The following is a 142,500-nucleotide window of genomic DNA, read 5'->3' as shown; positions in this document are numbered from 1 at the left end:
CCAATGTTCAAGTGCGGCTGAATGACGCGGTTATAAATTAGACTGAGAAACAGCCTATAATATGTCCAGGTTAATTTAACACATTAAGACCGGGAACTCATCTGTCTGTGTCATTTTTAGATTTCTTTGGCTATTCAAAAATAACAGATATACAAGCTCATAGCGCTATGAGCTTGTAGATCTGCTATTTTCTTTTGAAAAATCGTGAGAATTTGTGCAAATCTTTGAATTTTTTAACTCTGTTACAACTTCTGGGGGTCCCTGGAACAACATATTTTGAGATGGGGGTCCACGGCCAAATACATATCATTTTTGAGAACCACTGATATTATTGTAGAATCCCCCAGAAGCAAAGATTTGAGTTACAAATGTTCGCTTTAAAAATGTACAGTATGGATTCAAAGATTTGCACACATTTTCCACGATTTCTCCCAAGAAATAGCAGATCTACAAGCTCGTAGCGCGGCACTCGGTGCCGCGCTATGAGCTTGTAGATCTGCGATTTTTGAATAGCCCAAAAAAAAATCTAAAAATGACACGAATGCGTTCCCGATCTTAATGGGTTAAAAACACTGTAAATGTCAATGTTATGAATTTCACACGACTATACTGGCAGGCCATAAACAATACATTTTTAGGAAGCCTGAGGGGCCATATAAATATAAAAGCTGCCCTGCCCTGCCATGACTGGCCTCCAGGCTGGACTTTGGACATGCCCGCCTTAGACCTAAAGTCAGCTACACACCACCACTCACTGTGGCCGTCACCAATATTACATTTTAAAATTACCATTAACTCTTAAACTGACAGGGTTTTTCAAAAATAGTCCTCAAAAACTGCCAGCAGTTTACAAGGTAAAACATAGGAAAAATGTTACTTATTTCTCCGTTTATTTTTTAACATTGAAGTGAATGGAGCAGCAACTTTTTGGAAAATGTTATCTCCTGGTTCTTTGTGAAGAACGGAAAAACGGAAAAAACAAAAAAATAAAGAATAATTTAAAAAATATATATATTTTGTTTACGTTTATAAACATTTTTGGCGGGCAGAGAGTTAATTGTCGCTCAAATAATTGTGATTAACAATTTAATGACATTTCTGTTTGGCTTTTATTAGGCTTTGAAGTTGCACAGGGGCAGATACTGTATGACAAATAACCTAAACATACAAAGAAATGACTGACATAATGTAATAACTTATTACTATACTTTCAAAATAAAATGAATGGTGGAAATAGTCAGCGTTGTGAGCTTGTAGATCTGCTATTTCCATTATTTGGGGAGGGGGGGGGGGGGGGGTATATGTTAATATTATAGCATCACAATTTAGTTTAACCACTTTAACCCTATTTATACTTTGGATATGCAAAACAAACAGCAAGCTCACAATGTCATGATATATGTTAAGCCCAAAAAAACGCAACCCGCAACGACTGATTTTTACAAGTAACTTTACAGAAAAAATAAGCCCAATGTCGCTTATAATAAGTCGACATGGCAACGCTGATTACAGGGGCTAGGGAAGGGGCAACGAGTGTTTCTCTGCTCGTGCTTTGATTCTCTTCACTGCCCCACGGATATCGACGGCTCTACCGATCGGGACACGACAGAACCTGCTCGGTCGTTGATCGACGGTATTCTAGAAGTCCCGACCCGACGGCGCGGCGCTATCTAACAGGTTGTTGGCTGGAGACACTTTCCAACGCCTTTCCCGGCCGAGTCGGCCCAATATCGATGCAGTGGAGAAATGGCTTTAGGCCTACTATACCAGTGGTTCTCTAACATTTTTGGCTCAGGTCACCCCTGTAAATAACGTTATCATCCACTGCACCCCTGAATTACATTGTTAATTTATAGAACCTTATGTCATATTATGCTACGTAAATATGTGAAACTTTCCCTCTAAGATCCAGTATGTCATGAGGAAAAGTTGAGAGAATATCCGTTTCCATCAGGACAGAACGTTTTTCACAAATCTCTTGTGACGTGTTGTGAGCTTGTAGATCGGCTATTTTTGGTGAAGAGACTTATTGTACTGTAGAATGGGGAAAAAGCACCAAGAACAGTGCAACTCACATCCGTTTTACTAAGTCTAGAAGGGAAGATTTGTGTTTAAAAATGTCTAAATTATTCTGGATCTTTCACATGTATGTTGATAAAAAAAAAAACTATAGCAGATCTCCAAGCTCACAATGTTTGTCAGCTTGCTATTTGTTTTGTATATCCAAAGTATAAAATAGGGTCAAAGTGGTTAAACTAAATTGTGATGCTATGATAAAAATGTAGCTGCATGGGGACCCCCTGGAAGCCCGTCAAGGACCCCTGGGTGTCCCCGGACCATACTTTGAGAGCCACTGTAGATAGATGAAACCAAATGTATTTGTACTGATGATCTCATGACTGGATCTCATGATGTCATGCCTGGCGGGTCATTTCTTCAAACAATGTTGGATTTTACTTTAATAATAATCACTTATTCATTGGAGGACTTTTTTTTTTCTCTCTGTCTCCTTGTTTTGTTTCAACCACCTAAACTAGGGGTGTTGGAATAAAACCTTGGAACCTGCGGGTACGGTGGGATCCTCTACTCTCTGCGTTGAGTCCTGTGAAATATCCTTCAGTGTGCGATCCCTTGTAGGCGATCGATCTTATAGTGTGAAAACGATATATGACAGCCGATTTCAAGAAAGAGACTTGTGCCTCTTTCTAGATGGACTCCTGTAGTGTGAAATGCTTAGCATTAACAAGTGTCACACACTTGTTAATGTTACTTGCATCGAGGCAATTATGTTGGGTATGTTTCTGCATCAAACAGAACTACACCTAATCTAAGATTCCATCAAAGCCAAGAATTTTGACACGACCCTCTCTGGTATTATATCATGTTTTGTTTAAGCTGTTGGAAATAACTAGGCTACACTTGGTCGTTAAAGTCCAGATGAAAACAATATGACTGAAATCATTTAGATAGATATTATTTTTTTTTTTATATTAACCACTAGCCCTAGAATCCATGTTCTGAGGGGAACATTAGCCGAAAATAGCCGATCTACGAGCTTCAAGTTCACTTCTAAGGGCACGTACACACTGTAGGATATTTGGTCCGATTATGCTGTCGGGGACCTTTTTTGGGGCTCGCCGACAAAACCCCCGATCTGAGGCACATCGGGCTTTGATCGGCGAGGTTTTGGTCGCTGCGTGTGAAAAGCTCTGCAAGAGGATCCGGCCACGATAATTACGCTCGGCGATGGCCTTCCCGACCGTTTTCAAATATCTAGCTGGTTAGATATTCGGCTCTGTCGCCGACTCGACATCAGACAGAATCAGACAGTATGAAAGGAGCTGAGACCACTCTGCGGGAAGACCTGACCACAACAAACCGTCCCTACCGTAATATTACCGTCCAGTCCTGTATTAAGTTTAAGATTATAAAACAAAATGAGAGAGTGAGCGAGCGTGCTTGAGGGAGGGCTGTTTTTTTAGAGGAATTGCACAGAGCGAGAGACAGAGACAGAGAGACAGAGAGCGAGCTCTATGCGAGTGTGTCAGAGTGTAGAAAAGAGAGTAACGGCACGCTTTGATCTCGCCGCAAAGCGGGCTCCTATGGGCTATAGTTCCAAACATTGGAACTATCTCATTGAGATAGACAGAGCACTTCCGCATTCCATTCTTACAATGGGAGTCGACGCTAGTGTCAGAACTCTCTTTATGGCTCTGGAGTGTGTCTGACAGGGTTGCCAGATTTTGCGAGAGAAATAAGCAAACAGGTTTGTGAAAACTAAGGCCAACAAAAGCGACTATAAGCACTTTAAACCTACTTTACAAAAAACAAGCCCAAAGTCGCTTATAGAGAGAGAGAGAGGCGCATATATCAGGTGAGACGTCGGTTAAAATGAATTGGAATAAAACAAAATGTATTGGGTCTGACTCTGGACATGGATAGCATCCTAGTGAACTATCCTACAGTGTGTAATCCCTGGTCGGGGATCAATCTATATAGTGTGAAAACCACAACGATATATGACAGCCGATTTCAACAAATAAACTCCTGCAATGTGTAATGCTTAACGATCAGACGACTCCCCGACCACTTTAAAAGTCCTACAGTGTGTACCTGCCCTACGTACGTATTGAGGGGAAAATAGCAGATCTACAAGCTCGTAGCGCGGCACCGAGTGCCGCGCTACGAGCTTGTATATCTGCTATTTTTGGAAAATTGTGCAAATGTGTGCAAATCTTTGAATATATATATTTTTTTTTAATCGAACATTTGCAACTCAAATATTTCCTTCTGGAACAAAATATTTTAGAAATGTTCAATTTCAAAAATATACATTCAAAGATTTGCACAAAATGATAAAATAGCAGATCTGCAAGTTCATCATATGAGCTTGCAGATCTGCTATAATTTGAATAGCCCAAAGTATGAAACAATGGTTATAGCTCAAATCTAAAATGACACGGAATGCGTCCCGGGATTGAATGGGTTAATAATCTCTCTCTCAGCTGAGGGGTCCTTTTCCTTGGGCCTGAAAAACGTCGAGGACCCCTGGTTTAGATTGATGCTAGGTTCACCTGTGGTTTACCTGTGATCTTAGATTACTGAGAGACACTACACTGTCTCTCTGCATTCTATTCCAGGGGTCTTCAACAGGGGGTCCGGGACCCCTAGGGGGTCCTCAGAGTTACTACTCGCGCTGCGAGGCGTTGTGAGCTTGTAGATCGGCTATTTTTGGCAAAGAGATATAGGTATAGAGGGAAAAAAGAGCAGAAAAGGGTTTATCTAAAACACAATTTTATATATAGAGTAGGGGGTCCCTGCTTCATCTCTCTCTCATCTAGGGGGTCCTTGGCCTGAAAAGTTTGAAGACCCCTGTTCTATTCTACTAGACCATACCCGGTGAAGGGCGCAGACGAAAGTAGTTGCAAACTTGGGGTTATTGCACATCTTGTCGCGCGGTTTCTCCCCCACGCGCGTCCCGTCGTGCCGCCCTCCCCTCCCCCTCGTCCCCGTCGCGGGTCCCGTCGCAGCACCCCCCGCGGTCACCCCTCCCCACGGGCAACACCCCCTTTGGCCTTGTTTTCATAGACCTTGCTGCTTGTTTCTCACGCGCGAAACCTGGCAACGTTATCCCACATTGTTTGACACATAAACGCTAATAAGAAGCTGAGATTTGATGAAATGGAAAAATGGGCTTCACAGTTAAGTTCAGATGGTAATGGTCAATGGCTGTGTGCAAAATCAGAGCAATTGGTCCAGCCACTGAGGAGAACCGGGTATCTTCACCACTACAGACAGACAGAGGTTACTCAAATTATAGGAGGATGTATGTATGTGTGTTTACCTTGTTTACAGTAAATCCCTCTGGATAAAGAGCATCTGATAAATGCCTACATAGTAAATTGTAACTTGGTTATTTCCAAATATCAGTGGTGTAAACAAAGTAACTAAGTACATGTACTCAAGTACTATACTAAGTACAATTTTGAGGTATTTTATACTTCACTTGAGCATTTACAATTGACAGCACTTTTACTTCTACTCCACTACATCTCAGAGGCAAATATTGTACTTTCACTCCACTACAATTATTTGAAAACTTTAGTTACTTTGTGGATTTTTATTATTATTACAAAAACATACATTAACCACTTCAGCCCTATAGCTACATTTCCGCCATTTGAAAATAGCAGAGCCATTTGAAAATTGAGAATAGCAGAAGTTCACAATGTGACGCATTGTGAGCTTGTAGATCTGCTATTTTCGAAATATTTTTTATACATTTGAAAACTTGAAAATGGGGCATTTCGCATAATGATGCCAATACTTTTATACTTTTTTACTCCAAGTACATTTTGAATTCCGGACCTTTACTGGTAACAGAGTATTTCTACATTGCAGTAGGCTATTGATACTTTTACTTAACCCATTAAGACCTGGAACGCATCTGTGTCACTTTTATATTTGAGAAAAAAAAAAAGCATTATTTTACACTTTGGCTATTCAAAAATAGCAGATCTACAAGCTCATGCTATGAACTTGTAGATCTGCTATTTTTGAAAAATCGTGAAAACGTGTGCAAATCTTTGAATATATATATTTTTAAAAAGCACATTTTTAACTAAAATCTTTGCTTCTGGGGGGGGTCCCTGGAACAACATATTTTGAGATGGGGGTCCGCGGCCAAATACATATCATTTTGGGGGTCCTTGACATGAAAAAGTTGGAGAACCACTGATATAGAAACATACGTTTTTTTCAAGAAACTGTTAGGATTTAGAAGACATTTGTAGAATCAGAACCTCAGGCCTTTAATGGGTTAAAATGTGTTCCTCATTTGGCTGAGGACCCTCTGGAATACCCCCCCCCCCCCCCCCCCCCCCCCCCCCCCCCTCTTCCCCCAAGGAACCCTGGGGGTCCCCGGGGCCCACATTGAGAAGCAGCAGTGGGTCCAGTAGCCTGGCTGCATACAGTAGAATGCATCATGTCCATGTGAGGCTTTAGTCAGGCTGTAGTGTAGATGTAAAGCCGTAGCAGCAACACACACACAATGATTAACCCATTCAGACCACCGGGAACGCAGCCGTGTCAGTTTTAACATGTCGTGTGGCCATTAAAAAAAAAAAACAGCAGATCTACAAGCTCATCATGGGTCACGCTAATGAGCTTGTAGATCTGCATTTTTTTTTGTGCAAATCTTTGAATATATATATATATATTTTTTTAACATTTTTAACTGAAATCTTTGTTTCTAAGGGGTCCCTGGAACTACATATTTTCAGATGGGGGTCCGCAGCCAAATATATATAATTTTGGGGGTCCTTGTATGAAAAAAAGTTTTAAGCACCACTGGTACTTATATAGTAACATACGCTTTAAAATAAAAATAAAATAAATATATATTAAATGAATTGCAGAAATGTTCAAGATTTTTCAAAAAAAAATAGCAGATCTACAAGCTCATAGCGCGGCACTCTATGAGCTTGTATATCTGCTATTTTTTAATAGCCCAAAATTAATCTAAAAACAACAATTTAGAAGGATTTAGAAGACATTTGTAGAATCCCCCCAGAAGCAAATATTTGAGTTACAAATGTTTGCTTTAAAAGGAAAATATACATATCAAAAGAATTGCAGAAATGTTCCAAGATAAAAAAAATGTATTGCAGATCTACAAGCTCATATCGCGGGACTCGGTGCCGCGCTATGAGCTTGTATATCTGCTATTTTTTTGAATAGCCCAAAAATAAATCTAAAAGCAACGACACGGACGCGTCCCCGCCGGTCTTAATGGGTTAAAGTGCCAGGCAGGGACTCGGTGCATCGGTGAGAGAGAGGCTGGATGACACTGACATGATCCAGACTGTGTGACCATGAACAGCCAGCCTCTCAGGCCCGCTGTGACTGGACCGTACCGCAGAGGGGTTCTCAAACTGTGGGCAGCGGCCACGGGGGTTCCCTAAATGATTTGGAGGGGGCGGGGGGGGGGGGGGGGGGGGTTGTCTCATTTCTAAGCCAATAATTCAATGACCAGCAGTGGCGGTTCCGGTAGGAGACACAAAGAGTCTCCTTTGTGTCTCCTACCGGAACCGCTGCCTCAATGAGACAAAAACTAAATAAATATCCATGAATTCAAGTCTCCATGGGGTGACTAATCCATATTAAAAAAAAGTTATTTTTTGGGGTGAACTATTCATTTAACTCATTCAGTGCCAATGAAATAAAAAAATGTATTGCGAACTGTGCCAGACATTTTTAAATGTTCTTATACCTTTTTCAAGTAGTCACAGAATATTTAACTCCAGTATAATCGATCCCCTGATGGGTGCTAATCACTGAGGGTTGCACTGTGTGGTTTCACAAATGTCAACGAGGTCATTGGACATTGTTGACAGTAATTGTCTGCCTTTTGAAAATAACATAATAACATTGAAAAATACATAGTAAAACAAAAGTGCTCAGGAGCCGAGATACAGCCTTTTTCAGAAATAAGTTAAACAAGAAGTGAATGGAGCAGCATTTTTTTTCAAAAACACGTCATTATTATCAAACAAATATCACCTAAGATAGAGGCAAACATTTTGAAAATAGATCTATATGCTCACAAGATTGACTATTTTCACAATATTGATCTGTGGAAGTGAATCAAAAATGCCTCAACCAACTCCTACAATCCCAAGTGCTTGTCAGGGTGGGGAGCAGTTCAAATATGATTAGTTTGGGGGGGCTGACAAGTTTGACACCCACTGCAATGAGAGAGAGAGACAGACAGACAGAGACAGAGACAGAGACAGAGACAGAGACACAGAGAGACAGAGAGAGAGACAGAGAGACAGAGAGAGAGAGAGAGAGAGACAGAGAGAGAGCTAGAGACAGACAGACAGACAGACAGAGAGCGAGAGACAGAGAGCGAGAGACAGAGACAGAGACAGAGAGAGAGAGAGAGAGAGAGAGGTGATGTGTTCAACTGCAAACAACCCCAATACAAACCACTGTAGGAAACGTCTAATCTCCTATCTTTCTATATCCTATTTTCTACTTCCTGTACGTTAGTAGCTCAGCCTAATGTCTCCCCTGGTCGATTGGGGGGGGGGGGGGATTCCCTCTTGGCCAAGCGGTACATGTTTGGTGTCCCACGTGGATTTGAATTCCGGGTGCTACACACACATATGTCTCTACTCCTACTGGTAACCGGAACGCTCGCCCCAAAACACACTCGCCCCCATTATTTCCGCGAACCGCTCGCCCCCAGCAGTTCTAGTATTCTTGTATTCATTTTACTGAAGTTAAGGTTAAACAATGAGTTAAGGTTTAGGCCTAGTTTTACTGAGATTATGTTTAGGAATAAGGTTAGGTTTAGACATAGTTTTACTGAGATTACGTTTAGGAATAAGGTTAGGTTTAGGCATAGTTTTACTGAGGTTAAGTTTCTGGAATAAGGTTAGGTTTAGACATAGTTTTACTGAGATTACGTTTAGGAATAAGGTTAGGTTTAGGCATAGTTTTACTGAGGTTACGTTTAGGAATATCTGGTGCCGACCGTTCCGAGGTTGCCGGATTTGCCCCGGGCGAGCGTGTTTTGGGGCGAGCGTTCTTGCATTCCTCCTACATGTCTCTGTCCTGTGTTTCTTACGCTATATTTCATACTCAAAATGTGTTACAAAGTAGCGTAAATAGCAGATCTACAAGCCGGTAGTCAGTCAGTCAGTCAGTCAGTCCATGAAAAAGTCCATCACTTGTATTGGATAAAAAAAATGATACAAAGATCACGGTGTCTCTGTTTAAACTGACACTGATATTTAAATAAATAATAATAAATAATAATAATCTGCTACATGATCTTAACATAGGCTACAATGTTGTCTTCGTACCGATTAGAGGAGAATAACATGTCACAGGGACATGTTCATTGGCTGATAACAAGGTCCTATAAACTCCTGGTGGAAATTCCAGCAATGACCAATGTGTCACAATCCCTGTCACTAACTGTCCAATCACAGCTGTCTATCTGTCTGTACCCTTTTTTCTGTCTGTCTGTCTGTCTGTGTCTGTCTGTGTCTGTCTTGTCACACACACACACACACACACACACACACACACACACACACACACACACACACACACACACACACACACACACACACACACACACACACACACACACACACACACACACACACACACACATAAAGAAGGACAACATCAACATTGCAAACAAACAAACAAACAAACACACAAACAAACAGACCCAGGACGATAAAGATGTTAATTATTAACAACCATAAAAACCCCATGAACACATTAATATCTACAGCTGTACTATGTATCTGTTTAAGGGCATAACTCGACATGTTCATGAAGTAACTTGAGATATTTTATTGCACCAGGGCCAAGTTTGGCTGTTAGTTACTTCTCTTTTTTTCCACTCCCCTTTTCTTGACAACATTAGATACATTGTACCACTGCTCTGTAGACCTGCAGCTATACGTCACATAAATGTAACTCCAACTACTTCAACAACAAAGTAGCCGTACATTTACACTCAGTACAACAATATGTGGCAATAATGTATCACTTTCTAACTCCAGGAGTTACAACAATGACAATCAAAACGTGTAGGACTACTACTTCCTCAACAACAACAACAACAACAACAACAACAACGTAACTTTAACACACAGTAAAATAACTGGGTGGCAACAACATATACATAACTCTGACTTCTAACTCTAGGAGTTGTACAAATGTATCCGAGTTACAATAACAATCAACATAATGTAGAACTACTTCTTCTTGTTCAACAACAAAGTAACTTTAACACACAGTAAAATAACCGGGTGGCAACAATGTATCCATCTCTAACTCCAGGAGTGTCCAAAATGTAAACTAAATAAAAGTGTAATGTGTGTAACAGAATACTTTTAGAGTATCGTTATTCTTATAAAAGAGTATTATCATCATTATTACTACTTCTAGAGCAGTGGTTCTCAACCAGTGGTCCTTGAGGGGGTTCCAGGTGGTCCCCAGCTAAATGATGGAGAGTTGGTAACCAAATGGACCTTTATTAGATGTTTAACTCTTGTCTCAAGACTTAAACTATTGTTAAATTGTTAAAGAATTGTTATTTTGATCAACTTTTTGCCTGTCGTCTCTCCAATGGAACAAACATCAATACAACATGGATGGAATTGTGGACACAATGTCATCCAACATAACATTCTAAGTCTTGGCTAAACCTCATCAAAAGGTGGTTCTGTGGCTCAAATGCCAAATAAATAATGGACCTTGATATGAAAAGAGTTGAAAAAACACTGTTTTAGAGTATTATAGTTGTTACTTGGTGCAGTTCTGTCAGCCTGGTTAATATATGATATATAGTATAGTAGTATAGTATAGTATAGTATAGTATAACTCTAACCTGGTGCAGTGCAGTAAGTCTAATCTACATTAGCATGGTTAATATCAGCTCCCTGTATAGTATTATATTATATTATATTATATCATATTATATTATATATATATTAGTAGTATAGTAGATCTATAATAGTATATATATACCTGGTGTAGAGCTGTCAGACCATCTACATTAGCATGGTTAATGTCAGCTCCCTGGAGCAGCAGAGCCTCCACCTCGTCTCGGTCTCCGGCCGAGCAGGCGGCCATGAACACGGCTCCCTGGGCGAAGCGGACCCGGGCGGCCCGCTGGAGGCTCTGGTTCTTCTGTCCTCCTCCTCCACCTCCTCCTCCTCCAGCCCCGGGGCCCCCCGGCGGGCCTCCGGGACCCCCGGTGTCGCCGCTAGCGGGGTCCCGGGCCCCGGTGTCCGTCTCGGAGCCCAGCCAGCGCTGCAGCTGGTCCTGGCGGCGCTGCTTAGCGGCTTCGGACCGGGAACGGTCGGTCGCCGCCATGTTTGTTTCTCTTCTCTCTCCCTCTCTCTCTCTCTCTCTCTCTCTCTCTCTCTCTTTTAGTCTCTCTCTCTCTCTCTCTCTCTCTCTCTCTCTCTCTCTCTCTCTCTCTCTCTCTCTCTCTCTCTCTCTCTCTTTCTCTCTCTCTCTTCTCCTCCTCCTCTCTGGTTGTGTGTGTGCGTAGCGTTGTGTCCACTAGTGTGTGTGTGTGTGTGTGTGTGTGGCTCCGCAGCGGATGGTCCTCTCTCTTACTGCCTGCCTGCCTGGTTGCCTGGCTGCTGGCGGGCTGCTGCCTGGCTGCTGTCCCCGTGTCAGGACGCTCTCTGTCGGGGGAGAGACGCAGAGAGAGGAGGCTCCTCCCTCTGGGTGCTGCTGGTGCTGCTGCTGCTGGTTGTCTATCCCTGGGCTGGTGCGCCCCCTGGTGGCTGTTTGAGTGATTGAATACTTTATTTCAGGGGTCTTCAACAGGGGGTCCGGGACCCCTAGGGGGTCCTCAGAGTTACTACTGGGGGTCCGCCAAAATCTTTGTATGATATGATTTTTTTTTTTACATTAACCACTTGAACCCTAGCATCCCTTTTCTGAGGAGAACTTCAGCCAAAAATAGCCGATCTACAAGCACACAACGCCGCGCGCTGCGAGGCGTTGTGAGCTTGTAGATCGGCTATTTTTGGCAAAGAGTTATAGGTGTAGAGGGAAAAAAGAGCAGCAAAAGTTAATCTGAAACACAATTTTATACAATATAGAGGAGGTCCCTGATTCATCTCTCTCTCGGCTAGGGGGTCCTTCGCCTGAAAACGTTGAAGACCCCTGCTTTATTTAGAAGTTTGCAGAGAAAGTTCAGTTTAAAATACAAGGTCAACTGAATAGGATTGAAAAGCTCATGAAAGCACAATGGCTTGTTTCAAACGGGGTCCCCATGCATGTACTCCATGCATAGTGACATTAAATGACAGACACATACACTACTATGCTATGCCGTCTGTGGGAGAAAACCATATAGGGATGCCCCCCCCCCCCCCCCCCCCCCCTTAGTCCATGCAGTGGTTCTCAAACTTTATTGTGTCAAGGACCCCCAAAATGATTTGTATTTGGCTGCAGACCCACCATCTCGAAACTATTTTGTGCCAGGGATTATTTTATTTTTTTGCAGATCTACAAGCGTGACACGCTATGAGCTTGTATATTTTTGAATAGCCATAAAATATGGTTAAAGTGGTTAAAATGATTGTGACGCTATGTTAACTAATTTAGCTGGGGACCCCCTGGTAACCAACGGCCGGACACCCCCGGTACCGCAGGCTGCGCAGCCTCTCATCTTTAGTAAAAAAACATTTTTAAATACACTTTTTGACCAAAATGTGAAATAATCCATCAGACGGAGAAAAAAAAGTTTTAGTTACTCCACTGCGCCCCCTACAGATCCGGTCGATGGAATTTTTCTATTGACAAGATCTGTAGAGGGCGCAGTGGAGTAACTAAAACATTTTTCTCTCTGCCAGGCCATGTCTTACCCCCTGTCCGTCCGTCCGTCCTTCTGTCTGTGAACAGCTAATCTCCGGCACCGTTGACCTGATCGCAACAAAACTTTGCACACACACTCCCTGGATTGCAATTCGAACCTCTGCCCCAAAATGTTCCCATGGGCCTGTTATAGCGCCACCATGAGGCCGATTTCTGACCTGGCGGAGATCTGTGCTCCGAGGAGCACTTTTTCTAGTTTCCACATGTTCCATACATTTTGGTCAAGAAGTGTATTTTAGACGTGAGGTGGGAACGGATTGAAAGTACCATAGCGTTAAGGAAAGAAACCCCATTGGACTTAACCAGATTATAAGAAAACAAAAAGAAAGCTATCTGACATACTGGAAAAAGACATCCCTAAACCAAAGCAAAATGGAATGCTATCTAGCACTAAAAAGAGAACATTGGCAGAATACCTGAGCACGGTGGTGAACGACCCAAAACTTAGGAAAGCCTTGAGGTACAGACTCAGTGAACACAGCCTTGCATGAAAGGCCGCCACAGATAGACCCCTCTCCCAAGGGAAGACAGACTATGCACCCACTGCACACAAAATGTGATGGAAACAAAGCTATACGCTTTCTAACCACCTGCCCACTATACCAAGACATCAGAGACACATACTTCCCACAGAATGCATGCACCCAACGTGAGTTTGAAACATGACCAACGACAAAAAATGCACACAGCAGCAAGATCTCTGAACTGTTGTGATAAAAGAAGGTTAGCCAACCACCCTAACCACTAACTACTAACCGTTTAGCGTCCCGAGTAGAGCTCTAGATCTACTGCACATATAAACAGAGCTGCTACCTTTAAACACATTTTAAAGTTGTGTAAAGTTGTTTTTGTGTATAATATTTAAATAGTTTTGATAAAAAAAAATGCTGCTATTTGTCCCAAAGTGACTGCAAAAGATGAATTGCTATTTGTCTCAAAAAGCTTTATACCCTGTACATACAGTATAACATGTATAATGATGCTATGTGAAATAGCTCTGTTTAACACCATGCTGTACCACCTCCAACTGTAAATACATACTTTCCCCATTTTCAACGTTTTTTAATTATATTTTGACACTTGCTTTGGCAATGTAAACGTATGTTTTCTCATGCCAATAAAGCTCCTTTGAATTGAATTGAATTGAATTGAATTGAATTGAATTGAATTGAATTGAATTGAATTGAATTGAATTGAATTGAATTGAATTGAATTGAATTGAATTGGGTGGTGTTGCTTGTCTAGACCTGGCCTGGTGCGCCCCCTGGTGGAACACTCTAAACATGACACCAGTGGTGCTGTGATTCTATGAAAAGAGCAGATCTACAAGCTCACAATGCCTCGATTCTGCTATCTTCGAGTTTAAAGTGGTTAAACTAATGCTGAGTTCATTATGTGTGGCTTTATTTGGCAAAGTGTTATCAGGACAAAGTTGTATGTAATGCTCATTTTTTGATTCTCCTTCTTGTAGATTCTAAATGGATTCAAGAGGAAAAACACATTTGAAGAGGTTATTGGTTTACATCATTGGTTCTCAAAGTGGGGTCCGGGGACCTCCAGGGGTCCTTGAGAGGGTACCAGGGGGTCCCCAGCAAAATGAGTTAATATAGCGTCGCAATCATTTTAACCCAGGGGTGGGCAGCTTTGATGATGGAAAGGGCCACTGTATTTCCACACTCACTCCAGAGGGCCACATTACGGAAACCTCTTATCTCTGTATTTTAACTTCTTTCGTAAATTATTTTTTTCTACTTTTGTGTGACATTCTATGTCACACAAAAGTAGAAAAAATAGCCGATCGACAAGCTCAAAATGCATCTCACTGCGACGCGTTTTGAGCTTGTAGATCTGCTATTTTTGCTATTTTTGAATTGGAATCCTATTTATTTTTTTTGCTCTTTTTTAATTGGAATTCAGATTTTTTTTGTTCTATTTTTTAATTAGAATCTTGAAAAGAAAATGTTTTATTTAATTTCAAATGCATTTAGTTATACTTATGTTGAATTTATGAACTTAAATACAAATACAAGACAATAGAATTTTAATACTAGTCATTAAGCTACTAATATAGACTGAAGTAATTAAAGCCGGTCATTTTTGGAATTGTAACAGCTGGAATCAATAATATATCAGTATTCCGATATTAACCTGCGGGCCGCAATAAGTGAAGGTGGCGGACGAATGTGGCCCCCGGGCCGCCAGTTGCCCATGTATGTTTTCACCAATTAAACCATATTTTAAACGTTGGCTATTCAAAAATAGCAGCTCTACAAGCTCATCTCGCTATACGAGCTTGTAGATCTGCTATTTTTGAAAAACTCTTTGAATATATATATTTTTGTTCAACTCAAATCTTTGCTTCTGGGGGTCCCTGGAACAAATGTTTTGAGATGGGGGGTCCGCGGCCAAATACATATCATTTTGGGGGTCCTTGACATGAAAAAGTTCTCCAGTTTTAGTCATCACCGCGGTGAGTGGAATACTAGAAAATGACTTCACTAAGCCTCATGGTTTTTGGACCAATTGGACTTCCATAGGAAACACCTTTTGGTTGGCAGTAAAATTAGTATAATGGTGTCTTATCAATAAGGAACTTTAGGTGGATAAGTGATGGGAAGAAACGGTGTGTGGGTGGCTAAAACTGGAGCATGTAGGGGCCTTTAGGGTCCAGATACAACAACATGACTGAACAGAAGGATCATACAGTCCAGTTATAACAATGTACTGTAACTGAAGAGAGAGATTAGCTTTTTTTTTTAGTGCAGCAGCGTTTGTTAATCACTTTGATCTAAGTGTTTTAATTTAACCCATTAAGACCGGGAAGGCATCTGTGTCATTTTAGATTTCTTTGGTGATTCAAAAATACCCTATGTTGCTATAATATCAGTGCTTCTCCAACTTTCTCATGTCAAGGACCTTGACAAAAGTAGAAAGTACTCATTATGCAGAATGTGCCATTTCACAAGTTTTAAAATATATAGAAATCTTTTGAAAATAGCAGATCTACAAGCTCACAATGTGTCACATCGGGACGCATTGTGAGCCTGTAGATCAGCTATTTTCAAATGCCCAAAATGTATATATGGCTGAAGTGGTTAATGTATGTTATGTTATAATAATCAAAATCTACAAAGTAACTAGTAACTAAAGTTTTCAAATAATTGTAGTGGAATTCAAGTAAAATATTTGCCTCTGAGATGTAGTGGAGTAGAAGTAAAAGTACTGAAATTTGGAAATACTCCGGTAAAAAAAAAATGCCTCAAAATTGTACTTAAGTACAAGTACTTGAGTAAATGTACTTTACACCACTGGTTATATCCCTGTATGGCACTCACATGTACTGTATTGTTCACATGTTGTTTATCAATTTGAGCATGTTTTGAATTGATCTCCAGTGACTCATTCCCATCAGTACATGTAAAAAAAACAATCAATTATCTTCCAAAGTCGCACCTGTTGAGCCGGTGTTTCATCATCCCTGGGCCAGATGTCATCAGTGGTAAAACTATCCACCTGGGTATGGTCTGCTGTTGTTCTGACAAAGGTACACAAAGGTAACGCACACACATTTACACCCAAAGGACCACAGTGGAAATAAGCTCTCAAAGCTTGTTCATGTTTTGTCCTTTTGACATTTTGTCCTTGACATGAAAATATTTGAGAACTACTGTAAAATAAATAAATAAATAAAAACGAAACGTAATGCCATTTTATAAAATCCTTCAAAGTCCTCTAGTTGGGTCACTTCCAATATACAGTATGAAAAACGTAATCACTTAAAGGAGTAGTTCACCCAAAACATTACTTATTTTCTATCAATTAGTCACCCCATGAAGCCTTGAATTCATGGATGTGTTTTAGTTTTGTCACCTTCCTAAGACATTCATTTGATGACCGGCGGAAAGATGCTAATGTCTCCGTTATAGGAGACTCAAAGAGTCTCCATTCAGCCTCCCATCCAGGGGTCATCAATGTGTCCATACACGGACAAACGTGTCCGTGGCAAGACTTGTCCATGTCCACGGCAAATCTTTGATTAAAAAAAATTCAAATACTAGAGCCAATATACAGTGGCCGACTTGCCAGTCTCCAGGTTTTCTTCAGAATAGGTAGGACACTGATTTAAGTAATGCAGAAATACCAGCTGTGTTTCAATACTTCTATACTTTACTTGAGTTAATAGCCTACTCATCACAACTTTCACTTTTACTTCAATACATTATTCTTTTACTCTACCACTACATTATCATTGGACACCTCGTTACTCAAATCAAATCAAATCAGAACATAATTGCAAGTCACTCATCATCATGATATTGGATTATCCACACTGTACTCTCATCAAGACAAGATACCTGCCGTCCATTGTTGTATGCTGATGTATAAAATAGATTTAAAGCGGCTAAACTGATTTTGATGCTATTAAGCAATTTTGCTGGGGACCCCCTGGAACCCCCTCAAGGACCCTTGGGGGTCCCCAGACCCCACTTTGAGAACCACTGGCCTAAGGTGCCAGTACGCCCAGAAACGCCACTGCCAAGAAACATTCCAAAAAAATATCTTCCATGCCAATGAATGACCTGATTTTAACTTAGATTAACACGATAAGAGCTTAGTTTCCTAAATGCCCAATGCTATTAACGCTCTAATAAAGACACAACCAGACAGGTATTCAAAACCTTGCTAAACCAGGTACGAAACAGTGGTGGATACAGAACCGTGCCTATTGAACTAAATGGGCCTGGAAAAATATTCTGTCTGAGATTTGTAAGCTTAGATATTATAATGACATTTGACAATATGACAACATTATGTCAATATGACAATTCTTCTCACTGTTTCTGATTGTCTTTAATGCTTTGAGAAGTTCAAAGCCATTAGTTCTATTTAGAAAGAAGACGAAAGTGAAGTAGAAAGTAGACAAAAGTAACGAGCTGGCCATGGAAATAAAAAATAAAAATAAAGTACAAAGGGATGAGGACCTCATCCGGCCCGCCTCTGTTCAGGTGGGTGTTGTGAACGATTGCGTAACGCCATGAGGTGGCACAGGGGGGGATGGGCACAGCGCTGTGTATAAAAGTCAACAACTGGACAATGGATCTATAGGAGAAGGGAGGGGGGTGTTAGACAGAGCAGGACAGTCATGATGAGGGCTTCTCTACACATACACCTGCTTTCATACATGATATTGTTCTCCTCCTTCTCTCCTCTGTCTTCCCCAGCCTCCTCTTCTTGTGAGTTACAGGCTCAGTTTAATCTCAACAGCATGTACCAGCCTGGGGACGTGGTTCTGGGAGGCTTGTTCCCCATCCACTTCTCCTACGTTTTCCCAGATCTGTCTTTCACCTCCGAGCCACAGGACCCCACGTGCTATGGGTGAGTATCACACACTAGTAGCAAGTAGCACAGCAAGAGAACAGGGACTCTGTTTTGATGTATGTATGGTACCATAGCATTTTTGATTTGATGTATTTATTAGATACCCATTGATTGATTGTTTATTAGCAGTTTGCAAAAAAAAAAGCACAGGAAAGTACAGTTCAATAGAAGGTCTGCTAAGAGGATTTTAAACCCAAGAAAGCCTATACTTGTTTCCATCGGGAACTCAATTTGTCGAAACATTTAATGACATCTACAATACTATGCAAAGCATCAACATCATAAAGTTAGAAATCAAATAGAAAACTATGGACAGTAAACACTGGTGTAAGGGTGTAAGCTAGGCTTTGACTTTTACAGGGGCCAGTTTCCAATTGCAGCTACCTGCACCTGTACAGTAAGTGCTCGTGTAGAGTGGTTTTGAACGAGAGTAGGGATTTGGCTTACTGTCCAGTTACAGCAGCTATACTCTTCCTGGGGGTCTCAACCAGCATCATCACAACACAATTTACATCAATACACAACATTCATACAACAGGCTCATCACAGCATACAGTACAACACAGAGACACTAAACTCATAACTTGTCTAATACTGTACATACGATAGCTCTACTGTATATTACAATGTAATCTTCAACATAGTTGATAGATCTCTTAACTCAACTTTACATCTAAAAAACAATCACTTCTTGTGTGAACTAATGGAATTTAAAAAATTGTGTGTGTGTGTGTGTGTGTGTGTGTGTGTGTGTGTGTGTGTGTGTGTGTGTGTGTGTGTGTGTGTGTGTGTGTGTGTGTGTGTGTGTGTGTTGGTGTGTGTGTGTGTTAGTTTGAACATTGCCATGTTCAGATGGGCCCAGACCATGGCTTTTGCCGTGGCAGAGATCAACAGAAACCCCGGCCTGCTGCCCAACGTCACTCTGGGGTATCTGCTCTATGACACCTGTTACACGATTGGAGTTGCATTCAGCGGAGCGTTCTCATTGGTCAGTGGGAGAGAGGAGCAGTTTCAATTGGACGAGAGCTGCGTTGGCTCTCCTCCACTGCTCGGCATTGTGGGCGACAGTTGGTCAGCGCAGTCTGTTGCCATCTCTAGTGTGGTAGGTTTGTACAGGGTGCCTATGGTAAGTTTAACTTTACTTTTCAGGATTCAAATTCAAAAATAGCTTTCGAGCTTGTAGATCTGCTACTTTTGATACTTTTGTGTGATGCTGCAGTGTGATCAAGTACGGCATTGATTTATGAAAAAACACAAAAGGTTAGAAAATATGGAGACAAGTGGTTTTTGCCCGCCAGCAACAATATATAGATGCACAGGCACGGATTATACATGGAACTTAGTGGTGCTGAAGCCCCACGGCCCGCAGCCTGCAGGACCCTGTGTGAATTATATTAAAAATATATATAATGTTACATTTTTAAACAATACACCGTAGTATTTGTTCGTAGTATTTGTTGCTCATGTGTACGATATGCTATGCTTTTTTTCCTATCTCATCACCATATTCCTTAGCCTACGACTGTAATAACCATAAATTAACCTCCTTAATAATAAATGTAATTTGTGAAATGATAGACACTGTAGTTATAGCAGAGACTGAAGTTGGAAAGGCTCTGCCCAGTGTCTGTGTCAGTGCCGATCGTGCTGGCGGTAGCACATGCACCGAACGCACGGGCGCGTTCATTCGCTGGGCGTGCGAACGCACCCGATATTGTCCGATTAATGTTGTGGGAGGCGTTTGATTTGGTGTATTCCCACGGCCCTGAGGGGCGTTGATCCGGGCCTGATGATGCACAATGTATACAGTATAGTGTTTTAAAGCATATAGAAGAACATATTTACAAAGCATGTGAGAGGAGCAGGCAGCTTTTATAATCTCAGGTCAGAGTTCGATGCATTTGTTCCAGTAGGAATTCTAAGTCCCTGAGTCAGGCTGCTCTGTGGTCATATTATCATGTTTTTGAATAGAACTGTAAGCTATTTTTCTGTTTGTTTGTTTTATTTATTCACACAATTAAGAAACATTACATAAGGTAACAACTATTAAAAGACACAGAAATAAGTGCAGGTGACAAACGAAACCCTTATAGGGCTTATACAAGGTTCTCACCTAAAATAATACAAGCAGTAAGTTGAACATATATAATCACACATAAGACATGACAAAAAACAACAAACAAGTACTGAGTGTGAAGTTGAATGTGTGTGTGTGTGTGTGTGTGTGTGTGTGTGTGTGTGTGTGTGTGTGTGTGTGTGTGTGTGTGTGTGTGTGTGTGTGTACACTATACTTTGAAAGGTGTAAGAAGCATAGATGAAAGAACAGGACTGTACTGTGTCGATGTCATAGATAGACAATACATTTAGTTTTTTAAACAGAGGAGCAGATGGAGCCAAAGTGGTTAGAAACGGTAGCTATTCTTTCTCAAGTGTATTTTGAGTAATGAGTCATTTGTGTAAATTAGATGGATGTGTGTACTTGTCCAGACAATATTGCTGTAAATGAGATGGAGGAAACCTGAAGAACCAAGCGAACTACATTGAAACATGTTGTGCACACAACGCATGTTCCTGGATCAGATCATTAAATCATGTAGGTGAGAGGTGTTGAGCTGAGTGACAGGTTGAGTGAAGCGTGAGAACAAGCCTCGTCAGTACTCACTCCTCTCACATGCTTTGTTTGTAGGGGATTAGTTTTTAGTTGTTTTTTTTTACTCCTTTTTGATTGGGAAAGGATTTCAAGAGACAAACAAACATACAAGGATACAAAACAACAAAAGGAAGACAACAAAAATACAATGTCCATGGGCTGAAGGAAGAAAGTCCACTTTTCCCAATGTTTGTGTAACTTGTCCTCTTGTGGTCTGAGTATGAATGTTAGTTTTTCCATAGTGTATATTTCAGTAGGGGAAATGTTATTATACACATTATATACATGAATAATATATATATATATATTACAGAACAGATGTTTTGTGTGTTTTTCAGGTCAGTTACCATGCCATGTGCTCCTGTCTGAGTGACCGGATTAAACACCCTTCCTTCTTCAGAACAGTCATAAGTAACACTGTCCAGGTGAATGTCTAAGTAGTACACGCCTGATAAATCACCTTTACAATGAGCAACAACTTGTAAGGATTGTGCATTCGTAGAATAAGCAACACAGCTAACCGTGTGGATAGCGGTTTCCCTATAGACGCCTTAACAGACAACGTCACACTGATAAGAACCAGTGTGCGCACGCAGGCCGGCACCAAATGAACCCCCCCGCTCATAAGATGCAATGTAAAAGTGGTCACAGCCTCACATGTAAAAATGCATCCCATCAAATTTTCAGGTGCTGTTTCGCTCCCAGTGTGGAGGAAGAATGCTCAGGATTTTTACTGTGATATAAATATATATTCCTTGGTTTCTGTTGTGTGTAAACAATAATAGCAATTCAAAGCAGTTGTCCCCCAAACCCCTCCTCCAGTGGCTGTCATAAGAACGGAGGCAGCGCTCTATGATCACAGCACCAGAACCTGCTCTTGCTCGCGCAGCTGCAGCCCGTCAAGCCTAATTTATGTTCCGTTCCGCGAAGGTGTCGCGCGCAGAGAACGGCTGAGAATAGCAGACCTCCAAGCTCACAACGGTCTCATTCGCGACACGGTTGTGAGCTTGTATGTCAGCTGTTCTCGGCGTGCAATACCGTTGCGGGGTAAAGTACATATGTCTCGCTAGGGAGCACCTCTCTAGCCAACACAGAAGAGGGGTTTGAATGAACTGAAACCAGCACACCCCAAAACAACAGGTTTGGAGATCTGTTGGGAATGTATTACATGAAACAGTCACCTGTGCGTCCAGTCTCAGTGTTTGTAAACAAATAATTGGTCTATTGCACGGGCCTTATTCTGAAGGGACAAACCTGGCATGTTGACTGTGACTAACACACACCTAACAAGAGAACAGAAAAATATTACAGGGAATTTTGGCAAATGTTTGGGGGGCGCTACCCACACTGGTGTTGTCATTCCACGAATCCTCACAAGTTGTACCATGTTGTAAAGGTAACTAACTAACTGGCTTTCCAACAATATAATATACAATACCAATTGGTATTATTGAAGGGGGGAGAAACAATCGACCAAAATATAGTTTACAAACTCATGTTTTAGGAGTTTAGATAGATACTATATAGTATATCACAACGCGTCACTTAGCACCGCACGGCAGGCTTGCACATCTACTATTTTTTATATATTTTTAGAAAAATCGTGAAAGTGTGCGAACTACTGATTTAAAAGGCATTTGTATAATCGGCCTCAGTTCTAAATGTGTTAAGCACTTATCCCTCCATTCTTTATCCAATCAGGTGCAAGCTATGCTCCAGATTATGAGACGGTTCGAGTGGACCTGGTTTGGATTGCTGTATCATGACGATGACTTTGGCCACGATGCAGTCCATATCTTCCGGTCTGAACTGGCTCAGTCTGGATGGGGCTGCCTGGCCTATGTGGAGGCCATTCCCTTGGACAGCAACCCAGCTGGACTCCAGAGGATCGTCTCTGTGATGAAGACGTCCACAGCTCGTGTGGTCGCTGTCATTGAAAACGGGATCCGTGCGATTAAACTTATGGACGAGGTTGGGGCTTATGAAATGAGTTGAAGTGAAGACTTCGATCCTTCATATATATATATATATAACACAGTATGATTGAACCAGTCAGAGAGCGACGGAGGCGCGCCTCTGAAGGAGACTTGAGACACGAGAGGCACCGCGGAGCGAGCTAAAGCAAGCAAGTCGCCGTGCCGAGCGTTGCGAAGTCACCTTCAGGTGACTCAGCGCCGTCCGAGTTATGTACCGATACGGACAGAGTTGTATCATCGCCCCCCCCCTCCCCCCCCCCTAGTCTCGGTACCTCCGAGAAGTCATTTAATTTTGGGGCGGGGGAGCCCCGCCCCGCCGCGGGGGAGTGAACTCAAAGAAAACGAGCACTCCCTTTTCAATTTGACTGTTTTTTCAATCATACTGTAACAGCTGGATACAATTCTGTATATATATATATATATATATATATATATATATATATATATATATATATATATATATATATATATATATATATATATATATATATATATATATAAAAATAAAGTATATAGATACATATAAAGTGTCTTGAGACAACTTGTTGTGATTTGACATTTGCAGGCCCTGGGTAGGCAACCCGGCCTGGCGGGGATCTAGTTATTATTATTAGTGTTGTTGATGTTGTTGTTGTCGTTGTTAATGATGATCACAATCAACAGGTGGTAAGACAGAAGGTGTCAGGTCTACAGTGGGTAGCTGGTGTACAGTTCATAGAACACTCTAACGACCACAGTCCTAGTGACTACATCCCCTACCTGAGAGGCAGTCTGGGGGTTTCCATCCGGCGTGGAGACATACCAGGCCTCAAGGACTTCTTGTTGAAAATACGTCCCGGAAATGACCCCGACAACAGCCACGCAAATACCTTAGTGAGTGTTTTGTTTACTTTCAACGCTCAAAGTGATCGTTGTTGTTACAGCTTGTGTACAGATATAAGAGTGATATAAGTAAAAGGCAGTGCGACACTAGCCTGGAAACCAGAGAAATCTGCCAGTGCAAAACAAACAAAACATTGTCTTCAGCAGATTTGATCTGGCCCCGTAAGGTTGTGATTGGATTTCCCTGCCCCATTTTCTTTCTAATCAGACCCCTGGAAATGCAGGTTCCACACAGAGATTCCAGACAGAGATTCCAGAGTAAGATCTAAGCAGTGATATTAGTGTGGCTATGCCAGGCTAGTGTGACACGACACATAACTGTAAACATTTTGTCAGCATGTAGAGCTTTACTTTGGCTAGTTGGTTCAAGTATGCAGATTGTCCTGGAGAAGAAGCTCCAGGCTTTTATCTTTTTATTTTTGCTCAAAAATAAAAGCCTGGACCAGTGAGTCGGTGTTCCGGATATAGGAAGTGTTTCATTTCCCCAACCAACCAGAGCGCAGTGGGCGTTGCTCCAAATGTTGTGTTGACGGGGCTGATTTTAAAGCCGCCCATCTAGACACGAAAGCAGGAAGGCTAGGGCAGCCTAGTGGCCTTGTGACTGTGGACTGTGGACTGGGGCATCTTCTGAAACAATCCGTTGTTGGGGTCTGTGATGATTCTGTGAGCTTTTCTCAAACAGCGTTCATCGTATTCAAGTATTATCACATGTTGGCTCTTGGCTGTCCGCAAGATGCATTTAGTGTGTAAGCTGACATTTTTATCTGATGTCTGTTTTTAAACATTCACAACGTATTATATTTCTGTGTAAATCTTGCATTTGTTTCTTCAGATGAGCCAGTTTTGGGAGCACACATTTCAGTGTAAATTTGCACCCCTTCCGTCAGAGTGGGTGGATGCTGGTGGAAGGGTGTGTACTGGACAAGAGGACCTAGGAACAGCAGAAACTACACTTCTGGATGTGTCTGACCTCAGGGGAGAGTATAATGTGTACAAGGCTGTGTATGCTCTGGCCCATGCCCTCCATGACATGTCACAATGTGTGCCAGGAAGAGGGCCATTTACTGGGCACAGCTGTGCCAGTTTGAAGACAATACAGCCATGGCAGGTGAAATATTAATACAAAGTTCACTAGAGTTTCCAGTTGAAAGACTGACATACTAAGATGAAACTATTAATAGTTTTCTTATAATGATGTATATACTTTTTTTTTTTTTTTCATTATTTATAAACTTTTGTATCTATCCATCCATCTTCAACCGCTTATCTGGAGTCGGGTCACAGGAGAGCTCCAGACTTCCCTTTCCCGAGCAACATAAGCCACTTCCTCCTCGGGAATCCCTAGGCGTTCCAAAGCCAGTGTGGAGGCATAATCCCCCCCATCTGGTCCTTGGTGTGCCATTCCAGTGGGATGTGCAGCGAGGACCTTCCTAGGGATATGCTGGAGAGGCATCCGTACTAGATGCTCAAACCTTAGCTGGCTCCTTTCCAAGTGAGGGAGCAGCGGTTCTACTCTGAGTCCCTCGTGGATGACAGAACTTCTCACCCTTTCTCTAAGGGAGAGGCCAGCCACCCATCTGAGAAAACTCATTTAGGCCGATTGTATCTGTGATCTTATTCTTTCGGTCATGACCCACACTTCATTACCATAGGTGAGGGTAGGAACGAAGATTTCTCGGTATACTGAGAGCTATGCCTTCTAGATCAGCTCTCCTTTCGTCACAACAGTAGGGTACAGTGACTGCAATACCACTCCTGCTGCTCCGATTATCTGCCTGATCTCCCGCTCTGTACTCATGAACAAGACCCCAAGATACTTCAACTTCTTCACCTGGGGCAAAGTGTCGTTCCCTACTTGGAGTGCACAATCCACAATCCTGTTGAGAACACTGGCCTCCGATTTGGAGATACTGATACTCATCCCAGTCGCTGCACACTCAACTGTGAACCAATCCAATGAGAGCTGAAGGTCTCGAACTGATGGTGCCATCAGGACCACATAATTCGTAAAAAGCAGTGAAACAACCCCTAGCTCACCGAACAGAATTTCCTCTCCACCACGACTTCGCCTCAAGATCCTGTCCATGAATATCACAAACAGGATAGATGACGTGGCGCTGCCCTGACGGAGGCCAACCCCCACCAGAAACAAATCTGACTTACTGCCGAACACATAGACACAGTTCTTGCTTTGGGCGTATAGAGATTTGATGGGCCTTAACAAGGTCCCCCTCAACCCATATTCCCGCAGCGCCTCCCACAGAACTCCACCGGGGGACCGATATGCCTTCTCCAAATCCATGAAACACATGAAGACCGGGTATAAATATTCTCAGGCCCTCTCTATAATCCCTGCAAGAGTAAAGAGCTGGTCAGTTGTTCCACGACCATCCGCAACACTTCTCTTGAATCTGAGGTTTGAAAATTGGCTGCAACCTCCTTTCCAGTACCTTGGCATAAACTTTCCCAGGAAGGCTGAGTAATTGATGTGTCTATAGTTGGCACACACCCTCTGGTACGTCTTTTAAAACAGTAAGCCCAACCCGGTCTGCCACTCCTTCGGCACTGTCCCAGACTTCCATGCAATGTTGAAAAGACGTGTCAGCCAAAACAGCCCTTCAACACCCAGAGTTTTCAGCTTTTCTGGATGGATCTCGTCAACCCCCGGGGCTTTGCCACTGTGGAGTTGTTTAACTACCTCAGTGACTTCCTCCCGGGAGATTGACGCCGGTCCTTCATCATCCTCCGGCTCTGCCCCTGTCCCAGATGGTGGATCTGATCTCATTAGGTTAAGGAGTTCCTCAAAGTGTTCCTTCCACTGCCTGACAACTTCCTCCTTTGAAGTCAGCAGAGTCCCATCCCTGCTGTAGACAGCTTGGATGGTTCCCTGCTTTCCCCTCCTGAGATGTTGGATAGTTTTCCAGAAGTACCTTGGTGCAGCCCGAAAGTCCTTCTCCATAGATTATCCGAACTCCTCTCACATTCACTGCTTTGCCTCTGTTACGGCCGTGGCTGCTGCCCTTCGGGCCTGCCGTTACCTTGCAAGTGCTTCTGTCGTCCCCTAGGATAACATAGGCCTGCTTCTTCAGTTAGACGGCTTCCCTGACCACCGCTCTCCACAAGGGTGTTCGATACCACCCCTTGAGGCACCACCAGAGTGATCAGTTGAAAGTTCGGCTCCTCACTTTACCCGAGTGTCCAGAACATACGGCCTCAGATCAGCTGATATGATTAAAAAATCAATCATTGACCTTCGGCCTAGGATGTTATCCCTGCTCTGGAATAACACTTATAAGCCTCCTTATATTCGAACATGGTTTTTGTTATAGTCAGTCCATGACTAGCACAGAAGTCCAATAACAAGCCATGCACACAAAATATAGTTCATGTTTAGATTGTGTTGTAAATACTGCAAGCATGTAGTTAATAGGTAAACAGTCCCTGTCAATAGGTTTGACAGGGACTGTTTACGTACAGCTACAGCTAGTCTCTTCTTCATCATTTTGTTCATCATCATTTCTAGCTCGTGTATTACCTGCAAAAAGTCAACTTCACCACATCAGTTGGTGATCAAGTATCATTTGATGAGAATAGTGATGCCTTACCAATCTGTGATGTAATGAACTTGGTGTGGCTCCCTGATGGAAGCACAAAGGTTCAGACTGTAGGTGTGTATAAGAAGTCAGAATCCGCAGGTGAAGAACTCATCCTTGATGAAGACAGAATCTTCTGGAACTTTGAAACCAACAAGGTTTGGCTTTCTAAAATACCTGATGTTGAACTCATGATGTGAATGTAATTTAGTTTGGACTGAAACTGATCATTGTTGCTTTCCTCTGTAGCCTCCTCGGTTAGTGTGCAGTGAGAGCTGTTCTACTGGAACCCGTGTGGCCAGAAGGAAAGGAGAACCTGTCTGCTGCTTTGACTGCATTGCTTGTTCTGAAGGAGAGATCAGCAATGAGACTGGTGGGTTTACATTCTGTATCTATAGTTGGTTATCTTTAGGCTGATACTTCTCTGTCCCTTTAACATTCCCTTCTTTGTTAGACTCTACAGAGTGCACCAGTTGTCCAGAGGACTTCTGGTCCAGTCCCCAGCGTGACCACTGTGTCCCTAAGAGTGTGGAGTTCCTCTCCTACCATGAGCCCTTGGGTATCTCCTTGACCACCATCTCATTGATAGGCACACTTATCTGTGCCATTGTCATGGGAATCTTCGTTTATTATCGAGACACACCCATGGTACGCGCCAACAATTCAGAACTCAGCTTCCAACTTCTGATGTCACTCAAACTATGTTTCCTGTGCTCACTTCTGTTCATTGGCCGTCCCAGACTCTGGACTTGTCAGCTGAGGCATGCAGCATTTGGGATCAGCTTTGTGCTGTGTGTCTCGTGTATCCTGGTAAAGACTATGGTGGTGTTGGCCGTGTTCAAGGCCTCCAAGCCTGGGGGTGCAGACATTCTGAGGTTTTTCGGTACAATACAGCAGAGAGGAACAGTTCTGGGCCTTACTTCCATCCAGGCAATAGTCTGCATAGCCTGGCTTGTGTCTGCCTCACCAACTCCTCATAAAAACACACAATACAACAGCGATAAGATAGTCTATGAGTGTGAAGTGGGATCAACAGTTGGTTTTGCAGTCTTACTAGGTTATATTGGTTTACTGGCACTGCTCAGCGTCCTCTTAGCATTCATGGCAAGGAATCTTCCAGACAACTTCAATGAAGCCAAGTTAATCACTTTCAGCATGTTTATCTTCTGTGCCGTGTGGATAGCCTTCATCCCAGCATATATCAGCTCTCCAGGCAAATATGCAGATGTAGTGGAGGTATTTGCTATTTTAGCATCTAGTTCTGGCCTTTTGGTGGCACTGTTTGGACCAAAGTGTTATATAATCCTTTTGAAACCTGAGAGAAACACCAAGAAGTCCATCATGGGTCGCGGTGCCACCAAGACATAGAAGAAGAAATGTATTGATGATTATATATTCTGTGTGTTTTATAACAAATATGTTTATATGGATATATTTTATTGCTGATCAACTTGTTAGTAATAGATTACGTTTTTATTAAACTAAATCGAGTCAGAGATACAAACTAGGGGTGTGCCGATATATCGTCCCACGATATATTGCGATATTAAACCATGACGATAAGTATCGTCGTGACGTCATACCGTATCACAATATTTTTTATAATATTTAAAAAAGGGCCTGGTGAAAGTTACAGGAGCTTACCATAATCACAGTAATCCTTAATCATATTCCATCATATTCAAGGGCTTTTGGAGAGAAATGAGACAGTCCAGTCCAGTCCATAGACTGTAAAAAATAATGGACAAAGTGACGGCATTGGTTTCTACAGAGCCGTTTTGAAGCCTGTTATTCGGCGATTTCAAATCCGCCATCTTCCTATATCCGGTCGGAAATGCTACCGGAAACGACTGCTATTGGCTGCAACCGCAGCTAGGGCGGGTCTTCACTCGGTAGAACCAGTAGAAACCCTAGAAACATACCCTACTTTATCATTCATTTTAATATGAATGAGACCATTATTTACTAAACGCATATCATGATGATTTAAAAAAAGACTTTAAACTAGCGATTGAAAACATAAAGTGTTTATGAAAAGGTTTGCTAAGGTTATAAAATAAAGTGTAAAGTTTGCCCAAAATCTCATTCACTTGTATTGAAATGTATTGCGATACAATATCTTAATATATAATATCTTATCTTGCGGTAGAATATGAATGACCACAATGGAAACAAGTCCCCGGGACTTTTTTGTGTTATCCTTTTAGCTCAAACGTCTAACTTTACCCTGTGCTGTTTACATTTCTGTCTAATAAAGTATACAATCAATCAATCAAACAATCAAACCACAGAGGTGTCAGTTGCCAATGTAGCCCTGGTGAGATAGAGTCATTGACACATCGCTGGACACACACAACATTGTGCTGACCAGCTCGAAGTACCTACATTGACACATAAAAAACACGGTGAAGTAGCATTCTGCTTCTACGGGCCGACGGCATGGAATAAACTCCCAATACACCTAAAACAGGCAGCCTCTGTGGATAGCTTTATAGCACAGCTCAAGACCTATTTCTTCACTCTTGCTTTTAGTTGACTTTTACATTTCTGTGTTGAATTCATGTCCTCACTGTTTTTGCATGATTCTCTGCCTTTTTGCTATTATCTTAATGTTGTTTTGTTATTTTGCTTTTCTTTTTCGCTTTATTGTTAAATTATTTGTACTTTTTTCTGTAATTGTATTCTTGCTCTGTAAATGTAAAGCACTTTGAGCTGCATTTCATGTCATGAAAGGTGCTATACAAATAAAGTTTACATTTACATGACTTTTCGTATTGTCAATGTGTGTGAAGCCCTGCCCGTACGTCCGCCTCTGCTCAGGTGGGTATTGTGAAAGATGACGTAATGCCATAAGGTGGCACAGGGGATGACACAGCACTGATGGGTGTTGTGCAGTGGTGGAAAAAAGTACTCACATGTTTTACTTAAGTAAAAGTATCATTACTAATGTAGAAATACTCTGTTACAAGTAAAAGTCCAGAATAAAAAAATTACTTGAGTAAAAGTAAAAAATATTGGTATCAAAATGTACTTAAAGTACCAAAAGTAGAACGTACTCATTATGCAGAAGGTCCCCATTTCACAAGTTTTCAAATGTATAAAAAGTCATTTGAAAATAGCAGATCTACAAGCTTGTGAGCTTGTAGATCATCTATTTCCAAATGGCCAAAATGTACATATGGGCTGAAGTGGTAAATATTTGTTTTGTAATAATAATTTAAATCTTCAAAGTAACTAACTCAAGTTTTCAAATAATGGTAGTAGAGGTAAAAGCACTGAAAATTGGAAATACTCAAGTAAAGTAAAAAAAAAAACTCAGCATTTTACTGTGCCCACCCCCTACAGGGGGGGATGGGCACAATACTGTATATAAAAGTCAACAACTGGACAATGGATCTAGGAGAAGGGAGGGGGGTGTTAGACAGAGCAGGACAGTCATGATGAGGGCTTCTCTACACATACACCTGCTTTCATACTTGATATTGTTCTCTTCCTTCTCTCCTCTGTCTTCCCCAGCCTCCTCTTCTTGTGAATTACAGGCTCAGTTTAATCTCAACAGCATGTACCAGCCTGGGGACGTGGTTCTGGGAGGCTTGTTCCCCATCCACTTCTCCTACGTTTTCCCCGATCTGTCTTTCACCTCCGAGCCACAGGATCCCACGTGCTATGGGTGAGTATCACACACTATAGTAGCAAGTAGCACAGCAAGAGAACAGGGACTCTGTTTTGATATATTGGTTTTGATTGATTGATTTAATACTTTATTTAGAGAAAAAAAGCACATGGAAGTACAGTTCAAAATACAAGGTCAACTAAATAGGATTGAAAAGCAAACACCTGCAACTGATTAACACACAAGCATGACCACACACAGTATTTATACACGCAATAGTATTCATTTAAAAAAAAAAATGTTTTATTGAGTTTTATTCATTTTTTGGTCAAATTAAGAAAAAAGAAAACTACTCTACTTACTGAAATCTAACAAAGTTAAAGTCTTGATAACAGACCAAAGGTCCTACCAGTATTTCTCTTAATAAGCAGTCAGTGTTTGACACAGTGTGCAATAGTTCATAATTTGATTGAGATTTTTTTATTCAACTTTAGCTGGAGAACAGCACTACAATGTGTCCTCCTTTCTTAGGGTCCCTTTGGTCTGGGTTTAAAAAGAAAAGTGTTCTTTATTATTGTGCCACAACACGATACCTCTCCTGATTATTAGCAGAGGATTTTTGGAGGGGAAAATTTGTATTTTCATACTCTGCACCCCAGTATTTTTAAGTCGGTTTGGAGGGGATCCGATTTGTATAAGCTTAGCTTGATTGACCCACTTTAATAAACGGACCTTTGTCTTATTAAAAAATAAAAAACCTTGAATTCTTTATTTGTTTTTGGTCACATTCGTAAGCCAATAATTTCATGATCAGCGGAAAGATGCTAATGTCTCCAGATACTCTGCCGGTCATCAAAACACTGGCTTAGGAATGCAACAACAAAAAATCTCCATGAATTCAAGGCTTCATGGGGCTTCATTTTAAGTGAACTACTCTATTAAAGTTGCATTTGTTTGTATGTGTGTGTATAGTTTGGACATCGCCATGTTCAGATGGGCCCAGACCATGGCTTTTGCCGTGGCAGAAATCAACAGAAACCCCGGCCTGCTGCCAAACATCACTCTGGGGTATCTGCTCTATGACAACTGTTGGACGATTAGAGTTGCTTTCAGCGGAGGGTTCTCATTGGTCAGCGGGAGAGAGGAGCAGTTTCAATTGGACGAGAGCTGCGTCGGGAATCCTCCGGTGGTCGGCATTGTGGGCGACGGTTTCGCATCTCATTCCGTCGCCATCTCCAGTGTGGTAGGTTTGTACAGAGTGCCCATGGTAAGTTTTACTGCTCCTATTTACCATCATCACCCTGTTGATGAGGATGTTTGTCATTATATCGTCTCAGTGTCGGGTGGAAAACGGATATGGATTCAAATTCAAAAGTAGCAGATCTACAAGCACGAAATGCGCCGCTTCGCGCCACGTTTCGTGCTTGTAGATCTGCTACTTTTTGATGCTTTTATGTGACGCTGTAGTATGATCAAGTACAGTACAAAATGCAGAAAGTTAGAATAAGAAGACAAGAGGAAATTGAAAGGAATTTGAATGGTAAGTGCATTTTATAGATGAAACAACAGGACTGGACTGTGTTAATGTCATAGATAGACAATACATTTAGTTGTTTAAAAAGAGGAGCAGATGGAGCCAAACTGGTTAGAAGCGGTGGCTATTCTTACAAATTATCTTTTGAGTATTGAGTCATTTGTGTAAATTTGATGGAGGATATGTGTGTACTTGCTCAGACAATATTGCAGTAAATGATATATGGAAAAATCAAACTGTAATAAAGCGTTAAGAGGCAAACCTGATGAACCAAGCGTCTGATTCTTCTGATTATCTCAAAACCTTGGTGTTTACTGTATGTGTTCTTTCCAAGACACATTTTTCATCTACTAGGACGTCTAGAAAGTTGTTGAATGAAACTTTACTATTTGGTGTTATGTTTTACATATTATAACATTGTAACATTAAACCATGTGCATGAATCACTGTGATCCATACATCATAATGTTACAACAATGTTAAGATACACACTACATTGAAACATGTTAACATGTGCACACGATGCATGTCCCTGGATCACAATGTTTATTCAGGGGTTTTAATCGTCTGTCAAAGGTTACAGTTTAAAACTGCTGGTGGATGAGAGAGAGAGAGAGAGAGAGAGAGAGAGAGAGAGAGAGAGAGAGAGAGAGAGAGAGAGAGCATGAGAGGTGCAGTCACTGATACCTCCCTCATTTGCTTGTGTGTAAAGTGCAGCACTTTTGCCTATTCTTATTCATAATAAAAATGTACAATGAAAAATACATAATAACGATGAATAATACTGGAGGTAATGGAAAGAAGAGTTAGGTTTTGGGTACAATAGATTATCATTTTGTAGCGGCTGCAAAAATCAATAGCAGCAGAGGAGTCAAGCATATACATAGAATAGGAAATAGAAAAGAAGCAGTAGTAGAGGACTATTATGAATGGATGATGTATGAACTTGATTACATGCACAAATAAAACAAAGCCGATTATCGTAATTACCAGCGGCCGGCGCAGCTTAAAATGACCGTAATGATCCTAAGACGGCCGGCCTGGTTCGGCCTGGAATGGACCGCCGTTCGGGAGTTGTCCCACATTTCCCAGTGGCCAGCACGTCCCTGGCGGCCATTAATTTGGTGTCCCTGGCAACCCTGGTGGCCATTAATTTGGCAATACGATACGATTCAAATCACCATACGATTTTTCATTTTTTTTTTAACACAATCTTTTTAAACGCAATTTTTTTTCCAGACAAATGACGAAAACATATATTTTTTTCTTACATAAATCCAGTATTTTCTTCTCTTTTTTTAACGCGCCCTCTGCTGTTTGCATCGCAACATTTTTTTTCATTAAATCGATTTAAGTTGTCACCAGTTTGAATCGATTTTATCGATGTATACATACATATACATCTACACATATGTATATACTGTATATTAGAGATCAGATGTTGTGTGTGTTTTTCAGGTCAGTTACTATGCCATGTGCTCCTGTCTGAGTGACCGGATTAAACATCCTTCCTTCTTCAGAACAGTCATAAGTAGCACCGTCCAGGTGAACCTCTAAGTAGTGCATCATGTTCCACGCTTGACCGATACCTCCCGCTTTTGCTTATGTGTAATTACTGCTGGAGCCTAATGGTGTCTGTTGACAGCATCAAAAGAGAATTAATACACCTTCTCATTGTGTGTAGGTGATTCACTGATTTAGATTTTGGCTAATGTTTTGGCAAATGTTTGGGGGGGATTACCCACACAGTTAGCTGTGTTGCTCATTCCACAAATGTAATATGTATATGTATATATATATATATACACCCCCAGAAGCAAAGATTTTAGTTATATATTCAAAGGTTCGCACATATTTTAACGATTTTTTTAAACAAAAATGCAGATCTACGAGCTCATTGTGCGCGTCGTGCTATGAACTTGCATGCTATTTTCGAATAGCCAAAGTATAAAATGGACACAGATGCTTTGAAAATAGCGACATCTATTGGGCCATTAATAGGAACAGCAGGCTGAAAGGCAACCCTCCTGGAAGTTAGTTTCAATTCCATATTTCTTTATCAGGTGCAAGCTATGCTCCAGATTATGAGACGGTTCGAGTGGACCTGGTTTGGACTGCTTTATCGTGACGACGACTATGGCTACGACGCAGCGCGGATCTTCCGGTCTGAACTGGCTCAGTCTGGCTGGGGCTGCCTGGCCTATGCGGAGCCTATTCCTTTGGCCAACGACCTGGCTGGAATCCAGAGGCTCGTTTCTGTGATGAAGACGTCTACAGCTCGTGTGGTCGCTGTCGTTGAAAACGGGATCCGTGCGATCAAACTGATGGACGAGGTTGGGGGTGTTATGAAATGAGTTATATTGAAGTGAATACATCCTTTTATCTAGGCCTATATAAAGAAAATAGGTTGATATTGTATGGCAATGCAATTGAATCAGGTTCAAATTAAATGCTCAGTAATTATTTATTTTCAAACTCTCTCTTTTTAAACTCTCTGCACAATAAGCAAAAAACAAACCATTCACACATCGTTGCTAAAGCTAAATGTTATGTTATTAGAATGTTATTAGATTGCATTTGTCTTGATAGTTTACAGAGGAATGTCTTATTATACATTGTGCTGGACTAGGTTTTCCGCTGTATTATTGTTTTCTCTAAAACACACTTTTTGCTACTCCTACGAATCTTGTCCAAAACTCACATAGACCGGTACATTTTATCTCTCGCTGTCGTGATCAAAATGTATCAGTCATATTGCGCAGATTCCATTGGAATTGGCTCCCCCCCCCCCCCCCCCCCCACACACACACACGGTCGAGGTAGATGCCGCCCACCCATAGAGCCTGGGTTTGCCTGACGTTTCTTCCAGTTAAGAGGGAAAATTGCTTGTTCAGGGTGGGACAGTGTCAAGTCTCTGCTGCTCTACATGTAAAGTGTCTTGAGACAACTTGCTGTGATTGAACACTTTAATACAATAGAATTGAATTGAATTGAATTGACTGCCTTCCACATTTTTCAATCCCTGGGTAGGTAACCCGGCCTGGCGGGGAGATCTGAGGAGCACAATTTTCGAGTTATTATTATTAATATTATTATTATTGTTTGTGTTGTTATTGATGTGATGTTGATCACAATCAACAGGTGGTAAGACAGAAGTTGTCAGGTCTACAGTGGGTAGCTGGTGTACAGTTCATAGAACACTCCAACGACCACAGTCCTAGTGACTACATCCCCTACCTGAGAGGCAGTCTGGGGGTTTCCATCCGGCGTGGAGACATACCAGGCCTCAAGGACTTCTTGTTGAAAATACGTCCCGGAAATGACCTTGACAACAGCCACGCAAATACCTTAGTGAGTGTTTTGCTTACTTTCAACGTTCAAGGTGGTCTTTATTGTTACAGCTTGTGTACAGATATAAGAGTAATATAAGTAAAGGGCAGTGCGCCAACACGGATAACTGTAAAAATGTTGTCAGCATGTACTTTGGTTAGTTGGTTTAAATATGTGATTGTCCTGGGGAAGAAGCTCTGGGGCGGTAAGTCAACTAATAAGGATGCCAACCACCATAAAACTCTGCAAAGAAGAAGGTCTTTAGCAGTCTACTGCCAGTGGCCTAGTGACTTTGGGGTGTTGTTGTGGGGTGCCTACGATCTGTGATGATTCTGTGAGCTTTTTGCGGACACAGCGTTCATCGTGTGTAGTATCATATCCGCTAATGCGTTAGGCTGTCTGCAAGAGACATTTAGTATTTAAGCTGCTATTTTAATCTGATATCTGTTTTTAAACATTCACATTTCTAAGTCTTGCATTTGTTTCTTCAGGTGAGGCAGTTTTGGGAGCACACGTTTCAGTGTAAATTTGCACCCCTTCCAACAGAGTGGGTGGATTCTGGTGGAAGGGTGTGTACTGGACAAGAGGACCTAGGAACAGCAGAAACTACACTTCTGGATGTGTCTGATCTCAGGCTAGAGTATAATGTGTACAAGGCTGCGTATGCTCTGGCCCATGCCCTCCATGACATGTTGCAATGTGTGCCAGGAAGAGGGCCTTTCATTGGGCACAGCTGTGCCAGTTTGAAGACAATACAGCCATGGCAGGTGAAATATTACTAGACTGTTCACTAGAGTTTCCAGTTGGAAGACTGACATACTAAAATTAAACTATAATCATCTTATAATGATGGATATACGTTTCTTTTCTTTTTATTAGTTTGTTTGTTTATTTATTCAATGTTGTATCTATCCATCCATCTTCAACCACTTATCTAGAGTTGGGTCACGGGAGAGCTCCAGACTTCCCTTTCCCGAGCAACATTAGCCACTTCCTCCTGGGGGATCCAGAGGTGTTCCTAGGCCAGTGTGGAGATATAATCAATCTGGTCCTTGCTGTGCCATTCCAGTAGAATGTGTAGAGAAGACCTCCCTAGAGAGACGCTCAGGAGGCATCCGTAATAGATGCCCGAACCACCCAAGCTGGCTCCTTTCCAAGTGAAGGAGCAGCGGTTCTACTCTTAGTCCCTCGCGGATGACTGAACTTCTCACCCTATCTCTAAGGAAGAGGCCAGCCACCCATCTGAGAACACTCTTGGCCGATTTTATCCGTGATCTCATTCTTTCGGTCATCACCCACAATTCATAGGTGAGAGTAGGAACGAAGGTTGCTTGGCATGCCGAGAGCTTTGCCTTCTAGCTCAGCTCTCCTTTGTCACAGTGCTTTACAGCGACTGCAATACCACTCCTGCTGCTCCGATTCTCTGCTTGATCTCCCGCTCCGTCCTCCCCTCACTCAAGAACAAGACCCCAAGATACTTCAACTTCTTCACCTCGGGCAAAGTCTCGTTCCCTACTTGGATTGTCCAATCCACAATCCTGCTGAGAACTATTGTGCCATCAGGACCAAATCATTCACAAAAAGCAGTGAAACAACCCGTAGCTCACCGAACCGAATGTCCTCTCCACCACGACTTTGCCTCGCACAGAACTCCACCGGGGGACCCAGTCATATGCCTTCTCCAAATCCACAAAACACATGAACACCGGGTATGCATAGTCTCTGGCCCTCTCCATAATCCCTGCAAGAGTAAAGAGCAGGTCAGTTCCCCGACCAGAACGGAATACGCATCACTCCTCTTGAATCTGAGGTTTGAAAATTGGTTGCAACCTCCTTTTCAGTACCTCGGCATATACTTTCCCAGGAGGGCTGAGAAATGTGATGCGTCTATAGTTGGCACACATCCTCTGGTCCGTCTTTTTAAACAGAGGTTCCACCTCGGTCTGCCGTTCCTTCGGCACTGTCCCAGACTTCTACACAATGTTGAAAAGACATGTAAACCAAGACAGCCCTTCAACACCCAGAGTTTTCAGCATTTCTGGATGGATCTCGTCAACCCCCGGGGCTTTGCCACTGTGGAGTTGCTTAACTACCTCAGTGACTTCCTCCCGGGAGATTGACGCCGGTCCCTCATCATCCTCGGGCTCTGCCCCTGTCCCAGAGGGTGGATCTGATCTCATTAGGTTAAGGAGTTCCTTCCACCGCCTGACAACTTCCTCCTTTGAAGTCAGCAGAGTCCCATCCCTGCTGTACACAGTTTGGATGGTTCCCCGCTTTCCCCTCCTGAGATGTCGGATAGTTATTTTTTTTCAGGGTGTTCGATACCGCCCCCTGAGGCACTTAAGACCGTCTGCCATCAAAGCTTCAGCAATAGAAGCTTTGAATATTGTCATTCCTGTTCAATGTCCCCAACCTCCACAGGGATGTCAGAGAAGCCCAGCTGGAGGTGGGAGTTAAAGTCCTCCGGACAAAGGTTCACCCAGTTCACCCGCACTACACGCTTGGGTTTGCCAGGTCTGTCCAGTGGCTTCCCCCCGCCATCTGAACTAACTCACCACCAGAGTGATCCGTTGACGGTTTGGCCCCTCTCTTCACCCGAGTGTCCAGAACATACGGCCTCAGATCAGCTGATATGATTACAAAATCAATCATTAGGATGTTATCCCTGCTCTGGTACCATGTACAATTATGAGCCTACTTATGTTCGAACATGGTGTTCGAACATAATCAGTCCATGACTAGCACAGAATTACAAGTCAACACAAAACAGTTGTTGCATGTTTAAATTGTGTTGTATTACTGCAAGCATGTAGTTAATACGTAAACAGTCCCTGTCACTAGGTTTCTTTTAAGTCTCTTCTTCATAATTTTGTTCATCATCATTTCTAGCTCGTGTATTACCTGCGAAAAGTCAACTTCACCACATCAGTTGGTGATCAAGTATCATTTGATGAGAATAGTGATGCCTTACCAATCTGTGATGTCATGAACTTGGTGTGGCTCCCTGATGGAAGCACAAAGGTTCAGAATGTAGGTGTGTACAAGAGGTCAGAATCTGCAGGTGAAGAACTCATTCTTGATGAAGACAGAATCTTCTGGAACTTTGAAACCAACAAGGTTTGGCTTTCTAAAATACCTGATGTTGAACTCATGATGTGAATGTAATTTAGTTTGGACTGAAACTGATCATTCTTACTTTCCTCTTGTAGCCTCCTCGGTTAGTGTGCAGTGAGAGCTGTTCACCTGGAACCCGTGTGGCAAGAAGGAAAGGAGAACCTGTCTGCTGCTTTGACTGCATTGCTTGTTCTGAAGGAGAGATCAGCAATGAGACTGGTAGGTATACTTCTGTATCTATAGTTGGTGATCTTTAGGCTGATACTTGTCTATCCCTTTGACCTTCTCTTCTTTGTTAGACTCTACAGAGTGCACCAGTTGTCCAGAGGACTTCTGGTCCAGTCCCCAGCGTGACCACTGTGTCCCTAAGAGTGTGGAGTACCTCTCCTACCATGAGCCCTTGGGTATCTCCTTGACAACCATCTCATTGATAGGCACACTTATCTGTGCCCTTGTCATGGGAATCTTTGTCTATTATCGAGACACACCCATGGTGCGCGCCAACAACTCAGAACTCAGCTTCCAACTTCTGATGTCACTCAAACTGTGTTTCCTGTGCTCACTTCTGTTCATTGGCCGTCCCAGACTCTGGACTTGTCAGCTGAGGCATGCAGCATTTGGGATCAGCTTTGTGCTGTGTGTCTCATGTATCCTGGTAAAGACTATGGTGGTGTTAGCCGTGTTCAAGGCCTCCAAGCCTGGGGGTGCAGACATTATGAAGTTTTTCGGTACAATACAGCAGAGAGGAACAGTTCTGGGTCTTACTTCCATCCAGGCAATAGTCTGCATAGCCTGGCTTGTGTCTGCCTCACCAACTCCTCATAAAAACACACAGTACAACAGTGATAAGATAGTCTATGAGTGTGCGGTGGGATCAACAGTTGGTTTTGCAGTGTTACTAGGTTATATTGGTTTACTGGCACTCCTCAGCTTTGTCCTAGCATTTATGGCAAGGAATCTTCCAGACAACTTCAATGAAGCCAAGTTAATCACTTTCAGCATGTTGATCTTCTGTGCCGTGTGGATAGCCTTCATCCCGGCATATATAAGCTCTCCAGGCAAATATGCAGATGTAGTGGAGGTATTTGCTATTTTAGCATCTAGTTCTGGCCTTTTGGTGGCGCTGTTTGGACCAAAGTGTTATATAATGCTTTTGAAACCTGAGAGAAACACTAAGAAGTCCATCATGGGTCGCGGTGCCACCAAGACATAGAAGAAGAAATGTTTTTCTTTGTATTTTATAAAATGTACATTATGTATTATAAAATTAATGGGACCATAATTTACTAAAAACATATCATGATGATTTAAAAAAGACTATGATCTGGCAACCCGGGAGGCAGTTCTTCCCATAGCTCGCGGGGCCATCCTACAGCTGGGCAGCCCCATGTCGACATTCTTTAACACAAAAATGCGAATAAACAGCTGACAGTTGGGGAAATCAAAAAACGGGCTTCGCTGTTAGGTGCACATGGTAATGGTCAAATTCAGATCAATTCAGATCAATTGCTCCAGCCACTGAGGAGAACCGGGCAGAACAATTTTGGCCTCACCACCCACCCTCCCACCCACCCACCCACCCTACCTACCTACCCACCCACCCTACCTACCTACCCACCCACCACTACAGAGCATTGGCAAATTATAGGAGGATAATGTATTGCGACCGGTAGAAGCTGAAATAGTGACATCTGCTGGGCCATTAAAGGGAACAGCAGGCTGAAAGGGAACCCGGAAGTGAGCTTCAATTCCATCGGAGATTCCTTGCCGCCTGCTCCAGTCACTTTCAGTTTAGAGCACTGCAGAGGGGAGGTGTGTGATTCTATGTCCAGCTGTTGCCCATTGACGCTTATTATTATTCTATGCATCAAGGCAATAACGTTTCTGCAATGTCAAAAAGGCCTATATCTAATGTAAGATAGCATCCAAGCCAAAGATTCTTTTTTTTAAGACAGCTTTTTTTTTAAACGGATGGACAGGCGTAATTTTCAAGATTATTGATTGATTGAATCCTTTATTTGTCAGACAGCATTAAAGTTTTTTTTCCCTCTCTGACTTTAAGTGGCTTGATAGATACTGTATTTTGTTCAAGCTGTTAACTAGACTACACTTGGTTGGTAAAGTCCTGATGGCAAGATGACTATGAGTATTTATATGTGTTATTACTGTCTACGGTGTATGTACTCTCAAACAATGTGGTTTACTTGTTACTTCACTTTTTCCTCAAGCTTGTGGCCACAATTTGTATGAGCCCATATCTAAAATAGACTTTTTTTTCCATTTAATTGCGGTACCTCTAGGCATGCTTAAGAACATACAACAAATGTTGGAAAATCTAACGGCTGGACAGGCGTAATTTTCAAGATTATTTATTGATTGAATCCTTTATTAGTCAGAAATGTAAACAGCATTAAAGGTTTCATGACATGCTGGTTTACAAAACATTAAAAGCCTTAATCATGGTCCTTCAAACGTGTATTAAAAGGTTTTAACTGAAAAATCCACTCCAGTGAGCTATGGCAGTTTTTTTTGTCTCCACCAGGCCGAAAGGCATGGCGACAGAGTATGTTTTGCACCCTGTCCGTCCGTCCGTCCGTCCGCCCATGTGTCCGTCCGTCTGTGAGCAGCTAATCTCCGGCACCATTGGCTTGATCACAGCAAAACTGTGCACACACACTCCCTGGATGCCAATTCAGAAATTCTGACCCACATTTTTTCATATGGACCTGTTATAGCGCCAACAAGAGGCCGATTTCTGCTAAACCGTTTTTTCTTTTTACAATACTTTACAGATTTTGTCCAAACCTCACACAAATCGGTACACAGTATCTCTATAGTCATTAAACAGAACAGGTCTTTCAGATTTTTCATATTCCATCCTGATTGGCTAAGATTGGCTTCCAACGTTTGCACCATCAGAATCAGAATCAGTTTTATTGTCACATCACAGGTTTACAAGGTAAAAAAGTGGGTGAAATTCGTTTTTGTACATCACTCCCATCGCAACGTTAAATTCCTTAGAAAGAAGAGTGGGGAGAGAGAAGAAGAAGAAGAGAGGTAGGGGGCAAGTGGGAAGGAGATCGAACAAGAGAACAATAGAAGGCCAAAAACAAGTTATCTACATATCTACAAAGTACCTGAGATAAGAAACAAACTAAGGTGCCTGAGCATAGCAGCAATTAGTGCTGCACGATTCTTGCTCAAATGTGAATCACGATTTTCCTCCATAAGAATTGAGATCACGATTCTCACACGATTCTCTTGTAAATATATTAAAAAAAATGTTTCAATATAAAAAGAAAAAAAAAAGTTTTTTTTTTTTTTATATTGAAAAAAAAATCGTCATAATTTAAAATCGAGATTGCATAGGTGTCTGAATCGAGATCACATTTTTTTTTCTATTAATTGTGCAGCACTAGCAGCAATGTATGTATACTGTGCATGATATACTTATAGACGCTAAGGTGCTTAGAGAGAAAAAAGCGCAATAAAAAAACAAAAAAAAAGTTTGTGCATTATACACAGGATTAAGGTGCAGAAGGTCAGTGCGTGTTCACCTAAGGGTGGACTGACGAGTGCTCCGTTCTGCACAAAATGCCGCAAATGATGAACGCAGTGTGCAATTTCTGTGAACTTTTACACATAGGAGATGGAAAAGATGGAAAAGTTCCATACCTTCTTCTCTTCCCATCCAGACCATGATCTGGTAGTACGCACTGTATGCTCTACGACAGTGAAATCTGGCAACAGATTCAGTTGGGGGCAAACGTTCAGGCGTTACAAGTAACAAAGCTGAGACAGCCTTGTTTTTAAGGTGTTATAATTGCATTGTTGCTACTTGCTAGGGAATCAGTGCTACTTGACACCAAAGAGGACAGACATTAGTCTAAAAAGCACCAATGTTCATCAATCACATCTTTGGTGTGGTGATTGACCACGCAGATCTTGTACCACCCATCTATAGAACAAACATGGGAAAATTCTATTTCTACTACTCTGCCACCAAACTGTGCAATGCCCTGACACCATCCCTTAAATAATGTGGATCACTTGCTTCTTTCAAAAGAGGCCAGAAAATCCATCTTTCAGGAGGCCACAAGGGGAGGTAAACCCACTTTCCCATAGAAAGGAGATGGCATTCATTGCCGACATCTTCTTAATTTTTTACCTCTGTCTGATGTGTACTTATATTGTTTTATATGGGTTGATGACATGTATTTTAGTCTTATTGTTATGCTATGTTGATTAATTGAATACATAGGACCTCAATGGAAACAAGTCTCCAGGACTTTTTTGTGTTATCCTTTTAGCTCAAATGTCTGACTGTACCCTGTGCTGTTTATATTTCTGTATAATAAAGTATTCAATCAATCAATCAATCAATCAATCAATCAATCAATCAATCAATCAATCAATCAATCAATCAATCAAACAAAAGAGGTATCAGTTGCCAACGTAACCCTGGTGAGATAGAGTCATTGACACATTACTTTCATAATGACATTTTGTATTGTTAAAGGGTTAGTTCACCCCAAAACATACTTCATTTCTATCTATTACAGACCCCATGAAGCCTTGAATTCATGGAGCTTTTTTTTTGTTTTTGTCGCATTCCTAAAAGCCAATAATTTGACAACCGGTGGAATGATGCTAATGTCTCCAGTAGGACACTCAAAGAGTCTGCATTGAGTCGATAGGGAAAAAAAGTCATTTTAAGGGTGAACTATCACTTTAATGTGTATGAAGCCCTGCCTGTATACGGTCTACCTCTGCTCAGGTGGGTGTTGTGGCAGATTACGTAATGCCATATGGTGGCACAGGGGATGGCAAGGCACTGATGGGTGTTGTGTAGTGGTGGAAAACAGTAATCACATTTTTCACTTAAGTACAAGTAACAACTACAATTAGACCGGTGGGATTTCTGAAATATGTGATTGTTAGAGGCATTTGGGGGTAAAAGTTGGGAACAAGGCCATTTTACATAATTCAAGGGTGCTGAATCAGAAAAACACTGTTCCCAAGCAAAATTCTTAGTGCTTAACCTCCCAATTTGCATATCAAAATGGCTGCCGATTTTGAAGTATTTCTTAAACAACTCTATAACAAAGCAAGCAAATCTGACAAATAAAGTGTATATATTTATGTTCTGAGGGTCATACAATGTGTGGAAGATATTTGTAATGTAATAAATGTAAATAAATGTAAATAAATATGCAAATTAGAGGCCACCATTACATAAAATGATGTACCGTAGTACTCAAACGGTGCAAAAGGTGCATCCCCCTTATTTTGTTTCTAATTATCTGTATTTTTGCCATCCTTAGGACATCTAAAATACATACTTTTTCCCCATGCTAAATGTTTAGTTTTTGACCTTCTAATCTGCATATCTGAATGGCTGCCAAATTGGCAAATTCGCACCTTTATCTTCAATAAGTCTGTGGCCAGGCAAGCAAAATTGACAAATGAAGTGTCTATAGGCTATACAGTTTCTACAATGTGAGTAAAGAATTTGTAAGTAATATAATATGATAATATAATATAATAATCAGCCTACTCCGAAATATGCAAAATAGCGGCCCCCATAACAGATAACGGTTTATTACTCTAAAGATACTGTATTGGCCATTGTTGAACGAAAGTCTAGACACTAGACCACATTCATACAAGGAGGTTGATCATCACTCCGTTGCTGACATGCACACATGGCTGTGCATCGTAACCCAGATTTCCGGCATTTGCAACGACGTGTTGTGCATTGCTTATGGCATGCACATGAAATTATTTCTATAGGCTATACTAGCATGGAACAGGTTGGACTAGGCTAGAGTAGGTTGTATTAGGTTGTACCAGACTCTAATACTCTCTTTTAGGCTTTACTAGTCCCTTGTCAGCCCTGTAGATACTCAGACCATAGGGACTAACCACTGTGTACACAGGCCATAGCTTGTGTGTGCACGAGCAATAGTTTTGCATGAACCTTTGTAGACCATAGTACAGATCTGCCTTGTACAGCCTAATATAGCCTAGTACAGCCTAGCAAAGCCTACTAGAGATTAAAAAATCACACCCTGTGTGAAGGTAGCGGCGCCTTTGATACATTTTGTCATCGATATGTGTTTATAATGTGCTTATAGCCATGTGTCACGTGAAGGTTGACCAATCACTTTGTTGACGCACCTGACCAATCAGAACGTTGACGCACACGGACAAAGTCAGGTATGGAGCGGCTAGCGCCACTAAAAAGCCTATTAGAGACCAGTAGAGTCTAGTACAGTACAGCCTAGTACATCCAAGACTAGTCCAGCCTTTTGGGAGAACAGACTAGGGGAGGGTGGTATAGGCTATACTAGCATGGAACAGGCTGGACTAGGCTAGACTAGGTTGTACTAGGCTGTACTAGACTCTAATAGGCTCTATTAGGCTGTACTAGGCTCTTGTCCGCCCTGTAGATCCTCAACCCATAGGGACTAACCATTGTGTACACGGGCAATAGCTTGTGTGTGCACGAGAAATAGTTTTGCATGAACATTTGTAGGCCAAAGTAAAGTACTGCCTTCTATAGACCCCTTAACAGACGACGTCACACTGATAAGAACCAGTATGTGTGCAACCAGTATGCGCTAAATGAAACCCATTCTATCAGGTCTCGCCAGGACGTGCCACACTAGCCAACACACAAGAGGGGGTTGGGGTGTGCTGAAACTAGCGCACCCCGAAACAATAGGTTGGAAATTGATTGCGTGAAACAATCACCTGCGCATCCAGTCTCAATGTTAGTAAACAATTAATTGGTCTATAGCCTAATAGAGCCCAGTAAAGCCTAGCAAAGGCTGCTAGAGCTGAAAGCAGACTATTAGAGCCCAGCAGAGACTAGTACAGTAAAACCTAGTACACCCAGGTCTAGCCTAGTCCAGCCTGGTGGGAGAACATAATAGGGGAGGGGGTACCAGGCTATGCTAGGACTGATAAGGCTGGACTAGGATAGATGAGGCTGTACTAGGCTGTACTAGACTCTAATAGGCTATATTAGGCTGTACTATGCTCTTGTCAGCCCTGTAGATCCTCAACCCATAGGGACTAACCACTGTGTATACGGGCAATAGCTTGTGTGTGCACGAGCAATAGTTTTGCATGAACCTTTGTAGACCATAGTACAGATCTGCCTTGCACAGCCTAATAGAGGCTAGTACAGCCTAGCACAGCCTACTAGAGCTTAAAACAGCCTATTATAGACCAGTAGAGTCTAGTATAGTACAGCCTAGTACACCCATGACTAGTCCAGCCTTTTGAGAGAACAGAATAGGGGAGGGGGTACAAGGCTATGGTAGGACTGATAAGGCTGGACTAGGATATGTTAGGCTGTACTATAATAATAATAATAATAATAATAATAATAAAACTTTATTTGTATAGCACTTATTTAAACAAAGTTACAAAGTGCTTGAACAGTCAAAAGAGCAATCAAAACAATGCAGATAATGAAATAACAGTGATATATAACATTTACAGTAAAACAGAGCAATAATCAACAACATTTATCTCAAGTTAAAAAGGCCATTCTGTAAAAATGGGTTTTTAACAGGGATTTAAAACTCGTTAATGACCTGGTTAATCTTAGTTCCTCTGGTAGGCTTTTCCAGAGTCTAGGGGCCTTTATAGAAAAGGCCCGACCGCCTTTGGTCACCAACTTAGCAGTACGAATTTCCAATAGACCCTGGCCAGAGGATCTAAGGGTGCGACCTGGCACATAAGGTTCCACCAGATCACATAAATAACTAGGCGCCAGACCATTCAGAGCTTTAAAAGTTAGTAATAAAAATGTAAAATCAATCCTGAAGGCAACTGGCAGCCAGTGAAGTGCAGCTAGGACAGGGGTTATATGATCAAATCTCCTGGTACCGGTGATGAGCCTGGCTGCTGCATTTTGGACCATGCTAGGTGGTACCAGACTAGGTGGTACCAGACTCTAATAGGCTCTATTAGTCTGTGCTAGGCTCTTGTCAGCCCTGTAGATCCTCAACCCATAGGGACTAACCACCGTGTACACGGGCAATAGCTTGTGTGTGCACAAGCAATAGTTTTGCATGAACCTTTGTAGACCATAGTACAGATCTGCCTTGCACAGCCTAATAGAGCCTAGTACAGCCTAGCACAGCCTACTAGAGCTTAAAACAGCCTATTATAGACCAGTAGAGTCTAGTATAGTACAGCCTAGTACACCCATGCCTAGTCCAGCCTTCTGGGAGAACAGAATAGGGGAGGGGGTACAAGGCTATGCTAGGACTGATAAGGCTGGACTAGGATAGATTAGGCTGTACTAGGCTGTACTAGACTCTAATAGGCTCTATTAGGCTGTGCTAGGCTCTTGTCAGCCCTGTAGATACTCAGACCATTGGGACTAACCACTGTGTACACGGGCAATAGCTTGTGTGTGCACGAGCAATAGTTTTTTGTATGAACCTTTGTAGACCATAGTACAGATCTGCCTTGTACAGCCTAATATAGCGTTGTAAAGACCAGCACAGCCTACTGGAATTTAAAACAGTCTATTAGAGACCAGTAGAGTCTACAACAGTAAAGCCTAGTACACCCATAGCCTAGTCCAGCCTTTTGATGGAACAGACTAGGGGACGGCGATTTAGGCTATACTAGCATGGAACAGACTGGACTAGTTAAGACTAGGTTGTACTAGGCTCTATTAGGTTGTACTAGGCTGTACTAGTCCCTTGTCAGCCCTGTAGATACTCAGACCATTGGGATTAACCACTGTGTACACGGGCAATAGTTTGTGTGCACGACCAATAGTTTTTTTCCCTGTTGGCCATCTAAGTGTACCTTTAGCCATCCCCATCCCACTCTATATAGTTGTGTTGAAAGTAGTTTGTGTTCAGTTATAGTTCTGTGGCTCTAACTCCTCCTGGGGGTGAGTTATACAAGATAGAAATCCCCATGATAGCGTATTTATGGAACGTCACATTTATTTTTTGGTCATCAGGGGCCAAATGTACCAGGATTTTTACATCATCTAAATATTTATTTTAGATGTCCTAAGGATGGTAAAAATACAGATAAGTAGAGATAAAATAAAATAAGGGGGATGCGGATGGATCACTTTAAGTACGAAACCGTTTTCTGTAATAGTGGCCTCTAATTTGCATATTTATTTACATTATTTACATTTATTTACATCTATTACATTATAAATACCTTCCACACATTGTCTGACCCTCAGAATATAAATATATAAACTTTATTTGTCAGATTTGATTGCTTTGTTATAGAGTTATTTAAGAAATACTTCAAAATCGGCAGCCATTTTGATATGCAAATTAGGAGGTTAAGCACTAAGAATTTTGCTTGGGAACAGTGTTTTTCTGATTCAGCACCCTTGAATTATGTAAAATGGCCTTGTTCCCAACTTTTACCCCCAAATGCCTCTAACCTCCTTATAGAAGGCCTTTTTTCTGAAATCCCTCCTGTCTAAATGTAGAAATACTCTGTTCCGGAAATCAAAATTGCCTTGAGTAAAAGTACAAAAGTATTGGTATCAAAATGTACTTAAAGTACCAAAAGTAGAAAGTTCTCGTTATGCAGAATGTCCCATTTCAGAAGTTTTCAAATGTATAACAAATATTTTGAAAATAGCAGATCTACGAGCTCACAATGCGTCACGATGTGACGCGTTGTGAGCTTGTAGATCTGCTATTTTCAAATGGCCGAAATGTATACAGGGCTGAAGTGGTTAATGTATGTTTCGTAATAATAATCTAAATCTACAAAGTAACTAGTAACTTTGTAGTTTTCAAATGATCGTAGTGGAGTAAAAGTACAATATTTGCCTCTGAGATGTAGTGGAGTAGAGGTAAAATTATACAGAAAATTGAAAATACTCAAGTAAAGTAAAAAAGACCTCAACATTGTACAGTACTTGAGTACATGTACTTAGTCACTTTACAACCCTGAAGATTTACGTAAAGCCAAAAGGTGGCACAGGGGGGATGGGCACAGCACTGTGTATAAAAGTCAACAACTGGACAATGGATCTATAGGAGAAGGGAGGGGGGTGTTAGACAGAGCAGGACAGTCATGATGAGGGCTTCTCTACACATACACCTGCTTTCATACTTGATATTGTTCTCTTCCTTCTCTCCTCTGTCTTCCCCAGCCTCCTCTTCTTGTGAGTTACAGGCTCAGTTTAATCTCAACAGCATGTACCAGCCTGGGGACGTGGTTCTGGGAGGCTTGTTCCCCATCCACTTCTCCTACGTTTTCCCCGATCTGTCTTTCACCTCCGAGCCACAGGACCAAACGTGCTATGGGTGAGTATCATCACACACAGTGTTGCTTTGCCGCATTGGAACGTGGTTGCACTCTATTTTAATGAAGTTACGCGCATGTTAAGACCTGGAACTGTGTAATTTTTTGATTTGAGCTAAAAAGCATTATTTTACACTTTGGCTATTCAAAAATAGCAGATCTACAAGCTCATAGCGCGGCACCGAGTGCCGCGCTACGAGCTTGTAGATCTGCTATTTTTGAAAAATCGTGAAAATGTGTGCACATCTTCTGAAAGTATATATTTTTAAAGCGAACATTTTTAACTCAAATCTTTGCTTCTGGGGGGTCCCTGGAACAAAATATTTTGATGGGGGTCTGCGGCCAAATGCATATAATTTTGGGGGTCCTTGACATGAAAAAGATTGCGCACCACTGATATAGAAACACACCTTTTTGAGAATAATGTTGAGATTTAGGAGACATACAGAACCGGCTTCAGGTCTCAATGGGTTAACACACACTACAGATCACACAATGGACAATTTATATGCATCTCTAGGCTCATTCCTATGTTAATCCACCTGGTGTGAGTCGGGAGCCTTTGTAAACTTTGTTGATGTGTGAACTTAAAGTCGTTTTAAATCTATGCGTGTGCCTGCGCCGTGCTCCTGGTCAAATAGGTTCTTGCACGGCGTGCAAGGCCGTCCCATGAGCAATGCAACTCTGATCACACACTAGTAGCAAACAGCAACGCAAGAGAACAGGTACATTGTTTTGATGTATGTATGGTACCATAGACTTAGTTGATGTTGTTTATTTCTGCAAAGATAGAAATGAAAGGTTAAAGGAATATTTCACCCCAAAAAATACTTATTTTCTATCCACACCTTGAAACCTTGAATTATTATTTCTTTTTTTTCTCGTCAAATTCTTAAGCCAATAATTTGATGATCAGTGGAAAGATGCTAATGTCTCCGGTAGGAGACTCTGCCGGTCATTAAATTATTGTCTTAGAGAATGCGACAAAAACAAAAAAAATCTTCATGAATTCAAGACTTTATGCCTGGGGCTTCATTTTGATTGAACTACTCCTTTAAAGTTGCATTTGTTTGTATGTGTGTGTGTGTGTATAGTTTGAACATCGCCATGTTCAGATGGGCCCAGACCATGGCTTTTGCCGTGGCAGAGATCAACAGAAACCCCGGCCTGCTGCCCAACGTCACTCTGGGGTATCTGCTCTATGACAACTGTTGGACGATTAGAGTTGCTTTCAGCGGAGCGTTCTCATTGGTCAGCGGGAGAGAGGAGCGGTTTCAATTGGACGAGAGCTGCGTCGGGAATCCTCCGGTGGTCGGCATTGTGGGCGACAGTTGGTCATCGCATTCCGTTGCCATCTCTAGTGTGGTAGGTTTGTACAGAGTGCCCATGGTAAGTTTTACTGCTCCTTTTTACCACCATCACCCTGTTGATGAGGATGTTTGTCATTATATTGTCTCAGTGTCGGGTGAAAACCTCATTATGTCCAAAACTCTTGTACTTTTCAAGATTCAAATTCAAAAGCAGCAGATCTACAAGCTGCCACGTTTTGGGCTTGTGGATCTGCTTCTTTTGATGCTTTTGTGTGACGCTGTTGTACAGGGGTCGGCAACCTTTTTGACATGAAGTGCCATGTTTTCATTTTCTTGATAGTCAGTGTGCCATGCCCATATCATTACATTAAAGGTAGGGTAAGTGATACTTTTTGGTTAAACAAAAAGTATTTTGTTAAAAGGTTAAAGCACTATATTCTGATATTAATCATTGCTATAGAGTGTTTGTTCAGTAACAGGAGTCTCCCCGTCTCTCCAGCTCTTTAATAAACAGAAAATACATTTTCCGGTAGGTGTCAAAATCTCAGCCAATCAGGAGAAAGTACCCATTTTTAAGCTTCATTTTTATAGTGTTCCAGTTCCAATTTTGCCTGCTCATTTCTTAGTGTCATCACTTCCAATTTCACTTGTTTAATCTATATCCTGATTGAGTTCTCTATCCTGATTGGATAAAATTGGAAATGAAACTGAAACGAAAATGCATTTTCTGTTTTATAAAGAGCTGGAGAGACAAGGAGACTCCTTTTACTGAACAAACACTCTATAGCAATGAGTACTATCAGAATATAGAGCTATTTAACACTTATTTTAACCAAAGAAAATCACTTACCCTACCTTTAAGTTTGATTATGACACCACATCAACATTGAATATTTCCAACAGATTTTGATTGTCAAAAAAAATCTATTTTTTTAATTTCTCTTACAAAAATCCAGTATTTTCTTCTCTTTTTTATTTTTTTTAATTATTTTTACAAACTGTGTTTTCTTTTTCTCTTTTCAATACAGTAGCAAATTACTGAAAACTTTTTTAAATCAATTTCCTTACAGAGATCCTGTATTTTATTTTTTTAACGCGCCCACTGCTGTTTTTATCACAATATTTTTATTTATTTAACTGATTTAAATTGTCACCAGTTTGAATCGATTTGAATCGATTTACAATATATCGTTACATGCCTAATATATATATATTTCAGAACAGATGTTGTGTGTGTCTTTCAGGTCAGTTACTATGCCATGTGTGTTTTTCAGGTCAGTTACTATGCCATGTGTGTTTTTCAGGTCAGTTACTATGCCATGTGTGCCTGTCTGAGTGACCGCATTAAACACCCGTCCTTCTTCAGAACAGTCTTAAGTAACACCGTCCAGGTGAACCTCTAAGTCATTGGTTCTCAAAGTGGGGTCCGGGGACCCCAGGGGGCCTTGGGTATTAGTGGGTCCCCAGCAAAATGTGTTAGTAAAGCGTCACAATAATTTTAACCCCTTTATCCATATTTTATGCTTTGGCCAATCGTGAAGACTTGTGCAAATCTTTGAATATATATTCATGGAACAAGATGTTTTGAGATGGGGGCCCACGGCCAAATACATATCATTTTCAGGGGTCCTTGACATGAAAAAGGGAAAAAGTTCCACACGCTTGACTAATACCGCCCTCGTTTGCTTGTGTGTAATTACTGCTGGAGCCTAATGGTGTCTGTTGACAGCATCAAAAGAGAATTATTAAACCTTTTCATTGTGGAATCTGTGTAGGTGATTCACTGCTTTGGTATTATTGAAGGGGAGAAATAATCGATAAAAAAACTGTTTCCAAACTAGATAGACTATCTAGTTTGGTAGTTTAACCCATTAAAGAGGCCGATTCTACAAACGTCTTCTGTTTTTTCTAAATTATATCATTGGTGCTCAAACCTTTTTATGTCAAGGACCCCCACATTTATATGTATTTGGCCGCCAACCCCCCCATCTCTGAACTATTTTGTTCCAGGGACCCCCAGAAGTAAAGATTTGAGTGATATATTCAAAGTGAAGCGCTATGAGCTTGTAGATCTGCTACTTTTGAATAGCCCAATTATAACATTTGCTTAGTCCAGTTTTAATGGGCTAAGCACGTATCCCTCCATTCTTTATAGTGAAATATTGACATCTGCTGGGCCATTAATAGGAACAGCAGGCTGAAAGGAACCCTCCTGGAAGTGAGCTTCAATTTCATATTTCTTTATCAGGTGCAAGCTATGCTCCAGATTATGAGACGGTTCGAGTGGACCTGGTTTGGATTGCTTTATCGTGACGACGACTTTGGCTACGACGCAGCACGGATCTTCCGGTCTGAACTGGCTCAGTCTGGCTGGGGCTGCCTGGCCTATGCGGAGCCTATTCCTTTGGCCAACGACCCGGCTGGACTCCAGAGGCTCGTCTCTGTGATGAAGACGTCCACAGCTCGTGTGGTCGCTGTCATTGAAAACGGGATCCGTGCGATTAAACTCATGGACGAGGTTGGGGGGGTTATGAAATGAGTTATATCGAAGTGAAGACATCCGTTTATATAGGCCTATATAAAGAAAATATAGGTTGATATTTGATGGCAGCTGTTCTCAAACTTTGGGTTGCGACCCAAAGTGGGGTGGTGATGGGGTTGCCAAAAAAAAAATCCCTCATAATATGGTGTCCTGGTATAAAAACTTTGAGAATCCCTGTTTTATGGCAATGCAACTGAATCAGTATTAGGTTCAAATTAAATGCTCAGTAATTATGTATCTTCTTAAACTCTCTTCTCCGCAATAAGCACATAAACAAACCATTCACACATCGTTGCTAAAACTAAACGCAAAAATTGCCTGTTCAGGGCGGGACAATGTCGGGTCTCTGCTCTATGTAAAGTGTCTTGAGACAACTTGTCGTGATTTAACACTTTGATAAAATTGAATTGAATTGAATTGATCCAAATTTTGCAGGCCCTGGGTAGGCAACCCAGCCTGACGAGGATCTCTGAAGAGCAAACTTTTTTAGTTATTATTATTATTATTATTATTATTAATATTATGTTGATGTTGTTGTTGATGATGATGATCTCAATCAACAGGTGGTAAGACAGAAGTTGTCAGGTCTACAGTGGGTAGCTGGTGTACAGTTCATAGAACACTCCAACGACCACAGTCCTAGTGACTACATCCCCTACCTGAGAGGCAGTTTGGGGGTTTCCATTCGTCGTGGAGACATACCAGGCCTCAAGGACTTCTTGTTGAAAATACGTCCCGGAAATGACCTTGACAACAGCCACGCAAATACCTTAGTGAGTGTTTTGTTTACTTTCAACGCTCAAAGTGATCGTTGTTGTTACAGCTTGTGTACAGATATAAGAGTAATATAAGTAAAGGGCAGTGCGCCAACACAGATAACTGTAAAAATGTTGTCAGCATGTACTTTGGCTAGTTGGTTTAAATATGTGATTGTCCTGGGGAAGAAGCTCTGGGACGGTAAGTCAACTAATAAGGATGCCAACCACCATAACACTCTGCAAAGAAGAAGGTCTTTAGCAGTCTACTGCCAGTGGCCTTGTGACTTTGGAGTCACTTTACGTGTGGCATCTTCTGAAACAATCCGTTGTTGGGGTGACTACGATCTGTGATGACTCTGTGAGCTTTTTGCCGACACAGCGTTCATCGTATGAGTAGTATCATATCCGCTAATGCGTTAGGCTGTCTGCAAGAGACATTTAGTATTTATTTAAGCTGCTATTTTAATCTGATGTCTGTTTTTAAACATTCACAGCGTATCATATTTCTTTTTAAGTCTTGCATTTGTTTCTTCAGGTGAGGCAGTTTTGGGAGCACACATTTCAGTGTAAATTTGCACCCCTTCCGTCAGAGTGGGTGGATGCTGGTGGAAGGGTGTGTACTGGACAAGAGGACCTAGGAACAGCACAAACTACACTTCTGGATGTGTCTGACCTCAGGGGAGAGTATAATGTGTACAAGGCTGCGTATGCTCTGGCCCATGCCCTCCATGACATGTCGCAATGTGTGCCAGGAAGAGGGCCATTTACTGGGCACAGCTGTGCCAGTTTGAAGACAATACAGCCATGGCAGGTGAAATATTAATAAACAATTTCCAGTTGGAAGGCTGACTTACTAAATATTTATACCAAACTATTAATACTTTTCTTATAATGATGTAAATACTTTTATTTGTATTTGTTTGTTGTATATTTATTATTTTTTGAATCCTTGGTCTGCCATTCCAGTGGGATGTGCAGAGAGGACCTCCCTAGCGAGATGCTGGAGAGGCATCCGTACTAGATGCCCAAACCACCTAAGATGGCTCCTTTCCAAGTGAAGGAGCAGCGGTTCTACTCTGACTCCCTCACGGATGACCAAACTTCTCACCCTATCTCTAAGGGAGAGGCCAGCCACCCATCTGAGAAAACTCATTTAGGCCGATTGTATCCGTGATCTTATTCTTTCGGTCATGACCCACACTTCATGACTATAGGTGAGAGTAGGAACGAAGATTGCTCGGTATAGCGAGAGCTTTGCCTTCTGGCTCAGCTCTCCTTTCATCACAACAGTGCAGTACAGCGACTGCAATACCACTCCTGCTGCTCCGAATCTCTGCCTGATCTCCCGCTCCATCCTCCCCTCACTCATGAACAAGCCCAAGATACTTCGACTTCTTCACCTGGGGCAAAGTCTCGTTCCCTACTTGGAGTGCACAATCCAGAATCCTGCTGAGAACCAGATTTGGAGATACTGATCCTCATCCCAGTCGCCGAACGCTCAACTGTGAATCGATGGTGCCATCAGGACCACATCATTCGTAAAAAGCAGTGAAACAACCCTTAGCTCACCGAACCAAATCCCTCAGTATCTTCTGGGGGACCCGGTCATATGCCATCTCTAAATCCGCAAAACACAGGTAGAAAAGGTGTGCATACTCCCAGGCCCTCTTCAGGACCCATACAAGAGTAAAGAGCTGGTCAGTTGTTTCACTGCCAGAACTTTCCCAGGAAGGCTGAGTAAGGTGATGTGTCTATAGTTGGCACATGCCCTCTGGTCCGCCTTTTTAAACAGTGGGCCCACCCCGGTCTGCCACTCATTTGGCACTGTCCTAGACTAGACTTCCAAGCAATGTTGAAAAGACGTATCAAACAAGACAGCCCTTCGACGCCCAGAGTTGTCAGCATTTCTGGATGGATCTCGTCAACCCCCGGGGCTTTGCCACTGTGGAGTTGTTTAACTACCTCAGTGACTTCCTCCTGGGTGATTGACGCCGGTCCCCCATCATCCTCCAGCTCTGCCCCTGTCCGAGAGGGTGGATCTGATCTCATTGGGTTCAGGAGTTCCTCAGAGTGTTCCTTCCACGCCCGACAACTTCCTCCTTTGAAGTCAGCAGAGTCCCATCCCTGCTGTAGACAGCTTGTATGGTTCCCCGCTTTCCCCTCCTGAGAAGTCGGATAGTTTTCCAGAAGCACTTTGGCGCAGCCCGAAAGTCCTCCATAGATTCTCCGAACTCCTCTCATATTCGCTGCTTTGCCTCTGTTACGGCCGTGGCTGCTGCCTTTGGGGCCTGCCGGTACCTTGCAAGTGCTTCTGGCGTCCCCCGGGATAACATACCCCGATAGGCCTGCTTCTTCAGTCGGACGGCTTCCCTGACCACCGCTGTCCACCAGAGTGTTCGATACCACCCCTTGAGGCACTTAAAACCTTCTGACCACACATCACAGCTTCAGCAATAGAAGCTTTGAACATTGTCCATTCCTGTACAATGTCCCCAACCTCCACAGGGATGTCAGAAAACCCCAGCCCGAGCTGGGAATTAAAGTCCTTCCGGACAGAGAACCCCTCCAAATGTTCCCAGTTCACCCGCACTACACACTTGGGTTTGTCAGGTCTGTCCAGTGGCTTACCCCGCCATCTTCCCCCTCTCTTCACCCGAGTGTCCAGAACATACGGCCTCAGATCAGCTGATACGATAACAAAATCAATCCTTGACCTTCGGCCTATGTTATCCCTGCTCTGGTACCATGTACAATTATGAGCCTCCTTACGTTTGACCTTACGGTCAGTCCATGACTAGCACAGAAGTCCAATAACAAGCCACCACAAAATATAGTTCATGTTTAAATTTTGTTGTAAATACTGCAAGCATGTAGTTAAAACATAAACAGTCCCTGTCAGTGTCACTATTGTGTATATGGTACACACTAGGTTTGTTCTTCATAATTTTATTCATCATTTCCAGCTTGTGTATTACCTGCAAAAGGTCAACTTCACCACATCAGCTGGTGATCAAGTATCATTTGATGAGAATAGTGATGCCTTACCAATCTGTGATGTCATGAACTTGGTGTGGCTCCCTGATGGAAGCACAAAGGTTCAGAATGTAGGTCTGTACAAGAAGACAGAATCCGCAGGTGAAGAACTCATCCTTGATGAAGACAGAATCTTCTGGAACTTTGAAAGCAACAAGGTCACTTTGGTTTTCTAAAATATCTAATATCGGGCTCATGATGTGAATGTAATTTAGTTTATAATGAAATCGATCATAGTTGCTTTCCTCTGTAGCCTCCTCGGTTAGTGTGCAGTGAGAGCTGTTCCCCTGGAACCCGTGTGGCCAGAAGGAAAGGAGAACCTGTCTGCTGCTTTGACTGCATTGCTTGTTCTGAAGGGGAGACCAGTAATGAGACTGGTAAGTTTACATTCTGTAACTGTTGGTTATCTTTAGGCTGATACTGTACTTGGCTGTCCCTTTAACCTTCTCTTCTTTGTTAGACTCTACAGAGTGCACCAGTTGTCCAGAGGACTTCTGGTCCAGTCCCCAGCGTGACCACTGTGTCCCTAAGAGTGTGGAGTTCCTCTCCTACCATGAGCCCTTGGGTATCTCTTTGACAACCATCTCATTGATAGGCACACTTATCTGTGCCATTGTCATGGGAATCTTCATCTATTATCGAGACACACCCATGGTACGAGCCAACAACTCAGAACTCAGCTTCCAACTTCTGATGTCACTCAAACTGTGTTTTCTGTGCTCACTTCTGTTCATTGGCCGCCCCAGACTCTGGACTTGTCAGCTGAGGCATGCAGCATTTGGGATCAGCTTTGTGCTGTGTGTCTCATGTATCCTGGTAAAGACTATGGTGGTGTTAGCCGTGTTCAAGGCCTCCAAGCCTGGGGGTGCAGACATTATGAAGTTTTTTGGTACAGTACAGCAGAGAGGAACAGTTCTGGGTCTTACTTCCATCCAGGCAATAGTCTGCATAGCCTGGCTTGTGTCTGCCTCACCAGCTCCTCATAAAAACACACAATACAACAGCGATAAGATAGTCTATGAGTGTGCGGTGGGATCAACAGTTGGTTTTGCAGTGTTACTAGGTTATATTGGTTTACTGGCACTCCTCAGCTTCCTCCTAGCATTTATGGCAAGGAATCTTCCAGACAACTTCAATGAAGCCAAGTTAATCACTTTCAGCATGTTGATCTTCTGTGCCGTGTGGATAGCCTTCATCCCAGCATATATAAGCTCTCCAGGCAAATATGCAGATGTAGTGGAGGTATTTGCTATTTTAGCATCTAGTTCTGGCCTTTTGGTGGCGCTGTTTGGACCAAAGTGTTATATAATGCTGTTGAAACCTGAGAGAAACACTAAAAAGTCTATCATGGGTCGTGGTGCCACCAAGACGTAGAAAAGGAAATTCAATGATTGATTGATTGTTTGGATACTTTATTAGACACAAAAAAGTTCCAGTGGACTTATTTCCGATGAGGTCCTATGTATTCAATTCATCAACAGAACATAAAAATAACACAAAAAAATCAAGTGATAATTTACCTCCCCCTTTCGCCTCCTGAAAGGTGGATTTTCAGGCCTGTTTTAAAGGAAGCCAGTGATCCAAATGTTTTAAGGGATGGGGTCAGGGTGTTCCACACTTGGATGGCAGTGCTGTAGAAGGAAAATGTCCCCATGTTTGTTCTATAGGTGGGTGTAACAAAATAATATGTTTTTTGTGTATTTTATAACAATACGTTTTTATGGATATATTTGATTGCTGATCACCTTGTTAGTAATATATTCAGTTTTTATTAAAGTAAATTGTGTCAGAGATGCAAACATCTATTATCTATAATAAAGAAAGTTGTTGAAAGGTTGATTAGCCTTAAAGACGATACGTTTGGTGATTTCAGACCTATATAGACAAGAATTACACCTCTTCATTTTCTGTGGGTCAAAGTACTACAGGTATGTAAGAGGCAAATTATGTATATCCTATATTAGCATTTCCTAGAGGGTCAACCGACAGTGGGTCGACGGTGGGTGGATGTCACACACGTAACATGGACCTGCGAAGCACACTGTTGCTCCGATCCGCGCTAAACTTGGCACCAACACTGGTCAGGGGTCTGCCATCAGGATAGCCACACCAGGGACCATGTGTGGCACGCAGGGGCCCCCACCATTGTTCCGCCCCCTCTGTGTTTCTATTGGCTGGGGTTTAAACAGCCACAACGCCAGTTCCCAGCATGCTTAAGGCCCCAAACCCGGTAGGTGCTCTTAGACAGCCAATAGGAACAGGCTGAAATTGCTTAAGCCCCGCCCTCTGTTGGCATAACTCCAGTTCCCAGTGTGCTAAAGGCTTTCAAATTGGTAGGTGGTCTTACGGGACAGACTTCACCCACACACTCTCTGAGGGGTGTGGAGTGACCGGCTTCAAATGCTATCAATGCATTGAATGGGAGATTATCACGTTTTATCAGACCATTGAATGGGCGAGTAGGCGACGAGTAGGCGATATACGGACCTACCCGCGATTTGTCAGACCATTCATTGGGCGTAATCCGGAGCTACTGACCTACTTGGAGGCCGAGCAGTCCCCACAACAAGATTTACGATTCTCTGCCTATCGGTACATAACTACAACGGCGCTGAGTAGGCTCAGGCGAACGTCGCACCGCTCAGGACGGCAACTTGGTCGCTTTAGCTCCCTCGGTGGTCCTTCACGGGGCTCCAGTTCGCCTGAGACTGCGCGCCTCCGTCATGGTCCGAAACCAAAACCAAAACCGAAACTGAACTATTTAAGTCATTTCCGTTGGTAGGTCAGTATGTCTTGATAGCACCCAATGAATGGTCTGATAAACCGCGGGTAGGTAAGTAGGTCGCCTACTTTGCCCATTCAATGGTCTAATAAAAGGTGATAATGTCCCATTCAATGCATTGATAGCATCCGAATCAGGTGGTGGAGTTCAATGGTGCAACCCGGAAGTGGATCTGTTCACTTACGGTTTTACCAGGAAGTGGGCGTAGACACCCGACTCACTCTGCCTCTATTTTTGGGTACCAGGAAGTCGATCCGACCACCGGAAGTGGGTGAAATTGAAATTTGTCTCCCACTCTGTTCAGAATAGAGGCATACACAGGTATCTTAAAAAAATTAAATTATGAGTTAGTAAATACATAAATATAGACAAAAAGTGCTCCTCACAGCACAGGTCTCTGCCAGGTCAGGTAGGTTAGTGTTGTCCAGCAATGTTCAGAATTCGCCAATCAGGCTGGAATGTCAAAAATATAGGGCAAAGGTTTTTCCTTGGCCTCTAGGGAGAGCGCATACAAAGTTTTACACAGATCGGTGCAGTTATAGGCAAAAACACGAATCGGCCTGTTATAGCGCCACCATGAGGCTGATTTGATATTTTTCAAGTGACATTTATTTCTCGGCCTAGAGAGACTGTACTCGATGCGCAATACCGTTGCACGATGAAGTATACACGTCTCGCTAGGGCGCACCCCACTAGCCAAAAGAGGAGGTTGAATGAACTGAAACCAGCGCTCCCCAAAACAGCAGGTTTGGGGAGCCTGCTTAGGGAGAAAATTGCCCCCCCCTGGTGGCCAGATTTCTTTGTTTTTTATTTCAATTATTTTTTTTATTATATATGTTTTTTGCCAATATATGGCAAGTATATGCAGAATATATGCTGCATATCATATTCTGGTTCATATATGTGGATATATAGGAAATGTATGTCTCGTATATAGCTTATATATGTCCACATATACGTCTCATATAGCTTATGTCCACATACAGTATGTGCCACATATGGATATATATGTAGAGACATGCAGGCAGACAAATTCGAATATGTCACATATATGATAAACATATATGTTGAATATATAAAAACATATATGTTCATATATTTCCTTTGCCCCCCCCCCCCTGCTGGCAGAGGCAAAAATCGCCTATCGCCGGTGTTGTTCATCAAAAATAGCCGATGTACACCCTCACCAAGCGACGCGGTTTGTGCTTGTAGATCTGCTATTTTCAGTGTGCTTATCTATAACTTTTAGGGTTATGGTTAAAAACGGCGCACAAATAAGGGCATTTATAAATACTACTGTCCTACAATGTCGATGTATAGTATACTACTACAACTATACAGTAATGTGTTTGAGCACAACCTCATTAAAATAACATTCATTATCTTGTTAACACACATGTACAAAGAATGTGACTTGTTGCATTAAAACATATCTATATAGTTAGCAACACTGTTGCTATGACGATTCAACTCTAATAAACAGAGAGCTTATCAGACATGAAGGCATGAACACACTGTACACGTCATGTGGTTTCTATCAACAGAAGCCTCTTAGCAACATTGATATCCAGTGTGTCTTCATATGACTGGATGTTGTGTACATGTTCAGTCAGAAGATTGAAGAACAGTCTGATATGTTCTGCACACAGAGGAGAATGGCCGCTGACAGAGTCCATCTCCTGTTGGGTTTGTGCTTGTGGATGATACAAGGTGAGGACTAACAGCTGCTGGATTCATGGTGTACTTTGTATACTGTACTTTAAAGTACTCTTGTGTTCTTGCTGGAAACTAAATGGATCCTATCGTCCCCATTCTGGGCATTTCATAATAGGCAAACATTCGCCAAAAATAGCCAAGCTACAAGCTAGGTCACAAGGTTGTGACCTAGCTTGTAGATCGGCTATTTTTGGCGGAGAGATTTGGTGTAGAGGGGGTTAAAAGAATGGGACCAAGTACAGACCCCTGGGGGACCCCGGTCAACTGAAGTACAGTACAATATATTGAAATTTAGAACATTTCCACAAAAAGGTTTTGCTGCTGGGGATTTGTCATCATGATTTCTGATGTTACTTTTATGCTCACAGATTCTGGTCTTATGAGTTCTCTTTTTGTTTACACAGGGACACTTTAAAATGATTCTCCCCCTTTCTTTTCTGCCTGTCTGGGGAGGGGGGGGGGGGGGGGTTACCTGAAGGCAAAGTGTCTAGGAAATGTTGTTGACCTTTTATATGCAAAAAATACTGTCCACCACTGGTTTCCTAGCGGTGCTGGAGAATGCGTGAGGGGCCGTGTTTTTCCAATTTCATAAAAAAGATATCTAAAAAAGTAAAATAAAATAAAATAAAATAAAAAATAAAATAAAATAAAATAAAATAAAATAAAATAAAATAAAATAAAATAAAATAAAATAAAATAAAATAAAATAAAATAAAATAAAATAAAATAAAATAAAACAAAACAAAACAAAACAAAACAAAACGAAACGAAACGAAACGAAACGAAACGAAACGAAACGAAACGAAACGAAACGAAATGAAATGAAATGAAATGAAATGAAATGAAATGAAATGAAATGAAATGAAATAAAATAAAATAAATGAAAATAAAATAAAATAAATGAAAATAAAATAAAATAATAAAGTAATTGAAAAAACACATCCCCTCGCGCATTAGAAGGACAATATCATTCACCAGAACCAAGGACGGGTGTTTTCGATGAATCCATCATGGTTAAAATGGAGTTTGAGGTTACATGAAAAGATGTATATCAAATATCTAAATACTGAATCAGGCTACTTAAAAACTGTCTGGGGTGACCACCAAACATGTTAGAAAGTGAAATATCCCTTAAAGTACCAGTTACTCAAGTAAATGTACTTTAGTTACTGTCCACCATTGGCAGGCGGCGTTGCAGAGCTGTCTCTTCCGGGTCTTCCGGCCACAGTCAGCCTGTCAGAGAACAGTCCTGCTGGTACTCCGGTCCACGTGTTCCAGGTCACCCTGCTGACCCCGGGGGTCTCCATGGAGACGGGCTTCCCTGCCATCATCAACCCGGACCCCTTGACCACGGCCTTCATGGTGTCCATGACCAACACCTCACATGCACTGGTGAGCACCGTGCAACACCTCACTGTCACCGTTAAACCATTTAAGTTGACCATTAATTGTCTCACAAAAGAATTGTGATTGACGATTTAGCCAATAATTTGATGACCTGGATATAGTCTCCGTTAGGACATTGGGTCTCAAAGTGGAGTCCGGGGACCCCTAGGGGTCCTTGGGGTGTACCAGGGGGTCCCCAGCAAAATGTGTTAATAAAGCGTTACGATAATTGTAACCCCTTTATTCATATTTTAGACTTTGGCTTTTCAAAAATAGCAGATCTACAAGCTCATAGCACGGCACCGAGTGCCGCGCTATGAGCTTGTAGATCTGCTATTTTTTGAAAAATCTTGAATATTTTTGCAAACTTTTTAACATTTTTAACTCAAATCTTTGCTTCTGGGGGTCTCTGGAAACAAATATTTTGGAGATGGGGGTCCGTGGCCAAATATATATCATTTTTGGGATCCTTGACATGAAAAAGTTTGAGAACCACTGCGTTAGGAGACTCAAATTTAATTTAATAATTTGAGACTCTTTGAGTCTCAAATTATTGGCTTAGAAAAGTGACAAAAAACAAAGAAATCTGAGGCCGATTCTATAAATCGCCCTTTAAAGCAGTAGTTCTCAAAGGTTTCCGTGGCAAGGACCCCCAAAAATGTATATGTATTTGGCTGCGGACCCCTTCATCTTAAACTGTTTGGTGCCAGAGACACCCCAGAGGAGAAGATTTGTGTTAAGAAAATAAAAAATGATGAAAATAGCAGATGTACAAGCTTGCAGGGTGGCAGGAAGTGACGCGCTGCAAGCTTGAAGATCTGCTATTTTTTTAAATCCAACTGAAATCTTTCTTTATTTCCTTTTTTTGTGATTTAGGTGTCAGTATCAGGAACCTCAGAGCTGGACTTTGAATGGGTTCCAAACCGCTTCGTGTTCCACATCGTGGCGGTGGACAGCGGAGGGGACAGCGTCCTGGAGACCCTGACCGTCCTCCTCTCTGATGAAGACGAACCGCCTGCGTTTCACCATGAAGGTTCTATACTCACTGAATGCAACGCTCTATTAATGCACCTGATTGAATACACATCCTGACCTTAAAGGAGAATTTTGGACACATTTTTCTTACATTTTCTATGATGTTATGATATCTTAGGATGAATGGTACAGTGGATAAATGTCATAACTCCATCCCGGGTCCGCCACAGCTTAAAACGAGGCCTATCCGCGCACGTTTTAAGCTGTGGCGGACCCAGGATGGAGTTATGAACATTTTCTACTGTACCATTCATCCTAAGATATCATAACATCATAGAAAAGGTAAGAAAAACTTAGTCCAAAATTCTCCTTTAAAAGAACAATTGTCTGTTTATTAAAGAGTTGGAGAGAACGGGGAGACTCTGGTTACTGAACAAACATCGCAATGATTACTATCACTGTCACGGTTTGAGTCAGGACGGAATGTAGGACCCAAGTGCAGGAGAGACGGAGGCTGAACACATCGGTTTAAAGTATTTAATAACTAAGAGACAGGAATACAAACTGGAGGAACTAAACTCAACGTACAACACACGAAACATATCACAATGAACTATCACTAAATCAGTGCAAACACAGGGTTTAAATAGACAGGGAAATAATAAGACACAGGTGAACTCAACAGACAATCAACACTGGGATAGGCTGAGGGACTAAGAGGACACAGGAGGAGAACATGACTAATCACAGGGTAGGTGAGACAAGACAGGCAACAGCTACAAAGAGAACAGGAAACAAAGGAACAATACTACAAAATAACGTACAGGATAGTAAAGCAAAACCTAACACGGAAACAAGGACTGCAACAGTACTTCAGAATAACAGAACGTACAAATGGAACGACACAACAGAAGAATGACCTACAAAGGCCTAAGAAGGGTCCAATACCAAATAAGGGCAGACAAAGGCTAAATAATAAAGACAAAGTCCAAAGCCCGAGGAGCGGACTGTGACAATCACAATATAGAGCTATTTAACACTGTTACTGAACAAACACTCTATAGCAATGATTACTATCACAATATAGAGCTATTTAACACTGTTACTGAACAAACACTCTATAGTAATGATTACTATCATAATATAGAGCTATTTAACACTGTTACTGAACAACACTCTATAGTAATGATTACTATCACAATATAGATCTATTTAAGAGAGCTTTTTAACAAAAACTTACACCCACTTTAACAAAGATGTTGTATAGTGTACATTTTTGCAGAGTTGTACAAAAGCCTCACTATACTAGTTTGTATACTGCATGTGTTGGTCTGTGTAGCAGGTCAGTGTCAAGTGACTATGTATTTCGTATTATGTATTGTTCTCGCAGAGACAACACTGTACATTGTAGAGAAATCTGCTCCTGGACAGAATATCTACCGTCCCACTGTCTCTGACCCCGAGGACAAGCCTCTGACTGTAAGACTTTTAACGTAAAACGTTTATCACATACTCTATGCTAGGTGTCCATAATGTTGTGTTATAGTGTGTGTGTGTGTGTGTGTGTGTGTGTGTGTGTGTGTGTGTGTGTGTGTGTGTGTGTGTGTGTGTGTGTGTGTGTGCGCGCGTGCGCGTGCGTGCGTGCGTGCGTGCGTGTTTAACAGTTCACCCTGGCCCCTCCCACTCCTGGCTTTGACATTGACTCAGCATTGGGAGTCATTTTCACCACCAAGCAGTTTGACTACCACACAGACCCTACCAGGTACACACTGTAGACTACCAGACAGACCCTATTATAGACTACCAGACAGACCCTACAAGGTAAACACTGTCTGTCATGGGTGATGGGGGTCCATGGCTAAATACATTTCAATTTGGGGGTCCTTGACATGAAAAGGTTTGAGAATGAGTGGTCTAGATGAAGAATAACGCTCTCTGGTCCACCGTTACATATTGAACATGTCTGTCTGTCTGTCTGGTCCACAGTTACATATTGAACGTCAGTGTGAGCGATGGAACCCACACAGTATGGAGAATACTGACTGTCCACATCCTGAACACACACGACCACAAGCCTACCTTCTTGAAGTGAGTATCTCTTAGAGTTCTATCACTGTGTACTATAAGGTCTGCCTTATGCAGCTGTGTTGCTAACATCACTGTGTACTATAAGGTCAGCATTATGCAGAGTATTGCTTCATCACTGTGTACTATAAGGTATGCCTTATGCAGCTGTGTTGCTAACATCACTGTGTACTATAAGGTCAGCCTTATGCAGAGTATTGCCATGTTTTTGAGCGGTGCAACCTCTCCTATAAGAGGGTTTAGTACCCATCCATGGTTTGATTGATTGATTGATTGATTGATGTACTTTATTTAGTAAGACATGAGAACAGTACATGACAGTACATAACAGTACATGGAAGTACAAATTCACAATACAAGGTCTACTAAATTGGATAGCTCAGTTAAGCACGTAGCTTGTTTAAGATGAGATCCCCACGCACACAAATCATGATGACCCATCCATGGTGAAAGTTTTTCTTTCCGTCTTGAAAATGTGTCTTTCGCTGTGACGCCATGCTGTGTAAAAACACGGCCATAGGCTAAGCTTTGCAGGACGTGCTGTGATTGGCTAGCGAGACACATGATGAAATTAACTTCAAACTCTGCAGACGCGCTGTGATTGGCTAGCGAGACGCATGATGAAATTAATAATAATGTAAAAAATCACACCCAGTGTGAAGTGAGCGGTGTCATTTAGAAACAACAGTGGTCATCACAGTGATGGAAGCTCACTTAAAAAAAGAAGGATTTTTTGAAGTGCACGGTGATATTTATAGGTTATTATTTCATCATGCGTCTCGCTAGCCAATCAAAGCAAAGGGTCTGAATAGAGTCAGCCAATCACGGTACGGCGAAAAGGGTGTGAATAGAGTCAGCCAATCACACTACAGGGAAAGACGAATTCCCAATCCCACTTATAGGAGCGGCTACACTGCTCAAAAATGTAAGTCCCTGACGCCACGACATGGTGTCACTTCGCAGGCTGTGCTGTGATTGGCTACCGAGATGCATGATGAAATTACTTCAAACTTCGCAGACGCGCTGTGATTGGCTCACCTCTGTTTGTAGCTTTTAAAAACAACAGGAGTTGATCCACAGTGCTTGTCCTGCAGTCAAACAACAATGATCTGACTTATTGAGTGACACTATCGTGTGTGCGTGTGCGTGTGCGTGTGCGTGTGTGTCCAGTAAAATCACCTCCTTCGTCCTCCCTGAGGAGTTGAACCCGGGGTTCATCGTAGCGAACATCACAGCTGTGGTTTCTGATCTGGAGGACGGATTCATCCTGTACAGCATCACTGATAATAACTACCTGTCTGTAGACACATGTGAGTCTGAACCGTCCACCGTCTCACTGGTTCTGTCTGTAGACACATGTGAGTCTGAACCGTCCACCGTCTCACTGGTTCTGTCTGTAGACACATGTGAGTCTGAACTGTCCACCGTCTCACATGGTTCTCAACAGTGGTGTATAAAGTAACTAAGTACATTTACTCAAGCACTGTACTTGCCTGAACTATTTGACTACTTGATTCAAAAGTGAATGTAAGGAATCTGATTTGCAAAAATCTGATTCCATGTGGGGTTTTCCTTTTTTTTTGTTTTGTTGCTTTTCAGACCGCATAAAAACAATGTGACTCCAACCTGGATAGGCGCCACTAATCAGATTTGAGCGACCAGTCTACTCCTTTGAATCCTGAAATTGAACAGTTCTGTTGACACTGGCTGCGCGCACACTGCACATGGGCAACGTTTCTTCATTGTCTCCGCCAGGCCGAAAGGCATGGCGAGAGAATATGTTTTACCCCCTGTCCGTCCGTCCGTCCGTCCGTTAGCAGCTAATCTCTGGCACCGTTGGCCCAGTCGCTGCAAAACTGTGCACACCCACTCCCTGGATGCCAATTCAGAACCTCTGCCCCACGTTGTTCACATGGGCCTGTTATAGCGCCACCAGGAGGCCGATTTGTGCAAAACCCATTTTTTTCCCATTACTCCTACAGCTTTTAGCCAAACATCATACAAATCGGTACACACTATCTCTATAGTCATGTGATCAACCCGGAGCTGTCCGATTTCCCATATTCCATCCTCATTGGCTAAGGTTGGCTTCCAAAGTTTGCAGGATTGGTCCGTTTTGAACACACTGCCTCAAATCATGAACGCAGCTTGCCATTTCCATAAAATTGCACACGCACATTACCACTAGTTTGAGGAAGAAATGCCACTTGAAAATGTTCAAATCAGCCTCATGGTGGCGCTATAACAGGCCGCTTTGCATTTTTAACTATAACTGCACGGATCTGCGTGAAACTTTGTCAAGCATTCTCCCTATAGGTAAAGGAAAAACCTTTGCCATGCATTTTTTACATCTGCCTTTTAGAGCGCCACCAGGAGGCTGACTTTTGGCAAACAATTTTTTTGCTATTACTCCTTCACATTCTGTCCAAAAATCATGCAAATCGGTACACAGTATCTCTATAGTCATGTGATCAAGATGGAAGTGTCCGATATTTCATATTCCATCCTAATTGGACAACATTGGCTTCCAAAGTTTTCTGGATAGGTCCGTTTGAAAAAGAATGCCTCAAATCATGAACGCAACGTGCGATTTCTGTGGAATGTTGCACACACATTCCCACTAGGCCGAGGAAAAAAATGCCACCCTTTTCACATTGGCCTGTTATAGCGCCACCAGCTGGTCTATTTTAGCTAAACACAGACAACACAAAGTGACGACTAGCTGCAGCGTCTGTTTATTGACAGCTTTTGCCAAGCTGTAAAAGTAATTGTAAGCAGTAAAGTGATGTGTTCCAGACACCGGCATCCTGTCAGTGTCCGGGAGGATGGATCGTGACACCGCTCCACTCAGAGACCACCCCACCCTGACCGTGACGGTGACGGCCACCCTGAGACCCTCTGAGCCCCCCCTCACCAACACCCTCTCTCTGGAGGTCACCGTCACCGACCTCAATGACAACCCCCCCCTCTGTGTGCCTGCTGCCAGCAGGTTAAATGTTTGTTTGTTAACATGTCATTTGTTAACACGTCATTTGTTAACACATCATTTGTTAACACGTTATTTGTTAACATGTCGTTTTGTTTACATGTCATTTGTTTACATGTCATTTGTTTACATGTCATTTGTTAACACGTCATTTGTTAACATGTCATTTTGTTTACATGTCATTTGTTTACATGTCATTTGTTTACATGTCATTTGTTTACACGTCATTTGTTAACATGTCATTTTGATTATATGTAATTTGTTTACATGTCATTTGTTTACATGTCATTTTGTTTACATGTTTGTTTGTTTGTTTACATGTCAGGGTGGAGGTGCTGGAGACAGAGGAGGTGGGGTCTGTCATCACCACGGTAACGTGTACAGACAACGATGTGGAGCCCAGCTTCACACAGTATGAGCTGACAGGACTGTCCTGTCTGGACTGCAAGATGAACTTTGACCTGGACCCCAAAACACCCAATCACATTGTGGTAAATCAATCAATCAATCAATCAATCAATCAATCAATCAATCAATCACATGGGATAGATTACTCCAGTGGTTCTCAAACTGGTGTTCGGGACCCCCATGGGTCCTTTGTGGGGTTCCAGGGGGTCCCCAACAAAATCAGTTAATATACTGTAGCATCAAAATCAGTTTATACTTCAGATATTCAGATGTTGTGACCTATAGATCGCACGCACATTAACCCCTTCCTGTCCACCTCCTCCACATTAACCCCTCCCTGTCCACCTCCTCCACAGCTGACCGCTGACCTGGACTTTGAGCTTGAAGACAATCTGCTGGAGGAACATGAATACAGACTGATGGTCACTGCCCAGGACAAGAACGACACCTCTATGACAGGTACACTATACACACACGTTCTTATTCTAGTAGCCTATAATAACCCATGACCCGAGGCCGATTCTACAAAACCCTGGTTCTCAAACGTTTTCGTGCCAAGGACCCCCAAATTGATTATGTATTTGGCCGCGGACCCCCCCCTTTTTTCTGTATGAGTATAAATCAGGCTTTACAACACCCTGGCGGCACTGGCAAAATACTTAGTCGACTAAATCAACTGTAGATTTAGTCGACTAAAATTAGACTAAAACTAAATCATTTCAGATGACTAAAATGTCTGTCTGTCTGTCTGTCTGTCTGTCTGTCTGTCTGTCTGTCTGTCTGTCTGTCATCGTAGGAAGTGCCTTTGTCTTTGTGACGGTGAGAGCAGTGAACGAGTTCCCTCCTGTCTTCAGTCCTACGTCGTATGTCTTCAGCGTCTCTGAGCTTCTGGATCGTACGTGAGATCTAAAGACCGACCGATATATATATCCGTCATTATTTAACTTTTTCATTATCGGCAATTATGCAGCTAATGTGCCCCGATTATTTTTTTCCTTTTTATTTATTTGTTTGCACCCAACCTCATTTTTTGATTTGAGCTAAAAAGCATTATTTTACACTTTGGCTATTCAAAAATAGCAGATATACAAGCTCATAGCGCGGCACTCGGTGCCGCGCTATGAGCTTGTAGATCTGCTATTTTTGAAAAATCGTGAAAATGTGTGCAAATCTTTGAATATTTATATTTTTAAAGCGAACATTTTTAACTCAAATCTTTGCTTCTGGGGAGTCCCTGGAACAAACTATTTTGATGGGGGTCCGCGGCCAAATACATATTAATTTTGGGGGTCCTTGACATGAAAAAGATTGAGCACCACTGATATAGAAACATACTTTTTTCAGAATACTGTTGAGATTCAGGAGACATGTAGAATCGGCTTCAGGTCTTAATGGGTTAAATAGAAGCTTCTTTATTGATAGAAATATTTTTGTTTTGTTGCTTTTATTGCGTTTGACAAAAGATGTCTCAAACCCTTGGTAATTGGTGGTCTGTAGGACAGTGGTCGTCAATCTTTTCTAGATCAGGGCCCTCTTGACAATCCCAAAAGCATTCGCGGCCCACCCCAGATGGAGTCAGAACATGTTTATTTCAATGATCAATCCATCAATTGTGGGGGTACGGTGGCGCAGTCGGTAGCGCTGTCGCCTCACAGCTAGAAGGTCCTGAATTCAATTCCTGCCGGGGACGCTGTGGGCGCTGGGGGCGTGTCCTCTCCTCCACGTCATCAGTGCCCATACCCTAGGTGGGGTTGGCGAAAGGGCCTTTCTGTGTGGAATTTGCATGTTCTCCCCGTGTCCCCTAGGGTAGGTACCCTCACAAAAACATGCAGTAATCCTGGTCTCTATACTGCCTCCCCCTGGTCAGCCGGGGCCCCTGATGGAGGGGAAAGGAACTGGTTGGAATAACGTGTTCCTTCCACGCGCTACGTCCTACCGGGGAAACTCCCCCCCTGTCATGTGATAAGAAGAGGTCTGCTACTGCTAGCTCTCATGCATTGAAGGAGGCATGAGCTCGGCTCTAGGCTCTCCCTAGGCTGGAAGAGGGAGAGTAGCGCCCAGAATTACTTAGACAATTGGCACCGGGTGAAAAAATGGGTTACAAAATTGTGGGAAAAACATTTAGAAAAAGAAAATCCAACAATTGTATTCTGGCTTGGATCAATGGAACCAACATAGTTCAATTTAAGTTCTTAGTCATTGGTATCACAATGAAAACTATTTTTTTTCCTCCTTTTACATTGCTTTTTTATAATAATGTTAAATTATCAATAAAATCTAAGTGTTTTGCTGGCTGGAAATCTCCATGTATCAAAATAGCAACTATTAGTGTCTTGTGTGGTTTGTCCAATCAGGAGGAGCTGTCGGGTCTGTCTCGGCCACGGACAAAGACCTTCCTCCCACTCCCATCAGTTACTCGCTGGTGTCAGCAGGGGGCAGCGGCGCTGCGTCCTCCAACATCTTCTTTGTGGACCCCGGGCTGGGGGCCATCAGCCTGCTGACCCGCCCCGACTACGAGACCACCCGCTCCTACAGGCTGCTCATCACAGCCGAGGACGGAGACCCACACAGACCTGCTACTGCTACGGTGACACAGTGACACCTACTGGTTCATTATGAACATAGCATACAGTACACACCACCAGTGGTGGAAAAAGTACTCAAATGTTTTACTTGAAAGTATTCATTATGTTTTCAAGTGTATAAAATGTATAAAAATGTATGAAAATAGCAGATCTACAAGCTGCACAATGCGTCGCATCGCGACACATTATGAGCTTCAAATGACCGAAATGTATATAGGGCTGAAGTGGTTACTGTATGTTTTGTGATAATAATCAAAATCTACAAAGTAACTAGTAACTAAAGTTTTAAAATAATTGTAGTGGAGTAAAAGTATAATATTTGCCTCTGAGATGTAGTGGAGTAGAAGTAAAAGTACTGCAAATGGGAAATACTCCACTAAAGTAAAAAATACCTCAAACTTGTACACAAGTACAGTAATTGAGTAAATGTACTTAGTTACTTTCCACCACTGGTTTACCTGCAGAAACACACTGCCCTCTCACTGTATTTTGCCGTTTGTTTTGTTTTTGGTAGACGACCAGAAACGTCCCCGTCTGCCAAAGCAAGCAGAGAAAACACACATTACTGTGTTTATGTTTATATTTCAGGTTACAATCAACATCACGGAGGCCAACGACGAGCCTCCGCTGTGCGGGCCCAACCTGACCACCCTGATGGTCCCTAAAGGTCAAAGGTCGGGCTCTAACGTCCAGGGCTTCATGCTGTCCTGCACAGACAAGGACTCACCCCCCCAATCCTTCATCTACACCATCTCTGGTAATGGCACTACCAAAAATGGCAATGTCACTACATTACATTACATTACAGTCATTTAGCAGACGCTTTTATCCAAGGCGACTTACAATAAGTGCATTCAACAAAGGTAGGGAAGGAAACTACTAATCACCAGAAGACTTAAAGGGATTGTAGGCGAGTTCAGACATAATCAAAGAAAAAAACTGTTGTCAAACACCGCCCCTCCAGCTGTTCTTTTCCCCGACCACCAGGGGGTGACGCAGGGGGGACTTTTTAAATGGGCCATGCCCAAAATAGGTTGCCTTATGCGGATACAATTCGCGGAACTGCCCGCCCCTACGGTTCTCTGAATTTTTATTTTTAAATAGGCTCTTTCATGATAAATTGACCACATATATGAAGTTAAACAACTAAATTCTATCCACACGCTATCTTAAAAGTAAATTCTGTGCCTCAAAAACGAAGTTTGAGAGCGTTTTAAAACCGAAAGTAAAAAGTTCGCACGGACGCGCACGGACGCGCACATGCGTGCGTTCATTTACCAGCCGGACAAACGTAACATAAACATAAACAGTAGGGAAAATTCGGATTTCAGAAAAAGGACTGTGTTTCAATGCAGGAAAACACCCCAGCATCATTATATAGTGGCTGATAGAGGGGAGAAAATGCAAAATATATATAAATATTTTTTAAATGTAGGCTTAATGTTGCCTACAATCCCTTTAAGAAATGCATTCTCTTCTAAAACAAGCAACTAAGAGTATACCTAGCACTAAGGTAAAAGTGCAAAGTATCAGCTATCAAGGACGCAGAGGGCATTTTAGAACCGAAAGGGACGCAAGAGCTAAAACAAATAAGTGTATCAAATAAACAAGATCCAATAAAAACAAGAGCTCGCACAAATAATTGACAACAAGTAGGCAAGGCTAAGAGGAAGGGTCAGCGTAATGTCAATACATCTATCATCTGTGTACATAGACACAGGTTATTAAAGCATCCAGTATCAACAGTAAAATTGATCAATACTGTACATATAAAATAGCTATGTTGTTTGATAACGCAAACAGACTCCAGCTTTAAGCGCAAACAAAGTATGTATTTCTCCATTCCTCTCAACACACAGGGTGGCAAAACTGACAGCAAAACACAGGTAACATTAACAGAGGATCCAACAAGCACTCATGGAACTATATAGACAAGGAACTAAAGTAGACACAGGTGGAACTCAAAGACAATCAATGTAGGCTGGTACAAACAGGACACAGGTGACTCAAATTAACAATCACAATTGTGAGTCAAGACAGACAAATGAAACAACTACAAGGGAAGGCAGGAAACGGGAAACCATTACTTCAAAATAAGGTACAGCAACACAAAACACTTAATATACAGAAACACAGATCCTGACACGTATAGTAGGTAGGCCTATATAGACCAATTATTTGTTTACTAACATTGAGACTGGACGCACAGGTGATTGTTTCACGCAATCAATTCCCAACCTGTTATTTCAGGGTGCGCTGGTTTCAGCGCACCCCGACCCCCTCTTGTGTGTTGGCTAGTGAGGCGCGTCCTAGCGAGACCTGATAGAATGGGTTTCATTGCACGCATACTGGTTGCACGCGTACTGGTTCTTATCAGTGTGACGTCGTCTGTTAAGGGGTCTATAATGCCATGCCTGCCAATCATGGGTGGACAAACGTCGGATTTGTCTCCCCCCCATGAGTCATTTCAGAGTTATTTTGAATTATAAATACATAAGCATTTTAAAATACTTATTTAATAAAATTTAGAAATCATTCCCATATAAATTAAATGCTTTTTGAAGTATTTACCCCCCCAACCCCCCAACAGCACAATAACTAACAAGTATCGACAGTGCAGATGCTTAAAGGGCTACACACACAATACCAACACTACATTAACACACCTGCATCTCTACAGGATTTTACAGATTCAAACGCTATTTTTACACTTTGCTTTTGTCCCTCTAAAGTTCTATTCATAAACTGGCTGGATAGACATGCACTTCATGACAGTTTCTTTCCGGTGACATCTACTACCTTTTTTCACTGACGAAAACTAAATAAAAACTGAATATAAACTAAGCTACGGTGACTAAAACTATGACTAAATATATTGACAATTTCGTCAACAAATAAAAACTAGGCTAAAATGTTAGTGAGGGACTAGTGGAGAACAGATCCAGTAGAACTAAAAGACGAGTCATTTTATGTTTGGTTGCGCTCGGTTGTTGCGCTCTGAAAATAGCAGATCTACTGTGAGCTTGTAGATCGGCTATTTTCAGCATGCAACCCATTTCAGAGACTAAAATATGACTAAAACTAAATGGAATTTGAATCAAAAGACTATGACTAAAACTGAGTCAAAATTTGCTGTCAAAATCAACACTACCATCAAGTGAATGTTTAGACTATTCCTTCCTTATTGACATGGACGACTAAGCCCCTTTGACAAGAAATGCAAAGTTGATAACAAAAACAATTCACAAAAAGGCTCAGTTGATCAGGTCCCCCCTGAGCTCTAGCACCCATGGGTGCGGTAATCCACTGTCTCAGATGAGTGTCATATCCTCTCGTCCTCCAGGGGGCAGCAACCTCAACAACCACTTTGTCTTCTCTCCGTCGGCCGGTACCAACGTCAGCAGACTGCTGCTGAAGGAGCCCTTTGACTTTGACAGCGGTGTGGACAGCGTGTGGCGCTACAGCCTGACCGTACTCATCTCCGACGGGAACCTGAGGGCCGGAGGGGCCAGCTCCGGGGGCCCCGGGACCTCCGGGGGGCGTGCCGCTCGGACGCAGACGGGCACGGCTATCATCGACATCCAGGTGTTTGACCCGGACCTCGTTACGGTCATCACCACAACCACTGTAAGTCCAGGAGCAGTGGACACTGAGTACATTTACTCAACAGGGCAATATGGGACTGCACTTTCTAATTCAATATGTTTTAACACAGAATCAAATGTTTCATGGACATGATTCACCAGGAGCCCATGGATGGCTTAGTTCCAGGCTTAATATAATTAATATAATTATTTTTGGAAATCTCTATGGGAAAAAAAACGCCACTGGTATGCTCTATTGTTCCTCTGCAGGAGCGTGTGACATACGTCACGCTAACAGACGTATGTCACGCTAACAGACGTACGTTACGCTAACAGACGTACGTCACGCTAACAGAATGTTTCCTCTGCAGCCTCGCGTGACCATCGTCACGCTGACAGAGAACACGTTCAACATGGACGACTGGTATGTGTGGTTCATCATCGCGCTGGGTCTCATGCTGCTGCTGCCCCTACTGGCCTGCCTGCTGTACTGCTGCTGTCGCTGGCTCTCCACGCTGGACCTCAGCTGCTGTGAGCCCAGGACAAAACTGTGAGTTTTATACAACTAGAGGTTCGGGGCCGCTACACGGCCCTCACATCTAGTAGCCTACAAATATAGGCTATATACCAGGGGTGGAACATTACTAACATGTTTTACTTATAGTAAGTAAGAGTATCAATACTGCAATGTCAAACAAATACAAAAAGTAAAAGTATGGGTATAAAAATGTTCTTAAAGTACCAAAAGTAGAAAGTACTCATTATGCAGAATGTCCCATTTCAAGTTTTCAAATGTATACAAATCTTCCAGATCTGAAAATAGCAGATCTACAACACTTGTTTTGGTTTCTCCTCCGTTGACGTTCCTAGGGAACTGAGGAGAAATCGATAATAATAATACAGTGACTGTGATTCTGGATTCTGATGGTTGTTGACTCTACATATTGTTCTGTTTTACAGCCTCACAGAAGCAGCACCTGGTGAGAATTAGCCTCCATTGTCTCACACACGCACGCGCGCGCACGCACGCACGCACGCACGCACGCACGCACGCACGCACGCACGCACACACACACACACACACACACACACACACACACACACACACACACACACACACACACACACACACACACACACACACACACACACACACACACACACACACACACACGAGATATTCTATAAAAAAAAATGATAATTCCATCTGACAGCCTGCGTTTCTGTACCTTTCCAGAACATGTGAAGTCAGACGTCTTCCTGGTAAGCCTCTACATTTTAAGTGTTTATATGTATAACGTCCGGGATTCAAACCCAGGTCTTCCGCATGGAAAGCCAACATCTTAACCGCTAGCCTAAAGGAGAATTCCCCCCCTTGGCCAGGGGGAGACTTTAGGCTTTTACTCATCAGGCAGAGGCTCTGAGCCACTATACTGCTACATACATACTGTATATAATAATGTGATGTGACACTTCCTTCTGTTTCAGGAAGTGACAAAGATCAACACAGTGTTTGATGGAGAGGAGGTGGATCCAGGTATATGAATCATTACGGTTTACAGAGGTTATTGGGACAGGATTTTGTTTGTGTTATCCTTTTAGCCTTAATGTCTGACTGTTACCTCTGTGCTGTTTAAATTGTTTTTACTAATAAAGTATTCAATCAATCAATCAATAAATCAGAAGGAGCTGTTTTACAAACCACCACTAGTCTGTCCTCTCACTCTGTCTGTGTTTCAATGTCCTGCCTCCAAAAAAACTGAAAATCTGTGTGTGTGTGTGTGTGTGTGTGTGTGTGTGTGTGTGTGTGTGTGTGTGTGTGTGTGTGTGTGTGTGCGTGTGCTAGTGTCAAACAGGGTGTATGAGTACAACAGTAAGTCTGGAGCCCGACGCTGGAAGGACCACAGCGTTGCACCCACCCTGCCTGGTGGCAGCACACTGATGACATCATCACACAGCACCCTGATGACATCACAGGACACAGGCCCCGCCCAGCCACCCCGGGGGAGCAGAAGTGGGGGAGAGGCCGCGAACATGACTGGATCGCGCTCTGATCACGCGGTCGCCTCAGAGGCGTGAACGACGTGACGTTTGTGTCATGATGACGTCAATAGAGCACCGACGTCTGACATCACTGAATTGTTTTTTTAATTGATTGAAAATAGCCGATCTACAAGGTCACAATGTGTCATGCTGCGACTTGTTGTGAGCTAGCAGATCGGCTATTTTCACTATCTTTGAAATAGGGCTTAATTCATAAGGTAGTTTTGTAACTTTGGGTCCCAACAGTCCCTTCCTAGAAACGTAGTGGAGTCTAAAGTACAATATTGTTTAAGTCATCAGATTGCAAAAAACAAATACGAAAAACAATTACTCCAGAAATGTACTGAAAGGCATAGTTCACCCGAAAAAAAAAGAAAAAAAAATCCTATGGATTAGTCACCCCATGGAGACTTGAATTCATGGATATTATTTTGTTTTTGTCGCATTCCTAAGACAATAATTTCAATCAAATTATTTTAATCAAATTATTGGCTTAGGAACGCGACAAAAACAAAAAAAAAATATCCATGAAGTCTCCATGTTTTTTCCTACTGATCGATAGGAAAAAAGTCATTTTGGGGGTGAACTATCCCTTTTAGGTACACTGTACTCAAGTAGATGTACTGTAGTTATTGTCCACCAGTGATTATGGAACCAGGACTGGAATGACATAATTTTACTGTCAAGGCCACTTGGCCTTTGTAGCTGTCAGTCTTTTTAGGGCTCAAAGGCCTCAGCAACAAGACCATCACATTAAAACAACGATCTGTTTTTTTGTTTTTAATACATACTAAACTCTCAATAAAATAAATACTTGAATAAAAGCTGTTTATTTCACGAAGTAATTTATTCGTATTTACAAATGACCAACATTTGTACAAACTCCAGAGGCAAAAGTTCAGCTGGTCGACTCGGAACTCATGCTGTGCCACAAGAGAATAGGAAAATTATGCAATGTATGTGATCTGAAAGACGTCAAAAAATGTATTTCATTGTATTTTTTATTGCACACTTTATGACTTGAGGGGTCCTTTATTTGATGTAATGCAAAAACAAAAACCTGAGCTATTCTGGCAGATCTACAGCTATTCTGGCAGATCTACAGCTATTCTGGCAGATCTACAGCTATTCTGGCATATCTAAGCAGATCTAGCAGATCTACAAGCTCATAGCACGGCACTTGTAGATCTGTTATTTTTGAAAAATCGTGAAAATGTGCGCAATTCTTTGAATATATATATATTTTTAAAGCTAACATTTGTAACTCAAATATTTTTTTCTGGATTCTAAATGAAAAACAGCAGATATACAAGCATGTAGATCTACTATTTTTGAAAAAAAATTGAAAAAAACCTTTGAATATATATTTATATAATGTAGATTTATTCTTTGTGTCCATGAACGTGTTACAGGATGCATTATAGAGTAAATGGTCTTTGCCAGAAATGGACATGGATGGCCGGCACATTAACATTGGTTGGTGTCATGAAACATTCATACAGAGCATATTGAGTTCAGTCATTTGGACCATGCAAATATCACAGAAAGCAGCTTTAACCCATTGAAACCAGAGGCCTTCAGAAAATGATGCCGGTAGACAATATTAGTTAAAGAGTACATTTGCCAATTTTAAACCTATACATAATTTGCCTCTTGGAGGCAGTCCTGTAGTACTTTGAACCACAGAGAATGAAGAGGTGCACATATTTCTTGCCTTTATACAGTAGTAGGTCTTTAAGGGAGTGTAATCAACTTTTCTTTATAATAGATAAATTATAATATATGTTTGCATCTCTGACGGGATTTAATTTAATCTTGTATACAATCAAATATTCATATAAACCTGTTTTTAAATGTAGAGGTAATTTATTAGCATTGCATTCCTTCTTCTATGTCTTGGTGGCACCACGACCCATGATAGATTTCTTAGTGTTTCTTTCAGGTTTCAAAAGCATTATATAACACTTTGGTCCAAACAGTGCCCCCAAAATGCCAAAACTAGATGCTAAGATAGCAAATACCTCCACTACATCTGCATATTTGCCTGGAGAGCTGATATATGCTGGGATAAAGGCTATCCACACTGCACAGAAAATCAACATGCTGAAAGTGATCAACTTGGCTTCATTGAAGTTGTCTGGAAGATTCCTTGCCATGAATGCTAAGACGAAGCTGAGGAGTGCCAGTAAACCAATATAACCTAGTAACACAGCAAAACCAACTGTTGATCCCACTTCACACTCATAGACTATCTTATCACTGTAGTATTGTGTGTTTTTATGAGGAGCTGGTGAGGCAGACACAAGCCAGGCTATGCAGACTATTGCCTGGATGGAAGTAAGAGTCAGAACTGTTCCTCTTTGCTGCATCGCACCAAAAAACTTCATAATGTTTGCGCCTCCAGGCTTGGAGGCCTTGAACACAGCCAACACCACCATAGTCTTTACCAGGATACACGAGACACACAGCACAAAGCTGATCCCAAATATTGCATGTCTTAGTTGACAAGTCCAGAGTCTTGGATGTCCAATGAACAGAAGTGAGCACAAGAAACATAGTTTCAGTGACATCAAAATTTGGAAGCTGAGTTCTGAGTTGTTGGCGCGTACCATGGGTGTGTCTCGATGATAGATGAAGATTCCCATGACACTGGCACAGATCAGTGTGCCCAGCAATGAGATGGTTGTCAAGGAGATACCCAGTTCCTCATGGTAGGAGAGGAACTCCACACTCTTAGGGACACAGTGGTCACGCTGGGGACTGGACCAGAAGTCCTCTGGACAACTGGTGCACTCTGTAGAGTCTATCAAAGAAGAGACAATTAAAGGGACAGACAAGTATCCGCCTAAAAATAACCAACTGTATATACAGTGCTTACGTAATGTAAACTATACCAGTCTCATTGCTGATCTCTCCCTCAGAACAAGCAATGCAGTCAAAGCAGCAGACAGGTTGTCCTTTCCTTCTGGCCAGACGGGTTCCAGGGGAACAGCTCTCACTGCACACTGACCGGAGTGGCTAAAGAGGAAAGTAACAATGACCAGTTTTAGTCCAAACTAACTTACACTCACATCATGAGCTCAATATTAGGTATTTTTAGCCAGCCAAAAGTGACCTTTTTGGTTTCAAAGTTCCAGAAGATTCTGTCTTCATCAAGGATGAGTTCTTCACCTGCAGAGGTTGACTTCTTGTAAACACCTACATGCTGAACATTTGCGCTTCCATCAGGGAGCCACGCCAAGTTCATGACATCACAGATTGGTGAGGCATCACTATTCTCATCAAATGATACTTGATCACCAGCTGATGTGGTGAAGTTGATCTTTTCCAGGTAATACACAAGCTAGAAAAGGTGATGAACAAAATGATGAAGAGCAAGAGACACAATTTAAACATGAAATGTATCCAACTAGAAACTATCACACCTGCCATGGCTGGACTGTCTGCAAACTGGCACAGCTGTGCCCACTGAAAGGCCCTCTTCCTGGCACACACTGCAACATGTCATGGAGGGCATGGGCCAGAGCATACACAGCCTTGTACACCGTAACCTCTATTCTGAGGTCAGACACATCCAGAAGTTTAGCTTCTGCTGTCCCTAGGTCCTCTTGTCCAGTACACACCCTTCCACCAGCATCCACCCACTCTGATGGAAGGGGTGCAAATTTACACCGAAATGTGTGCTCCCAAAACTGCCTCACCTGAAGAAACAAAATGAATACTTAATAACATAAATATAATAAATGGTAATTATTACATTCTCCCATTCACACACACATTCATACACCGACAGCCGAAACCATGTAAGGCACCAACCTGCTCATCGGGAGCAATTAGGGGTTGAGTATCTTTGCCAGACCCAAGGGGTCGGCCTATGAGGCTTTGTACCTGTTTTCTCCATACATGGGCATGCCCCCTTTGCCCTTAGGCCCCAGCCATAAATGTCTGTCCCCCTTTCGTCCATACATGGGCATAGACACAGGCTGACACGTCATGTGAAGTCCGGCTAAGCCTGGGTCTGACAGAACCAGGTCTCCTGGTCTTGTTCTCAAGATACCTTGTGAATATTTAAAACCAGAATTTATCTTGCAAATAGTTTTAATGCATCAACGGATGTGATCTTCCCTCCAACCAAGACGCATACGATGAACAAAACTTGCAGAATCATCAAAAATCGTAGTCACCTCAACAACGGATTGTTTCAGAAGATGCCACATGGAAAGTAGCCTCGGAAACCCATGCATTTTTTTCAAAAGAAAAAAAGCCTGGGAGAACCGTGCAGGAACGCTGGTCTTAGGACCTTGTTATCTCCTAACCAATCAGAGTGCAGAGGGGCGTCGCTCTAAATTTGGTGACGTCAGCGTGCTCCGTGCACAGGCCGGGGGGGGTGGGGGGGGGGGGGGGGGGGGGGGGGCAGGGACATAGATTGGTGAAGCAATAGGAAGCGGCGCTGGAATTCAGCGCCTGTGTTTGGATCCGCCCTTCAAGACCATCGATTGGGCTCGTTCTTTCAGTCTACATGGCATGCGGCTCCACAGGCCCATCACACTGGCAGTAGACTGCTGCGATGCGAGAGTGCAGACTAGCCAGCACCAATTCGGAACGCCTGAATAGTTTGCCTTCCCCACCCTTCTGTCTAGCACGAGGGTCTTGAAAGCTGCAGTGTTGTTAGCTCCGCTGTCGCACCACAGTGTATCTATGTAGGTTGTGCGCCTCTTTCCTTTCTGGGCTGTGCCCTAGCTGGGTTGGCTCCCACAGTGTCAGTTTACTTTCCACCAGTTCCGGGTGCCTGACGCAGTGCCCAGCCAGACTCATCCTTCTCTCTCTGACCTTGGCTGTTACCTGCAGTAGGGCCCCATAGAGGTCCATGTTCTTTGTGTGTGACACCTAGTACCATTCGTAGAATGCATGTGTTGACATCATCCAGAGCCCTTTACTGCTCTGCTGTGAGCGTCCATGTCTTGGCCTCATAAAGGAGTACTGACCTCACTGCAGCTATACGAACAGCCACCTCATGAGGTCTTCTCCCATGTTTCCACACTCTCCTCATCCCATGCAGAGCATTCCAGGCAAGTAACCTTCCGAACGTTCAGATCCTGTTCCGTTGAAGCAGTCAAGGCCAAGATGTTTGAAGTCACCCGGACCGCCTTGTGCGTTGCACCGAGGTCCCCTTTATAAAGTGACACTGATTTTGTATGCTTCACACACGCTGAGGAAGGCCTGTGAGGCCGAAATGTTCGGTTAAATGAGCACTACTTTTTAAATCCACGTAAAGTTACACATATTTAATTGGCATTTCACACGGTAATGTTGTGAGGAATAGAAAGGAGAGGCTGCATTTTGGAGATTCAGTAGCTACAACCATCAGGTGATTGCAATTGTACCGATTACTGAATAAAGGTAAGCAAACCACTGGTTCTAAGGCTTTTTTTAAATGTATTTCAAGGATCCCCATAACTCCAAGAGTGTGTACAAAATGGTCCATTTGGTTCCATGTGTATACTCTCAGAGTTACAGACCTGTAAGGGTCCATTTGGAACCCCCTCAAGTAAGTCTCTGCCACCCTCTTTGAGAACCACTGCCTCCAACAACTGCCTGATGCTGTTCTCTGTACATAATGTTATTTTTAGAAGCTAGTCGGTTGACTTAATTGGATAATCATAGGTGGTCGTTGCTGTGTTTTCAACTGAAACGTGTCTCTCTTTTTGTTCTCCTCTCCTTCTCTTTCAACTCTGACCTCCTTCGCTGTCCATGGTGCTGAAGAATGTGTTATTGTATTTCACCCATTCTTGAGATTTGGGGAAAATCATTTCCTACCAAAACATTAACAATTATTATTTATTAACACAATAATAAAAAATAAAAAAAAGTTTGGTGAACATTTATTCTTAAAGGATTTATATATATATATATATATATATATATATATATATATATATATATATATATATATATATATATATATATATATATATATATATATATATATATGAATTACCTAAGATTTATACAATGTTTTGGTCAGGTTTCCTTTTTGCTCCAGAAAACACCCTTGTCTAAGACAAGGACTCACAATTTCAAACAAGTTTCAATTTTTTTTTGTTAAAAGCATAAAAAAACCTAACCATGTGTATTGATAACATAGGTGTAAGAATGTACTTTTGCCATAAACTTTTTTTTTTATGTGTTTTTTGTAAAGTTTTTGCCCTTTAAAGGTGTGTCCAAGATCGTTGTCAACTCTGTCAGATTTCAACAAAAACATAATTTAATCAGGCATAAACAGGTTTTAGATATATTCTAAGGTCCCCTGTCTCACTTCAGGGTTAAAAAAAAAAGCCGGATAAACTGCGAAAGCTCTGGTAAGCGTTTATTTTTTGATAAATGCACTAAATCATATTACTATCTGGTGCAAAAAAATTGCAATTCTATTAGCAGTAATAGAACCTAAGCATCTTTGAAAAATACATTGTCAACTCACTACGACTGTGCTGTGGAATGAAAAAAATATAGCATTTTGTCAACTCCGTCAGACTCCGTCAGATGTCAACTCCGTCAGATATGCCATCTTATTGAGATGACACCCAAAAAAAATCACACCCAGTGTGAAGTGGGCGGTGTGTGGTCATCACAACATGATTTACTTTAAAAAAAACTTAAAAAAATAAAACCATAGTGATTTTGCGATTCTTTTTCACTGATCTCATGAAATACACAACATCTAAGTGAAATATACTACTCTCACATCAAAATGGTTTTAGATTATTTTCATCACGTGTCTCACTAGCCAATCACAGGATGTGGAATTGGAGCACTATGTCACTGTTGTGACACCCAGTGTGAAGTAGGTGGTGTGTGGTCATCACAACATGACTCACTTAAAAAAAAGGATTTTTAAGTCCATACTGCTATTCATAGGGCTGCACATGTGTCTTGTGTTACGCTAGCCAATCACAGTCCTGAATTTGCAAAGTCAGCCAATCACATTACAGTTAGTGGTGATGACACAAGCTGTAATGTCATTGGCTGACTTTGCAAAAGTATCGATTTGTATTAACAATGGAAGGGTTAGGGGTGTAGACTGCGTTGTAGACTATTGGCCAATCACGGTGCAGGATTGGTCAGTGTCCAAAACTCACTTATAGGACACCGCCCCAAAAAAAGACTGTGGGAGGTTGGCCCATTACATGGTTTAATAGGTTTTGTCCCGATTCTCAAGAATGGGTGATTTTGTATTTACTATTATTTGTGTGTAGGCTACCTGTGTAGCGTGTTCTGCACACTCTTGTTGACGTGACGTTAACACATTGACCACCATAGGATAATCTCATGATGTACTCACCAGTGCCAACGTTTTATTGTTGTTTTTTGTTTTTTTCACGTCGGCATAGACCTTGTTAAAATCCTTAAAATTGAGCCGTGCACTGTTTGTAAACATCGCAGACATCTGCCTGCTTCTACCACTGAAGAACGCGTGTCAAACGGTGCCTCCATGTTGTAGTTAGAACGGTTTATGTTAAACAGAGATCGACGAGGAGAAGAAAACAACAAGGAGAAAATTGAGTTTCAGTTTCGTAATTAGAATGAGGGCTGACGGCTTCGGCAAAACCGGAATCCCAAATAAGGGCTTTCCGGCGGTGTTACAATGAAATGGTCCGTGTAGAAAATTGAGGAAAAAAAAATCGAAAAAAAAGAAAAAGCACCACGGCCCGTAGGCTACGGGATCAGCGCTTTATAGTTGGATTTATCGGCCCGTAGGCTATGGGCCCGGCGGGTAGAGTGTTAAAGAGTCTGGGAGCTTTTTCAATGTGACACTTTTCTTCTGGTACAGGGCCTGATCTGTTACTGTTAGACTACTGTAAAACGAGAGGCCTGGATCCGGGCCCTGCAGGCGGCAGGAGTAACAGAGGAAGACGTAGAACGCTAGAATGTTGAAATTAAACAAAAAGCTCACTATGATATTTCTGTGGCTGTTGTCGAGGTCATTTTCGGGATGCACTTTCGACAAGAAGTCCTGGAGGCCTGGTATCTCTCCGCGGTGGATTTCAACGCCCAGGGTGCCTCTCAGGTAGGGCATGTAGCGAGGATCATGGAGGTTTGGGTCCGCTAAGAAATCTGTACCAGCCACCCACTGTAGCCCCGTCACCTTCTGTCTCACCACCTGTTGAATGTGATCATCAACAACAACAACAATATGTATGTTTTAAAGCAAACATTTTTAACTCCGAACAACCCCTGGAACAACAAATTTTGAGATGGGGGTCCGCGGCCAAGTACATATAATTTTGAGGGTCCCTGACAGAATCAGAATCAGAATCAGTTTTATTGTCACATCACAGGTTTACAAGGTAAAAAAGTGGGTGAAATTCGTTTTTGTACATCACTCCCATCGCAACGTTAAATTCCGTAGAAAGAAGAGTGGGGAGAGAGAAGAAGAAGAGGGGTAGGGGGCAAGTGGGAAGGAGATCGAACAAGAGAACAATAGAAGGCCAAAAACAAGTTATCTACATATTTACAAAGTACCTGAGATAAGAAACAAACTAAGGTGCCTGAGCATAGCAGCAATGTATGTATACTGTGCATGATATACTTATAGACGCTAAGGTGCTTAGAGAGAAAAAAGCGCAATAAAAAAACAAAACAAAAGTTTGTGCATTATACATGGGATTAAGGTGCAGAAGGTCAGTGCGTGTTCACCTAAGGGTGGATTGACCCTGGTATAATCCGCAGGTAGCTCCATGAGGGAGAGCAACAAAAAAAAAGTAATCTGTACCTGGTGTGGTCTACAGGTATGTCCGAGGGGGGAGCTTTTCATCTTAATGTTTAATCTTCAAGTGTTTCTTCAGATTAGCATTTTGACTAAAGCTTTTGCCACAAATGGGACATGGAAAAGTTGGAGCACCACTGATATAGCAACATACTGTAAGGATTTAGAAAACATTTAAGATATGTATTTGGCCGCGGACCCCATCTCAATATGTTTTGTTCTAGGTCTACAAGCTCGTAAGAGCTTGTAGACCTAGAACAAAACATATTGAGTTGTTGTTACATCACATAAATAGATCAAATAAGAAGGCAGGAGGTGTGGCACTTTTCGTGCATAGTGATTTGAAATGCAAACTAGTTGAACATATGACAGTGGCAATTGATGACTTAATGGAGTGTGTAACGGTGGAAATTGAAATGGAAAGAAGGAGAAATATAATTGTCACTTGTATATATAGGAAACCTGGGTCAATGATAGAAACATTTACAGACACATTAGAATATATATTGAGTAAGGTAAATGAAAACAACATTTTTTCTCTGTGGTGACTGTAATATAGACCTTTTAAAAACATCCAGTCATAAGGCATCAACAGAGTTTCTGGAGTTATTGTATGGAAGAGGGCTATACCCGTTGATCACTAAGCCCAGTAGAATTACTGAAACCTCTGCTACATTAATTGATCATATTTTTACTAACAGCTTGGAGAACAACACAATAAGTGGACTAGTGATAAATGATATAAGTGACCATTTACCTATTTTTATAACGTTTGACTGTCAAATGAAGAGAAAGAAGGAGGAAAATGTGGATAGATATATTAAATAAGAAAGGATGATGAAATAGACAGGTTCAGGGATGATCTATTGAATGAAGACTGGAATGGGGTATATGTGAATGAAGTAAATGCTGCATATCAGGCTTTTTTAAATATCTATTTGGCGTTGTATGAAAAACACTGTCCATTAGTATTATATCGTCAAAAAATAAATAGCAATAGAAAACCTTGGATAACAAAGGGTCTAGAGAATGCATGTAGAATGTATAAGAATAAGTTAGTATTAATTTTGAGACAAGCCAAGAAAGAATATTATTATAAATTGTTGGACGAAAATAAAAATAACATCAAAGGCACCTGGAAAATTTTAAATAAAGTAATGGGTAATAAATCTGCATCCACAAACCTGCCTAGCCATTTCATTAATAATAATAAAATAATAAAAGATGTGAATGAGGTGGCAAACGAATTTAACTCTTTTTTTGTAAATATTGGACCAAAGCTGGCAGATTTAATTGAAAGACATGATGAACCGATGCAAGGTGGATGGAGAGGAGACAGCAAAGTGCTGCAGTCAATGTTCATGGGAAATGTTAGTGAAAAAGAAATAGTATCTATTGTTACAAAGTCTAAAAACAAGACATCCACTGATTGTGATGGGTTAGACATGGTTATAGTGAAAAAGACTATTGATTGTATAATCAAACCCCTCTGTTATATTTTTAATCTCTCTTTTCATACAGGTATTTTTCCAGATAGAATGAAGGTTGCAAAAGTTATTCCACTTTTCAAAACAGGAGATAAATACAGCTTCAATAACTACAGGCCAGTGTCATTGCTTTCACAATTTTCCAAAGTGCTTGAAAAACTCTTTGCACAAAAAATTGATAGTTTCATTGAAAAGCATCAATTGTTGAATGAAAACCAATACGGCTTTCGGCAAAATAGGTCAACAGCAACTGCTCTAATGAACATAATTGAAGATATAACAACAGCAACACATACAAATAAATATACAATAGGGGTTCTTATCGACTTGAAGAAGGCTTTTGATACTTTGGATCATTCTATTTTGATTTCTAAGCTACATACATATGGTGTGAGAGGAATAGTGCTAGACTGGATGAGAAGCTATTTAGATAATAGACAACAGTATGTGCAATGTGCTGGTAACTCATCTGAATGTATGAATATTAAATGTGGGGTCCCCCAAGGTTCCGTTTTAGGTCCAAAACTATTTAATTTGTACATTAATGACATTTGTGACGTGTCAAAATGATTACAGTTTGTATTGTTTGCAGATGACACAAATTTTCATTGTTCAGGTTATGATTTGAAAGAGTTAACGGAAAGTATTGTACATGAAATGACTAAACTAAAAAAGTGGTTTGATGAAAATAAGTTATCGTTAAATTTGGAAAAAAATAAGTTTATGATTTTTGGTAATCGGGATAAGGATGATGAGGTGAAAATAACTATAGATGGAGTGACCATTGAAAGAGTACCAGAATTTAGATTTTTGGGTGTATTAATGGACGACAAACTATCATGGAAACCCCACATAGCATATGTTAGACATGTGTTAGATTATGAGGCAATGAGAATACTGTATTGCTCACTTGTTTTGCCATACCTTAGTTATTGTGCTGAAGTATGGGGAAATACTTATGTGACTACCATAAAACCTTTATACATACTTCAGAAGAGAGCAGTACGAATCATGCATAATGTCAATTATAGAGAACACACAAACAGACTATTTACACATTCAAGAGTATTGAAACTTGAAGAGATAGTGAAGTTACAGACGTTATTAATCGTGTTTAGGGCAAAAATCAAAACGTTGCCAGTTAATTTGCAAAAGCTGTTTGAATGTTGTTCAGAAAGTGGGGACAGTAGGAGGAAATTTGACTTTAAACATCAGTTTGCACGGACCACTCAGCGGCAGATGTGTCCTTCAGTCATAGGAGTCAGAATGTGGAATTCTCTCCACAATGACTTAAAAGGTTGCACAAATATTTATCAATTTAAAAAATTGTATAAAAATATAATTATTAGACAGTATGGAGAAGATGAATAAGAAAGGATTGGACTTTGGAGTTGTTTACTATATAAGTTTAATTAATCATTTGTTGCTCAATTTTGTTGCTTGTTTTTGCTTTTATGTTTGTTTTGTTTAAACTTGCATTTAGTGCAAGTACTGGTTGTAATGCACCGATCATCAAGTATATATATATTTTTTTTAAACTGGATGGGGTCAGGCATCAATAAGAATTTATTATTCTGCCTGCTCCTTTTCGCTCATCGCTTTATTTGCTTATTGTGCAAAGAAGAAATTGTAAAAGAAAACAAAGCATCATTTCCTAATTATATTGCATTGTAATTAAACACAATGCTTGCAATTAAATTAAATAACATATATATATATATATATATATATATATATATATATATATATATATATATATATATATATATATATATATATATATATATATATATATATATATATGAAAGGATGTCTTCACATCAATAAAACTCATTTCAGATTCCTGATACTTATGAGTTGCTAAATTAACATGGATCTACAAGCCCAAACCTCGTCCATGAGTTTAAGCGCACGGATCCCGTGTTCGATGACACCGACCACGCGAGCCGTGGACGCCTTCATCGCGGAGACGATCCTCTGCAGCTCGACGGGGTCGCTGTCCCAGGGCAGGACCCCCACGTAGGCCAGGCAGCCCAGACCCGACCGGGCCAGCTCCGACTCGAAGAGTTGGCCCGCATCGCGGCCGTAGGCGTCGTCGCTGTGCAGAAACCCCGCCCAGGTCCACCCGAACCGTCTCATGATCTGGAGCATAGCTCGCACCTGATTAAGACCGGGTAAACATCTGCGTCAGTTTTAGCTTTCTTTTGGCTATTCTAAAATAGCAGATATACAAGCTCATAGCGCGGCACCGAGTGCCGCGCTACGAGCTTGTAGATCTGCTATTTATTTATTTTTATCGTGAAAGTTTGTGCAAATCTTTGAATATATATATTTTTTTAAAGCGAAAACGTTTTACTCAAATTTTTGCTTCTGGGGGATTCTACAAATGTCTTCTAAATCCTAACGTTTAAAAAAAAAAGAAAACATTATGTTTCTATATCAGTGTTTCTCAAACGTTTTCATGTCAAGGACCCCCAAAATTATATGTATTTGGTGGCGGACCCCCATCTCAAAATATTTTGTAATAGGGACCCCCCAGAAGCAAACATTTGAGTCAAAAATGTATGGTCAAAGATTTGCATACATTTTCAAAAATAGCACTATATGAGCTTGTAGATCTGCTATTTTTGAATAGCCAAAGAAATCTAAAAATGCCGTAGATGCACCCCCGGATTCAATTCAATTCAATTTTAATGGGTTAACCCATACGATCTGGGAACGCATCTGTGTCACTTTAGATTTCTTTGGCTATTCAAAAATAGCAGATATACAAGTTCATAGTGCGGCACCGAAGCTTGTAGATCTGCTATTTTTGAAAAATCGTGAACATTTGTGCAAATCTTTGAATATATATTCTACAAATGTCTTCTAAATCCTAACAGTTTTTTGAAAAAAAACATATGTTGCTATATCAGTGGTGCTCCAACTTCTCCATGTCAAGGATCTACGAGCTCATAGCGTGGCACTCGGTGCCGTGCTATGAGCTTGTAGATCTGCTATTTTTGAATAGCCAAAGAAATCTAAAATGACACAGATACGTTCCCGGTCTTAATGGGTTCAACCAGATTATTCACATAGTGGTATAAATCCTTGGCCTTTGGCAACCAAATCAGTGAATCTCCTGCACAGATTACACAGTGAAAAGGTCTAATGATTCTCTCATGATGCTGTCCACACACACCTAATTTCTCAAGTTTTCAAATGTATAATAACATGTATACACAATCCCTTGAAAATAGCAGATCTACAAGCTCACAATGCGTCACGATGCGACGCATTGTGAGCTTGTAGATCTGCTATTTTCAAATGCCCGAAATATATATAAGGCTGAAGTGCTTAATGTATGTTTTGTAATAATAATCCAAATCTACAAAGTAACTAGCAACTAAAGTTTTCAAATAATTGTAGTGGAGTAAAAGTATAATATTTGCCTCTGAGATGAAGTGGAGTAGAAGTAAAAGTACTGAACATTGGAAATACTAGTAAAGTAAAAAATACCACTTGAGTACATGTACTTAGTTACTTTACACCACTGGAAACCTCTTATCTCCATATTTTGTGTTTTTTTCATAAATTAACGCCCTTACTTGATCGCACTACAGTGTCACACAAAAGCAGCAGATCTACAAGCTTTGTGACGCGTTGTGATCTTGTAGATCTGCTACTTTTGCTGTTTTTTATTTGAATCCTGAAAAGTTAAAGTTTTTCACATAATGAGGTTTCCACTCGACAGTGATGACATGCAATATCAATTACACTCACTAGAGGGCGGTGTCTGTCAAGTGTGTGGAGCATGTTACAGTATTACTTAGAGCAGGGGTCTTCAACGTTTTCAGGCCAAGGACCCCCTAGCTGAGAGAGAGATGAAGCAGGGACCCCCATCTATAACACTGTGTTTTAGGTTCAACTTTTTTTGTTCACCTGGTCTGCTCTTTTTTCCCTCTACACCAAACACCTCTTTGCCAAAAAATAGCCGATCTACAAGCTCACAACGCCTCGCAGCGCGAGGCGTTGTGAGCTTGTAGATCTGCCATTTTTGGCTAAAATTATCCTCAGAAAAAGGGACGCTAGGGTTCAAGTGGTTAAGGTAAACAAAAACAATCTTATCACACAAGGATTTGGCGGACCCACTGTAGTAACTCTGAGGACCCCCTAGGGGTCCCGGACCCCCTGTTGAAGACCCCTGACTTAAGAGGTTCACCTGGATGGCACTGCTGATGATGGTTCTGAAGAAGGAAGGATACTGGTCCCGGTCACTCAGACAGGAGCACATGGCCCAGTAACTTATCTGAAACAAGACACACATCTGTAATAGAAAGCTTTTTGTTTTGTTTTGTTCTTGGACAAAATGTCCCCTGGCTGTTCCCATGCTCCACTCAACCTCCCTCTGCTATAAACACCCCACTCACTGATACAAATGAATAAATACATCAATGAATACATCAATCAATAAATCAATCAATACATAAATAAATGATAAATAGAATTTAGAAGACATTTGTAAAATACATATCATATTCAGATTTGCACACATTTTCTGGATTAAAAAAGAGTGCCGCGCTATGAGCTTGTAGATCTGCTATTTTTGAATAGCCAAATACATCTAAAGTGACACAGATGCCGGATTGAATGGGTTAACCCATTAAAACCGGGAAAGCATCTATGTCATTTTAGATGTTAGCTTTATATATATGGCAACATAAGTTTGTTTCAGAAAACTGTTAGGATGTAGAACAGTGGATTAGAACAGTAGTTATCAAAATAGCGGATATACAAGCTCACATCTGCTACTTTTGAACATTTTAAAGTGTTTGAATCATTTAGAATTCTTTCACCACAAATCTTCTCTTCTGAAACATTTTCAGATAGGGGGGTCCGCGGCCAAATACAGATCTACGATCTACAAGCTCAAAGCTTGTAGATCTGCAGTCTTTTGTTCTTTTTTGTTAAAAATGTATACAAATATTTTGAAAATAGCAGATCTACAAGCTCACAATGCGTCGCGATGTGACGCATTGTAAAAAGTACAAATTCTAAGGCCCTGAGTAAAAAGTACAATATTTGCCTCTGAGATGTAGTGGAGTAGAAGTAAAAGTACTGACAATTGGAAACACTCCAGCAAAGTAAAAAATACCTCAACATTGGACTCAACTACTGTACTTAGTTACTTTACACCAGTGTCGAGTAGTATATATAAACTTACCAGGGGCACTCTGTACAAACCTACTACACTAGAGATGGCGATAGAATTAGCCGAGGACTCGGCGCCCACAATGCCGAGCGCCGGCGGAGAGCCAACGCAGCCGTCGTCCAATCGGAACCGCTCGTCTCTCCCGCTGATCAACGAGAACGCCGCGCGGAACCCCACTCCGAGCGAGTAGCAGGTGTCGTAGAGATTATACCCCAGAGTGACGTTGGGCAGCAGGCCGGCGTTTCTGTTGATCTCTGATATGGCAAAAGCCATGGTCTGGGCCTGCCTGAACACGTCGATGCTGAAACTTAACAGTGGTGGGAAAAAATACTCACTTTTTTTTTACTTAAGTTAAAGTATCAATACTGCCGTGCTCTCTTACAAGTAAAAGTCCGGAATTCAAGATGTACTTGAACAAAAGTACAAGCGTATTGGTATCAAAATGTAATTAAAAGTACCAAAAGTAGAAAGTACGCATGATGCAGAATGTCCCATTTCACAACTTTCCAAAGTATAAAATGTATTTAAAAAATGTATTTGAAAATAGCATATCTACAAGCTCACATTGTGTCGCGATGTGACGCATTGTGAGCTTGTAGGCTATTTTCAAATGGCCGAAATGTAGCCTATATAGGGCTGAGGTGGCTGATGTATGTTTTGTAATAATAATCTAAATCTACAAAGTAACATATTAAGTTATTTGTAAAATAATTGTAGTGGAGTAAAAGTGCAATATTTGCCTCTGAGATGTAGAAGTAAACTTTGGAAATTGGAAAGTAAAAATACCTCAAAATTGTACTTAAGTACAGTACTTGAGTAAATGCACTTTACTTTCCACCACTGTATACTAACACACAAAATATCCACTGTAACCTTGCATATTTATACTTTGTAGAAATATACAACATGAACTAATCCTATGGTACACCATACACTCAAAACAAACCCTGTTGTCTTGCTTGCTGTTGTATTTGTGATACTCACCAGTGTTGATCGACTAAAACTATGACGAAAAATGCTTTTTTTTTCTCCACTGAAGTAAACTAAATAAAGAACTTAAGCTATGATGACTAAAACTATAACGGAATATATTCACAATTCCGTCAACAAATGAAACCACTAAAATGCTAGGGTAGGGACTAGTGGAGAGAAGATGTTCCAGTTGAACTAAGATAAGTCATTCTGCATTTCATTCAAAGGTAAGCACACACTACCTAAAGTTATTTTAAAGTTAGAAGCTTATCTTAGTTTGTAAGTTCAAAGATTCATAGAAATGCTGAATGAGTGTAAAGTTTCACTGTTCTCAACTTGAAACAAACATGTACTAAAGAGAAGAATGCAATGTTTGAGAATCATTTAAAACAATGCATTAGGCTACGTATACACTTTAAACCTGTTAAATGTTTGTCGACTAAATACAGTAAAGTCATTGGTATTTAGCCACCTAAAAGTAGACTGAAACTAAAGCATTTGACGTGACTTAACCCATTCGTTTTAGATTGCTTTGGCTATTCAAAAACAGCATTTATACAAGCTCATAGTGTGGCGCCGATGAGCTTGTAGATCTGCTATTTTTGAAAAATATATTGAATATTTGTGCGAATTTTTGAATATATCTATATTTTTTACAAACATTTGTAAATTAAATCTTTGCTTCTGGGAGGGTCTCCGCAACAAAATATTTTTCAAATGTTTGCTCTAAAAAATATACATTCAAAGATTTGCAAAAATGTTCAAGATTTTTCAAAAAATAGCAGATCTACAAGCTCGTAGCTTGAGCTTGTATATCTGCTATTTTTTATAGCCACATAAATCTAAAAATGACACAGTTGCGTTCCCATGTCTAAAATGTGTTAAAATGTGACAAAAAATAAATAAAAGGAATCTTATTCAAAAAGGCTCAACATTTTGCTGTCAAAATATGACTCATACTGTATATACAGTATACCCACCCATAGCAAACGGGATCCTGCTGCTCGGAGGTGAAGGACAGATCGGGGAAGACAGGGGAGAGGTGGAAATCAAACAGGCCTCCCAGCACCACGTCCCCAGGCTGGTACATGCTGTTGAGATTAAACTGAGCCTGTAACTCACAAGAAGAGGAGGCTGGGGAAGACAGAAGGAGACAGAAGGAGGAGAACAATATCAAGTATGAAAGCAGGTGTATGTGCAGAGAAGCCCTCATCATGACTGTCCTGCTCTGTCTAACACCCCCTCCCTTCTCCTATAGATCCATTGTCCAGTTGTTGGGTTTTATGCACAGCGCTGTGCCCATCCCCCCTGTGCCACCCCGTCGGTGCTGTGCCCATACCCTGTGCCCATGCGTATTGGCATTACGTGATCTTTCACCCACGCCCCCCCCCCCCCCCCCCCCTTCTGAGCAGAGACAGAAGCAAAAGGCAGGGCTTAAAGGGATAGTTCACCCACAAAATGACTTTTTTTTCCTATGGATTACTCACCCCATGGAGACTTGAATTCATGGATGTTTTTTTTTTGTTTTTGTCTCATTCCTAAGCCAATAATTTGATGACCGGCAGCGGTTCCGGTAGGAGACACAAAGCGTCTCCTTCGTGTCTCCTACCGGAACCGCTGTCTACAGGTCCGCTGGTAATCACATTATTGGGAATGTGACAAAAACTAAATCCATGAATTCAAGAACTCCATGGGGTGACTCAAAAGTTTTTTTTTAGGTTAACAAAATCCCTTTAACATGCATTAACAATACTTGAATTATGCATATAATGTTGTGTGTCCTGTAATGTGTCAATGACACTATACAAATACAATTATGTGTGACCATGTGACCAATGGGGTAAGACATGGCAGCATTTTTATGGATGATTTATCTGTACAATTGAATGCCTGTAAAACAGGGTGTATCATTGGTGACAGTATCATCAACCACCTCATGTTTGCAGATGACTTGGTGGTCCTATGTCCTAGTAGTGCTGGTCTCCAGCAGTTACTAAGAGTGTGCTCACAGTATGGCATTGATTTTGATATCAAGTACAACGCAAAAAAGAGCATAACTCTGATCGTGAGAAGTAAGGAAGACAGTAAGCTGTTTTTTTCCTGACTTATATCTGTCTGGTATGACACTGAAAGAGTGCAAGGAGACCAAATATCTAGGTCATTTTATAACAAATGACGTATCTGATGACAGAGATATTTTTAGACAGCGCCGTAAACTGTATGCCCAAGCCAACATGCTTGTTCGCATTTTCAATTTCTGCTCAGTTCCAGTGAAAATCTCACTTTTTAAAGCTTACTGTACTCCTCTATACACTGCACACCTGTGGCGATGCTACAAAAAGGGCAGTCTGCAAAAATGACAGTGGCCTATAACGACTGCATGAGGCTACTGCTCAAAGCCCCAAGATGCTGTAGTGCCAGTCAAATGTTTGTAGAAATAAATGTACCCACTTGCCCTGCTGTATTACCAAACCACAATGATGTGAACAGCATCATTGTATCACTCTCTAATCCTGCCAAGAGCTCTGTTAGGCTGTCATCTAAACTATGGAGACACTGGCGCTCTAGCCTGTATGTGCACAGATAAGGCTGAAAGTCCTGCCTTGTTTGTATATGCTTTGTTGATTTATTGTTTTTGTTTTTGTTTTTATATGTTTTAAGTGTTCCTCACTATGGACCCCCCTGTGTGTGTCTTGAATAAAGATTGAATTGAATTGAATTGAATTGAATTATTATTATTATTATTATTGATGATATTTTATCTCAACCAGGCCGAAGGCCTGAGATTATGTTTTCGCCCCTGTCTGTCCATCTGTGTGTGTCTGTGTGTCTGTCCGTCCGGGTGTCTGATTTCAATTTCATATTCCATCCTGATTGGCTAAGATTGGCTGCGGAAGTGGCCTGTTTTGAACAACCTGCCACAAATTATGAATGCAACGTCCGATTGCCGCAAAACTTTGCATGCACATTCCTACTAGGGGCCAAGGAAGAAATGCAAGCATACACATTTTTCACATCAGCCTCATGGTGGCGCTATAACTCTTGAACCATAGGTCATGCAATCAAAATAACACGTATTTGGATTCCTAGGATCACTATGCAACTCCCCAAATAAGCCACGCCCATTTCCACCTGACAAGACTCTCTTCATGTTGCATTTATTTTTCATCCAAAACACACTTTTTGCTAATCCTACCGATTTGGTCCAAACCACATTGGTACACCATATCTCTGTAGTCATGTGATGAAGATGTAACTGTCAGATTTTTCGGATTCCATTCCTATTGACTACGATTGGGATTTGCAGGAGGGGCCTGTTTTGCACAACAAGCCACAAGCACCGCTGGACAGATTGGCGGGAAACTTTACATGCACACTCCCAGTAAGTAGGCCAAGGAAGAATCTGGACCCCAATTTCTTTCAAATCGGCCCATTATAGCGACACCGTCCATTAGGCAGATGTTCTGGATCTTGAAAATGGGTCGGGCAAACTGGCTCAATAGGGCATAGCAGTGGCGGCCATTTTGTGGTTCCACCGATGCAGAGCCCATACATTTTTGCCATAGAGATTTCCAAAAATATTTGTATCAATTATGTTAAGCCTAGAATCACGCCATGCAGGCTCCTGGTGAACCATGACCATAACACATTTGATTCTGTGAAGAAAACAATGTGAAAACCGCAAAACATGGAAACGCCACAAGGACCCCTAGGTCATTGGTTCTCAAAGTGGGGTCCGAGGACCCCCAGGGGTACTTAAGGGGGTTCCAGGGGGTCCCCAGCTAAATGATGGCCCCTTATGGGTCTGTAACTCTGAGAGTGTACAAATGGAACCAAATGGACCCTGACGGGTCCATTTGGTTCCATTTGTACACTCTCAGAGTTAAATTAACATTGATTTTACAATACAAATTAGGGTCCCAGAGACATACATGCCATTAAATGGGGGTCCGTAGCCCTAATGCATGTCAATGCATGTCAATGGGGGGTCCTTGAAATTAAAATGGTTGAAAATCACTGCTAGAGCCGTACAAATCTTCTATTATGAGGGTCCCTGGCTTATCTTTTCAAATGGGGGTCCGCGGGCTAATAAGTGTCTATTTGGGCGTCCTTGGCACGAAAAAGTTTGAGAACCACTGCCCTAGGTGACCCCAGACCCCACTTTGAGAACCACTAACCCCCCCCCCACACACACACTTTTTATGATCTGTTAGACCTGTTATTGTTTGAACATTTTTGAAAAATCTATCCGCAAACAAATACAATATCACGTGCAATATCACGTGCACGCACGTGCGCACACACACACACACACGACCACGATGGAAATAAACTCTCAAAGCCTCTCTCTCTGTGTGTGTGTGTGTGTGTGTGTGTGTGTGTGTGTGTGTGTGTGTGTGTGTGTGTGTGTGTGTGTGTGTGTGTGTGTGTGTGTGTGTGTGTGTGTGTGTGTGTGTGTGTGTGTACGCGCGCGTGCATGCGTGCCCGTGTGTGTGTTTTACCACTGATGACATCTGGCCCAGGGATGATGAAACAATACCGTCTCAACAGGTGCGATGTGGAAGATAATTAATTGTTTTTACATCTAATGAGCGGAATGAGTCACCGGAGATCTTTTACAAAACACGTTGAAATTAATGAACAACATGTGAGTGTCATACAGGGATGGACAACAATACAGTACACCACAATGGTTGTTAACCCTTTAACGGGATAGTTACGTTTTTTTATCTATCGATTAGTCACCCCATGGAGAGATTTTTGTTTTTGTCTCCTAAACCAATAAGGTGATGATCAGCGGACCGGTAGGCAGCGGTTCCGGTAGGACACACAAAGGAGACTACTTGTGTCTCCTACCGGAACCGCTGGAACCGGCATATCCATATCCAGATATGGAACTCCATATTTGGATGAGACTGACATAATGACATCAGTGACTGTGAGGAACTCCATATTTGGGCAAGATATACTCAGTTTGGATAATACCCAAACACTTGCATTGGGCCCACATCAATGTTGGATGGCACTCTAGAGGGCCAGATCTGGCCAACTTATGGCTTAGATCCCCATTGTGACCCTAATCAGGACCAGCCAGATCTGGCCCAGATCTCAGCCAACTGTATAACCATATAGCTGGCCTAGTCTCACCACTGGTTCCAGATATTTGCCTAAAGTAAACCATAGCTGGCCCTTGTCTGGACCAGACCAGTCTCGGCACTGGTTCCATATGTTACAGCCTAAACTAAGGCACACAGAGCAGAAGGAACACACACCAATATTGAGGAGGTGCTGTCTGACCACGGTAGCCTGACCAATAGAGCACAGTGGAGCCCAGGCTTTGACACTTTTTGACATGTGGGAGACTGGCTACCCCAGAAAAACATAGAGCTTCAGAATAGCCATCCTTAAGCTCAAGTTCATGCAGAGAGGAGAGAGGGGTGTTTTACGGGCGCTAACTCCCATCATGCCGGTGCCGTTCAATTTATACATTTGTCTCGTCGGAACGCAAAAGGTAGAGCGAGACAAAGTGATTGTGCGAGTGAGAGAGGGAGAGAGAGCTTACATGATTTACAATAAAATACTATAAATAAGGTGGCACACTTATTTCTATACAAAGTCCATACCCCTATTCCTCTACACAAGGATGTCTGTATGACTTAGGGTCCTTTCAGACGGCAAGCGGCCAACGCGCCTATGTAATTCACTTTCAATGAGAGGCGGGCGATTATTTGGGACACGTGGAGAAGTTGAGGGGCGGTGAAGCGAGCGGGCGCGGTCCCGTGAACAATTCGCGCGCGTGCTCGTTTGTGCACACACGCGCAGCAAGAGCTGGATTGTGGTGAGCTTTTCTTTTCACCGCACCGGAGCACAAAACAACAATGATCGCGGCGCGATCACCTCTGACCTTATAAGGGTCTAGAGGTTATAAAGGAGTAACACATTTCAAACCACCGTCTGTCACGACCTTAAGGCCTACTTTTTGCTGTACGTATACGTCCCAGGTGTAAACCTATATCCTGGGTTTTATACTTTGAGTCACGACGGTGTTGCCCACCAATGACAGCGATCTCAAATCAATCTCAAACAACCTAAGTTTCTACCTGAATGTAGGCTCCCCAGTGCCGCTTTAGACTCCACAGGATACGGGACACAAATGCCTCAATGACAACAGCATTAGAACACATATGTATTGATTGTTCACATGCAGTTTAATAGCATTGTGAACAAATGTTGATTGTTCGCATTTGTTAAGAAATTAACAGATTAAAAAAACAACACTCGACACATAAAATAGACAAAATCACAGGCAAAATCCAATAAAACCACAGCAAAGTCAATGCAATAATGCAACTTCATGGAAAAGCTAATGCAATACGGGCATCGCTTATTTGAGGTGGTGGGTTATAAGTGATCATTAAGAAAGGTATGAAGCCTGCACACTCATCCTCTAGTAGAAGAGCTGGCTTTATTCAGCTTCACACTTCATTCACACCCAGACAGTTTGAATTTCGTCTGGTGTTCTGTTTGTTTGCCCATCCTCTTTTTTTCCAATATTTCTGCTACGCCAGCGGTCCAGGACTTGTTTGCCCATCCTAACCAGAGGTCTCTTTGTCTGTCGTGGCAGGCGTCATCTAGTTACGCCTCAAAGACAGCTAGACCATATGAAGACAGTTTTAAATTAACGTTTGTATCACCAGCTTACTACAGCTACTAGATTTAAAAGGACAGGAAATGGGCATAACGGCCAACTGTGGTGTGTTCTGATCCAGTTCTGTTCACCTAGTGGTCTCAGCATATGTAACCATGGCAGAAATATAACAGATCAGTAACTTCGACTACGCTCCTTGGGAGTTTCACCAAAGGAATCAATTAAAGTGCTAAAACAACCACACTGAATTACAACACAGGTTCATATTCTGTAAAGGAAGGGAGCCAATATGTGCTTCTCAAGTTGATAAAAGTACATTTATTTAAACCAACTGTGTTAAAACATTGGGCTTGGTTAAAGTCACAGATCGAACATTTAAAAAATATTCTGTTAAAAAAAGGTTAAAACCCAGGAGTAGAAACAGAAAGACTGTACGGGAGAGGAGAGAGAGAGGGAGGTTAGCAGGGTGAGGGTTCAAAGTATTTCACTACAATGCAAAACACACTTATCACTGCAAAACCCACACACACTGGGTGGATTAGGTGCACACTAAAACGAGCACACTCAATGAGCACGCCCATTCATCTCGTGTGCCCAGATGTCCGTATGCCCACTTATCCGGTGTGCCCAGTTGTCTAGAAACTCGTGTGCCCAGATGTCCAGTGTGCCCACCTGACCGGTATTCCACAGCATACAGTGGATAGAAGCGGGGAGAAAGAGCCCTCCAGACAGTTCTCCCCCACAGTGCGACTGTAGTCGCCGCCAACTCAATCTGAATAACAAGAAATAAAAATTCATAAGTGACAGTTGGGGTATCAATGAAATGCAATAAAATGCAATACAAAATAAATGACAGGTCTTAAGGGGCAAAAGCAGCACTGGAGCTAAGGAGCTACGCCTATAAAAGAAAGCAACAGTTTTCCCCCACATTATAATTATACATCAAAATACATCAAAATACAGAACACTATTTTACCTCAACAGTCAAGGTCTGTGTACAGGGCAGGGAACGCATGGCAGGAGTACACAATGGCCCAATTGCAGGGGTATACAAGCGTACAAGTATAAAATGATGTTAGAAGCACAATATGAAGGCACAATGTACAAAGGCAACATTACTCAACGTACCTCAGGTTAGGTGAGGTTTGGCCCCAACATGGCCTACAAACAGCCTCTTGGCCTTTGATCCTCAACCTCAACACTGAGGCATAGGGAGGGGGGTGCCTGAGGAACATCGGACCATTAAAATACATGCAATGGTCTAAATAAAATGGTTTTAAATCAAAACAACAATCCAGTGCCTACCTTGCTCAGACAAGCCAGTGCATACAGAGAGAGACAAACAGGAAAGAGTGAATGAGCACCAGGCTTTATAGGGGAGGAGGTAATCAGTGACTACTTACAACTGGGTAATTGAGGCTTGAGAGCTCTGAATGGAGACAGGTCTCCCTTACATAATAGTTCCTGTTTTTTTCACCAGGAAGGTGTAAAAATGCATTAAATGTGTGTACATGTATGTGTGTGTGTGTGTGTGTGTGTGTGTGTGTGTGTGTGTGTGTGTGTGTGTGTGTGTGTGTGTGTGTGCGTGTGTGCGTGCGTGCGTGCGTGTGTGTGTGTGTGAGTGTTAGCTCTAGTCCATAATGATAGAAGGAGTTCTCCTTAACGCTATGGGACTTTCGAGCCCTTGCGCACACACCACAGGCAGCGCAGCCTCTCGTCTGTAGCAAAAATAAAAAATACACTTTAGCTTCTCACGGTATCTCACCAAAACAAAGACGGTTTTATGGAGTTGAAAGCCTACTTTCCCTAGTGGGAAGACTTTGAGCCCCCCCCCCCCACACTTAAAATCTGGTCAATGGAATTTTTCAATAGACAAGATATGTAGAGGGCGCAGTGGAGTAACTATAACATTGTTTTCCTTACGGTGAAATGTAATTCTTTCCCTGAACTTCATGAGCTGCCGCAAAGAGTCTGGATGCTAAAGTAATACAAACTAGCATAATACAACTAAACATCTGTTGGTAAATTTCGTATTGGTATTGTGAGTGCAGAATCCCAGAATATGGAGGCACACTATAGCTGCTGCCTGCTCCGCGAACTTCTTCGACTTCTCCCACAAGGTCGATCTGTATTTCTTATCTGCTACCGTTACCGTCGATTTGAAAGCTCTGTCTCGTGACCGTTGAACAGTTTCATATAACGGCTGCTCCAGCTTCTCCTTGCGGCTCCATTCCAGCAGATACATCTTAGGAGTGATCTGTGGTGGGCGCTCCCTCCTTTCAAACCTGACCGGCATGGCAGTGACATCTCCATCCATGACGGGGTGCTCAGGGTGGCTGTGGACCTGGATGGCCTCTCTCTTGGTTTGCATTTGGGTCTCGATCTTCTCATAAAACTCCTGCATGCCATAGGCATCACAGAGCTCTTTATTGGTCTGCGCCGATCGGACTTGTTTTCCCATTGGAGATTCCACTTTGTCCCTCAGCATCTGACACAGGCAGTACTTGCTGTTGAACACATTGTTGTCGTATCGTATTGCATATTTGAGGTATTCCTCCATAACTTCTTCCACAGGCAGCAGGCCGTGGCTGCGGAACACAGAGGCGTTCCGCATGGCAGCCCGGGCCAGCATGACCGACGACGCCCCCGTGGCCTGACGGAACTCCTGGATGTCACACTGACTCTTCACCAGGTCCAAAGAGCCTCCGTTAGCGATGACAGGGACAGACACATTGTGAGCCACAGCCTGTATGAAGTCACAGTGAACAGGGTGCCTCGGACGCTCCTCTTTAAACCTGCCATGAACTGCAATAGCAGCTACTCCCGTCTTCTCAATCCTTTTGACCAAACTCACCGTCTCCTCCACTGTAGGCAGGATTCTGATCTTACAAGTCACCGGTTTGGACACTCCTTTGACAAGGGTCCTGAGAATGGCCTCAATCTTATCAGGTTCTGAAAGAAGAGCAGCCCCCATTCCTCCCTTAGTGGAGTATTCTTTTGGACAACCCATGTTCACATCAATAGCAGCCACATCCTTCTCCACAAGCTGTGCCACGGCTAGCGCCCTCTCTGGATCAGCAGTTCCCATTTGGAAGACAACTCTGTCCCTCTCCCTCTCACAGGTCCTGAACATGACTCTGTCACCTGGAGCAACAAAATCCACTGTGTCCAGCAGCTCATTTACCACCCTCTGACACCGAGCCATTTTTATGTCAATGAGTTCCTCACAGTAGACTACGTCGGCCCCATAGTCCAGAGCCAGCAACCTCATGGGCAGGGTGCCGACTCGAACCATTGGAGCCAGGGCCGTGATGTTGCTGAAGCACAGTCTCCCTACTGCACCCGACGTCATGGTCGGTTGGTTCTCCGACATGTATTAAACGGTGTGGTTAGTAATGGATAAGATTAAAGCTGTTTTCATGTGGAACTCTACCCGTATTCTCCTCCACTTGTGAGCACTGACCAAGAGGCAGAAAGACTTAGGGCGTTTCAACACAATCAGGTCACCGGCCTACTTGGGAACGATCCAAGTTGGGAACAACGAAAATAGGGAATGCATGCCCCACCCTGTTATGCATTATACCTGATGTCATAGCACCCGTTTTAACCGTTTGTCTGTGTCCCTTTCGTGCCCATATATGGAGATGTCTGTATCTGTCTGTCTGCCTGTATCCCTTCTATTCCCATATGGAGATCTCTATATATGTCTGTCCTTGTCCCCTGTATGCCCATATATGGATATCTCTGACGTTATCAGTATATGGGCATATATGGGCATACCCATGGGCATAATAGGGGGGATTGGCGGTGCAAACTGACTGTGAAAAGTTGCACGATTAACTGGCAGGTGGCAGGTGTGGGGAATCAAGCTATGGCTGGGGTTGCCATGGCTATCAATTGGCTCATTAGGGCCAATGAGCCAATTGATAGCCATGGCAACCCCAGCCATAGCTTGATTCCCCTTTTCTGGCGGTTGTCCAGAACCGCCAACCGCCAGCTTTTCCAGAGCAGACGCTCTGGAAAAGCATTGCATATAGGGGAAACACTGCTCATGTACAGACTAATTTACATCCTTTTTTTTGTAGTAAAATGCAAACAGCCAAATGTAAGCATTATCACCTCTGCAAATATAGCCTACATTATTCAAACGTACTACTTAATCAGTGTTATTACACAATGTTATTTTTAAACCTCATGGCCTTCACATGGCCTGTTGACATGCACTGTATCTGAGACCTGTGTATCACAAGCTATTAGGCTACCTGTCAGATGACATCACTCTGCTAAGGGACTGTCATTTGGGAGTTGACGGTGCCTTAGGCTTCACCCTTGTTTTCCCCTCACACCTCAGCCATGTTAACCAAATAGCAACAACACCTTTAACACCCTGATCCTCCACGCTTTCATGTTTTCCGTCTCAGTTCCCACTGGAACCTGTCTTTGTCTTTCAGGTCTGTTGCATCATCGGCCTCTTCACGTAGGTTACTTGGGAACTTTGGGCCTGTGCCAGAGGCTCACACACTGCTGTCATCTCTACTGGGGGCGGCAGTGGCTCAGGGGTAGAGTGGCCTGTAGAGCGGAACCGCAAGGTTCCCAGTTCGATCCCGGCCTCCCCCAGAGTTAGACGCTGAACCCCTAATTGCTCCCGATGAGCAGGTTAGTGCCTTGCATGGTTTCCTCTGCCATCGGTGTATGTATGTGTGATTGGGTGAATGTAATGCACAATCTATGTAAAGCGCTTTGGATAAAGCGGGGTGTGGAGTTCAATGGTGTAACCCGGAAGTGGATCTGCCCCCCCTCCCCCTCTCATTTTTTCGTACAAGGAATCCAATGGTAGAGACCAGAAGTCCATCCGACCACCAGAAGTGAAATTTGTCCCCCCACTGATCATTTATTTGCCCCTACCTGGGTGCTGCAAGTGCACTGTTGCTCCAATCTTCACCAAACTTGGTGCAAACACTGTTCAGGGGTCTGCCATGATAAATAGTCCAAACCAAAACATGAATTTAAAAAATGCACACATGTGGGGCACTACAGCAGTGTTACAGCAGTTTCTAACATTTCAAATGGCCATAACTCGGTGGCCATCGCTCTGATCAGAACAATATAGGACTGGATTTGAAGGCCTGTCAATCTAGGTTACAAAAAATGCACATCATGCTGTAGTGAGGAACACTTTAAACTAGAGATTGAAAAAATAAACTCAATATGAACATGTTTACTGAGGTAATAAGTCAAGTAGGAGGATTTTTCCATTGACTTGAAATAACAGGAAGAGTTCTTGGAGACAACTAGTCACCCCCTGCTGACCATTATAAACAACTGAAGCTTGTTGACATTTCCACACTGGCCTAATTGTATAGGCCAGAAGCTCCCATAAAGGAATAATGGGAAAAATATTTATTTGATTTTGAATACATTTTCTAAAATCCATAAGACATTCCATGACTTGCAGTGTTGACAATTTAGCCCTGTTGAGATAGTGTTGATGACATATGTGTTATGCCCTGCCTCTGCCCAGATGGGTGCTGTAAAAGATTACATAATGGTATACATCGGCACAGGGGATGGCACACCACTGTTTAAAAAACTGGACAAAGGATTTAGAAAACAGAGGAGGAGAGTCATGAGGTCTTCTCTAGACATGCACTTGCTTTCATACTTATACTTGACCTTGATATTGTTCTCTTCATTCCCTCCTTTGTCTTCCTCGCCTTCTTCTTCTTGTGAGTTACAGGCACGGTTGAATCTCAACAGAATTCACAAGGATGGAGACTTTATTCTGGGAGGCTTGTTTGAGATTCACCTCTCCTCTGTGTTCCCTGAGCTGTCTTTCACCTCCGAGCAACAGGATCCCATTTGCTATGAGTGAGTATAGCTAATGCAGTATCAAGCAACAGAACATGGACTTTGTCTTGATGTATCGTACCATAGGATTACTTGGTGTATTATTTCTACAAATAATACATATGCAAAGTTACAAGTGTCATTTTGTGTCTCAGTTTTCACATTGAAGGGTTCAGATGGGCCCAGACCATGGCTTTTACAATTAATGAGATCAACAGAAACCCCAGCCTGCTTCCCAATGTGACTCTGGGATACAGTCTCTATGATAGCTGTGTTACTCTTGGAGTTGCGTTCCGTTCAGCGTTGTCACTGATCAGTGGGAGAGAGGAGACGTTTCAGTTGGACGAGAGCTGTGTTGGCTCTCCTCCAGCGCTCGGAGCTGTGGGCGATCACTCGTCACACTCTATCGCCATCTCTAGTATATTAGGTTTGTACAGAGTGCCCCTGGTAAGTTTCTTAGCTTGAACCATTTTTACCATCACCAATTTAATATATTATGTTTTATCTTTATTTATTTACAAATATAATGTGATGCACAATGATTAAAGTATGTGTGAAGCTTGAAAGGACATATTTACTCTCATGCAGAGCATATTTTGAAGGTTTTCATGACGTCAGAGTTCGATGCATCTGTGTTCCAGGTTTGATTCATCCTGGACCTCACGGCCCTGAGTCAGGCTGGTCGTGGTCACATACAATGTCTTAGTTTTTTATACAATCGGACGTGGGGATAACTCTATTTGGTGTCATAACATTAAACCTCATACATCACTGTGATCCATACATGATAAAGTTACACCAATGTTGTAATACAAAATACATGTGCACAATTCAATTCAATTCAATTCAATTTTATTAAAGTGTCAAATCACAACAAGTTGTCTCAAGACACTTTACATGTAGAGAAGAGACCCGACAATCCCACCCTGAACAAGCAATTTTTGCGACAGTGGCAACGAAAAACTCCCTCTTAACTGGAAGAAACGTCAGGCTCTAGAGGTTCTAGAGTGTTCTACAGGTTCTAGAGTGGCGGCCTTCTGCCTCGACCGTGTCGGGGGAAAGAGGAAAGAGAGAGAGAGAGAGAGAGAGAGAGAGAGAGAGAGAGAGAGAGAGAGAGAGAGAGAGAGAGAGAGACAGAGGAGAGACAGAAAGAGATACAGGGACAGAGGAGAGACAGAAAGAGATACAGTGCAGGTAGTAACAGTAACAATAGTAGCACATATAATAGTGTAAGATATATATGATAGTATAATATAGTACAGCAATAATGTGTATGTAGTATATAATGGTATAATATAAGAATGTTAAGATAATATACAGTATATATAGTATAGTGGTATAGTGTAGTGTAGTAGAAATCCACGGTCGTGCTCCATGGAGAGGCCCGGTCCGCAGTCACAGTCTTGAGCCGCAGCTGGGGGTCCGTAGTGGCAGTCCATGGACCTGCGACGTGGGAAATAAACGGGAAATAAAACACAATGCTTGGCACTGGTCTTGCACATCCCTGAACACAATTCTGAACGCATGAGTGTCATTCAAATGTCTCTGTATTCCGCAAAGTCAGATATGGGTTATTCCGGTGTGTTTTGATTATCAGTCAGTCAAAGGTTACAATTAGAAATCAAAGCTTTGTAGAGAGAGAGAGAGAGAGAGAGAGAGAGAGAGAGAGAGAGAGAGAGAGAGAGAGAGATCAAAAGCACAATTATTTTACAGGTGTGTGCTTTAATTGCCACAGCAAAGGTGTCCACGGTGTTTAAGAGTGCATAGTCGTGGGGTGTGTAGCCTGTACGGCCTACACTGTGACTATAGGGTAGACTACAGCGTTTGTGTCAAAAGCTCCAACTGGTTTCTGAAACTGGCCTCCAAATTGCAAAGGCTATCAGGTGTGTATTTGCAGCAAAATCAAATTGCAGCTTGTTTGTTTCTTGTGTTTTCGTTTGAAGCGGTGCGAGTGCTGCGGGGGGCAAATCTAGGTGACCGGTGTTGGACCGGTGACTGATTTTGAGCGCTGGAGTGGAGCGTGAGAACAGCCTCATGAGCGTGGAGCAGGATATATGTCCTGTCTCCACTCACATTGTTTAAGGCAAAACGCTGCCAGTTAATTTGCAAAAGCTGTTTGAATGTTGTTCAGAAAGTGGGGAGAGTAGGAGGAAATTTGATTTTAAGCGTCAATCTGCACGGACCACTCAGAGGAAGATGTGTCCTTCAATCATATCGGAGTCAGAATGTAGAATTCTCTCCATAATGACTTAAAAGGTTGTACAAACATTTTTCAATTTAACTTTTTTTTTATAAAAATAAAATTATTAGACAATATGAAGATGACGGATAGGAAATAATTGTACTTTGGAGTTGTTTACTACATAAGTTGAATTGTTCATTTGTTGCTCATTATGTTGATCGTTTTGTTTTGCTTGTTTTGTTTGGGATTTTGGTTTTGTTTAAACTTGCATTTAGTGCAAGTACTGGTTGTATGCGTCGATCATCAAGTATATATGTATTTTTTAAACTGGATAGGGGGCAGGTATCAATAAGAATTTATTCTTCTGCCTGCTCCTTTTCGCTTATAGGTGTATTCGATTTAATGAATTAATATCCTATGATATGAACTATATGTACAGTAATACACTACCATGTGCGAAACAAAATGAAATAAAATGAAATGAAACATGCTTTGCTTGCAGGGGAACGTTGTCCTAACTATGTAGTATGTTACAGAACAGATGTGTTGTGCCTCCAACAGGTCAGTTACCATGCCATGTGCTCCTGTCTGAGTGACCGGATTCTGCACCCTTCCTTCTTTAGAACGATCCCAAGTAATGCCTTCCAGGTGAACTTCCACTAACAATAGATGTGTGTTGGTATCAAGTAGTTCATGTTCCACATACTTGACAAAAAAAAACATTCCTTTCTAGTGAGTGCATTTGATACTGTATCATCTCTAATTTTGTATCAAATTAAGAGAATGATTAGACCTTTTTATTGTGGTTTCTGAGTAGGACGTTCACTGATTTGCTGATGTGAATAATCTACCTATCCTAAACACTTAACCCATTAAGACCTGGAACACATCTGTGTCATTTTTTTATTGGAGCTAAAAAGCGTTATTTTACACGTTGGCTATTCAAAAATCGAGAAAATGTGTGCAAATTAATATTTTCATATCCTTTTAAAGCGCATATTTTTAACTCAAATCTTTGCTTCTGGGGATCGCATGGAACAAAATATTTTGAGATGGGGGTTGGCGGTCAAATACACATCATTTTGGGGGTCCTTCAAATGAAAAGGTTTGAGAACCACTGATATAGTTTTGGATTTAGAAGACATAAGTAAGAATCGGCCCCACGTTAACCCTACATTCTCTCTATCAGGTGGAAGCTATGCTCCAGATTATGAGACGGTTCGAGTGGACCTGGACAGGACTGGTGATTAGTGATGACGTCTATGGCCACAATGCTGCCCGCATCTTCCAGTCTGATTTGGCCCAGTCTGGTCTGGGGTGTCTGGCTTACTTGGAGGTTATGCCCTGGGACAATGACCCGGCTGAACTCCAGAGGATTGTCACCGTGATGAAGAAATCCACAGCTCGTGTGGTCATTGTCTATGTATACGGCATACGTATGGTTAAACTCATGGAGGAGGTTGGGGTTATGAATTATATGATCCATGTTCATTTAGTGATTCATAATCATAAGGAAACTGGAATGAGTTATGTTGAAGTGAAGACATCCTTTCATACTGTATATAAAAACAAATGCAATTTAATTGCAGGCATTTTCTTTATTCATTCAAATAGTTATGGAAACTCATATTCATATTAAAATATGAGGAAAAATACAACAATTACAGTATTTTCAGTGTCTCTCCACAGGTATCGAGATGGACATATTCACATTCATGAAATGTGTTTTATTTTCTTCAGTACTTCTCTGCACAATAAGCAAACAATTAATAACACCTGTCACGTTTACAGACAATTTGATGATGATGATGATGATGATGATGATTATTATAATTAGTAGTAGCATCATTTTTAGTATTATTGATGTTGTTGATCACAATCAACAGGTGGTAAGGCAGCATGTGACAGGTCTACAGTGGATAGCTGATGTGGGCTGGGCCAACGATCCTAACCTCCAGACTCCAGACTTCATGCCGTATCTCCGTGGCACGCTGGGTATCGACGTCCGCCGTGGAGAGATACCAGGCCTCAGGGACTTCTTGTTAAATATACATCCTGGAAATGACCATGACAACAGCCATGGAAACACGCTAGTGTGTCTTTTGTTTCATTTCAAGTTTCAAGGTTATAAGAGTAAAAAACATTATTTTGTTCGACTCCTCGAGCATTGTAGCAGCATGGGAACAGTGATAAAGACGACCATGATATGAGAGGAAAGACAAGGAAACCTTGATAGAGAGACCTGCCTTGATATACAGTAATATACAACAGCAGCCAGTAGAGGACAATGTGACACATGACTGTAAACGTCAGCATCTAGAATGCTGTAATAGTGAACTGTGCCATTGTCTTACACTTTTTCATCACACGGCCTTGGAGGTATGGGCGGGGTGGCTTTCGGGGCTTGGGGGGCAATAGCGTTTCTCAAGCTTGACTTTGGCTAGTTCGTTTAAGTGTCTGATTGTCCTGGAGGAGAAGCTCTCTTAAAAATGTATTGATTGGTTGATTGACTGATTGAATACAATTTGCAAACAGTAGAGCAAGTACAATTACGCAAGCGATGTAAAAGGATAACTGGGGGGGGGGACTTTCCTGTTGTAAATTGCGGACAGGATGCTCTTTTATGGTGGTTTTGATGATAATTGCGGACAGGTGGTTTTGATGATAATTGCGGACAGGATGCTCTTTTATGGTGGTTTTGATGAGAATAGGGAGTTGCACCGTTGACTGTTGGGCCACTTTCCATGTGGCATCTTCTGAAACAATACGTTGTTGGGGTGACCACGAGGGAAGATCACATCTGCTGATGCGTGTGGCTATCCACACAGAAAATGTAGTATTTAAATTGCTAATTCAATCTGATTTTTCTGTTTTTTAAATTTTCTCAAGGTGTTGTATTTCCGTTTAAGCCTCCTTTTTGTTTCTTCAGGTGAGGCAGTTCTGGGAGCACACATTTCAGTGTAAATTTGCACCCCTTCCGTCAGAGTGGGTGGCTGCTGGTGGAAGGGTGTGTTCTGGACAAGAGGACCTAGGAACAGCAGGAACTAAACTTCTGGATGTGTCTGAACTCAGGCTAGAGTATAATGTGTACAAGGCTGTGTATGCTCTGGCCCATGCCCTCCATGACATGTTGCAATGTGTGCCAGGAAGAGGACCTTTCAGTGGGCACAGCTGTGCCAGTTTGCAGACAATACAGCCATGGCAGGTGCAATATCAATACACACTTTATTAATGTTTCTAGTTTGATTTAATTTAGAATAATAATGAATATGTAAATATGACATATATACATTTTTATATATAAAAAAGCATCAAGCATCAAGGTGCGATATTGCTCGGGGCAAGTTGCTTTTCCTATTGTATATGTATATTAAGGCAGGAGATTTCTCCACAAGCCTCTGGATTGCCTATCACAGCCCTTTCTGTGTGATCAACAAGGAGTTTAACCATGCTTAAAATTTCTGAAACCGTGACAACCTGTTCCCAGTGTGTTTGGCATACAGGATGAGAGGGAATACCAACGTTGACGTGTACCAACATTGACATGCATGCTAATACTTATTATGTCAGATATCAGGTGCTCTCCAAAGAGCACAGGATCTCAGTTGGCTATATTTCTCTCACTCGTCATAATTCTGCTCATCGCCATTTCTAGCTTGTGTATTACCTGGAAAAGATCAACTTCACTACATCATTTGGTGATCAAGTATCGTTCGATGAGAATGGTAATGCCTTACCAATCTGTGATGTCATAAACTGGGTGTGGCTCCCTGATGGAAGCACGAAGGTTCACACTGTAGGTGTGGTCAAGAAGTCAGCCGCCGCAAGTGAAGAACTCATCCTTGATGAAGACATAATCTTATGGAGTTTTGAATCTACAAAGGTCACTTTGGTTTCTAAAATAGCTCATGTCGAGCTCATGAAGTGAATGCAATTTAGTTTAGATTGATCATTGTTACTTTCCTCTGTAGCCTCCTCGGTCAGTGTGCAGTGAGAGCTGCTCCCCTGGAACCCGTGTGGCCAGAAGGAAAGGAGAACCTGTCTGCTGCTTTGACTGCATTGCTTGTTCTGAGGGTGAGATCAGCAATGAGACTGGTAGGTTTACATTGCATATGTACAATAGGTTATCTTTAGGATGATATCGTACCTTTGATTCTGTTTTCTTTGTTAGACTCTACAAGGTGCACCAGTTGTCCAGAGGACTTCTGGTCCAGTCCCCAGCGTGACCACTGTGTCCCTAAGAGCATGGAGTTCCTCTCCTACCATGAGGCCCTGGGTATCTCCTTGACAATCATCTCATTGCTAGGGACACTTATCTGTGCCATTGTGCTGGGAATCTTCATTTATCATCGAGACACACCCATGGTACGCGCCAACAACTCAGAACTCAGCTTCCTTCTCTTGTTGTCACTCAAACTGTGTTTCCTGTGCTCACTTCTGTTCATTGGACATCCCAGACTCTGGACTTGTCAGCTGAGGCATGCAGCATTTGGGATCAGCTTTGTGCTGTCTGTCTCGTGTATCTTGGTAAAGACTATGGTGGTGTTGGCCGTGTTCAAGGCCTCCAAGCCTGGGGGCGCAGATATTATGAAGTGGTTTGGTGCTATACAGCAAAGAGGAACAGTTCTGGCTCTTACTTTCGTCCAGGCAATAATCTGCATAGCCTGGCTTGTGTCTGCCTCACCAACTCCTTATAAAAACACACAATACCACAGTGATAAGATAGTCTATGAGTGTGCGGTGGGATCAACAGTTGGTTTTGCAGTGTTACTAGGTTATATTGGTTTACTGGCACTCATCAGTTTCCTCCTAGCGTTCATGGTAAGGAATCTTCCAGACAACTTCAATGAAGCCAAGTTAATCACTTTCAGCATGTTGATCTTCTGTGCCGTGTGGATAGCCTTTATCCCAGCATATATCAGCTCTCCAGGCAAATATGCAGATGTAGTGGAGGTATTTGCTATTTTAGCATCTAGTTTTGGCATTTTAGTGGTGCTCTTTGGACCAAAGTGTTATATAATAATTTTTAAACCTGAGAGAAACACTAAGAAGTCTATTATGGGTCGAGGTGCCACCAAGATGTAGAAACGCAAATGCAATGGCAAGTCTGTATTTTACAACAGTGATTGTATATGGACATGTTTGATTACTAATAACCTTGCAATTAGTAGATGCAAATTAAATTAAATGCAGCACGTTTTCAGACTACGATTGGCTTTCAAACTTTGCAGGGGGACCCAGCAAAATTTCACAAATAATAGGAGTTTAATGTCCTGCTCACGGACAGTTCGACACCGGGACCAGGAGGATCTTCAACGTTTGTTGTGGCCGTGGATGTTAAAGAGAGAGCACCATCAAATTAACTTGAAAAAGTGATGACCCAGATCTCTCATGTACCCCATAAATATATCAATATACATTTTCAAGCATAATTGTATGAACAGACATTGGCACATTTGAGGTTTATAACTCGCTCAATCGCTCAAATCGTAGCTTCCTTTGGCTAGCTACCAGAGCTAACCAGCCAAGTCTGCTTCTTAATAGTTAGATGCCACTGACAGGGATTCTGGAGCGTTACACATACTCAAGACTGAAGCTATAAAAATAACGGGTGATAATGTTATGCTATGAAATAACTGTTTAATCAGGTTTTATGCTAAGTTGCTGCTTTACAGTAGGCCTAATGTACTGTACTGTACTGGGGTGCATTTCTCCTTTCCGACATGTCGCCTTTCCGACGTTGACGAACCCTATACCTAACCCTAACCCTAACCCTAACCGCACGAGGAAGCCACTAGTCGGAGTGGTGAGATGTCGGAATGGAGAGTGAACACCACTGTACTGTACTGTACTGTTTTTCTTTTGTCATATCAATGTTTGTATGATTCAAGCTCTCTCTTTTTTTGCACGGTGTAAGTGTATTAAAGTTTTGTATTTTGTATTAAAGTAATGTTTTGTATGTAGGCTACTCTGTAACAGTACAACGCTAATTTCACTAAAAATTAAGATAGCCTATAAGGGCTACATGGTTTATAGAATTCATGCCAACTTGTTGTAAGTGCATCATTAAGACATCCTAACATACAATATCAAGGTTAAAACGGAGAATGGCAAACAAACTATAATATAAACATAAAAAAGCAAGCCGCCGCCGAGACCTCCAGAAGAAGGCCGCAAGCCGCGGGCTCCAGTTGTGAAGTGGTTCTGCCCGTTGCGGGGCGGTGGGAGGGATTTATGGAATCTGCACCTCCTTCTTCACACAGCTCTGAACACATAGGGACCGTCACTATATAGTTGCATAATGCATTAGCAAATATTTGCACAACTATTAAACAATTAAATTGTGACATAGTAGAGGCCATCGTGTTGGTCTGCCTTTAATATCAACATTTAGCACCTTGCTGAGATGCAAGACAGACTGGGGGTGTTGATGAGTTGCACACAATCGGTTTCAATTGCTTGTTAACTACTGTCTTCTGCTTTGGTAACTACCCGCAACAAAAAAGGTAGCAAAGCTACCGTAAAAAAAAGAAAAAGCAAAGCTTCCGAGGCACAGCAGCATAATCCTGCCGACAAGATCGTTCATGATCTAATATTGCTTCTATTGTACACATCTAAAAGTTGTGCTGTCACACGACACACACAAACTTTAGCATCGATGTGCCTGTGTAAGGAGCCCATGAAGAGGTGTGTGGAAATACCAGCCAGGGACATCTGGTGGACGGGTGCAATACGTTAGTCCGACAGCGCATTCCTCCGACAGCGCATGCCTCCGACGTTTCCAATACTAACCCTATACCAAACCCGAACCCTAACCCTAACCGCACGCGGATGCCACATAGTCGGAGAAATGGGATGTCGGATTATCGTATGCCTCCCCTGGTGGACATCCACGATGACAAGGAAGATGGAGATCCTATATAATGCTTAGGCTACCTAAACTCTTTCATGGAAAAATACCAGCCAACAATTTTGGCAAGATTTGATTCATTAGTGATTATTTTGTTTGAATGTTGATAGTTGGTCTTCATTTCTTGTTTCTTTTTTAATATTTTATGTGCACTATGCTTTATAGGGCATAGCAGTGGTGGCCATTTTGTTGTGGCCCATTCATTTTTCCCATAGACATTTCCAAAAATGTTTATATCAATTATTTTAAGCCTAGAATCAAGCCAAATAAATATATACAAATAGTCTGTATCTACGCCTCCTGAAAGGTACAATTTAGGCATTTATCAGACACTCATAAGAGTGTCTGCTAAATGCCTAAATTGTAAAGCGACTTACGAGAGACTTCCAAGCTAGGTAAACACATACATAGAATGCAGAGAGACAGTGTAGTGCCTCTGTAAACTAGGATCACAGGTAAACAATGAAAGTAGCATCAGTCTAAACAATATACTGTCAAAATAATATGTACAATGAAACTATAGGATACCATGTAAACAATGAACCTTGCATCAGTCTAAACAATATACTATCAAAATAATAATCTGTACAATGAAACTATAGGATACCATGTAAACAATGAACCTTGCATCAGTCTAAACAATATACTATCAAAAATAATAATCTGTACATTGAAAATATAGGATACCACCTAGCATCTGTTTAAATAGCATGCTATCTAAATTAAATGTTTAACATTGTGGTCAAGAAGAACAAGCCTAAGTGACAAAAACATGAGGACGAAGTATTGTATTTCTTTATTTGGAATAAATGCTATGAAGCATATTAATGTAATAATGTGAGCCTAGAATGTTTATTGTTTACCCTGCCTGCCCACCAGAGGGCAGTGCAGTCCTACTTTGAAGTGATCAGCTAACAGAAGATATACAGGAAGTCAGTCAGTTACCAGCGCAGGGCAAGCTGAGAGGCTGTGTTTGTTTACCTGTGAGAAGCTGAATAAATAACCACGTTAGAAACAACCGAGTTGTCCTGTGAAGTTACTACATCATAAAATACACATACAATACATGATGTTATGTAAATATACCGGATTTAGCAAGAATGCTAATACCTTCCGTTGTCCCCATGGCTAACTCATGACATGAATGTCCAAGATGTCTGCATGGCAGCCATATCTTGGTCATTCGCTATAGCATCAATCGAGGCAGGAGGTGGCAGCAAAGGGGTAAAGGGGAGAGTGAAGTGCTAGGGGTTGAGGTGGAGTTAGAAGAGGTGAGTCTTCAGATTAAGGCGGACAATTGGGAGTGAGTTTGGCTGCAGTCCTGACTGATAAGGGGAGTTCATGTTCCACAGTTTGGGAGCCAGGAGGGAAAAGAGTCTTGGACACGTGGAGCATTGTCCCAAGGGTCATCTGTTTCCGTCCTGGAACATATATTTTAAAACTTAAAATCTATTATAGTTTTGAGTTCCCGTTTTTTCTAAGCAGCAAGCTAGCTAGGCTTTGAACCATTTGATTTACAGTGGGATTTATTCACATAACTGCAAAAAGAAATTGAAGTGGGGGAGGCCGGACATTCACTTTATGATGCACATTTTCAGCACCTCTGTTTGACGGAAGCATTTGAAAATTGTTTGAGCGAACTTGACTCTTTACATATAATTATACAATACCCACAGATAAAATGTATTGTCATTGAATTTGCCTCTACGTCTTGGTGGCACCTCGACCCATGATGGATTTCTTAGTGTTTCTCTCAGGTTTCCAAATTATTATATAACACTTTGGTCCAAACAGTGCCACCAAAATGCTAAAACTAGATGCTAAAATAGCAAATACCTCCACTACGTCTGCATATTTGCCTGGAGAGCTGATATATGCTGGGATGAAGGCTATCCACACGGCACAGAAGATCAACATGCTGAAAGTGATTAACTTGGCTTCATTGAAGTTGTCCGGGAGATTCCTTGCCATGAATGCTAGGAGGAAGCTGAGGAGTGCCAGTAAACCAATATAACCTAGTAACACTGCAAAACCAACTGTTGATCCCACCGCACACTCATATACTATCTTATCACTGTGGTATTGTGTGTTTTTATAAGGAGTTGGTGAGGCAGACACAAGCCAGGCTGTGCAGACTATTGCCTGGATGGAAGTAAGAGCCAGAACTGTTCCTCTTTGCTGCATAGAACCAAACCACTTCATAATGTCTGCGCCCCCAGGCTTGGAGGCTTCGAAAACAGCCAACACCACCATAGTTTTTACCAGGATACACGAGACACACAGCACAAAGCTGATCCCAAATGCTGCATGCCTCAGCTGACAAGTCCAGAGTCTGGGACGGCCAATGAACAGAAGTGAGCACAGGAAACATAGTTTGAGTGACAACAAGAGAAGGAAGCTGAGTTCTGAGTTGTTGGCGCGCACCATGGGTGTGCTTCGATGATAGATGAAGATTCCCAGGACAACGACACAAATAAGTGTGCCTAGCAAAGATATTGTTGTCAAGGAGATACCCAGGGCCTCATTGTAGGAGAGGAACTCCATGCTCTTAGAGACACAGTGGTCACGCTGGTGACTGGACCAGAAGTCCTCTGGACAACTGGTGCACCCTGTAGAGTCTAACAAAGACAAGAAGATCAAAGGTACAAACAGGTACAGTATCATCCTAAAGATAACCTACTGTACATAATATGAACCTACCAGTCTCATTGCTGATCTCTCCCTCAGAACAAGCAATGCAGTCAAAGCAGCAGACAGGTTCTCCTTTTCTTCTGGCCACACGGGTTCCAGGGGAGCAGCTCTCACTGCACACTGACCGAGGAGGCTACAGAGGAAAGTAACAATGATCGATTTCATTATAAACTAAATTACATTCACATCATGAGCCCGAAATTAGATATTTTTGAAAACCAAAGTGACCTTCGTGGATTCAAAGCTCCATAAGATTCTGTCTTCATCAAGGATGAGTTCTTCACCTGCGGAGGCTGACTTCTTGAACACACCTACATTGTGAAACTTTGTGCTTCCATTAGGGAGCCACACCCAGTTCATGACATCACAGATTGGTAAAGCGTTACCATTCTCATCAAACGATACTTGATCACCAAATGATGTGGTGAAGTTGATCTTTTCCAGGTAATACACAAGCTAGAAATTGAAGATGTATTAGAGATTGTATGTATTAATTGCATCCGTGCAGGATTTAGAATAAATCATAAACATAAACTGTACACAATTAAGAGATATAGAAGTGCTGGGTCGGAAATAATAATTAAGTTTGCACACCGGTTAAATATGTTCCACTTGCATTGCACTCTCAAAGTTTCTATCACCAGATCTTCAATAGGAATTTAGTAATTATAGCCAACGGAGAGAGGGCTATCAAATGACATACAGATTCCCTTTCATCCGAAGAGACACTGTAGGCAACGCACTTCAGACTTAAGAAGAAGGCACACTGTTCAGTTGAACAAGTTGAAATGCCTATATTATTTCAGGCAAAGTTTATAAAACACACTGGGACCAACGTGCTTTGGCTCAAAGGGTCTTCATTAGGTTCCCAGGGACCCTGATGAAGTCTATGAAACCTCTGGCGTCTGGCATTTTGTTATGTAATGGGTGGGATGGCCGACATAACATGTGTAAACACCACATTGGCCACTCATCCATCAATGTCACTGCCATATTGGTTGGGGCACCTTGCCATAACTCCAAAGTTAGACATTTTCCTGAGTTGTATATAATAGATAGATTAGATCAGCCTGTTGTCTTTATGGACTGGGGGACGTCCCTTTTTTGACACTGGGACAATGCACAATGGTTTTCAATGGTTAAGCAACCCTTTGGTTGATGTTGTCCAGTCCTACGGCCTTTCTCATGTTTGGCATGGTGATTCGACACTTTGTGACAGGGGTCTTCAACGTTTTACAGACCAAGGCTGAGAGAGAGAGATGAAGCAGGGACTCCCACTACATATTGTATAGCATTGTGTTGCAGATTAAAGGTGTATTTTCAGACATTGTCAGTACTTAGTAAACTTGACCTTTCACTCTGTACTTAGTCTGCTCTTTTGTCCCTCTCTTTGCTGAAAACAGCCTACCTACAAGCTCAACGCCATCATTTGTTTGGCTTAAGTTCTCCTTAGAATAGGGATAATGTAAAAGAAAAAGTTCCTATCACACAGAGATTTGGCGGCCCCCCTGTGGTAACTCTGAGGACGCCTGAGGGGTCCCGGAACCCCTGTTGAAGGCCCATGCTTTATCAGGTTGTGGAGGGCCAGGCACGATCGGCTGGGTTGGCCAGGCTGCTGCTTTTGCACCTGGAGCCGCTGTTACTCCCTGAGCTGCTGCCACCTGGAACCACCAGGGGGCAGTAGCAACCCAGGTGCTGCTGTCATTGGTGTTGCTCTTGTGCCATATTTACATATTCATTATTATTCTAAATTAAACCAAACTAGACACATTAGTAAAGTTTGTATTGATATCACACCTGCCATGGCTGTATTGTCTGCACACTGGCACAGCCGTGCCCATCGAAAGGCCCTCTTCCTGGCACACACTGCAACATGTCATGGAGGGCATGGGCCAGAGCGTACACAGCCTTGTACACATTATACTCTAGCCTGAGATCAGACACATCCAACAGGGTGGTTTCTGCTGTTCTTAGGTCCTCTTGTCCAGTACACACCCTTCCACCAGCGTCCACCCACTGTGATGGAAGGGGTGCAAATTTACACTGAAATGTGTGCTCCCAAAACTGCCTCACCTGAAGAAACAGAATGGCTCCACAGTCACAAGCCCACTCGCAGTACACTACTTACATATGAGATTCTTCCACACAGTGGCGTGCACAGACATTTTGAGGGGCAGGTGCTCAAGTAAATTATACTTTCTTTTGTTGACTTGGTCTGCTCTTTTTTCCCTCTACATCTATACCTCTTTGCCAAAAATAGCCGATCTACAAGCCCACAACGCCTCGCAGCGTGGGCTTGTAGATCTGCTATTTTTGGCTAAAGTTCTCCTCAGAAAAGGGATGCTAGGTTTCGAGTGGTTATGTAAAAAGAAAAATCATATCACATAAAGATTTGGCGGACCCCCTGTAGTAACTCTGAGGACCCCCTAGGGGTCCCGGACCCCCTGTTGAAGACCTCTGCTGTAAACTGAAAAAGAAAAAAAGTTTTTTTTTTCTTTTTTTTCCAAAAGGGCACTTCTGGTCAAGAGGGCAAAGGGCAGGTGCTCTAGCACCACCTAGAGTCTATCTGTGCACGTCCCTGCTTCCACAATCAGACACTTGAACAAACTAGCCAAAGTAAAGATTGAGAAATGCTATTGCGTATGATTTACACCAGGGGTCCCCCTGTAGTAACTCTGAGGACCCCCTGTTGAAGACCCCTGATTTACACATTGAACCTTGACAATGACATTAAACAAAAGGTAACCGGTGCAGTGGGCCCCTGAGACCTCTGGGCCCTTTTTTTAATATGTATTTATTTATTCATTTGCTTAGATTTGTTTTAGAAATTGAGGTCCAAATACTGTACATATAATAATGTTTTAAATGACATTTAAGGCCCAACATTACTACAATTGCTATAAAACCTGTGGATTGCCAGTCGCATAAACAACAAGTTGAAGGGTAAATGCAGGTCTGATAACGATGTACCCTGCATGTTCAAACCACAACATACAGCTATTCTTTATTTTGTTTTTATTCGTTTTACATTTTGGAAAAGTGCATAGCAAATTTAACATTGAGGTTCCCATAACTCGACCCGTATCCAAACAAAAAGACTCACTAGTGTGTTTCCATGGCTGTTGTCATGGTCATTTTCAGGATGTAGTTTTAACAAGAAGTCCCTGAGGCCTGGTATCTCTCCCTGACGGACGGCGACGCCCAGGGTGCCTCTAAGATATGGCATGAAGTCTGGAGTCTGGAGGTTTGGATCGTTGGCCCAGCCCACATCAGCTATCCACTGTAGACCTGTCACATGCTGCCTTACCACCTGTTGATTGTGATCAACAACAACAACAACAACAACAACAACAACAACAACAACAACAACAACAACAACAACAGTAGTACTTAAAATGGATACAAGAAGAGTGGGCACTTAGGGAGAGTGGGCCCCTCCATGTAAAATTGGCTATTTTGTCCAACAATGTTAGGACAAAATAATCAATATTTGAAAGAATTGTCTTAACTTAATGAATGTAAAGCACTGTATCCCAAACAGTGGGTCGGGACCTATTATATGTTTGGGTGGCAGAACAATTTTTATGGGTCACAAGTAAATCTTCCCACATTTTAAAAATATATATTATTTTGAAAGATAAAAAAAATGTTCATCAACTAAAACAATTCCAACATTTTTCAAAAGTAGTTAATATTATAAATAAAATCGAATAATTATCATAAATAATGAAATAAAATAAAACCTTTAAGAAATAGTGAAAATAGCAGATCTACAAGCTCACAGTGAGTGCTTTTCTCACTAGTTTGGGTCACGGGCAAACATCTAATTTCTCTTTTGGGTTTTTTTGCTAAAAAGTTTGGGAATCACAGTCACTGAGGTAAAGTATACATAATTTGAACATGCACGGTACATCATTATCAGACTTAAATGCACCCTTCAACTTCTTGTTTATGCCCAAAATGATTGGACTTACAGGTTGTGTAGCAATTTGTAGCAATTGTAGAAATATTAGACCTTAATTGTGGGACGTTCAAGCATGTTCTAATCATGTATATAGTACATTACAGTTTATATTAATGAATATTAATGAAATATGTCCATCTCAATACCTCTAGAGAGGCTTTGAACGTTGTGTTCTCACAGTAGCCCTCAATATTACAGAGAAATCTTCACCACCTTTCCCGTGCTTGTGTTTGTTTGTTTAATTCTCTGATCAATTATTTTATGAAGTATGATATAAGTCTCAATCATCAATTTTTTGTGATGTTATATTTGATAACATCATATTCTAATATGAACGTGAGTTTGTTTCCATTACTATTTGAATGAATAGAAAAATGCTTATCTTCAGTGTAACTCATTCCAGATTCCTTTTAATTTTGAATCACATAAATGAACATGGATCATATAATTCATAGCCCCAACCTCCTCCATGAGTTTAACCATACGTATGCCGTATACATATACAATGACCACGCGAGCTGTGGATTTCTTCATCACGGTGACAATCCTCTGGAGTTCAGCCGGGTCATTGTCCCAGGGCAGAACCTCCAAATAAGCCAGACACCCCAGACCAGACTGGGCCAAGTCAGACTGGAATATTCGGGCAGCATCGTGGCCATAGGCGTCGTCACTAATGAGCAATCCTACCCACGTCCACTCGAACCGTCTCATTATCTGGAGCATAGCTTCCACCTGATCGCATAGAGAATGCAGGGATATAGTGTTTGGGTTAGAATATTCACATATAGTGGATAAAATCGGTGATTTTCCTACACAGATTCCACAATGAAAAGGGGCTCCGGGACCCCCAAGGGAGCTACTATAGGGGGTCTGCCAAATCTTTGTGTGAAAGGATGTTTTTTCTTTTTACACTTGAGCCCTAGAATTCCTTTTCGGGACCTAAGTTTGGGTGGCAGAACAATTTTTATGGGTCACGAGCAAAATATCCCTTTTCATCTTCCCACATTTTAAAAATATATATTATTTCGAAAGTTCAAACTAAAAAATCAAAAACGTTCAGCAACTAAAACAATTCCAAATGTTTTTCACATTAGCCAAAAATAGCAGATCTACAAGCTCACAACGCCTCACAGCGTGAGGCGTTGTGAGATCGGCTGTAGATTGGCTGTTTTTGGACAAAGAGGTTTAGTGTATAGAGGGGGAAAAGGAGCAGTCTAAATACAAAGGGAAACACTGATGATAGTTGCTGTCAAACAAGTCTATGAAGCTATCTATGAAATCTGTGAAAACGTTTAATCTGCGACACAGTTGTATATACAATAGTGGGGGGGGGGTCCTTGCTTCATCTCTCTCTCAGCTAAGGGGTCCGTGGCCTGGAAACGTTGAAGACCCCTGGTCTAATGATTCTCTTTTGATGCTGTCAACAGAGACCTTTCAGCTCCAGCAGTAATACACACAAGCAAACGGGAGGTGATACAGTATCAATTACACGAAAGGAATGTTTTTTTGTCAAGTATGTGGAACATGAACTATACGTTATTACCAACACATCTATTGTCATGTGGAAATTCACCTGGAAGGCATTACTTGGGATTGTTCTAAAGAAGGAAGGGAACCGATTCCGGTCACTCAGACAGGAGCACAAGGCATAGTAACTGACCTGTTAAAGGCACAAAACGTCTGTTCTGTAATAGGCAGCCTATACTGGACATCTTTGACAAAATGTCCCTGCAAGCAAAGCATGTGAGTGGGCAGAGGAGAAATCCTGCTCCACGTTCATGAGGATCCACCGCTCCCTGTTGCTATCTGCTCACAATCAGTCTATGGTTTAATCAGTCCTAGATTTGCCCCCGCTCTGCTCTGCTAAGCCCCACTCACCGCTCCAAACAAACAACAAATAAATAAGGAACTTTGGATGTTGCTGCAAGAAAAACCACAGTGGCAGCCTTAGGCCAGTTTGAGAAACCAGTTGGAGCTTTTGACCCAAAAAAAAGAAGATTGTAGCCTACTACTCTATAATTATAATTGAGATCCTACAGGCTACACACCCCAAGACTATGCACCCTCAAACACTGTGGACAATGATGCTGTCACAAAGTGCACACCTGTAAGATAATTGCTCTCTCTCTCTCTCTCTCTCTCTCTCTCTCTCTCTCTCTCCCAACAACACTTCAATTTGAAACTGTAAGCTTTGATTGATTGGTGACCAAAACACACTGGAATAAACAAACAATCTGACTTTGCGGAATATACAGAGACATTTTAATGACACAAATCCGTTCAGAATCGTCCCCAATTAGATGACGTTATATGTGATCATGACACCAGGGCCACAGGATTCCTACACTCTCAGGTCCAGAGTCAAAGGTCAAACCTCTAAACACACAGATGCATTGCACTCTGACCTTGTGCTTCACACTGCATTCAAAATCTGCCTGCTAGCTCCACCCACATGCTCTGCCTGCAAGTAAACATGTTCTTTCAAGTTTTAGAAATGCAATATACAACACATCATCAAATAACCAAAATTAACCTGTTAAGACCGGGAACGCATCTGTGTCATTTTAGATTTCTTTGGCTATTCAAAAATAGCAGATATACAAGCTCATGAGCTTGTATGTGTGCAAATCTTTGAATATATGTACATTTCAAAGCAAATATTTGTAACTAAAATCTTTGTTTCTGGGGGCTTCTACAAATGTCTTCTTGAAAAAAACGTATGTTGCTATAATCAGTGGTTTTCAAAACTTTTTCATGTCAAGGACCCCCAACATTATATGAATTTTGGCCGCGGACCCCCGTCTCAAAAATGTTTTGTTCCAGGGACCCCCCAGAAGTTGTAATAGAGTTAAGAAATGTTCGCTATGGAAATATAGATATTCAAAGATTTGCACACATTTTCACGATTTAAAAAAAAAGAAAATAGCAGATCTACAAGCGCTATGAGCTTGTAGATCTGCTATTTTTCAATAGCCAAAGAAATCTAAAAAATGACACACAGATGCGTTCCAGGTCTTTAATGGGTTAAGCATAGATCAAATAGTTGATGGTTAAATGGGGTTCAAGCTAAGAAACTTACCAGGGGCACTCTGTACAAACCTAATATACTAGAGATGGCGATAGAGTGTGATGAGTGATCGCCCACAGCTCCGAGCGCTGGAGGAGAGCCAACACAGCTCTCGTCCAACAGAAACGTCTCCTCTCTCCCACTGATCAGTGACAACGCTGAACGGAACGCAACTCCAAGAGTAACACAGCTATCATAGAGACTGTATCCCAGAGTCACATTGGGAAGCAGGCTGGGGTTTCTGTTGATCTCTTGATCTGTTGAGTAATGGCAAAAGCCATGGTCTGGGCCCATCTGAACCCCTCAATGTGAAAACTAAGACACACAATGCCACAGTAGAGATGGGACGACATGAAAATTGCGTGTCACGATTATTGTGGCAAAAATAATTGTGATTAACACTATTATCGCAATAATCAAAATATGCTTAAACCACTTTGGTAGAGGTTTGGGTTGTGTAGTTACCTTGCCATGATGTAACTCCAAAGGTGGACGAGTAAATAATTGCTCCATTGATTAAAAATGTATAATTCAAAATATGCTCCTCATTGACTTACATTGTACGCTGAAACAGCTCTCAAAGTCACTCTTTTAGCACGTAAACGAACGCAAACAACGTTGATTCAGACGATATGGAACATCACCAAACCCAGTGCTGAAAATGTTAACTTCCTGTTGATTTTGCAATTTTTATTAGGAAAAAACCCGGACTGGATCTTTGGATCCGGATCTTCAAATAGCAAAATCAACAGGAAAACAGTACTGGGTTTGGTGATGTTCTATATTGTCTGTATGAAATGTATACAAATCTTTTGAAAATAGCCGATCTACAAGCTCACAACGCGTCGCGGCTATTTTCAAACAGTCCGAGTAAATAGGGCTGAAGTGGTTAATGTATGTTTTGCAATAATAATCCAAATCTACACAGTAACTTGTAACTAAAGTTTTCTAATAATTGTAGTGGAGTAAAAAGTACAATATGTGCCTCTGAGATGTAAAAGTATAAATAATGGGAAATACCCCAGTAAAGTAAAAGTACCTCAACATTGTACAGTACTTAAGTAAATGTATAGTTGCTTTCCACCGCCGGCTATACTCACTCATAGCAAATGGGATCCTGCTGCTCGGAGGTGAAAGACAGCTCAGGGAAGACAGAGGAGAGGTGGATCTCAAACAAGCCTCCCAGAATAAAGTCTCCATCCTTGTGAATCCTGTTGAGATTCAACCGTGCCTGTAACTCACAAGAAGAAGAAGGTGAGGAGGACAAAGGAGGGAATGAAGAGAACAATATCAAGTACAGATACAGGTATGGAAGCAGGTGTATGTCTAGAGAAGACCTCATGACTCTCTGCTCCTCTTTCACAATACCCCCCGTTTCTTAATCCTTTGTCCAGTTTTATAGACAGTGCGGCGTGCCCATCCATCCCCTGTGCCAGTGTGTGACATCATGCCCTCTTTCACATACACCCAGTGGTGGAAAAAGTACTCACATGTTTTACTTAAGTAAAAGTATCAAAACTGCAATGTAGAAGTACTCTGTTACAAGTACAAGTCCGGAATTTAAAATTGACTTGAGTAAAAGTACAAAAGTACAAGGTATCAAAATGTACTTAAAGTACCAAAAGTAAAAGTACTAAAATGTTCGAAAATAGCAGATCTACAAGCTCTTGTAGATCGGCTATGTTCAAATAGCCTAGGTATAAAATAGGGCTAAAGTGGTTAAAGGTAGGGTAAGTGTTATTTTTGGGTTAAAACAAAAAGTATTTTGTTAAAAGGTTAAAGCACTATATTCTGATAGTAATCATTGCTATAGAGTGTTTGTTCAGTAGATGTCTCCCCGTCTCTCCAGCTCTTTAATAAACAGAAAATACATTTTCCGGTAGCTGTCAAAATCTCAACCAATCAGGAGAAAGTACCCATTTTTAAGCTTCATTTTTATAGTGTTCCAGTTCCAATTTTACATGCTCATTTCTTAGTGGCATCACTTCCAATTTCACTTGTTTAATCTGTATCCTGATTGAGTCCAATCAGGATAGATTGGATAAAATTGGAAATGAAACTGAAACAAAAATGCATTTTCTGTTTTATAAAGAGCTGGAGAGACAAGGAGACTCCTTTTACTGAACAAACAGTCTATAGCAATGAGTACTATCAGAATATAGAGCTATTTAACACTTATTTTAACCAAAGAAAATCACTTACCCTACCTTTAATGTATGTTTTATAATGTAATCATTTATATCTGCAAAGTAACTAGTAACTAAAGTTTTCAAATTATTGTAGTGGAGTATAAGTACAATATTTGCCTCTGAGATGTAGTGGAGTAGAAGTAAAAGTATAGACAATTGGAAATACTCCAGTAAAGTAAAAAAAAAACTTGAAATTGTACTGCACTTGAGTAAATGTACTTAGTTACTTTACACCACCGTATACACCCATCTGGGCAGAGGCAGAAGTATGGGCAGGGCATAACACCTGTCAACACTATCTCAACACTGTAAGTCATGCATGGGATGTCTTATGGAATAAAAAAAAAATTAGATAAATATTTTTTACTGTTAGTATTTTCGCATTATAGGGCACGGGAAGCTTCTGGCCTACAACATTAGGCCAGTGTGGAAATGTCAACAAGCATCAGTTGTTTTTAAAGATGGGGTGCCGTGATTGTCAGTGATTTTTTTCCTCAGTAAAACATAATCATCAGGTATTATGGTTATACTAGGAAGATTTTTTTCAAAAAAGTGTACAGAAATGGTTAAAATTATGTTTTTATGTGGACACGCCTCCAGTTCATTAAGTATACCTGGTTCTCACCTTAGCACCTCCTCCACTACCTTAGCACCACCCACCTGTCCTAGTCCCTCCGCCTCCTCATGCCCACACCTGTTGTGTTATGATAATGAGGGGGAGAGCATGTTTTTACTATGTCACTAAAGCGCTGTTTTTCTATTGGCACATTTGACCCTCAAGGTTTCAGCCTCCAGGTAGAAACTCAAAATAGTCAGAGAAAACATAAAAACACCACCAGGGGGCTTAATGAAGTTCTATCAACCTCATAGACACATGACAAACTGAAAAAGTGCAAAACTATGGCACCACCCCTTTAATGGTCAGCAGGGGGTGACTCTTCCTGTCATTTCTAGTCAATGTAAAAATCATCCTACTTCTCACTTGATTTATTACCTCAGTAAGCATGTTCATAATGAGGGAACTTGTTCAATCACTAGTTTAAAGTGTTCTTCAATACAACATGATGTGCATTTTTTGTAAACCATATTTTTGGGCCTTCGAATCCAGTGCTATATTGTGCTGATCAGAGCAATGGTCACTGAGTTATGGCCATTTGAAATGTTAGAAACTGCCGTAACACTGCTGTAGTGCCCCACATGTGTGCCTTTTTTGTTTTTTTTGTGTGACTATTGTCATGGCAGACTCCTGAACAGTGTTTGCGCCAAGTTTGGTGAAGATTGGAGTTGCAGCACCTGCCACTGTCATACCTGTGCGACCTTGCGTTCGGGAGGGAGGGGCAAATAAATGATCAGAGTGGGGGGACACATTGCAATTTCACTTCCGGTGGTACGATGGACTTTAGGTCTTTATCGTTGGATTCCTTGTACCATAAAGTGTGGGGGGGGGAGGCAGAGTTTCAGGTCACTACGACCACTTCCTAAACCAGTTAAGTGAAACAAGTCCACTTCCGGGTTGCAACATTGAACTCCACACCCCTCAGAGAGTGTGTGGGTGAAGTTTCAAGGCAATCTGACAAACCGGAAGTAGGAAGGGGGAAAACGGAAGTGGTCATTTTAGATGAAATTGGAAGAAGTTGGTGGGACCAAGCACCAAGTTTGTAGCCTGTAGCATTCTGGGAACTTGAGTTATAGCCGTGTAAACCCCATCCAATAGGAAGACAGGGGGGGTGGGGTATCAGTAGATTACAGGCCGTCCCTATTGACCGTTTAAGATCACCTACCAAGTTCGGGGCCTTTAGCGTGCTGGTAACTGGAGTTATGGCTGTTTAAACCTCAGCCAGTAGGAACACAGAGGGGATGGGGTTTAAGCAATTACAGCCTGTTCCGTAAGACCACCCACCAAGTGACAGCGATGACAACTCCTATGCACAGGTGTCCCTTGAAGTAAGTGTGCAAAATGACTTGACACACACACACACACACACACACACACACACACACACACACACACACACACACACACACACACACACACACACACACACACACACACACACACACACACACACACACACACACACACACACACACACACACACAGACTGACTGACTGACTGAGGCGAAACCATTGTCTCCGGCCTTTCGGCTGTCCGGCCTTCAGGGTCAATGACAGTAGAGGTGACAGCAGTGACAGCAGTATGTGAGTGACAGCCTCTGGCACAGGCTCAACGTTCCGAAGTAACCTACGTGTCTTAAGAGGCCGATGATGCAACAGACCTGAAAGACAAAGACAGGTTCCAGTGGGAACTGAGACGGAAAACATGAAAGGGTGGAGGATCAGTGTGTTAAAGGTGTTGTTGCTTGCTGGTTAACATGGCTGAGGTGTGAGGGGAAAACAAGGGTGAAGCCTAAGGCACCGTCAACTCCCAAATGACAGTCCCTTAGCAGAGTGATGTCACAACCCTCACACAAACATCTCGTTTTCTTTAGTGAACACAGGTCTCAGATATACAGTGCATGTCAACAGGCCATGAGGTTTAAAAATAACACTATCCAATAACACTGACTAAGTAGTAGGTTTCAATGCCTCGCTCAATCAGCCATTGTGAATTAATTGGTTTCCTTATTTGCTTTTGTATTGTTAATCCACGGTGAATATCTCATGTACACAGTGAACACACACATTAGATACATAGACCTTCATTGATCCCATACAAACAAGAACGAAATGACCCGGGTGCCGGGGATGAAAGTAGTTATTTACAGAGGTGACCCAAGACAAGAATGTTTGAGAACCACTGCTCTAGGTCAGTGCGTGGTTCTCACACTTTTTCTTGTCAAGGACCCCCAAATTGACTCTTATTAGCTCGCGGACCCCCATTTGAAAAGACATGCCAGGGACCCCCATAAGAGAAGATTTGTACGGCTCTAGCAGTGATTCTTAACCATTTTAATTTCAAGGGCCCCCAGTTTGACATTGAGGTTAGGACCCCCCCCCCCCCCCCCCCCCTTTAATGGCATTTCTATCTCTGGGACCCCAATTTATATTGTCAAATCAATGTTAATTTTAACTCTGAGAGTGTACAAATGGGTCCATTTGGTTCCAGCTCACAACGTGTCGCAACACGTTGTGATCTTGTAGATGGGCTATTTTCAAACATTTTAGTTATTTTACTTTTGGTACTTTAAGTATATTTTGATGCCAATACTTTTGTACTTTTACTCAAGTAACATTTTGAACACAGGCCTTTTACTTTTACTTACCTACTTAACAGAGTACTTCTATATTGTGGTATTGATACTTTTACTTAAAGGACAACTTTAGTTTTTTACAACCAAGGCTTATATTTTAGATTGTAATTAAAGTAAATAAAATATGAGTGTACATTTTTTTTAATTTACTGCTTTCTATAGTTTTAGCAATTTTTGCGATATGTTTTACAGTGGGCGGGGGCATTCTGTCCGGTGGCTAAAGATGTCTTTTTTTACACAATAACCCGGTGTTTTCTTTATTATTGTTTACAGTAGCTCTTCTAGCCCCCAATAACTCACATCTGGCCATCAAAGACCACAGGACCTTTTTTTTGTGTAAAAAAGGCATATTTAGCCACCGGACAGAATGCCCCCGCCCACTGTAAAAAATATCACGAAAATTGCCAAAACTATAGAAAGCAGTAAATGAAAAAAAAATGACACTCATCTTTAATTTACTTTAATTACAAGCTAAAATATAAACCTTGGTTGTAAAAAAACAAAGTTGTCCTTTAAGTAAAAAATGTAGGACGCAAGTTGGCCTTTAAATCCAGTAGCTGTAGTAAGCTAGTGACACCAATGTTAATTTCAAACAATGTCTTCATACGTTCAAGCTGTCTTTGAGGCGTAACTGGATGACGCCTGTCGCGACAGACAAAGAGACCTCTGGTTAGGATGGACAAACAAACAAAAAAGAACACCAGACAAAATTCAAACTGTCTGGATGTGAATGAAGTGTGTAGTACTGGAGCATGAGTGTGTGCAGGCTTCATACCTTTCTTCATGATCACTTCTAACCCAGCACCTCAAATAAGCGATGTCCGTATTTCATTGAATGAAGTGTGAAGCAACATTTAATTTGCGTAGATATTGACTGCATTATTGCATTATTGACTTTGTTGTGGTTTTATTGGATTTTATGTTTGTGATTGTGTGCCTATTGCTTGTTTTATTGCATGTGTGTTGTGTGTGTTTTTTTTGTTTGTTTATCTGTTGCTTCATTTCTTGACAAATGCAAATTACATGTGAACAATCAACATCTGTTTACAATGCTATTAAACTACATGTGAACAATCAATACATATTTATTCATAATGCTGTTGTCACTGAGGCATTTTTCATCTGGTCAAAGTATAGCATGTATTTATTATAGTGGATCTATTAAGGTTTAGTTAAGGTTCAGGGTCAAACCCTGAGGGTCTTGTCGAAGCATTGGTTTCTATATTTTAAAATATGATTTTGTTTTGCATTGTGGCTATGAGCTGTGTGCTTTTATTAGTTGTATATCGAATCCAAAAAGTAAAGGTCTTCGCCGCCTGCTCTCAGATGTTTGAAATTTTAGCATTAAAGAACATTTAAGTGAGTTGAGCATTTAAAGCATTTAAATCGCTTTTTCCGTCAGCCTGTGCCATGTTTTCCCAATGCAACCTTAAGGGGAGCAGTACAGCACATGCGGACGGGGGTTGACTGGCCACGGGCTGGCTAAAGAAGCGATTTAAACGCTTGTTTCAACCGTCGGTTAAATTAATAAAGGTAAGAATCATCGTTGGCCAGTGTCACACCCTGCCGGCACCCTACGCAATGGAACCTCATCTCGTAGCTGCACAGCGGAGGGAGAGGTTCCAGTTGGAGCTGACATTTAGGTAGAAACTCCCCCGTCTATCGACACGTTGTTAGAGATTGATTTGAGCTCACTTTCATTGGTGGGCAACACCGTCGTGACTCAAAGTATTAAAAAAAAGTATAAAATCATCCTTGTGCCAGAGGAATAGGGGTATGAACTTTGTCTAGAAATAATTATTTATAATATTTTATATTATAAATCCTGTCTAGTGCCTAGACTGGTCTGGTCTAGGGCCAGCTATGGTTTAATTTAATATCTGGAACCAGTGGTGAGACTGGGCCAGCTATATGGTTACACAGTTGGCTGAGATCTGAGCCAGATCTGGCTGGTCCTGATTAGGGTCAGAATGTGGCCCGGATCTGGCTACCAGATCTGGCCCTTTAAAGTGCCATCCAACATTGCTGGGTGTGGGCCGAGTGTAAGTGTTTGAGTATTATCCAATCTGAGAATATCTTGTCCAAATATGGAGTTCCTCACAGTCACTGATGGCATTATGTCAGTCTCATCCAAATATGTCTGGCGTGATACGAGCGTGCACGGGGGGAAAAAATCACCCACTGCTTTACACCTGTAAAATTATGATATAATCTGTCTATCTGTCTGTCTGCCAGTCTGCCAGTCTGCCAGCCTATCTATCTTAGCCTGTCTACCAGCACTGACCATTTCCGGGTCTGAGATGTCCAGCAACTTGATTCGTTGTGGTGTGGCTTCCAAGCTGGAGGGAGTGGCTGACTCTTCTGGGCTGCTGCGCTGACTGCAGGATATTCTGGTGAGACCCGCTGTCCATGTTCGCTCGACTTTGCCTCTAAGCTGTGAATGTTCGTGGACGGCACCATACTTGCATGGCCCGCAGGTAGTTGGTTAACAGGAGGGCACTCTCACTGCTCAATGCCACCAGGTTTCTGTGAACAAATAAGGCCAGAAGCCTGGTCTGGCGTCAGCAGGATGGTGTTCTCAATCACGGTTTCTTCTTTGGCTGCTTTCTCTCCGGCCTCAGTTTCCGATGCCTTCCTTCTCTTAGTCTCTCTACCAGCACTGACACGCAGTTCTGAAATGTCCAGCAACTTGACCCCCCTCTTCTTGTGCAGTGGCGTCCGGGCTGTGGGAATGGCCGTGTGGTTAATGGGAGGGCTGAACACACCGGGGGTGGTGGGACTCTGGAACGGAGCCTTGGGGATGCCACCTTTGACGGGTGTAGTGGTGTCGATGTTTTTAACCACGCCTCTGTCGTTCGCATGGAAAGGCACCACAATCTTCTTCAGCTGTTGGGCCGTTTCCTTGGATTTCTGTAGTAGCTCTGCTCTGAGGGTGGCGCTCTTGGGCTCCCTCTTGAGGTGGAAGTGTTTGACGGGGGGTGTGAGCGGTCCTACCAGGGTTTTCAGGACTTCCTTGTCCAGATACTTGCACTCCAGCGGCAGCATGGCAGACGACTCGCACTCGTTCACTCTCTTCCGGAGCTCCCCCAGGACGTTGGGGTTCAGCTCCTCCAGGTCCAGGTTGAGGGAACCCGTCTCCGGGAAGGACTTGAGGATGGCGGCCACCGTTCGCACCCAGTCGTCAGAATCCGCCATAGCCAGTTGAATGACATTTGAAAGGGACTCCTTCTTCTTCTTCTTGTCGTCAGTGGTACACCGGGGAAGATGTAACATCCCCAGCAACAGTTTGAGCTTCACCGGAGTCGATAAACTCAAGAAACCTGACTGTAGGTTGTCGATAACGTTGGTGAGGAGAGAAGCGATGCTCGAAGGTGCCCAGAGCTCATCTGTGGATCCTAGTTTGTTGTGAAGCCACAGGCTGGTGTCACTATCCCTCATCGAAACCATCTTGGGATTCAAAATGGAATATATTAAATAATAAACCAATCACTATCAAGTACCAGGGGACCAAAAACAAACATATGTGATGAATATACTCACACTGAGAACAGTGAATCCCCCAGCACTGTTGTAGTCACCTTTGACCTGTGTAGCATTAGATCTCGTGTCATCAAATATGGCATTGGTTTTGCCCAAATATGGAGTTCCAGACAGCCCTACACAGGCCTCCAACTCTGGTTGGATATATCGGGTAACCTTGGCATGGACAGAAATATACAGAGATCTCCATATATGGGCACAAAAGAGACACAGACAGACAGATGGGTACTCTGACAAGGCCACATACCCCATCACTCAACCTCTTGTGTATCAAAATAACATAACCGGGCTCCAAGTATGGAGATTTAACCGACCAATGAGAACATGCAATAGTGCCTGTGCAAATTGGCGTTATTAGGTGTTAGCCAAGCAACAGTATGTGTTGTGTTTGACATCAGAGGAGAACTCAGCTATATTAGACCTTGTACGAGTACACCTTACAGGTATTTTGACATTAGAGAGACATGTGTGTGAGACTTGATACAATTCTGAAAGAGGCTTTATACAGTTCTGAGAGAGACTTGATACAGTTCTGAGAGAGACTGTTTTGAGAGAGACTTGATACAGTTCTAAGAGAAACCTGATACAGTTCTAAGAGAGACCTGATACAGTTCTAAGAGAGACTTGATACAGTTCTAAGAGAAACCTGATACAGTTCTAAGAGAGACCTGATACAGTTCTAAGAGTGACCTGATACAGTTCTAAGAGAGACCTGATACAGTTCTGAGATAAGGGAGTGGCGAGCATAGGACACATGTCCTGAGAGAGACTTGACACAGTTCTAAGAGAGACCTGATACAGTTCTGAGATAAGGGAGCGGCGAGCATAGGACACATCTTCGATTTCCCAACAGAGGATCTACACTCTGTACCCATCACAACCATGTTTGGAAGCAGCGTTATGGCTGATCTGGAAGGGATGCGGTCCCAGTTATCCCAGGCCTTCTCGTCTCACGACTTCCTCCAGAACCACTTGAAGAGGACTCACAATGAAGTCTGCTGCAGAATGCTGAGGAATGCACCAAACATCACCTCAGCAGCGTGTCGGCAAATGACCAGCTCTCTAACCAGCCAGAAACATGGAGACACAGATGGACCAAGATCTTACAGTCATCAACAGTTCACAAGGACTTTAACTCGGCCAGGAGTAGTAAAGACACATCAGCTGACTTACACAGGAGAGAAAACTAACATCTGTAAACAGTCTGTCAATCACTTAGGTCACCTGAATACACTCCGACGTATCCACACCGAAGAAAACCTTTTCCACTCTGTAACTAGTCAGAAACAAGGAGACACAGACGAACCAAGATCCTACAGTCATCAACAGTTCACACAGACTTTAACTCGGCCAAGAGAAGCAAGGACCCATCAGCTGACGTACACAGGAAAGAGAACTCGCGACTGTAAACAGCCAGTCATGAGTTTCAGTCACTTAGGTCACCTGAATACACGCAAGCGTAGTATTCACCCCGAAGACAAACCTTTCCACTGTGAACAGTGTGGCAAAGGTTTTGGTCATTTAGGTTCTCTGAACAGACACCAGCGCATCCACACTGGGGAGAAACCTTTCCAATGTACCCAGTGCGACAAGAGCTTCAATCAGCTGGATCATCTGAAGATTCACCAGCGTCACCACACCGGAGAAAAACCCTTCCTGTGTAAAACATGTGACAAGAGCTTCAGTCAATTAGGTGTTCTCAAGAGACACCTGCACACCCACACAGGAGAGAAGCCTTTCCAATGTCTACGGTGCGACATGACTTTCAGCCGGTTAGGATCTCTGAGGAGACACCAGCGTGTCCACACTGGAGAAAAAACTACCAAATGAATGTAGAAAATGGTAAAACGTATTGGCAGCAAGAGTGGCCAAGCACTTTATCACATCCAAGACACACACATTATCTAAGAGCGGCCAACCACTTACCACATACAGACGCAGACGTTCGCTGTGTTGCCGTCCTGTATAATTCTGCACAAAAAAAGGAGAAAATACCTTACATTTATTTCATTAAACATATGTTGTTTTCATGCATTACTATTTGGTTAATTCATATTTATTACTAAAACATCCCACACAGACAAACTTGAGCCAGAACACCAGTTGGAGTAGTGAGATAAAGACAAAACAGTGAGGAAGGCAAGGGCAGCTTCATCTCTAGGACCAGAGTCCCATGCCGGCTGTACCAACATTCTCCAAATGTCTTAGCGGTTCTTGTGGAGGCAAATGAAGGTGGCATGGCAGAAGCAAACCATCCCAAAAGCATGACAATGATACAGTATAATGTCTCTGCTTTTGCAGTTTTTAAAATATATTGTACCTGTACTTTAACTTTATTTATATCTCATCCATTATTATTATTATTACCCTTATTATTATTATTATTATTATTGTTATTATTATTATGATGATATGTTATATTGTATTGTACAGGACACATAAACCCTTCTTGATTATTGAATGAATTGGTAGTGAGAATAATGGCAGGGTGTACCATCTCCCTTCCAGCCTTCATGGCAATGGAATTGATCATCTGAGTTTCCAAGAAGTGGACAGGAGGAGAACATCTGCTGTCTGGACATTGTCTACCTTCCCTTCATGCCCGATCTGACCATCCTGACCTCAACCATTGCACGTACCAAACGTCTGCTGGGGAAGGCTTCACGACAACATAACATGGACAACAGATTAAGTTGAAACCCAGCAAATCCAGCAGCATTACTCACAGTCAGAGGAAACCTCATGGGCCAGAGAGAGTCCACATGGAGGATCCGTCCATTCCATTGGTGTCAGAGCTGCCAGTCAAGAGTTTAGTGGCACAAAGCGAGCCACTAAGGACCTGTTTAGATGACAACGGTCTTTAGAGAAAACAGCAAAATGAAATATCAGATGTGCCTTCCTTCCGTTTTGACGGCAACAGCATTTTCGGGGGTTGAAAACAAGAAAAAGAGAAACCACCTTCCAGAGTGGAAATCTTTGAAAGCGCTCCCATCTCACGTCACCATGTAAACAGGCAATACGGGGGAAACCGCAAAACGTCAAGCTCACGTTGGCTCCCGCCGCGTACACTATTACATCGGTGTATCTGTCTGCACTTGTGTAAACGCAGAATAAAAAGTGAGAACGCAGCGGCACTTTGTTGTTTTCTGTTCTGATCGTTACCGTGTAAACGTGGCCTAAGACTCAGAACAGTGTAAACGGCTGAGGAAGAAACCAACAAAGGCCTTTGTCAGCACAGACAAGATTAAGAGATTCAGTTAAATTATATGAAGCAACATCAGCGTCTCCACATGCACTCCACAACTGTAAAATCAAACACACATGCACGCACGCACACACAAGCGTGCATGTGTAATTTGAGTGAAAACAGTCAATTCTGTTTTCATCTGAAGAGGACATCCTGGGCCTTCCGATGATACCGCACATGTGGGGTTTGGATCAATGCTGACAACATGTGAAAGTAGCCTATTTTTGCCAAACCCAAGGGGTCGTACCCGTTTTCTCCATACATGGGCATGCCCCCTTTGCCCTTAGGCCCCAGCCATAAAAGTCTGTCCCCCTTCCGTCCATACATGGACATGTTTTGTACCTGTTTTCTCCATACATGGGCATGCCCCCTTTGTCCTTAGGCCCCAGCCATAAAAATCTGTCCCCCTTCCGTCCATACATGGGCATACACTGGGTCTGGCAGAACCAGGTCTCCTGGTCTTGTTCAAATACCTCCACATTTACCCACATATGGTGCTCCATTCCAGACTGCACTCTTTCCAACGCACCTCGACCCCACCCCCTGGACCTCCACAGCCACCCCTCTATCTTTCCACCACTACCTGACTGTCAACTGCACAGTTGACTTACTTGTCAAACGTAGTATGCGTAACGACAATGAACAACATTTGAACGTTTTTTTTTTGTTCTTTATTTTCTAAATGCTTAGATTTTTAGTTTTTTTAGTTTTTCTTTATATCCCTCATTTTGTTTTGATGCCAAATCAGTTTTATATGAGAATCCAATAGAATTGATCAGTTGAAACATGTGGCACAGACTTACAGTTGTCACGGTCTGAGTCAGGGCAGATTGTAGGACCCAAGTGCAGGAGGAGACAGAGGCTGAACGGTGTTCACTCTCCATTCCGACATCTCACCACTCCGACTAGTGGCTTCCGCGTGCGGTTAGGGTTAGGGTTAAGGTTAGATATAGGGTTCGTCAACGTCGGAAAGGCGACATGTCGGAAAGGAGAAATGCACCCAGGCTGAACAGGTCGATTCAAAGTGTTTAATAACTCAAAATGTAGGAATACAAACAGGAACTGAAACCAAGACAATACTACATGCAACATAAGCTACAATGAACAAGCAAGGACTATTTGCAAACACAGGGCTTAAATAGACAGGGAAATAATAAGACACAGGTGAACTCAACAGACAATCAACACTGGGATAGGCTGAGGGACTAAGAGGACACAGGAGGAGAACATGACAATCAAACGGGAGGTGAGACAATACAGGTAGAAACAACTAGGGCAGACAGGAAACACCATGACAACACTACATAATAAAGGTCAAAGTCCACGGCCCGAGAAGCGGACCGTGACAGGCCTAAAGAACAGGCCTAAAGTGTCCACGACCATATAAGGGCAATGAAAGTCTAAATAATAAAGTTAAAGTCCACGGCCACAAGGAGCGGACCGTAACAACAATAGGGCAGTCATGAGTGGGGCTCTTGGGAGCCCATTTTCAAAAGCAGCACCCTTGCAGTTTTTTCCACAAGCTGGAAAGTGTTCATTTGCGTTCATTGGGGTACAATTGATCTTGCTGAACCACAGTGATACATTTTAAGTTGTTGGTGTTTCATCTATGACCTGTTCATAACTTTTGTATAGGCCTATCATGTGAATAAAACTGATTAACATTTGTATTGATCCAAACATCTGCCTTTATTATTTAAGTACAACAAACCTTGTGGGGAGTTGTATCATTGTATTCAGGTGGTTTATGTTTACTAGCTTCCTAGAACTATTTCCTAGGGCACAGTCTCCTAGGTGGCGTAGTTGGCTACCAGTCCTCAATACCGCCCTGTTACGTATACGAAGGTCTTGTGTGGTAAAAATGTGTGACGTGTGCATGTACATTTGCATTTTTTTCCTGAGTGCCACCATACTATCATTGTTTACTTCAAGTGGTTTCAACTTCAACTCCAGGAGAGTTGAAGTTGAAGCCGCTTGAAGCCAGTCAAATCTAACAATCATCAACATAAACAACAACACCTTTCTTATATGGTGGTCCTTAACACATGGATGCCACAGATATACTCTCTGAAATTGCATAATATTTTATGATATTCCACAAAGTGTGTGACCTTGATCAAATCCTTATGCTCTACACTACAGTAACCCATGACCTGGCTGAGAATATCATCCCTTCCTTTGGTCTAAATGTCTTGTCATCGTCAACTCGTTCTCACTCCAAGGCATCACATTTTGAAACTTTTTGACATGACGGGACGCCGTGGCGACGTTGTATGTTGACAAAACTATGCCTAAACGAACCTAACCCTAATCCAAACCTCGCAAGAATATGCCTGAACCTAACCTTAATCCTAACCCCAACCTCAAAAAAAGAGTCATACCCACAGTGAGATTTGATCACGTGAGGTTGTAGTTGCTGGCCTAGCGTTGCTACCTGGAAAGCCTCTGAGGCCACTGTAAACAGTTTTGTTTGGTGTTGTTTGGCGTTTTAGACAAAGTGTCTGACTGTTACTCGTGCTGTTTTTACATTTCTGTTTAATCAAATATTCAATCAATCGATCAATGACCATGTGGTTTGGCATACATTGGCAATACTACTAGACAGTTAAAACAGAGAATGAATGAACATAAGAGCTCTATTTGTAGAAATGACAGTGACTATCCTGTTGCTATTCAATTTAATGACCTTAAACATGACATCTCTACTTTCCATGACCTTTTACTAAAACAACGGGAAGCTTACTGGACACACACACATTACACACATTACAAACTCTCCACCCGAAAGGCTATGCTATAATTGACAATAGAGTGTCATTTGGCTACATGTGCCCTTCCACTTTTTTCTCCTTGAACTTCTTGGCCTATTTTGTGCATGTGGTACCAAATTAATTCATTGCTTTTGGGAGTAGGACACAGTGATGGCTGTCTTTTAACAATTGTATTTGTATTTTTATTTGTATTGTTGACTTTCTTGTATTTATGTGGCAGGACTTTTTCTTTCTCGCTGCATTATTGTTATTTTGTATTTTCAGTGATGTATTAGGAAGGATATCAGAGGCACTTGTGTACTGTACCTTAGGGCAGTGGTTCTCAAACCTTTTCATGTCAAGGACCCCCAAATTGACACTTGTTAGCCCGCGGACCCCCATTTCAAAAGATATGCCAGGGACCCCCATAAGAGAAGTTTTTTTGTGGCTCTAGCAGTGGTTCTCAACCATTTAAATTTCAAGGACCCCCAGTTTGACATGCATTAGGGCTACGGACTCCCATTTAATGGCATTTCTATCACTTGGACCGCAATTTATATTGTAAAATCAATGTTAATTTAACTCTGAGAGTGTACAAATGAGTTACAGACCCATAAGGGTCCATTTGGTGCCTAATCTATCATTTAGCTGGGGACCCCCTGGAACTCCCTCAAGGACCCCTGGGGGTCCCTGGACCCCACTTTGAGAACCAATGCCTTAGGGGATGGGGGGCTGCCCAACACCCTTGGCCCTTATCAAGAAAACCATTTGACAAATAATTTCACTATTATAATTATTATTTATATAATGATATTATAATTAAAATGAGCTGGCTGCCATCAGTCACTTTTAGTTTCACTTTTCACCTACAGTACGCAGTGATGATGTCATAATGCCCCTCCCACCTCGTTAATCTTGCAGCTGCATCCAAACAGCTTGAGATCTTGAGATGAATAACGCACAGACCCTCCAAGTGGTCTCTGCACGACCCTGTGTGTGCGTGTGTGTGTGTGCGTGCGTGCGTGCGTGCGTGCGTGCGTGCGTGCGTGCGTGTGAGAGAGAGAGAGAGAGAGAGAGAGTGTTGTATAAAACAAAGTAAGGGCAGGTACACACTGTAGGACTTTTGAAGTGGTCGGGGATTCATCTGATCGTTAAGCATTACACACTAAAGGAGTTTATTTCTTGAAATCGGCTGTCATTTATCGTTGTGGTTTTCCGTTTTCACCCTATAGATTGATCCCCGACCAGCGATTACACATTGTAGGATAGTTCACTAGGATGCTGTCCAGAGTCAGACCCATTACATACATTTGTTTTTATTCCAATTCATTTTAATCAACGTCTCCCATGATATACTGTATGCGTCTCTCTCTCTCTCTCTCTCTCTCTCTCTCTCTCTCTCTCTCTCTCTCTCTCTCTCTCTCTCTGTCTTTCGTCAAGTACGCAGCACATAGTGTTGCTATGTCCGCTTATTATAAGCGACTTTGGGATTGTTTTTCTGTAAAGTTACTTGAAAGTGTAGTTGCTTATTTGGCCTTGTTTCCTAATGTTGCTTGAACCAGTTGTTCTCAAACATTTTAATGGCAAGGACCCCCAAATTAATATTTCCCCCCAGACCTCCCCCTTCTGAAAATAATATGTTGTGCCATAGACCCCCATAAAAGATCTGTGTGGATTTGGAAAATATTCCATAATTTTCTTTTTTTTCCAAGATTTTTCTTTGATAGCCGATCTACAACGTGAGCTTGTAGATTGGCTATTTTTCAAATATCCAATGTATTTGTATATAGGTTTAAAGGGCTTATCGGTTTTGTTGGGCTTGTTTTCACAAACATGGTTGCTTATTTCTCGCAAAATCTGGCAACGCTGTCTGATACACGCTGCGGCTGCACACACAGACACGGACACACGGTCTGGCTCTCTCAGTCTCTCTCTGTGCAATTGCTCTAAAAATAAACAGCCCTCCCTCGAGCACGCTCGCTCACTCTCTCATGTTGTTTTATAATGTTTAACTTAATATAGGACTGGATGGTAATATTACGGTAGGGACTGTTTGTTGTGGTAATAGGTCCAACGACCCTCCATAGCCATGGTGGCTGGAATGTGCTCTCATTGGCTGTAGCGTGCATCTCCTCGCAGCGTGGTCTCATCTCCTTTCATACTGTATGATTCTGTATCATGTCGAATCGGGGACAGAGCTGAATATCTAACCAGCTAGATATTTGAAAACGGACGGGAAGCCATCGCCGAGCATAATTATCGTGTCCGTATCCTCTCGCAGAGCCTT

At 42.0% G+C, this 142,500-nt stretch overlaps 4 protein-coding genes and 2 pseudogenes across 6 annotated transcripts in view; 2 read left to right on the top strand and 4 right to left on the bottom strand.

The window, feature by feature from the left end:
• LOC311047554 (protein phosphatase 1 regulatory subunit 12A) overlaps positions 1–11,705 on the bottom strand; it is a 65,719-nt gene extending 54,014 nt beyond the window's left edge. The window contains exon 1 of the mRNA XM_084060294.1: positions 11,059–11,705. Within this exon, the coding sequence (XP_083916420.1) occupies positions 11,059–11,406 (348 nt within the window). The 5' untranslated portion in view covers positions 11,407–11,705. The remainder of the gene's footprint in view (positions 1–11,058) is intronic.
• Positions 11,706–58,308: 46,603 nt separating this feature from the next.
• On the top strand, positions 58,309–77,547 carry LOC311047965 (cadherin-related family member 3-like; the record flags this gene model as incomplete). The annotated part of the gene is made up of 19 exons (XM_084060916.1): positions 58,309–58,331; positions 61,353–61,453; positions 62,646–62,851; positions 63,722–63,878; positions 65,211–65,299; positions 65,557–65,582; positions 67,076–67,311; positions 68,702–68,894; positions 69,217–69,382; positions 69,656–69,758; positions 70,129–70,194; positions 71,654–71,886; positions 72,473–72,641; positions 75,228–75,511; positions 75,840–76,018; positions 76,429–76,448; positions 76,706–76,731; positions 76,957–77,005; positions 77,315–77,547. The coding sequence occupies 19 exons, from the start codon at positions 58,309–58,311 to the stop codon at positions 77,545–77,547; spliced, it is 2,559 nt and encodes an 852-aa protein (XP_083917042.1).
• A 7,720-nt stretch (positions 77,548–85,267) lies between these two features.
• LOC311047964 (tRNA-dihydrouridine(20) synthase [NAD(P)+]-like) lies at positions 85,268–103,926 on the bottom strand (the record flags this gene model as incomplete). Its single annotated transcript, XM_084060915.1, has 6 exons — positions 85,268–85,669; positions 89,653–89,922; positions 91,964–92,050; positions 92,966–93,254; positions 94,906–95,059; positions 102,588–103,926. 6 exons carry the CDS (start codon positions 103,924–103,926, stop codon positions 85,268–85,270), a joined length of 2,541 nt encoding a protein of 846 aa, XP_083917041.1.
• Positions 103,927–106,610: 2,684 nt separating this feature from the next.
• LOC311047963 (extracellular calcium-sensing receptor-like) lies at positions 106,611–113,688 on the top strand (the record flags this gene model as incomplete). Its single annotated transcript, XM_084060914.1, has 8 exons — positions 106,611–106,868; positions 109,165–109,251; positions 109,793–110,062; positions 110,490–110,696; positions 111,533–111,808; positions 112,259–112,486; positions 112,575–112,698; positions 112,775–113,688. The coding sequence occupies 8 exons, from the start codon at positions 106,611–106,613 to the stop codon at positions 113,686–113,688; spliced, it is 2,364 nt and encodes a 787-aa protein (XP_083917040.1).
• Positions 113,689–117,217: 3,529 nt separating this feature from the next.
• On the bottom strand, positions 117,218–128,792 carry LOC311047962 (extracellular calcium-sensing receptor-like; annotated as a pseudogene). Its single transcript has 10 exons — positions 128,733–128,792; positions 126,336–126,466; positions 125,248–125,550; positions 123,742–123,828; positions 122,631–122,900; positions 121,308–121,514; positions 120,002–120,277; positions 118,433–118,660; positions 118,214–118,337; positions 117,218–118,131 (listed from the first exon to the last, which is right to left on the bottom strand). The product of its transcript is annotated as an extracellular calcium-sensing receptor-like (transcript).
• Positions 128,793–132,932: 4,140 nt separating this feature from the next.
• Positions 132,933–134,123, bottom strand: LOC311047960 (negative elongation factor A-like; annotated as a pseudogene). Its single transcript has one exon. The product of its transcript is annotated as a negative elongation factor A-like (transcript).
• Positions 134,124–142,500: the final 8,377 nt, after the last annotated feature.

The sequence above is a fragment of the Gymnoscopelus microlampas genome, assembly GCF_963454915.1.
Source record: "Gymnoscopelus microlampas genome assembly, chromosome: 6".
Classification (NCBI taxonomy): domain Eukaryota; kingdom Metazoa; phylum Chordata; class Actinopteri; order Myctophiformes; family Myctophidae; genus Gymnoscopelus; species Gymnoscopelus microlampas.
This window is presented reverse-complemented; position numbering and strand designations above follow the sequence as displayed.